General features: G+C 39.0%; 5 protein-coding genes across 7 annotated transcripts; 2 read left to right on the top strand and 3 right to left on the bottom strand.

The window, feature by feature from the left end:
* Positions 1–34,475: 34,475 nt before the first annotated feature.
* Positions 34,476–50,070, bottom strand: LOC116227578 (carbonic anhydrase 13-like). Its single transcript, XM_031590949.2, has 7 exons — positions 49,908–50,070; positions 45,103–45,300; positions 41,642–41,760; positions 38,525–38,620; positions 38,182–38,244; positions 37,721–37,876; positions 34,476–36,416 (listed from the first exon to the last, which is right to left on the bottom strand). The coding sequence occupies exons 1-7, from the start codon at positions 49,936–49,938 to the stop codon at positions 36,303–36,305; spliced, it is 777 nt and encodes a 258-aa protein (XP_031446809.1). The 5' UTR covers positions 49,939–50,070; the 3' UTR covers positions 34,476–36,302.
* Positions 50,071–50,391: 321 nt separating this feature from the next.
* Positions 50,392–53,239, top strand: RBIS (ribosomal biogenesis factor). Its single transcript, XM_031590950.2, has 3 exons — positions 50,392–50,566; positions 52,183–52,299; positions 53,080–53,239. Exons 1-3 carry the CDS (start codon positions 50,441–50,443, stop codon positions 53,146–53,148), a joined length of 312 nt encoding a protein of 103 aa, XP_031446810.1. The 5' UTR covers positions 50,392–50,440; the 3' UTR covers positions 53,149–53,239.
* Positions 53,240–53,330: 91 nt separating this feature from the next.
* On the bottom strand, positions 53,331–65,267 carry E2F5 (E2F transcription factor 5). Of its 2 annotated transcripts, none has more exons than XM_031590947.2 (9): positions 65,032–65,267; positions 61,889–61,998; positions 61,083–61,244; positions 59,793–59,836; positions 58,511–58,575; positions 56,637–56,898; positions 55,717–55,917; positions 55,234–55,278; positions 53,331–53,930 (listed from the first exon to the last, which is right to left on the bottom strand). In XM_031590947.2, the coding sequence occupies exons 1-9, from the start codon at positions 65,158–65,160 to the stop codon at positions 53,821–53,823; spliced, it is 1,128 nt and encodes a 375-aa protein (XP_031446807.2). In that variant the 5' UTR covers positions 65,161–65,267; the 3' UTR covers positions 53,331–53,820. The 2 variants fall into 2 exon arrangements, with proteins under 2 accessions (XP_031446807.2, XP_089993903.1); XM_090137777.1 differs by lacking the exon at positions 65,032–65,267 and adding an exon at positions 64,280–64,449.
* Positions 65,268–66,787: 1,520 nt separating this feature from the next.
* Positions 66,788–89,670, bottom strand: LRRCC1 (leucine rich repeat and coiled-coil centrosomal protein 1). 2 transcript variants are annotated; one of them, XM_031590946.2, is made up of 19 exons: positions 87,977–89,670; positions 87,643–87,848; positions 87,226–87,291; positions 85,609–85,776; positions 84,720–84,889; positions 84,399–84,602; positions 83,438–83,640; positions 82,197–82,380; positions 81,765–81,913; positions 80,584–80,788; positions 77,216–77,355; positions 75,648–75,849; positions 75,173–75,358; positions 73,936–74,110; positions 72,910–73,073; positions 72,149–72,345; positions 71,821–71,958; positions 69,890–70,025; positions 66,788–69,070 (listed from the first exon to the last, which is right to left on the bottom strand). In XM_031590946.2, the coding sequence occupies exons 1-19, from the start codon at positions 88,033–88,035 to the stop codon at positions 68,948–68,950; spliced, it is 3,075 nt and encodes a 1,024-aa protein (XP_031446806.2). In that variant the 5' UTR covers positions 88,036–89,670; the 3' UTR covers positions 66,788–68,947. The 2 variants fall into 2 exon arrangements, with proteins under 2 accessions (XP_031446806.2, XP_089993901.1); XM_090137775.1 differs by having other exon boundaries at positions 84,399–84,599.
* An 82-nt stretch (positions 89,671–89,752) lies between these two features.
* On the top strand, positions 89,753–101,237 carry SLC7A13 (solute carrier family 7 member 13). Its single transcript, XM_031590945.2, has 4 exons — positions 89,753–94,916; positions 97,431–97,562; positions 99,318–99,682; positions 100,440–101,237. The coding sequence occupies exons 1-4, from the start codon at positions 94,193–94,195 to the stop codon at positions 100,683–100,685; spliced, it is 1,467 nt and encodes a 488-aa protein (XP_031446805.2). The 5' UTR covers positions 89,753–94,192; the 3' UTR covers positions 100,686–101,237.
* Positions 101,238–102,426: the final 1,189 nt, after the last annotated feature.

Genomic DNA, 102,426 nt, shown 5'->3' with positions numbered 1-102,426 from the left:
TGACAACAGAAGAAGTCTTCACATTTAAATTTTCCAGTGATCTAGTCCTGTTGTACCCGCAAGAGCAGCTCTTCTATCAGCTTCCGCACACATAAGGTGCTGACTTACACATGTAAGTGACAAATAGTAGGATCAGCAGTGTGGGCACTTGGAGTCAGCCCCAGACACTGAGTCATATCACAGTGTTTCATTGACTTTGTTGTTACTCTTTTCCTTTTGCTTTCATCATCAAAGGCAGAACAAAAAAAATATGTAGTAGTTTTATCTGTATTAAAAGATAATCACAATAGAATGCTTTTTGCATCCCTTAGGACCTACTTTTGTATCTATCCAATATTGGCACATAAATTTGTTATCATCTAACTGGCTTAACATCATTTTCTCTCAGAAGTAGATGCTTCAGTCACATAAGGCCCCTATAATTAAGAAAAGCCCACAGTTTTAAACATGCAAGAAGAGCAGTAGTTCCTATTGCATTCAAACCTGCATTGCAGTGATTTGTTTCTTTTTTCTAAACCTCTGATACAGTTAGAGAGCCAACAAGCCTCTGAAATAGCAAAACCGAAATCAACCTATATCACTGTTGAAAAACATCAGGATTTCTGCAAACTTGGCTGCACTGTGCCTCACCTTCAGTATGACAGTAATGAAAGTATCTTCACAGCATGTTCTGAAAAGATAATATGGTATATCCATTCTTCGGGTGGAGATTTGGGGTAAAAAAGGATTTCAGCCATAAAAGTATTCCCATATCTCTTAGGCACTTGTAAGAGTCTCAGCTGAACCCACTCACATGTGAAGGCAAAGGAAACTGCAAAAATAGCAGGAAATCCAGTGCAATCCCCTTATTTTGAGCTTTAATAAGAAGGTTGTACTTGGTCAAGAACAACTCTGTGCATTAGTGGAAACAATAAAGGACATAGCAACTTTTCTTTTACAAAAACATGAAAATTTGAGAAACCAGTGAAGGGAAAGTAAGAAGACCAGGGAACTGAATCAATGTGACCAAAGCAAATGGCAGATTTCATCAGCAGCATTAGTGGTTCCATCTAAATAGTACTAATAAAAACATTATTTGTGATTTTACTTGCAGAAGCAAAGATGTACATTTGTTCCAAGTGTTCTGATTTTGTTCTTTGAGGTAGAAGTGATTTCAGCATCAACTGGAGACTGCAAGATGAAGCGCAAGTACAGGCTGAATAAATACTAAACCTCTAAACCTGGCTTCTTTTCAACTGTTCTTATAGAATCATCCTGGAATACAGAACATTTAATGTTGTAATTGTTGTCGAGTAAAAAGTGACATAGCATGGAAAGTGATTAAAGAATGCTTATTATATTTTAGCTTTGACAGATAGCTGCCAGACAGCTTCTTATCACCACGTTATCTGTAAATACGTAGTATCAAAAAGTACTAAAATCCAATCCCAGTAGCAATCTTTGTTTCAAACTTCTCTGTTGCAATAATAAAATGGCACATTCAAAGTAGATAAGTACCTGCAGCAAACCTTCCTATAACTTAGGAAAAATACAGTGGGATGAGGTGACCAGAAGTAAAACTATTTGCTTCAATCAGTAGTTGTAGACACGCCCTTGTTTGAAGCTGATACCCAATCACAAGACCACAGTCTACTTCGAAATGTGTCTGAATAAATAAAACATAGTCCTGTAGTCCTGTTTGAAAGCAGGCACTGTTCATCCAAAAGAGGACTTTAACATTTGTCTCCTAAATGAAATACTGAAGTAGAAGACCAGTACTAATTAACATGCTTTAGCAATAGGGCACTTTCTGAGGGATTTGGAATTCAGATGTAGTGCTTGCTTCTGCCCAGCAAAAAAAGAATAATCGAGTTCATTTCATGTATGGAAGTACCTTGCCTGAAGTCAAAGGCACTTTGTTTGGGTAAGAAAGGGAAGAATAAGCAGAGTCTGGAAAATGGCTCAGAGTCTGGAAAGTGGCTTTACCCAGGACACAGATAGCATACATAGGAGAAAAGTGAGTTACTTTCTCCAGCTCTGGACCTCACCAGCTGTGGCTGGATTGGCTAATACTTTGACATAACTAGAACAATCAAAGCTCTGTTCCACCTCGGAATACCACTTTCCAGCAGTATCCAGAGGCCAGAGTGACAGCTAGAACTGGCTGACTGTAAGGGGACTCACACAAGTAAATATGCCAGCAGGATGTAATTCAAGAGTTCCCCTGCTCGAATATAAGCTTTCCAGGTTCCACTGTGCTTAGGGCTATTTCCCGTGGGTGATTTCATGCAAAGGACTTTACCAGACAGAGCACAGAGCGTGCCCGTGATGAGCACATTGTTAAATAAGCAAAAGCATTTACGCAGTCACTGTGGCTAATCTAAAAATAAAATATCTTCCATTATATTTAATAGCTTGTGGAAGAAAACAAGACAACATAAAGGAATCTGATAATACAAAATAGGGAAGGGGCAGCAATATTTTTTGACATATTGCACATTGCATGCTCGGCAGTGCAAGAAAGGCATGTCACTCAGTGCTTTTGATTGAGGGATGCCATGCTGGCATGCCATAGCCAGAAAGCCAAATTGTCATATGCCTTCCACTTTACTGAGATGCCATGCTATGGAAAACATTGTGAGCATGAATGGAAACCCCTATTAACAGCCAGACCTATGTAGGAAAATCTGCCAAAGGAAAAGGAGAAGGATATTGGGTCAATTTTGTTGTTTTTTACACAATGAGTTATTTAGCTACATTTAGATTATTTGATGAAAAGCAGAATCCAGCACATCCAGGCAAACAATAGGCTTTTTATGTGTATTTCCATTTCAGGAGAGATGTAGTTCTGCAGTCTTCTGTTCAGACTCCTTTGAGCTTGCTTGCAAAATCCCATCATTCTCCTTCTATGGTTCAGAATCTGTATTACCATTTGCAGAACTTAGTGTTTAGTCCATATGAGGCAATAAATGTGAAAGCAGTAGAACAGAATTCAGATTTGGCAAAAGGAACTTAAACAAGTTTTCCTTGTGGCAGTCAATTAAAATGAATACCAACTTAAAATCTATAGCAAGTAAATAAATTAATAAATTGGTGAATTTATTAAATAATGCATACTGATACAAGAAAAATATATTGCCTTTTTAAGATATCTTTCAGCTTTGAAAAATTAAACTGCAGGGAGATGACTCTTCTGTTTTGTTGTTGCTTTTTTTTTTCTCATAGGAATTTACTTGTATGGTATTCACACTGAAATCCAAATCTGAGCTGGGCTGTCTACTTTTATACACACTGGCACAGTCTGACTTGAAATAATCCAAGTATGAGAATCTGACCTATACTGTTTGCTTTTATAAACTGTGGACGTGTCTGTTCAGAAATTCCATCAGATTGGCAACTCTTCTATATCAAGGTAGAGTTTTATGCATGACCTTCATCTTGCATGATACTCTGGCAATAACATCTACCTGAGAATAGTCTGAACCAGACCACAGAAATGCTAAAAGGAGGATGGAGGAGTTCATAAGAGCTTTACAAAGGACATCTCGATGATATATGTCACACAGTTAATGATGCAGCAAAACAGAAATACTTCAGACATGTTTTCCAATGAGACACATCTTCCTAAAAGAGAATTTTATAATGAAATCTTTGGATATGTTTTCAACCTTTGAAATATGCCATCTGCAGACAGCAGAGATTTCAACTCTTAATCATCTTCCAAAAATCCCTTGATAGATCCATGTCTCCTGAAGCCCTAAGAAGGTTACTCCCTATGAAACCATATCATTTATGCACTTCTAAAGGTCAGAGCATAGCATCCCATTTCTATTAACACCCGTGCTTCACTTCAATGGAGTCAAGATTTCACTCTGAGACCAGAAAACAACTTTGAAACTTTGAAAGCTGCATTAGTAGGTCTAAAAAAGATGGCTCGAAGTATGGAAGTATTAACTATCTATATGTATACAGCAAGTGTAAAGAGCGGATAATTATAGAAAAGACAATTTAAGGAACCCCTTACTTGGCAAGTATGTGAATGTCAGCATCTGTACATTATGTGTTTTGGAAAAAAATCAATTATTTATCACCTGAATCAATGTCAAGACTTCATTTCTTTGCTTTGCTGATTGATGCTAGACATTTTTTTTTTTTATCCAATCAAATTCTGCCATGAAGATCTCATGTAGTCATTTTAATGACACTACTCACATACCTGCAGTAGTGTGTGGTACAGAAATATGTTTGAGATACAGAGCCAAAGTACTCAGAATCTTTCAGAACTAAGACTTAATTCTTGACTTCAAAGATGCTTCAGTGCTACCGTTAAAAACATTAAAATTATCAATATCACATCTCTTGCAAATATTATTGGACGTTTCTGTGTTTTTTGGTAAATACTTTATGTCATTGTGGAATTAATTTTTGGACAAGGACAGAGTATTTTATGGCACAAATATCCCATATCTTCCTAGATTTTCTGCAAGTCAGACTATTAAGGGCCTTGGTGTGTTAAACTAGATAGATACAAATAGGGAAATAATGCTTCATGCTTACGATGAAGACAGCACTTCCTGTAATTTTGAGCTGCTCTTCATGCTTTTTGGAGGCAATAACATTATATGAAAAAGAAACACTGAGAGATGCCCACCTAGTATTTGCTGCCTCTGCCACTACAGTGATGGTTATGGCTTATTATCAATGTATAAACAGTTCAGTAGTAGTGAGTACCAAAACTCTCACTGCTCTCCAACTTGGGAGCATTGCTTGGAGCTGGCACAAGTTGTCCTGTAGGAGCTGCATGAGCCATTTGGACCTAGAAAGCTTGGCCTACTCAACAGCAGTGTTTGTGTATCCTCCTCAAACTGTCACATGTGCAGATCCTAATCACTGTCATCAGGGAAGAGAACCTTTTTGACTGTAAAAGGCAAATGAGAACAGAAACAACTGTCTTTCTTTGACTCTTCATGTTTGCCAAGTACTTGATGCATTTCCCCCAGTATCAGGGTTTTCAAGCTCTCAGCTCCACAGAGCCAAACATTCTTTTGGTTTGCTTGACTGAGATCATTGAAGCTTCTATATTCAGAATTCATGCTGGGGTGCATTCTCTGAAGATATGAATAGTGCATAGGTCCACTACTGTCTGCAAAATGTAACCTATGTAATTCTGTAGATCTTATTTGCTGCTTAAAAGAAATATACGGTGGACAAATATAGGGATAAAGATTAAATGTACGAAAATGCAGATAGGTTACCTATCAGAAATCTCAAACCAATCAATACTATCAGTTTACACAACCAGGCAATATATGTGGATTTCTCTAATATCCCATGTAAATAAAGAAAAGATTTTCCAGCTATTCAGAAAGGAAATTCCTCCACTGCAGCACTACTGTAGTGGAAGACATAGGACAAGAAATGAGAATCCACTAAATCTGGCCCAATCTCTAACACTGATGTCCTATAAAGATCTGTGATGCAATTTGTGTTAGTTTGTCCGAGTTTGCTTCCCTAAATATTAGTGTTTGTAGCTGTTTTCACTGTTCATTTGCTTCTTCTGTGTGCCTCTTGCTGGGCATTTTCCCAGATTAAACTACGTGCTCTTCACAAAGGTTCTCTACAGAAATTATAGCAAAGTATTTTAAGGCATTAGGCATGGAAAATATTTTTCTAACCTTGCATCACTATACCTTTCTTAACAAAGGCATTGAACCCAGTGTTTCAATTATAGGTCTTACACAAACAATTGGGCAACAAGCCAACAATTTTCATCTCTATATTCCAGGACCAGCAGCATTTGTTTAGCTATAAATTCAAAGGTGATGTATGTTATGATGTTCTATTGTGACTAGGAGAATAATTGCCATGTTTAAACCCTTTCTCATATTAGTTTAATTCCATTTATCACTTGCCAGTTAATCTCCAGAGACAAAGAACTGATGAAAAGTAGTAAAATTAGGCATTTCCCATGGGAGATGCTACTCTACTCATTGTTTTTCTTCCAATTCAGCAACAGTGTCATACATTTTACCTCTATGTAAAATAAAAGCTACAGATAATGTGAGGGGAGCATTATAGTCATGCAAAGTCATGCAACATCTGTCTTTTTCCTCTTACCTGGAATGTCTTCTGGGTTGTTCTTCTCTTTTTTCTGTTCTAATATGGTCACCAAGCATGGGAAAAAAAAGTAAGATAGTAAAAATAACATTTCAGAATGTTCCTTTATTAATTCTGCATGCAATTTTACTGTCATTTTCTCTTTAGGCTCTCTTCATTTGATAGCTTGTCATCATATGTGAAAGTGAACTTAAGTTACAGTTTTAAAACTGTATACTAGCAAACTAATTAAAAAGCAGGCTTTCTTGGGAACTGTGCATCTTCATGTCTGGATAAAAGTCTCTCAGGCATTTGCAAAAAATCCAGTAATCTGGTTTTCGCAAGCTTCTTTCCAGAGAAACCTCACTTGAGGTAGACAGCTACTTGAGGTAGATTCTTTGGTTACCAGTGGTCCAGAAATGCGTGGTTAGCATTTCTACAGAGACAGATAAATAATCCTTTGGCAACTGTAAAGTCCAGTGTCTTGTTTTCATTTGCATTCATCTATGGTGTTCTGGAAGGGACAGACAAGTAAGATTTTTCCTCTACTAGCCAAACAATAATTACTTCTGCAATTTTTTACTACTTCTAAGGATTTTTTTTTTTCCTTTCTAGGATGTCATGTTTGAAAACGGATCAAAAAGAAGAAATTTTGATCAACTCTTTCAATCAGCTGAAAAGAAACAGTACAGTTGGCACAACTTAAAGCTGGTATAACTGTAAACAGTCCCTGCACATGCTTTCATGGAGTGTTGCTGACAATTTCTTAAAAGCGTGTCTCACAGAGACTGAAGAAAATCCACAGCCTGTAGCACTGCTCTTCTTTTCTGAAAGTTAATGATCTGAACCAGTTTCTCAGTTTGCATAGAGTGAGAGAGCCCAAGGTAGAAAAGAGTGACAGCAAATGGTTTTATGCTATCAGTAGAAAATTTGATGCTCAGATAAGGCTGCAGACTATTAAATACAGTTTTTTCAAAATGACAGCTAGTTGTATTATACTATAATGCTAATATTTTATACATGAATTTCAGCCAACTGAGCTCCCCATTGTGAAAATGTAATGCACCAAACGTGATAAAAGTTATGTTATCACAAAGAAGTGATATGATTAAACTTGTTTTCCGTCTTTTCTTCAACAGCCCTGGACCTTGTGTTGATGACAAGTACTGAGGGACTATAAACAAAAAAGATTGCCTGCTGTTGGGAGCAGTGGGAAACACCATGTTTTTCAGCTTTACAGTTCTGTTTTTCTGTTTTATTATCCTGTGATCAAGGGAGAAAAAGTTTAAGATAATGCTATCATCTGAGTTTTTATTTCTTTTCTCTAATAAAAGAAGTCTATGTTTAAGAAATTAAGAATTAAGAATCAAGAAATTGTTATCAGAAGAAACTGTATTTAATATAGAAAAATAACAGGCTATCTATCCAAATCATACAAGAAAATATAAACAAATCCATGCAAATAATGAAATACGTAACCTATGAATTAAAGTGATCCTTATCCAACACAGTCTCTGAAACAGGGTTTAAGCCATCTGATATGGAGTAGCATGGCTCTTATCCAAAAACTTTCGAAAAAATACGTACTTTAAATCTTTTTTTTTAATATCACTACTGCAGAATCACAGCATTGAAGGGGTTGGAATGAACCTTGGGAGATCATCTAGTCCAGCTAACATAGGTTCCCCACAGCATGTTGTACAGGAAAGCATCTAGGTGGATTTTGACTATCTCTAGAGAAGAAGGCTCCACATTTCTCTCTTAGCAGCTTGTTCCAGTGCTCTGTTACCCTTACAGTAAAGAAGCTTATTCTCATGTTCAGATGGAACATACTCCTATGAACATACTTTCCTCAGGCTGTGGCTCAGGAAGCCCATGGTCACGTAAAAAAGTGCTTCACCATCAAAAATTTATATTTAATAGTCATGCCTATGTGCAGTGCCCAATGGCAGGAGAGCTGCAAAAAGTGAGTCATTTGGTATTGCAACTATTTTGCAGCTTCTCAGACAAAAGTGCCTTGAACATTGCATTGGACACAAACTGACTTCTCTCCTTTGGCAACCACTGTTTTAACACCAAGGTTTTTTCCATACATGTTGTACAAAGAAGTGAGTCAAGAAGACTAAGATTTGCTGTTACAGGACATGGTTTAGGCCTTCATTGAGTCATTTCTTTCTGTTGTCTAATAACAAAATCTTTAATAGATGAGAACGAAAGCAAGAGTTACATGAACCACTGAAATGCTGTCTTAAAAATAGGTTTGGGCTAAGGAGGACAAGATGCTTGCAAGATATTTTCAGCCATTTCACTGTCCCCAAAGAACTGCTGCTGTGCACAGAAGCCACCTAGCACACAGACGTAGCCTAGCAGAGAGTTTAAGCACATGCAACACTTGAAATTTATGACCTGTTCTTTTGAATGCTCCCACTCTAAAGATGCTTATACAGATAGACATAGTTCAGGTGAGTAACATTTTTTTTAATCACAGATACTGGAGTTCTGTTTTAATTAACAGCACTTTTGCCACATAAAATTTTAGTTTTGAAGGAGCTATGAATTTTTTTTTAAATTAATATAGGTTGAATTTGTTACAGACGTAGCTTACCAATTTGGGCAGGTGCAATGGGATGCACCTGGGAGAATGAAGCCTGTGCTTCCATATTTAATAAAAGCCTCAGCAAACCACTTTATTTTTCTTCTGTCATTCCAGGGACAGTACAAACTGCCTGTCTTCTGTAAGACAGCATTTGCCACACACTTCTGAAACGCTTTCACGTTGCTAGTCGTCCTGCTTCTTCTGTGATGCTTCCCTCTGTTACCTACAAGCAAAGGTCAAGCAGCATTTGCTGGTGCCTTATAAGACCAGGGATCTTGGTTTATTCTATCTCAGGATATGAAGTGTTGCATATTTCTGTACTTTGAAAATTCCCTGGGGACAGAATGTGATCCATGCAGAGCAGACACAGTCATCCTTCATGAGGTTATTATGTTAAATACCATGCATATTAAATAAAAAAGTAATGAGACCATTTCTGAGAAGAGTAAATTTGCTTTTATGAGACTAGGGATTCTATTCACTCCAGCAATCTATCACTTTCTTAATAATTTACAACACAGATTAGAGATTAAAGAGTTATTTGTAGACATGCAAATAAAATTAGTGCAAATTGGTGACAATTAATGGTGATGTTATTATTATATTCCAATATAGTAAGTAAACAGTTCTTCAGAAATCACAGCATGGTTAACAGAAAAGTATCTGTTTCACAGAGCTTACAAGTCTGACCTGAAATAAAGCCAGATCTTATGTTCATAAGATCTGTTTTTCTGTCTGCACTTGCTATGTGACATTTGATCCCTCTGTGGTATTGCACTTTGGAATGGAAAAAACCCAACAGTTTAGTTAGGCTTTTAGAAAGCATTAGCTAATTATAGTTTTCATAATCTCCTTCATTTGGAACTAGTCTCCTACTTGTAATAGCTGAGATCACCCCCCCCCTTCCCTCCCCCTTGAAGCATCCCACACATTCATTTGCTGGACACTGTTTTTCCCACAAATATGTGTCTCTAATCTCTTAATTCTCTTAGTTTATCTTAAGTAGTAGATTCTGAACTATTTGCTGCTTTATTTTTTCTTTGATTGATTTCAGTACAGCTTAAAAATTCAGAGAAAAAAAAAATCAACCATTTTTCCTCAGAGCTTTTCTGTGTATGTTTTAGTTCAAATGTTATGAGTTCTAAAAATCATTGCACAACAATTTCCAAAATACCCTAAGTGATGCCCACATGCCTCATTCTTCTTATCTTTAACTCTGGATGTATTCTCCACACAACAAGTTTCTGTATCTGATCATAAAAAATAAACAGAATAATCAAGTTTTGCTGAAACTCAATATAGTTCTTATCTAGTATTCCAATATTTTTCATAATGACAAGAAATGTTTTGTAACTTTTCAGACAAAATTTGAATCAGAGAACCGTAGAAACACTAGGTTTGGAAGGAAACTCAGAGTCATCTAGTCCAACCTCCATAACAAATAGCTACCCCCAAATATCTCATATATGCTTCAGATCATGTCTTAGAACGACATACACTCATTTCACCTAGCTTATGATCTGCCTGGAAACTTTATTCTTTAAGATGCCTCATTTCATTTCAATTACTGATACAAATTTTGGAAAGAAGTATAACCAGTGGTTTCACTAGTCTCTGGATGGAATGAAAATACTTCCTACATGGTTGGTCAATGTAGAAGAAATATCCAGATGTATCGTATGCTGATGGAGGATAATACTGAAACAATAGGAAGAATAAGACTTTTGAAGTCCTAAGCTTTACACTAGATGAGATTAACATTTCTACAACGACAACTGATTTTAGTGCAAAGGCAACCACAGTGTTACACGAACAATTAAGAAAGCATCCAGAGGACTATCTATGTAATAAAAATAGTGAATAGACTCTGTGGTTGCTGTGACAAGGACACAAAGATCAGAAAAAGAAAGACCTATCTTCAGTTGACATGAGTATCTCCACAGATGTACAAGAATTAGGGAATTAGGAAGGACAGAATTATTTGATTACTATTTCAATATCAAGCAGTACTAAGATAATGTTGTATCTGCATTAGAGATAGTGGAGGAGTGCAGGTGAGGGAGCCACAGGCCACAACTCCTGTCCAGATAGGGCAGCCTATGTTCTCCTGCACCTATTTCCTATCCAACTTCCAGTTTCAGTCTGCATCCATTTTTCAGTATGCACATCTCACAGTCCTTTTCTGCATCCATTCCAATGCAAACCATTCTGTGGTTCTGTGATTCTTCATGTCCTCCTTTTCCTGCTGGCATCTTATAGTCTCTTCCCCAGGCTTTTCATAATTTCTTGTTCAGATTCTAGAATACAGAAGCCAAAACACCTTTATTTAGAACTGTTTTCGTGTCACCTCAGAAGCTGCCAGAGAATGCTGCTTATCAAAATCATGTAGGGGGTTTTTATCTGTCAATGGAAAAAACAGGAGACTATAGTCATGTTGAATAAAAGCCACTATTTTTTTAAGACACTGCTACTGGGAAGAGGGAAATTGGCAGAAAAACTGCAAAGAAACAGAGAGAATTTGAATTCTTACCAGAAGTAAGATTATCGTGCCAGGTAAAGATGTTTTTCTAAGCTAAAATGACTCTTCTGGGGCTTCCTGCATCCCTACTCGGTCAGCATGCAAAGTGATGAGAAAGGCCAGGGAGGTGGTAAGGGACATAGAGATCTTTTCAGGATTTCTTTTGAACTTCTCCAAGGAAGTAAGTGTAAATGTGCGAGTGAGCTACCATTCACCTCTCCCTTCACTAACATCCTTTCTTTCTGTCTGTTATCAAGCTGAGATCACCTCATTGGCAACTTTACTCCATCTCAGTCTTTACCTTGTTTCAGGTTTTCAAGGCCATCTCTGCATAGAAGAGGGCTGGAACTCTTTTCTGTTTTTAAACTGTGAGGTGACCCACAGTTTGTTCTGTTGATCTGGTACTCACAGTTTTCTCTTATCGGTTGCCAGTACGCTGGAGTTAATGTGTTTTGGTTTTTTTTGCTACTTGAGAGAAGTAACTAGGTTGTATGGAATGTTATGGAAGACAGGTCTGGAGGAGATAGGGCCAGCACATCCTGACATTTTCAGAGAATGCCTTGTATTGGAAGGGACCTTCAAGATCATTAGTTCCAACCTCTATGCATGATATTTTCAATCACAGCAGACTTTTATCAGAAATTTGAGAAAGCCGATCCTCATTTCCCAGTAGAAAATATACAATGACTTAACATTAAAAGAAAACCGCTTCCTCTTAGCCCCAGTCAGCAACGTGGGACTCATCTTCATCCCAGAGGCACTTCTGGTAGTTAAGGTGGTTCTGGACTAAATATATGCATTTTCTTGCAGATATCTCAATTTCTGTATAATCTGTGGATTAAATCTTGATCATTTAATCACATTCCTGTACTCCCAGTTTACACACTGACATGGCCCAACTGGAATTCTGTTTGCTTCACTTCAGTAAGAACTCTACACAGGGTTAAGGCAAATGCAAACATGAAATTTTCTGAAGTGCAGATCCACAAATGGCATGTCTGCGGGTGCTGGAGTTGGTCTAATGGTTATGGTGTACTCAAGAATACAGTGGCGTTCCTGAAGATATTTCTATTATTTAACAAATGAGATTCTTAGATTACAATAGTTACGTTGCTGCAGGTTTTGAATATGCCCTGACAATAAAGGAAAGATACTGAAAAAGGAGATTTTGCAAGCAGCCATGCTGCCCACCTGCCATCAAACATCTGGGTATGTTTGGATCCACCTACAGATTGCACTGTGTTTGTGGAGTTAATGAGGAGCAGAAAGAAAGAGAATGCTGCTAACAAAATAACATTTTTTGAATGGAATTCAGTGAAACTACATCAGTGGTATGAAAATACGCATAGGTACAGATCTGCATTACATTTGTAATAAGATTGCCTTTGTTACTGTAGAGGCATTTTTTCAGTATTTCAATAGCACAAAAGAGAAATGCTTGCACAGAAGTGCTGACACTGAAATTATTTTTTTTTTCTCCTATTCATTTTTTATTAAAAAAAACACTGTATGTAAATTCAAGAAGCTGTAATAGAGTCATTGCATCCCTTGCAGGCTCACAGAGATTGTTTCTCATGAGTACTGCCAATGTGAACAGTAAAATTAGAGGGTATGCCAAATCAAACTCAGAATATCCAGCCAGAAATACATCCAAATACAACCTTGAATGAAGTTTTAAGCAGTATTTAATGAAAAATGTTTAATAATAATAAAAAGAAGCAGCTTTCAGGAAGTATAAGTCATTTGTTTTCCCACTGCTGTTTTGGTAGAAGGGTCAGCTCTTCTCTACTCCTTCTTTCTGAAGAAAGCATGAATCGTATGCTTTGTCACTGACAGAAGAAAAAATACTTCTCAAATTTTCTGATTTTTCATTGCATGGAATATAGCTTAGTCTCTTAAGAGACCAGAAACAAACAAACAAACAAAAAAAACATTCTCAATTTGCCAGTACAGCTTGCAGTAAAATATAAATGAACACTTTCAGTAGCACTTTTCCAAACATTCTCATGTCAGAAGTTGTTTTCAGACAAAAACCTCAGCCTCTGAAAACAACTATTTTAAAAGATGTCAGTGAATTGTCCCATGTTTCAAGTCAAAGGTATACAGGTACACACATTTCTGACTCCTGTTTCTTCACTGTGCCCAAGCAGGCAGCAGAGGGCACAGCTCCCACAGCGCAGATATGTGACCATACCTCCTCCTGCTTCAAATGTCTTCTGACTGTTGAAACACTGTGGATTCCACAGCAAGGGAGATCTGTGAAAGAAGATGTTTGTATTGCATTATTTATCCAACAGTAAATTACGTACAAAATTGCAGACTTGAATGTGTATAATGTAATTCCAGAACACAGGAAATATCGTGGGATATTTATTTACATACCACATTGTACAGAACTCCAAAAAACTGAATACACTTGAAACATAAAAAATTCTTTGGACAAATACCTGCTCCACATATGCAGCTCAAATTTATTCCCAAGCCATAGCAGTAACATTAGGCAAAGCTATGTTTAAACTGATCAGCAACTCCCACTGAGGGGTCTGAAGCCAGACAATTTATTGTACAGGTAACAATTTGCAGCATATTTCTAGCAGAGTAATCTGATTTCAACTTCTGGACTGAAGCCCTCAAGTCTATGGATGCTTCTCAAGGTGAAAGACAAAAGAGAAGAGCAAGCTTGACTGCAGTAGGCTTTGATTCTGTGTGTGTTTTTTCTTTTTCTGGTAAATATTTAAGTATTAGACAATCAAACATTTGAAAATATTCAATGTAGGGTATTTAAAATGCACTATCATGACATATCATTTTATGTATTATATCTATAAGCCAGATTAATTCTGTTGCAGATATATATGATTTCTTTCCACATTATTGAATAAAGTTAAAAGGAATAAAAAAAAGCAGTCATACCACTACTCCACCACTTCTAATGCAGCCTGTTTTGTGTATCGGTATACCTGTAAATTACAAAATGTGTACATTTATTACCAATATATCTCCACTTTTTATGAGGTTGAGTTTTTTGGGGTTTTTTTCTCCCTACAATTTTTCCTCAGATCAAGTGATGAGTGATGACTTGGAAGAGACCTCATTCTAGTTAACTCCAAAGCCTTCATAACCTGCCAATTATCCTATCACAAGAGTGTATACAATACTGATGAGGCAGGATCATCTAGGATGACTGTAGCATTACAAAAACAATGATATCTTAGCTGGACTTGGTGATCTCCAGAGGTCCTCTCCAATCCCTATAGTTCTGTGATTCTGTGTGATTTTCTGTATACAATAATTTAAAAGTAGTGCTGTGAAAGCCAGGGAAAACTTTTTTGAAACTTTCATTAGTTTGTAGGGCTTTTTTTTCACAAATGAATTCACTCTCAAGATATGTAGTGTTTGATGCCTCAGAAGTGAAAAATTTACATGTTCCTTAGATTTAATATTTTTCAGAAATATTTTCTGCTTTTTCTGGTTAGTGACCTTAAAATAAGAGTACTTTCAATTAATTCCTATATTATGTTTGTGTTTACTTTTATACTCATAAATAAGGTCAACAGGCATCTTGCTTTAAATATTAAACACATCTATAGTAGTTCACAGATTTAGAGCTTTAGACATTAAAATTTGCCCACATTGATTTGAAAGCCAGGGATTCACTTCTATTTATACTGTAAAAGTTTTGCCAAGGATATCACATTTCTTTAAGCCCACTTTCCTGGAAAGGTGCTAACAGTTTCCCTGTGGAGTGTAGATAGCCTAAAATGCGGAGGCAATAATCAGTGCTTGATGGAATACAGGCTTGTGTTTTAAAAAGCTTGATACCATCCATGCTTGTTACCTCAGCCTTCTTATATCCTGTGCTTCTGTGGCATTTTTTGTGGTTGCTGCTACAGCATTTTATTCCCAGAGTTCTAATGCTTTAATCTGACAGTGCCTGGACCACAAGTAATCCAGAGGATTGTGCAAAAGTCACAAAAGTAATGATGTTTCAAATCATATTATTTTGTTTACATTTATAGATACCATACTTCAATCCCTATTGCAATTTGTGAAAACCTTTTACTTTGGAAAAAAAGTTTAGTGCTCTTTGAGTTCAGAAGTCTTTCTATCATGATATTATGAAAACCCTTGAAATGTTTTTTTGTTAGGTGGAAAGGGGACTGCAAAGTGCTGTGCAACAAAGTGCAATACCATGATATCAGCCATCCTTCCTAACCTGCATCATTTTACCTCCTGAGATTTAGTTATTTGGAGAGAAGCTAGCTGAACAGCCAAATTGGAATGTCAGAAATTAAAACAAGTGGTAAGGGTTTATTCAAAAAGATGCTTCCTTCTTTTCCTTTGCATTCTGATTTGTAAGTTTTTTTAAAAAGCTCCTTCATAATAGTACTTCTTTATCAATATTCATACAGCAAAAAAAAATGACATTTTTCATTAGTTTTCAATAGTTTTTAAGTTAAAATTGTAAGAACCAAGAGCGCTTTAATTAAAGAACACAAATAATTAAATAGTTTAACAGCAGTGATAGAGTCATAGTTAAAACTGAGGTGCACTTAGGGAGTATAAAAAGGTGTAAGGGAGGGAATCATAAGCCAGTTGTGTTGGGTTTCAAGAAGCAATCCAGTTGTCCTGTCAATCACCCATAGTGTGCTACACTGAAATCAGAGATATAGAATTACTTTAGAGCCTGGCTGATGAGACAGTAAAAAGGTCATAACTCTAAAATCTGGCTCCTCTTCCAAGAGATCACTTTACTGAATCTCTGCCATGCTCACCTCGCACAGAAAGAATATTTTTCATAGTCAGAAAATTGACATTGATTATCTGATCAAGCAAAAGATACTGTGGCAGTTTTTCCACAGTATATTCACATTGCATCTATCCAACAAGGCAAGATTTATATTTCCCTTTCTAATTATTCTTAAAACTTCACTTCTTTCTTTGTTAGTAAGTACAAAATAATCTCACTCCAGTTTGCTATATTGCTTTTTCTGATTTTCTTTTTTTAATCATATTATGCCCATATCATGCTAGAATGCACCATCTTTCACTCACATTATGCAGTTTCAGATCTATCTGATTTAGTCTCGTCTACTTGGTCACTTTCTTTTATATGTGTTTCCACGGGTAGTTCTTGACCACTGACAAGAAGATCTTTGCTATTGTTTATATATATCTAACTCTCTTTGACTACTACTAGAGATGACCAGTAGCAGACAAGAAATTGGCTCTTCCACTCTACTATGAGTGTGACTATCTGCAGTTGATTTGCTGCTCTGGCTTTCACAGGATTGAAGGAGCTTGTCCTGCACTACTTCAAAGAAACAGTGATAACTGATGTTAGATCTGGTTAAAATTCAATATTTGCAAACCTTATGGATTTTACTCTCGGCTGCTAATTTCCCCAAGAAATGCATTCAAATGTGCTTTGATTCACAAAATGAGAAACTTTTGTGCCTTGAACAACTATGTCCAAATTCTTCAGGCTTAGATGTCCCTTCAGGACCCCTAGCAGTCCTAGGAGTCAATCAGGGAGAGACGCTTATGAGCCACTAATAACCTTTAACTCACAGCTCAAAACCCAGATCTTCTTACTGGGAGAGGGACTGCTATTCTCAAGTGCCCAGGACAAAGATGGCCATTTTGGGCCTCCTGGCCTGGCTGCCATACAGTTCCAGATATGTGGGCTGCATCTTTTTACTGATGCCACCTTTAGTTTCCAAAGCCTCAAAACTTGGTCTCTGACAGCAACCTGAGTCTGTTTTGACACTGAACATGGTACTAATTTAGCACAGACACTCTAGAAGATAGCAATCAAGGCTATGGCTGGCCTCCTGCTTCCCCACACCCCAGCAGGGTGCTGTGGTAGGACCTTTACTGAGCTTTTCAAAATCCCTCCAAATGAAAGCCTGGCCAGGCCCAGGCTACCTAATACTTCAGATTGATCTGCCAGTTTTGCTATTTTCATTTCTCACATAGTTTACATAACAAGGTTTTCCAAGGAGTGTAAGTTGTGCGCTTTTCACGTCAAGCAGAAATGTGGTGATGAAGTGAAACACTGAAATCTGGCTAAGAATCTTAGTAATCTGGCTAACAAATTGGATAGGAACTAAGCAGGTGAAGTTGTTTCTCTTTCAGCAGAGGTCTAAAGTGGTTATTTTCCTCTGATGTTTTCCATTCTTATAAGACATAATTTCAAACAACAAAAAATTACCAGAAAATCGGTATTCAGCTACGACTGAGATTTACCTAAAAGCTATTATATTTTTAGACATCAGTGCCACGAGTTCTACAGGTTATATAACGTTACTTGCACAATAGTATCTGTAAACCCCAACGTCAGCTATGGACATCTGCAAAGGCAGATATCAGTAGTTTCCTATTACTGAGAATAGTCTGTAAGAAAAACAGGAAAATACCATTGGGTTCCATTCCTGCAACTCAGGATGACAAGGCAATGCTTACATAGTCTGTGATAAACTTTGTTTTATAGAGAAATGATTATTACGGATGCTCAGTTCGAATGTTTACAAATATAGATAATAACACAACTATTTAACTATGCTGCAGTATTTGTCAAGCATATCCTCCTAAAAATACAATCACGCTTTCAAGTGTGTATGACAGAGAGTTTAAGCCAGACAAAATCCCATATGTATTAGTAGAACTTAGCTTTAAAACAGAGTCAGAATGTCATATCTTACTACTGATGATAGATGTGATTGTATGTGAATGTTCTTGAACTGCAAAATAGGACCTACTTCAGGAGAAAACTTTGGAAGCTGGACTTCATTCATGCTCTTGATCAAGTATTGATCCTCAAGAAGATTATCTTGAAGATTCCCAGCAGTAAAAAACTGGCTTGAGACCATCCCCCAAATATCTGAAGCGTGTAGGACTTGATAGGCTTTGGATGACCTTTTTTATTAATCAAAGCATTATTAGTGATATTGATTTACATAGCTTAAAGTAGAAATCTTCATTTGTTTATTTGTTTTACTGAGGACCTGGTCAGTAGCACAAGTTATAACTTATTGCCAATGGAGACCATCAGTCTCCTATTGATATTAAGACCAATGAAGTAAAAAAAGATGCATCACTGGGACTTCTCCAAATTTTCTGGAAACATTCCATATGCAAAGAGATTTTCAGCTTTGGACACTCATTCCATGTGAATTTTGAAGATAAAAGTAATCAATCGGGTTAGTAAAAGGGGGATCTGAAAAGAAGAACTATTTTCCTTCCATTCTTATTTTTCTAATTTTTGTTGAAAGCAAGATTAGATGCCCTTCAGGTGCTTAAGGAATGCTTTCTAATTTTATAATTTCCATCAGTTGGCAACACCAATAAGTGCCACAGACGATCCAAATTATGTCCCATAAAAGTAGGACTTGTTGGCAAGTGTTCTTGTGTTTATGGCAAAAAAGACTGATAATTTCCCAGTAGAAAACATCCGGAATAATAACTGTTTTCAGGAGTAGAAGGTAGAAAAAGAGTTTCTAAACATAAACTTTCAATTGCTCTTTGGTTTTTAAATCATCTTGATGGGGGAGATTTATACATATGTAAAAATTAATCACAACATACTTCCTATGAAATCACTTGGGCCTAAATTATTTTTCCTCTGATGATCTTGTTACCTTTACAGCAAGGGAGGACAGTCCTTTGTGCTACTTTGTATTTTGCAAGCATCTAAAGAACTTGAGGCACATAATTTCTAAGCATCGTGCACAAAGAAATACAGGTGCTTGTCACTACCCTAGGAATCTATACACAAATGTATGTGTAAGCAAAGACTTTAAGATAATGACCAATAAACACTATCCAAGTATACCTGTGACATCTTATATTTTAAATTCATAAAATATAAATGGATATAATTGTTACTCTGTGAAGAAAGAGGCCTTTAAAATACTCTCACAAACAATATAGATTTGAATGGGAAGTGAATTTCACAAAGTAGGACTGTTTCTTCTGCAATTACTAACATACAGACAGTGTTCCTGGCAAACCACTGCTTTTCTGTATGCTTTACTGTATGATTTGAATGTCACAAAGTCTTTACTGATTGATGTCTTTGTCGTATTCTATGCATTTGCAGTGCTGACTGGTGGATATGTTGCTGGAACCTAGACTGGCAGTTTCATTTCTATTGGGGCCAAACTGATAAGCAAGGCTCAGAGCACACAAGGGATGGAAAGAAATATGCCTCAGAGGTAGAGTCAATGAAAGAATAGCCAAAGTCACATTTTCAAAGTCCAGACACATCCATCAGTACCAAGGGGAGGGGAGGGAGAAATAAGCATAGGTAGATTGCATTGCGTTGATAATAACTCTATTTTGCAAAAGCAATAGTATATCTGTATGTAAAAAGTTGACTTCACAAGAAAGAATTAGGGTTTTTTGGTCAGTACTTATTAAGCTAAATTTATCTGACCTGTATTTAAGTAGTGAAATAGGGCTGAAGGCTGCAGGTACAAAGGTAACACCAGCTAAAGGTTGAAAATTTCAAATATGCAAATACATTCATCTTGTTACTAAATCAGCTGCTTTGTAGAGAGTCTGATCGCACAGCGCCCTGCTGTAATTGTAGCTGGAGCTCCTCACAGACAGAAGCATTCTGATTATTGTAATGTGGGTTTTGTTGGCTTTTCAAAAACAGCTGATAAGATGGAAACACAGGAGAAATTAATGAAGAGAAAAGATAGGAAAAGTTATCCAAGAACTCCAGCAGCTGTCAAGCACATTTACTTTCTTCAGATAATGAAGGAAGATCTGTTTTACAGAAAATAAAAAACACCTCTGGAGTAACAAATTTTTGTTTTCTAGTATCTTTGTCCTGCTAACAGTTATCAGCATTCCAAGCAAACAATTCATGCTCAATCCATATAACATTATCCTTTGGCAGGTTTTAGATTTTGGGAGTATTATATACAACATGACAACCTAATGAAACAGATAATTTGTTCTTAATTTAGGTATGTGGAACACGCAGCCAGAAGTGTGTTCCTGGCAGGAGATTTTCTGCTGTGGAGAGTGCTAGAGCTATCTCATTTGATACAGACAAGATAAGAAAGGGGTGTCCCTCTGGAGTTGCTTCCTGCCATAAAGAGATAGTGCACTCAAGCAGTGTTGAAGCAGCACTATATTGTTTATTAGTTTGCCTTGAGGCAATGGTTTAAATGATTTTTAAGCAGTAAAAATAGGTTGAAAAAACTTGTTCCACTTTTTAAAATATACCAAAGTACTCATTAAATCAGAACTTTAAAATTCTAAGCAATATATGATCACTTCCATGTTCTGTCTCTAAATGGCAGAATTTCCTCTTGCAATAGAAGAAGTTTAGGTACTTTTCTGGCCATGTTGCTGAAACATGATACAAATGGTTCTGTTCTACAAATTGCCAGAGTTACATTGTTGGTAAAGAATTATGAAGCATATTAATGGGTGTGAAGGTAAATAATGAAGGATACTATGATTTCCACGTTCTTTAAGTTTTGGAAATTTATACTTCACACAAAAAAATAGCACAAGAGATAATAAGCAACATACTAGACTTAATAAAAGTTTCTTAAAATGCTACTGAAGCCAGGGCTAGCAAAGCTGAGAAGTTGTAGAAATATTGGTGTTGAATGCAAACCATCCAATGCCATTATACTTATGAACATCAATCTTTTGCAGTAAGACTAATGTGTATAAATATTGCACCATGTGTAATAAAGTGAATACACTCCTCAAAACGCTGTTTAAGCTATTACATTTTTAAACATATGGAAGAGAAACATACACTGAAGACTGTTAGCAGTAAGGTTAGAAAAAAGCATATATACCTTTTAAACTGTGATTTTTCACTTCTTTCTGTACTTACCCTTAAAGTGCTTTTGGGAATATTTGTAGTTCTGCCCCCTTGAAGATAAAGGCTGGATATGGGAATTGACAATGCCTGAACAATTCAGTAGAACACCATAAATAAGCTGGAGTTTGTAAGCAAGTTCTCAGTTTCATGATCAGACCCTGAGAGCGCAGAGTGGCATTTCTAACTACTGTACTCAAATTCCACCATATCTTTATAATAGAACCAGCAAAAATGATCCTTTTCAATTGCTTTTCAGCTTCATCTCATTAACTGGAATGCAGAGAAGTATTCAAATGTAGCTGGGGCTTTCTATATGTCGGATGACTTGGCAATTCTCACTGTTTCCCTGAAGGTCAGTTAATGACATACTAATAACGTGCATCTCTCTTATCAAAACTGCATTTAGTGGTGAGGACTAGGAACAGCATATCTTTTGCGTTAGATCAGTGGAGATGATTGTCTGTTATCCCAGCTTAGACAATATTGCCAACTTTGCCCATCTCTCAACACAGACGTTTTGCCCAAATCCACATTTCATGCACAGAGCTTTCAAGAAGAACTGTGCTTTGAAAGCATGCTTGCTTGAGAGCTTGTGGAATTTCAAGCACCTTTGTAACAGGCGGTGCTAACCTTTTGTGTTTCCCTTCCACTCCGTTTACAGTGATGTAAACTTTCACAGAAAGACAGTTTGAGTCATGTGTGCTACTACAATCAGAAAAGAAAAATATAAAACATCATTCCAAGAACTCTTGAAGCCATGCACAGAGTGTACTTGACCTTTTTGCTGAGGCAGCATAAAATAATCCATACTAATAAAGAATTCCTTATGTTAAATTAATATCATAAAACAATATATTATTATATACACCAAAATATAATTACTCGTAGTCCACATTGTAGAAAAATACCAGCAAAATCACCTTTCTGAATGCTTCCAAAGTGAATTTGAAGGACAAAAACAACTCTTGTAAAACAAAGCCATCGTATACTTCTGAATTACACATTAGTACTTGTATTACTCTTTGCATCATGCTAAAAAACAGAAGCAAAACTTCTTGTTATTTTCACACAGTTCTAAATTTATCTGAGTCACAGTGGGTTTGCAAAGCTGATCATAACAAAATTTTTAAAGCTTATTCTCTGTGGTGTTAGAATAAACTTTCTGTCAAGAATTCAGGCTTTTAAAACTATTTTTTTGTAATTATTATTTACAGCTTGATCTATGCAATAGAAACCTCAAGGTTGTCTTGAAGGCCTTATATTCAGAAAAGACTGAAGTAAACATCATCACAGCCTGATCATAATATACTGAGTAGTTAAATTAAAATCCATGCTGTCTCTCTTCTTCCTTTTTGAAGACCTCAGAATAAGGCAAGGATTCAGCTGGAGGAGCTGTTGTAATATAGGGCTGCAAGTATATTTCTCAGCATGAGTTTATGGGATCCTGATTCCTCAGTTCTATACATCCATCCACTTAAAATTACCTTTGGTGCCCATCACCAGCACAGCCTTGCAACTGAAGTTGAGAGAAGAAAAGGGAGAAGAAATAACATCAGAACTGTATGTTTCCTAAACTGTCTTGAAAATCCAGGTCAGCTTCTGCTAAACAGCAGTACAAAGTAGGCTGAGATGGGATCTGAATTTTAGTGAGGCACATTAAAAACACAGTACAGCATCTCCCATAGGATTTTTAAAAAGAATATAGACTTTGCCTCTGTACATGCAAACATTAAACCTTCCACTAACCTCGACGCACAGGTGAAGATGATATACTGAAGTGTTTCACTTCCTCAAGAGCACAGCACCTTGAAAAATAAACCCTTTGGTCAGTGATAATTGAACCAACTCTTTGATACCTAATAGAATTGGGGATGTAGAGGAAAGTGGTTTTTTTTTGTTCACTTGTTTGTTTTTGTTTGTTTATTTTAAAGTAATATTGCTCATTATTGTTGTTGCCCGTTTGTGTCACCAGGGCAAGTGATTCACCTATGCTGCTTTGAGAAAACATTAGTGTTTTGAAATAACTTCATATGATTTAGGAGCATACCACACTGTAGTCTGAAATTTTAAGTAAATGAAATCTTAATCATGGGTTTCATTAAGCCAACATATCATCCACAAGGTAAACAAGCTCCATTTTCTGATTTTGATCCTTCAAGTCTACTGCCTACATCTTTGGATCTTCAATGGCTCCCTGACTCATCCTCCCCTCCATAAGAGTGTTACCTAGATTATCTTCAAAGAACCTCTTTCTGTCAGCTCAGAGTACATACAGTACTACAAAAAAGAAGAGTTTTGGGGATGTTACACTGCATTGCTGCGTTTTAGGTCAGTTTGTCTCACTTGTAATATAAAATCAATATCGCTTTTATACAGCATTATTGTTCTTGATAAACATTTACAATTCTGCCTCAGCCCGGTTAGTTAAGGCTATTCACATCTTGCAAAGTCTTGTGAGAGCTGAGATAACTTCATATTTCTGGAGATAGTTCCATTGCTCAGGTAAAGATGGTTTGCTTCTGTGTATATGTGTATTATTTCCTTGCAGTGATGTGTCTCCCAGAGCAGCAGTTCTTCCCAATTCCATTCCTATGAGACTTCCCCCCAGAAATATACACTTTCATTAAATGTCAGCCCAAATCTGTCTGAATAGGGGATTTTGTGGTATGCCAAAACAGAAAATGGCCACAGTGCATTACTTACTCCACTGAGTGCTATCATATGGAGCTGCACTGAGTGCTTACCATTTTATGACACTGAGTGCAGGACAGGCTAAAAATCCAGTACTCATTCTGTTCTAAACTCTTATGAGACTGTTTTGTATTGTGAGTGAAATTAATCAGTACACAGCTTCTTTCAAGGAGAGTATATGCATCTAGATGAGAAGTCTGTTGATTTTTGCAATTAAATTACTTATGTTAATGAAAATTACTGATGGTTATTGTTTTGACTAATAAAAATGGTTTATTTTTCTAGTTCACCTGATGTATATTGAATTGAAAATAAACTAATAAAGAAAGAACCTTTAAATGAAACAGTATTGTAACAGTGTTTTACAGTATTGTAACAGTGTTTTAAGAGAATTTGTGCTATAATTATTGTTTTATTTCACCTGCAACATCTAATGAAGAATACGTGCACTGACATGTGGCCATGCAAAAATAAAGTATGTAGGTCTGGTTTCTCGAGCAAAGCGGTGCTCAGCTTTACAAATTGCTCCAGCAGTGACAACTGAATTATTTGATAGCCAGCAGTGGCAAAGGTCCAGACAAGATAAGTTAGACTTCACAAGGTACAGCACAAATCACTAGAAGAGAAATTAGGCTTCCAGGTGACCCCATTATGTGATTTGAACATTGTCTATCTGAAACAATGGAGTACCTTCATTATATGATTTGACTATTATCTGTTGAGGTATTGCAGCACGTTACTACACATAGCCTTGACATTTGTGTGCCTTTGGATATACAGCAGTGTTATAAATATTTGCAGTTCCTCACACTTCCTCCATTAAGCACAGAAAACTTTCAAATCTGTTTTCCCAACATATCCAAAAGCTGAATTGCTTAAATGCAAATTATGACCTCTAATGCAGTCAGCTGCATTCAGCTGGACCTATTCCTTGGTCCACTTCTCTTCCCAGCTCAGCATGTGCAGCCAGCAACCGAAGCAACAAAGCCTTGGTCACCCTAGAGTAGTTGCAGCAATTATCACACTAGAACAAGTGAAATCAATATCTAATCACTTGCCCCAGTCAGTGTGCTCTGGACGTGGCTTCTACATCTTCACTGACTTGTGCCAAATTAGCCTGCTAAGGACAATGGCAGAATTCAAAACTCAAATTTAATTCCATACAATGCATTTGTAAAAAATACAGTATAGATATACTATGATCTTTCTTTATTCAGTTCTTAAGCAGGTAGAACCCTTATGGTTAACTTTGCTTACAAAACAACTTTTGTCATAACACTAGTTAATTTATACCTAAAAAAAAGGAGAGGTCCTTTAGTCTTATTCTCCTAGTTCAGAATTAAATGAAGACTTATTAAATTGTAATGCAGAAAAACGAGCATAGTGAGCAGAAAACACTTAACAGTAAAATGTAATCTTTGAGCTCAGTCTTAAGACCTTCAGCTTTAGGAATCAGAATCTCCCTTTTCTCAGAAAAGCTTATTTTCTTAATGCTGAGTCAGGTATAAAATGGGAGCTTATTCATAAGTACGTGAATGAGGAGCTCAGGGTTCATAGGCAGTCTCCATTCCTGTGCTAATTAAAAAAAAAGAAAAATCAATTCTCAACTGGATAACCATGCCTTGCTCATCAGCGATATCTATTCCAATTACCTTTTTCGAGAGAACTAGTGAAATATGTCTTTATGAAAAGAATTACAAAGAGACCAATAATTCCCTCTGGTAATTGATACCTTCTTAATGAGCAGTGAGGGAACCACAATGCTTGTTTCTTCCTTAGCACAGCAATTGCATCAGAATCATAGAATGAATCATAGAATCATAGAATGGCCTGGGTTGAAAAGGACCATAATGATTATCTAGTTTCAATCCCCCTGCTGTGTGCAGGGTCACCAGCCACTAGACCAGGCTGCCCAGAACCACATCCAGCCTGGCCTTGAATGCCTCCAGAGAACTTAAATTGCTTGGTGCATCCAGAACTTAAATTGCTGTGAAAATCAAATGGATGTACTTATGGCAACTAAGAAAATAAAAAAGCAATTCATAGTCTAGGAAGATGTAAGGGAAAGGAAATGTCCTTGACTTGATCAAGGAAAGACAAATTCCTTTCATAGTATCTCTAAACTTTGGGTAGCAGTGATGTAGAGATGGCTTATTTTTATAACAAAGAAAGAGAGCAAAATGAAAACTGCATTTTATTTTAAGACATAAAACTATCGCTATATTGACATCTACTGGCTACATAAAAGAGAGTGAGAAGAAAATTAGTGCAGTTGTTTGAATGGATGATTGAGTGGCAGTGTAGCTTCAGTGCATGCTTTTCTCAGGTTAAGTCAACTAGAACAGTGTAACTCAGGAAAAATACACCACTGGGTGATGTTCATGCCAGCACAGCGTACTGTGACTAAAGCAAGCGCAATTGGTTACAGCACCAAGCCAACTTCAGGCATGAGGTTCCCCAGGGAGGGTGCTAAAGAAGGAGCCTGTGTGACAGCAGTGTGCCTGCTGTCCCAAGGGAGCCCTCCATTCCCAAGGCGTACCCAGCAGATACTGCTGTGGGGCTCCCATGTCCTGTGGGGCCCAGGGATGCCTGTGCTGCTACAAGACCAGCAACAGCCACAGCACAGTCAGTGCCTGTAGCCTGAAACAGGTGCTTCCCTCACTGTGAAACTATCTCCACCTGATCCCCGCTTTATGCCTGTTGCATTCACTTCCTATTTTGTCTGTGGAGAATCACGGCTGGCATTTGGATAAATCCAGGAAATCGAGGGGCTGGAATCTCTGAACAATGTTTACTCCTCTCTGGGAGACCCACGAGCTGAGGCCAATACTGCTCAAGCAAGAGAAACCTGAGGATGGCGGAGAGGCAACTGAGAGTGTCACAAGGCCCGGCGGCTCTTGATGCATCTCCCAGCAGAGTTACGCTGCTGGAGTGGCACGTCTGTAATGGGATATAGTGGGGACAGCAAAGTTCATGCAAAATGGGGCCACTGAGCACGGCCTGAGGGTCAGGCTGGCGTCTCAGCTGGCCTGAATTTAGTCCAGGCTGAGGCTGCTGGCTGCTGAGCCAACCCCCATGTAGTCAAATGTGGATGTTGCCAGCGTTAAGCAAGGCAGTCTTCTAAAGAGCATTTTTGACTTTTCAGTAACAAAACCACCAGCTCTGCACAGCAAATCTGGTGGCATGAAGATCTGCCTTCTTACATTTTTTATACCTTGGCTCACCAACAATTTGCTGTCTGGAAATATTTAGGTTTACCTTTGGAAAATGAGTTAGGACAGAATTGATAGCAGTAGCACCAAGAGTAATGAGTAAGTGATGCAATAGGAACACCACTGTCTTACAGAGAGGTAAGGAAGGGCCAGGAAGAGACACCCACAGCTGCTTCTGTGCAAGGAATTAGGCTTCCTTCCAGTTCTCTGGAGATGACCAGACCCTGACCTTCTCTTACTTTCCTCACCAAAAGATGTGGTTTTCCCTGGATTTGCACTGCTATGATGTGTGAATTTTAAAGAACCTTGCTTCTTAATTGTTTTCATCACTCCAGCATTTCTTCCATGGCAGCATTCTTCTGAGGTATGGTGCAAAGAAGTTATTGTGTGAAAACACAAAAATAAATGAGAAATGCCTAAAATGGTCACTTTTCCTCAACAATTCAGAGTGTTTTCAAGCCTTAAAAAAGCCTTGTAGGATTAACATCAGACAGGACATTACAAGTCTGCCAGCATAAAATGTTGCATTTTGCACATCCATTACATGTCCTGCAGCAAGATTTGTAACTTGGATTCTTCTGTAATTTCATCAAGGGAGAGAAGGGCTCCAGGGAAAACCTCCAGACAGCTTTAGATCTTTATTGCAAAGGAAAGCTCAGCCAAGGCCTACAGGATTTTTTCCTATTTCACTCATTGTACCCTGCTTCTGGCCTTCTAGGTTTCCCTGCTATGAGCATTGCTGACCTATCTCTGATCTCTTAGTTTTTCTTCCAAGTATTTGTTGTACGTGTATTTCTTCAAGTGACATTTTAACTCATTCAAGCATATCTGATTGATGAGAGGGAGGTGGAAAACAGATGTTTGGCTCAAGGAGTTTCAGGACCAGACATTAATATACAGAAGAACAAGCTGTAGGCCAGACTGAAATCTCATTTCTGTAACACTACACCAGGTTGGAATAATTGTGAAAAGACTAAATTCAAATACATGATTCTACAAAACAACACTGTGAGTGAGCATAATTACATTACAGCCTAGTTGTGGTCAAAGCTATGGCAAACATGGTATTCATGTTAACAATCTGTAGATTTCCAAGCATAAAGGTATCTAGTCATTCAACTAGTATGGTTAGACTAAGGATAAGATTAAGCAACCTTGTTCCCAAAGGTTATGCTTTGAAAGCTGTTAGCATCCTAATAGAAATGATCCATATTGCTACGGGGCTGAAGCTGTCATTAACTGGATTTCTTAGTCAGTATTTCAAGAAAATTAAGATGATCTTTTCAGCAGCTTAACAAAGAGTTAAGCACCAGTCTGAAAATACTGACTTGATGTGATTAGTGCAACCTTGTGATTCTATGGTTCTATGATTCTATGCCTGATGTGGATCAGCCATAGGACAGATCTGGCATTAAAATGTACCTTTTCAAAAACACCTTCCACCACTTTCCATGAGGCAGATATGTGATGTGCCCCTGGTCTGAAGTCACCTCCTTCTACAAATCTAGTTTCCCAGGCCTTCTGTGAGCCAGAAAATACCTCTTTCCTCAGAAAGAAGAGGGTGCCCAATTTCCAGTTGCTCCTCCTTAATCTCATCTATGTGCTCCTTAAATTGACCACAGGACCAGTTGTTTTTTTGTCTGACCATATACCAGAAAAACTGTCTGTTTCCATAGTTAAATCAACATCCCACTCATATGCTGGCTTCTGTGACATGAAAGACACAAAAATCTTAACTATTTGCTGAGAAACAACAGAATTATGAGCAGAACAAGCATTAGCACTTCTGTTTCAGGAGAAGCACAGGAAAGACTTATAGTTGTGTTCTGTAGATGTATTTTGGCATCTAAAATGAAACCTGGGCTGACTGCCAGCGTCTAAATCCAATAAGAACTCCAAAAAATCATATACCTACTTCATTTACAAAGCATCTAAATACCTCTGATGTGCAGGAACACCATATGCAGTGGTGCCCATGCAGCAGTCAGCTGATGGAGATGTAAGAGTCCAGACTGAGTGGGGACAAGATGTCACACAGGTGTTCCATCACGGCTCTGAAAGTGCAGAGGCCTCTGGTGAAGTCTTGGGTTGTACAGCTGCACAAGGCATTCCTAGCACACACCAGAATTATAGAATCATGGAATCATAGAATCATAGAATGGTTTGGGTTGGAAGGGACCTTTAAGATCACCTAGTTCCAACCCCCTGCTATACGCAAGGACACCTACCTCTAGACCAGGTTGCTCAAAGCCCTATCCAGCCTGGCCTTGCACACCTCCAGGGACAGGGTATCCACAACCCCTTTGAGCAACCTGTCCCAGTGTTTCATTACCCTCACGGTAAAGAATTTCTTCCTAATATCTAGTCTAAATCTACCATCTTCCTTTTTAAAGTCATTTCACCTCATTCTGTCACTACCTGCCCTTATAAAAAGTCCCTCCCCAGCTTTCCTGTTGGCTGCCTTCAGGTACTGTAAGGCCGCTATAAGGTCTCCTGAGAGCCTTCTCTTCTCGAGGCTGAAGAGCCCCAACTATCTCAGCCTGTACCCACAGGGGAGGTGCTTCAGCCCTCTGATCATCTTTGTGGCTCTCCTCTGGACCTGCTCCAACAGCTCGATGTCCTACCTGTGCTGGGGGCCCAAAATTTGACGCAGTACTCAGGTGGAATCTCCAGCTGGAGGAGTGTTAGCTGTGTCCATAGAGAGGGACAGGAATTCAGTATGGTCAGCTATTGCTGGGGATCTTCCCCAAATGCTTTTGATAAACGCCAGCTAGAGTTCTCTGTGAGATGCAGTGAAGTTGTCGTATCCAACATCTACGTGGAGAAAGGTAGCCTGGAAAGTTTGTTTGTACAAGACATTGTTCCAGGGACAGTAACTGGGCGCTGCTTTGTTTTATTTAACATGATAACTGCAGCTGTAGGTTCACTGCAAAACACAGCAGGCATGCTTGACTTTCTGGAAGAGCAAGCAGGCTTTGAACAAGTCCACCAAAAGACTTCTGCTACGCAGGTTTTTAATGTGACCACTTCTGTAATTGGATAGTATTTACATTGTGGGTGTGATATTGTGTCTCTCTGTAAAATTCAGAAAATAAAAGTGACAGCAACAAGAATATGCAAAAACAATTTCTTTTTAGCTATCTCTCCATTTATTTGTTTTGTGGTTTTATACTTTGATTGGAGCTTTTCCCCTGCCAAACAAGAAAGGTAACTCTGCCAGTAAGAAGTATTAGGTAATGTTTGTATAGTGCCTACCAAGCCAAGAGTGCTAAATGCTAGAAGTGAAGAACATCTGAGTCCTCAAACATGTTAAATAGTTGACCTAGTGCCCAGAATGGGACAACTACAGTCTCCGAAGAGGCTGAAGATAAGCCTTAAGCCATAAGAAAAAAGAAGCCTGGAGAAGCTCTCTAAGTACCACTATTTAAAACACAACTAAACAATCGTAAACACTGTTTAGAAAAACAGGAGCAATTCAAAGCAGTTCAGTCAGTCTCGCTTTCTTCTTGTATGAACACCATATGCAAAATGAAAGAGAAAATTCTCAATGCTAATCTTTAATCTTTCTTAATCTCAAACCGTTTTAGCAGGATCTTAGTGCAAGTGACTGCACAGCATTCAGGGAGTTGTTTTGTTATAAGCTACAAACACCCCCTGAACACACTGCCATGCTGCAGCACACCCTCAGCGGTAACTAGGGAAGCACAATTGTAAGACTTCTGCATTATTTAAGCAATATCACCTACAGGCAGTGGGTGTACTCGAGTGCTGTTCTGTTCTGATATGCTGGGTGTTCCCGCTCCACGTGGCAGGGCTAGATTGCTTCCTGATTGCTGTAACCAGAGATGGGGGCTCTGGAGGTTGTCAATACCATTAATGTACTGCCACAGTAGGTGAAATCCAGATCAGGGGTAAAAACACCAGATATCCAATAAATAATATTGATAATGATAACATGACAGAAAGGAATTTGGTAGTGTATTGTTCTGTTCACAATCAAACTTTCACATTTCTGTAACCACATAGTTCTATTTCCACGTAATGCACATTTAAGATACGCTTATAGGAATTAAGAAGCTTGATTTATGCCCTAAAAGTGATACTTAGATATCTCATAATTGAGCAGGAGTGATTGGCAAGCACTTTCTAGAATCACACAGAATAGAGCAAGAGCTGTTCCACTGCTGAAACACCACTGTTCACCTGAATCAGGAAATTGAACCAGAAACTGTTTTTAAGTAGCTGGCCAGCTTTTCTATGTGAACCTTCATCAGTCCATCTGAAAAAAAATCTGCTCACAGGCGATCGCCTTCTGTCATTTTTATTTATTGCATGCATGTACAAAGAAGACAGATGGAGAGAGCTGTGGTTGTTCAGTCTGGAGAAGAGAAGGCTCTGGGGAGACCTCGTTATGGCCTTCCAGTACACAAAGGGAGCTGTAAAAAAGATGGAGACCAATATCTTACACTGGCAGTTAGTGATAGGACAACTGGGAATGGCTTTAAACTAAAAGTGGAGACTTAGATTAGCTATAAGGAAGGCACAAGCTGCCAGAGAAGTTGTCCAGAGGTGCTCAAGGCCAAGCTGGATGGGGCCCTGGGCAGCCTGATCCAGTGGGTGGTAACTCTTCCCACTGCAGGGGGTTGGAACTGGGTGGACTTTAACGTCTTTTCCAGACCAAGGCATTCCGTAATTCTGTGTATCTGTCCTTGCATGGAATTTGCTCCTGGAGCCACAGGTCCCTGCACAGTCCCACCTGCCCCTTCATGTATCAGTAAGGTCCAGCCAAGCCGGACTGAGCTGGGCTTACAGAGCCAGCCTGGTGGTGCTGGTCTGGCCATGCACTGCTCAGGTTCCCTGTATATAAGTGACTTAAACACTCTTCTTTTGATGCCTAAGGTAAGAAAGAAAAAAAGTAAAAAAACAGCTTGAAGAAAACAGTGAAAAAATTGATCATATAGTGGCAGTTTCTAGCATCTGGTTCTTGTTGCACTTGTGGCACTATGAGATCGCAACTGCTTCTGAAGAACAGGAGAGCATTTAAGTGCAGATTCACCTAAATATGGCCCTTTTAAATCTTTACATGCCTTTTGCTATATCCAAAAGTTCAGTATATTTCCTTTTTTTCCTTCGAATAAAGGCAGTAAGCTGCAGTCAATGGCACAGCATCTTGTCTTTGAAAGAATATTCCGTTGGTAGTCATGCTTCTGTCTTCAGCATTTCTCCTTCACAACCCTCCACTCAGTTGCTCATGTTCAGCCCAACATCTTACCCTTGTGAGTATAGCAGAGTCTATAATAATTTTTTCAAACCCAGTACTGCTTTCCTCAATCATTCATCTTCAGATATTCCTATCGAAGCAGAGTAACTTCAACATCAGCACTGTTTGAGAGCACTGGGCATCTCCAGCATCCAGGACACACTCCTGTGCAGGTGGAATAGTACTAACACTGTACATTTATCATTCCTACCTATTTGCCTGGTGAATGTAGCTGTACCAGTGCCTCCACACAGCCAAACTGAAGCCTGTCTGGGCACAGGACAGCGTGCAGACTTGAGGAGGGTGCTCAATCCAGCTTCTGCTCACCTACATAACATTCAACAGAATACGTTCTGCTTTTAAGACATTCTCCAACTCTTTTTCTATGACTTATGTGTGTATACACTCATATATAGAGAACTTAATATATAGAGAGATAAATATATGTAGACAGAACACATATAGTTATCTTAGCACTGTTTGTAAGCATTTTAGAAACTATATAGAAATAGCAATTACACCACCACCTTCAGACTGTGCATAGAGAGGAGAATGTTTCAAGGATTTGCTGAGGATGCTTGGCTGACAACAGCACACGCTGTGTTGCAGCTACTCAAACAATGTTAATTATTAGTTTTGATTTTTGTCACATAGAGCTACTGCCATATAGAGCTGACTGCCAGTCAGCTGCAACCAATTCATTCTTGATGGAGCAGGCATTTGGAAAAAGTCTTGTTGTCAGCTTTGTGACTGTTTTTGTTTTGGTGATGAATTACTCCTGGACTAGTCTGAAAGTTCTTTGGGTAGTCCCTGCTGAGATTGTTTGTGAAATTTGAAGCTGAACACATTAATAGTGCAGTACTGTGACTATTACACTACACAGTTTGATTATATAACACCAGTAAGACATTGCTCTTGGTTATAACTGTATTTGCAATGAAATAACTAACAGAAATACTGTTTAAATCATCTTCTGCAATTTCTGGATTGCTGATGCCACCTACAGACCTGGGCACACAGCATTCTTTTAACTACCCACGGCTTGGTGCCTATTTTCTGCATTACCATGAGCATTTTAAAACAATTTGGAAATGTAAGTTTGAATGCTGAGAACACTAGTGATTTCCAGGTAAACTGCTTATTTGTGAAATCACAAAATACATAAATGACCTTAAAACGACCAACGAGAACATCATGACATGACTGGCACAGGCTGTGAACACAGCAGTGTGCACTGCTTCCCTCCTGTGCCAAAAAGAGCAGAGCTGACCCCAGGGATCCGCTGCAATTTATTTAATTCTGAGAATAAGTGTATGGCTGACCAGTCATCTGGCTGTATACAGCTCTTGACAGATATTCTTTTCAACAAATGCCCTGTGCATTTTTTTGGTCATTGAGCATTTCATTCTTCTTCATATGAAATCTCCAAGTGTGTCAGAGGGCAACCTTTATCAAAGAGAGCCGCAGTTGGGAGGGCAGACAGGCAGACAGTTTAGCCTCATCTGCTCCAGGGTGATGTTAACATAGCACAGAGCCCACACTCGAGGCTGAACTCCCTGAGAGCATCCTGCAGACAGTATGGTAAAGCTCGAAGTAGCACAAGCACTGAGTAAGGCTGAGAATGACAGCCCAGTCGGAGGATGCAGTGCTGGGACTGGTCCATGCTCTGAGAGGCACTCACAACAAAGAGAGAACTGGAGAATCTGTTTCTAAGGGATTTCAGTCAGCTGAGCATTTCTTGCCTTTTTCAATTGCCACCAGCTTTCAGCCCAGACATAGAACATTAGAATTACTGTGAATCATGTCTTCTTCTAAAAGTTACTTGCAAACTTTACGCAGTCTAGAAGTGCTATCAGAAACTCTAAGTACAATCGATCAAATTCCTTGCTGCTGCCAAAGATGATTTATTTGGAACATACACAAGGTCATGGAGTCATAGAATGGCTTGGGTGGGAAGGGACCTCAAAGACCACCTAGTTCCAACTCCCCCAGCTGTGGGCAGGATTGCAAGCCACTACATCAGGCATTTGATGAGGTTGCTCAGGGCTCCATCTAACCTGGTTTTAAACATCTCCAGGAATGGGGCATCCACTACCTCCTTGGGCAACCTCTTCCAGCACCTCACCACCCGATACCTAATACCAGACTACCCACTGATGGATTTCAGAGGAGGGGTGACAATATTTTCCAAAGCTATAGCTCCAGTAATAAAACTGCAGGCTGCTTTGTAAAACTTTCATCACTTTGATAGAAAATACAAGACACAATCATAAATCAATTTTTTATTTTGATAAAATCCTCATAAATATCAAAGCACTGGATCAATTCCACTATTTTCAAAACATGTACAAGTTTTGTTTCTGATACAAAGCCTTACTGCTTTCTCATCTCGGCAAAAAAGTTGTATAAGTTTCATGTGATTTCTTAACATTTTGTTCATATTCTGCAGCTACTTACATGACCAGAAAATATATCAGATCCAACACTAAATCTAACAAAGTGTATGAAAACACACAACACTCTCTCATTCTCTCCGCACACACCTCGCAGACATCTTCACTCAGAAAGAAGCAGACTGATGTCTTTTCAGCTGCATTCTTCTTCCTATGTCAGAAAACAAAAAGTGCCGGCAGGTTTTTTCTCTTTGGTTACTATTTGTACCTGCTGCTGCCAAATGCCTTATATTTATCCAATAGCCCATTTGTGTTCATTCCTTCAGAAAACAATCAGAAGGCATTGAGAGGCCTTGCAGCAGTAGCACCTATATTCTGGGGAGGAGAAGATAAAAAAAAAAATAATAGTAAAATACACCTGTCTCAAACTAAGCTAAAATATCTCTGACTCTATGTCTATTTTATTCAGTTAAAGAAGGCATATAAAGACAATCACTTGTGATTTCCCGCATATTTGCCCATCTAAGATAAAAGGACCTGTTGAGGTAAGAGGCACAGTATAGAAAACCTATGAAAAAAACAAGCTAATAGAGAATAGTTGTGGAAAATGAGGTCAGAGGTACTACAGAGGCAATTGCTGCCCATGAAATCTTTAGCTGCCTCTCTCCAGTACTGCTGGTTTTCACTATTTAGTTCTCACAGTTTTAGGGTAATCTACCTATACAAGCTATATCCTATGGCAAATTCATTATTATTGAAAATAACAAAAATTGGCTTAAAACAAACAATGAGATTCAAATCATTAAAAAAAAAAAAAAGCTCCTGAGAGTAACTCAGGCTCAGGTCAGTTCACTAAAGACAGATATTTCAAGACATTGCTACCATGAACTGATCTTTTATTGGATATTGATTTGATTCTGATTTCTTTGGCTTAAGGGCTATCTTTGATCTTTGAATACAAGTGCAATGACTCAAGTGCATCTACAACAGGAGAGCTTCTGCATGCACCTAGGAGATATTCCATTCCTGAGCAATGCTGTGTGGATTATATATGAATAAAAGTCTAAAGCAAGGGCTGTCTCTGCCTCTTGAAGACTGTTTTATGTGGTAGGATTCTGATGCTACATAGACGCGATATTCAGTTCTTATTGTTCACCAGATGCAACAGACTGGATTTAGGCATGAACTCACAGATCCCTTTGTGACTGCAGTTTTCAAGGTTCAGGACAATTTCATCACTCTATACAGAAGAACTCAGGAATACCTAATCCACCTGATACGATCCAGCATATACAAAATCTTTACTAAGTTAAATGTTACATTAAAGACCAGAAGAATAATTTCAGAGCATCCTGTACTGCCATTAATACCAGGGATTCTGTTCAGTAGTTTGGTGACAATTTCTGGACAACTCCTTCACCGCACCAAATCCTTCTGATAACACTCTGTGTATGTAACACCAACATCTCAATGTTCCCACACCAGCACAGACAAACACATTGACCTGTTAACATCAGTGATGGAACTGCCAAAGCTCAGGATGTTTCTGTCTGTGAGAAATGACTGCATAGTAACCAGTAATTAAACAACACCTGTCTGTTAGAACAACTCACCAAAAAAAATAAAAATAAAACACAAAGTATATTAGCAATGACTATTGGGTCTTTGGTGTGAGAGGTGGCCTGTTCTCACTTTACATGTTTAATTCCTTCTGACTTCTCTGCCCTTTAGGGGCTGTGGAGGGCGGTAGTTCCGCAGCAGGCAGCAGGCCACCTCGTCCTCAGCTGTGCTCAGGAGGCTGCGGAATTGGGCGAGCTGCAACCAAGAGACACAGAACATTCAGCAGGAAACCTGACACTCACACTAATGAAAAACCATGTTGTAAATGCTGAATTTCTAATTCGGATCTGAAGTTTAATACTTGGCCTAATTTCTAATATTTCCAACATTTCTTATTTCTGTGTACCAACTTACTTCCTTTCTAGCTTACCAAGTGTAGGATAGTACAAAAATCATTTCATCTTAATATTGCATAGAGTTCTAGAGTGCTTGGTACCTTAATTGCATTAAAAGCAAAAAATGCCAGTGCTATTTTTTTCTACTCCACTCCACAGCTAGTATTTATAATATTTATAATACTTAAAATATTTATAAGTGGGCAGTAAACTGTAGAGTCCCCAAAACAATCCCATTTGAGAAGTAAAATTGGTGAAACAGTATCAGTCATGATATGAACTGCATTTTTAACTTGATGGCTTATATATATCTGAAACAGCACATTTATACTTTAATATATAAGATTGCAAATATATATAGAGTGCAAAATAGTAAAGAATCGCTGTGTTTTGATCCTTTCCAATACTTCATCCTCTGAACCTGTTACACATGGGTGTTTTCATACGTCTCACATTTTAGGATATATTAACTATAAATTAGGCCAGGTGAGAACTTTTTGACCTAAACAATGGTCAAAAACGATGGTTTGGGAAATTCATATCTTAATGCAAATTTTCAGTCCTAGGTTGTGCTACAATGAGTCCTGCAAGACCACACTTGAAGGAGTGAGGAGATAGAGATGAGAAAAAAAGAAGCCCGGAGAGAATACACAATTCAGAATAAGTGAAAAACAGAATTTGAGGTCATTTATGTTAAGAAACATTCCATTCTGTGAACTATTTTAAGGCCTTGTACAAAGATTGTAGCCATCATTTCTGCTGAGCATGTGGCCCAGTGTATCAAATCTTACTGAAGTATTTGAAGTACACCAGCCAAGAAAAGCAAAAATCTTGAGATTTACATATTAGTAACATATCATAAGTGACGTACTTACAAACTGCCAGTATTGATCTGATACACTTTGGTCTCTCTGCTGTAAAAAAAACACTACATACCAAATGATCAGCCCACTGGGTGTCACTGTTGCAACATGAATATATAGTGTGAAGCTTAATTTAATGCCATGGAAGTAGACTAATTTTTTTTTTGTGTGTGTGTGTGTATATATATTTAATTTCATAAGGTATACAGTGTCAGAGTCTGAAAAAGTTTATCCTTTTTGATTTACCATTGAAGCCTTACAAAGTAGTGAAGCCCTACAGTAGTGAAAAATCAAGATGTACCTGTTCAGAACAAACATTTATGGGCTCTCTCAGGACAATCCAGATGACACTTTCAAGAAGAGGTGGAACAGTGAGAGAGCCAAAGTAAGTCCAGTAGTCCAGGGATTTGGGAAGCAGGCAGCTAGGATCAAAGTTGGTGAATAATGCTCTCTTACCCTGGAAATTAAAAAGAAGTATGTTGTGGTTATAAGAAATAATAAGAAATTGCTTCTTATACAAGTGCATTGGTGCCTTATATCTATTAAATTATTCATCAATTTACATGCAGTATTATTTAAAAGCAAGAGACAGGAGAAATCATGTCAAAGAAGGCAAGATTTGTTCCATCATGACACAGGCTGGCAGCATCCTGGACAAGCACAGGAGGGACCATGAAGGTAAGAGGAGTAGCAGCCAGGTTACCAGAAACAAAACAATGAAAGCAGCCACTGATCAGGAGTGTTTTAGAAGCATTTGTTCACCTTGATTCTGATGGTGTCCAGGCGGTCGGTAATCTTCTTCAGCTGAGGGTTGCATTCACCAATCTATTAAACAAGAGAAAGAAAAATGTAATACTTGAGCTCTGGAGAAAATATGTCAAAAAAAAAAAAAAAATCAGAAAGCAAACACATACTGAATCTTCTTCATACAGCTTTAGTTAGGTGACAATAAGTGACTTACGTGTGCTAAGAAAGACAGTGAAATTTCCTGAGTCATTATAACGTGAAATGGAAAGTGAGAGCTCTTGTAGTACAAGCATTTCTTTTATACCATCACTGTTAATAACTTTGGGCTTATAATGCAGTTTTATTGGCGGGGGCTTACCTTCAAAAACACAGCCATGACTGCCAATCCATCTGACTGACGAGCTGCCTCAACAAAACTGGAATATTTTTCAGCATTCCAGTGTACTACATGAAGCTGAAAAGCAAGAGGCACAGACAGCATCAACTCTCGCTGAACTGGAAGAGTCACAAATTAATACTAGAACTTTACAGGTAACAATATTCTACTTCACTTATTTGCATTCAAAGCCACTTTTCTCACCACAATATTTATTGAAATTGGCAAACACACAGTTCACACAAATTGCAGCAAGCATTGCCAGTGGCTGGCATTACCTAGCAGCAATCAGCATGGTATAGTGCCTAGCAAACCATTCTCAAGTCTCAGTTTTTGAGGTTAAGACAAAATATCCCCTGGTTATGTAACTAAAGCTAAGGCTTTGGGTACAGCTGATTTTAATGAGTGATTGAAAATCATGGGGATGTCGTTAGTACTTTGTTCCTCTTTTTCCTAATCAAGCTTTCAGTAAATCAGCTGCAAGCAGAAAATGGGCAGAGGAACACGTTAAACTTGCAGTAACCTCTTCTCCCCTGTTAAGTTTAAGCTGAATATCAAAATTTCATCTTTGATGCATTCCAAATGTCATTTTCTATGATTACTAGTAGTTAGGAACTTAAAAGTAGCTTCATTATCTCAGGTTTGAGCATTTGAATTTCCAACAGGTACTATTCTGCAACTGTCCTATGGTAGTTGCTTAAGAACTTGAAGACACCCACAAGGGTGAGGACCTGTTGCTGTCTGCCTCCTGAAGACAGGAAAAGCCCATGGTGTCTACCCCCGTACTGCTTCAGTCCTTCCTGTTAAGCCAGGATCTCTAAATCCTGCCCAAGCTCAGCAGTGGGAGCTCCTGGTTCCCCAGAACACCCGCACTGAGCAAAGGTCTGACTGCCAAACTGCAGAGAGAACAGACACACTGCACTCAGGACCAAGTACCTCACAAATGTTAATTCCTCCCACAAATCCTCAGTGGATTACTGCATCTTATCTCCCACAGTTTTTAGATAAGAGAGGCTCAGAAGCAGGGCAGGAAATTGCCTTTTCTAAAATTGGTGAGCATCTTCTCAGACTTTGCACTTGACTCCGTAGGAGTGCTGAAAAACAGCTCCACTGAATGACTTAAACAGGGGTGAACCCCTGAAAAGGGAGCTTCTCTTTGAAATGCAACATGTTAAGATCTCCAGTACAGGAACAGTTTGGGAAAGCTGGAACTCACTTGAAAGGATTTATATGAGAAGCAGCACAGCAACAATTTCAACATAGTTGAAATACAGATCTAGTAAAGTGAAGATTTTGACTCCACATCTCATTAATTGCCTAACCTCTATGAGCTTCAATTTTCTGTATCTGTAATGCAGAGCTGTTACTAGTTGTTACAGGATGTAATTAACATTTGCTGAGCACTTGGGTTCTAAATGGCTGTAACGTAACCTTCAGCAAGTAAGGAATTCTACTGAAATCAATAATAACACACATGCTCACGATGAAAGACTTGCTGGCTCACAGTTTCAGAATCCTTGAAGGAAAGTTGCTTAGAAGTGCTATTAATTAAACCAAGTGGAGAACAGGGTCCATCAAACCACTCTGAGGTGAACTAGTATCCTGGAGCTCATTGTGCCTGCACCACTCACAATTAGAGGTTCAAAGAAGCTACGTCAAACAATTTTTAAACAATTACAGTTTTACATACACAAAAAGGAAACAGAAACTCTCAGTCGGAATTGACTTTTATTGTGGATTTTAAAAAAGAAAAAAGCAACAAAGAACAAAAAGCAAAATTCTCATAACTAAATAAGACTCCATCAGAATTTTGCCAGAAGAACCCCAAACCAACCCCCAAAAAATCAAAACTCCCAAACAAACAGTTCTGGGAAACACTTTTGGTACAGCCCCCATCTCAAGGGCTTGTGACTTCTCTTTTAAGGAATATATACCGTCTTACCACCACTGTGTCATTGCAGCTTGTGAGGAGACCTTGATCTGACCATATGTTGCCACAAAGAATGGAGTCGTGGATGTCTTCTGCTTCCCTGTAGAGTTAGGGGGCTGAGCCTTCCACTCTTTTTTACCTGTACACTACTTCTTTCTTCAACACAGTTGATGCTTTTTCTTGAAATCTTTTACATCTTCCTCATGGACATGAGCACTGAAACCATCTTCATTTCTCCTTTTGATGTATTTTCTTTGAGTAAGCAGTGCTCAGAAGCCTTGGTCTGAATTCTGGGTTTCTTATCTCATAGCCAAAATGACATCTAGAGAGCTTCTTGTGGAGGGTTACCCAACCAACAGGCAACGGAAAGCTTTTTAGACTGGCTAGAAATTCAGATATTTTCTCCTTCCATTTGGTTTCTTAGATGGGATACACATTTATATTTTCTCAGCTAGAAATTTTGTTTTGGCACTGAATGGTTTTAAAGCACCTCTATTAATTCTTTATATTCCATCCCACCTGGTTCCTGTGGAAAACATAAGCCTTTAAACACTGCAAATGTCACTTTTCCCCATTAGTGTTAGAAAAATGATTTTTTTTTTTTCTGACCACTGTCTCTTAAAGCATTTCCAGCAAAATCTGATAACACCACTGTGCATACATTTCAACATTTTTTTCTTCTTTAGTATTACAAGACTTTTATTTTTCCACTAGCATTTATACGGTTTACTTCTTTTCAACCCCAGAAAACTCTTCACTCTCTGAACTATTGCTGATATAGATCTCAGTCTCATCAAAACACTCCACATTACTTCCATTTGCAAAGAGGAATCAGTCACTGTCGGACTGAGCACTCTCTATGGTGGATTACTCCAACAGACCGAAGAAGACAGAGCAGGAGAGGGATCTCCATGACAGAGCAGCCAGTGCACCTGTCCCCTGTGGCAACGCCAGGCCAGAGCTGCCTGACATAGACATTAGGGTGCAGTTCTCAAGCAAACAGCTTCTCCTTTTAGAATGGATCAAGCACAAAACACTTCAGGAAGACTGCTTGTCTTTTGATATAATGAAGGGAGAAGGAAAAGTGGGAGTTGAGGGGCAAAATTATTCTCAAAATGGAATGCTAGTCACAGGTTCAGAGGAACAAATGATTCTGAGCCAAGCCTTACCTCTGCTGCATACTTCATCCCATCCACAGCGTGCTCAGAGCCAGCCTCGTCATTGGAACCCCAGTGGAAGTGGATCTGGCGCAGCCTATAGGTCCCACAGAGCGGCCCCCCGGTCAGCACTACAAACCCAAACACAGGAGAGGGCTTAACTGAAGGAACAGCAGTTCTTGAGGCTATTGGTGTGAGTTTAAACTTGCTTAAACTTAAAGCTTCAGTTTCTGGACATTACGCTACTTCTTCTCAAAAGCTCTTATATGGGTTCTCCTTTCTTTGATGTGTCATAAAGGAATCCTTGTTTGTCCAGAATGTGACTATCAAAACTGTGTTGATGTACAGATTAGTGAGTTATTGCTCACTGAAGGGTTACCACCAGGTTATCACCAGGTGTGTCTTGCCAGGGCTGGGGTATTTCTCAGAAGATGGAAAAATGGAAAAGTGTTTCTGTTTGGCAAGTAGTGTCCTGTCTTGAATGTATTTGAAAGAATAACTGAGAAATTAAGCTTAACATAGATTTTATGAGTAAAGGGGAGGATCAGAAAAATAAAACGTGAATAGATTTTTTTCTCCTGTTTGAAGTTCAGAGGTAAGTAGGTGGATCATAAAAAAATTTCAAGGCTCTTTCCTTCTTTTGCAGCCAGATCCAATTACAGCTGACAGAAGTCTGAGAAACTGGAAGGAGTAGATGCTAACACAACTAGATACACATTGTACAAGTACAATATTACTGACATTTAATTTGCCATTTTGTTCAGCTGAACACCAATATGGGTGGACTTCCATTGTTTTCCTTCTGTGAAGTGCTCGTGTTTTTCTAAGCAGTTGGGTGGACCCAAGTCTGCACAGACACTTGAACATGAATCACATTCGAAAAAACTCTTTACTCACTGCAGAGCAAATCACTCCACTCTCTCTCTCTGCTCCATCCATGTCTCCTTGGAGGGTATGGGGATTGGTCTGAGATGTTTTACTGGCTCATTGTAGAGATTTTAAAAACAAGATGGAAGCTTCAAGGAGATATTTTTTAAATTAAGAGCACTGGGAAGGACAACAGCCACTTATTTCTTTTTCCAGTTTTAATCCAAAACATAAACCTTGTCGGGAGTAAAATGCCACCAAGTAATTGTATGAGAAGAATTCATTAGCTTGCCTATCTGCTAACACAAGTAGCCCAGAGAGTGGGAAGGAACTGGAACTGTTTATCTGTGGGCAAAAATATTTGTTCTTAAAACTTCAGCTCAAGAACTTACTTTTACAGAGCTGATAAACCTAGTGAACAAAGGGGACAGGGTAGTGGCACTCCTAAAACAAATTCCTTCTTTTGAAGACTGAGAACTTGTTGGCAAACAAACCTAAAAATGTATAAAGATCAGTGTTATACTGGCTGAGGTAAAACAACTACACAGATATACATCAACACTCGATTAAATACTTCTGAAAAACATGGAAAATGGCCTGATGATGTATTTGTGTCACATCATACAGTGATGGTAAAAATCTTCCATTCAAACAGCCACAAAGCAAAAAATTACTCAGAAATTATATAAAGAAAATATCAGTATCACAGTGTTTGAAAGAGTTAGAAAAAGAGGTGCTTGAAACATCACTAAAGTAATTCCAGGGAATGGAGACAGCGTAGTACCAAAGAGGATAAACAAAACTACACCATCACAAACTTGCCAGCCCAACTTCAGTGCTGGCTGAAAGAAAGAAACAGATCATATGGAATTTAAAAGATCCCAGTGTATTTAGTATCAATTAGTCTGAAGTTTCTCAAGAAAACACAATAGAATAGGAGTGTTTACTTCACAATGTTGCCACAGTGGCCACATTTTGGACCTAGAAAACTCAATACTTTTTCTGATCAGTGATCTGAAAGAAAACAAAAACATTACTGATGGTTTATCGGTAACAAATACCAGGGAAAATAGTGAAAAAGTCAGTTTACAGATTCAGAAAGATTTGAATTTTTTTATAAGTAATGTGTGAAAATGGCTGAAATGCAAAGCTGCACATGTATGACTGAAGAATGTATTTCATCCATAGAAGACAGAGTTCTGAAAGTGACTGAGGATTACGTTTGTAAATTATCTAATCAACAGCTGTCAGTGCTTTGTTGTATCCTTGGATTTATAGCCTGAGGAAAGCAGTAGGAAAAGAATCATATTACCCCTGCTTTCCCACTGGTGTAAACCTCCAGAACTGTGTGTTGCGGTCTTATCACTTCACGGGTAGAGTTAAAAAGTGGAAGAAGCTGCTGGTGGACTTCTTTTTTAATTTATTATTTAAAGAAAAGAAATTTAAACACTGAGATGCTCTGACTCACACCAGAAATAATTTGCAATCTTGACTTTTTAACCATGAGAGCAATCAACAACTAGAACAACTAAGGGCAGTGGAACATTTGTTGTCAGTGGAAATTTTGAAGGCAGATGATGGAATGTTTTTGTAAGAGAGGTGCTTCAGTTCACCCAGACCTACTAGACCTGAAGCAGAGATTAATCCAGGGAAGTCTGGTGGCCTCTGACACACACAAGGCCAGACAAGATCTCTCCCAGCCAGCTGGTGGCTTTTAGGCAATATCCAGTGTTGCACAGACTGACAGAAGATTTCAGTCAGACTGAGACTGTTCAGGAAACCAAGCAGGATGTTGCTTCCACCTCTGTCTGTCCCTGTTCCCAACAAGTCCTCTTACTGAGGGACAGGGTGATCACTTATTAGTCCCCCTCTGGCTTTCATCCTTAGCTAAGCCTCACACATCCGTATGAGGATTTTACCCCTTCAAGAAACTACACTCCTACAGTTTCAGAAGGGGGTGGTAGCAAGCCTGCCATCCAAGAAAAGCCTCTAATGATGCAGGCATTAACATTACAAAGACTGCACTAAATCAGAGAACTTCTAAATAAGAATTATTTCATGCAAAAAGGGAAGCTACACACCCCTATAAAAGACCAGGACAATGACACAGAGAAGAAAAGAGATCCTTTGGGATGTTTTTCATTTGTTCTGCACTGGTTCTTTCCTGAGATAAGAAGTACAAGCATGGGTCATAAAAAGGAAAAGGATGTACAGTCAAACGTGTCAAAGTCAGGTAAGAGATTTGAGCGATTTGGTTGGAATAAACCGGTAATGAGACTCAAAGGATTAATCTACAGTGAAAGAACAGGATTTGCAAAATTGTTCACAATTACAGTTCAAACTGGGCTGCTGGCACTATTGAGTTGGTTGGAACACATTAACTTCTATGTGCAAAGAAGGAATCCTAGTGCCTCCCAAGAAACACAACCTAAAACTCCTCTGGAAATTCCACATCCCAACAGGCTGAAAGACAGGGGAATGGGAATCTCACACAGAGGAGCAGAGCCTTACTGATTTGAGGAGGTCACATCTGGCAGAGAGATATGCCCAGGTTGTGCTCCATTCAGGAAATGGAGGAAGAAAACACCAATAAGAAAGGAACAAACCTGATTTGTTCACAGTGTCATCAAACTCAACACTGGTGGAGTGCCCGTTGTTCAGGATGATTTTAGCAGAAGCTGGATCATAATTGGGATTTAGAGGACGGAGAGAGGGGTCATACTTGGTTTCCTCAGTTTTGATGTCAATTGGTGACTGGCGGTCTCCGTTAGCGACAGGAAAAACCTCCTTCCAGTGGGCAGGCCCTGTGAAGTATTGGAGGAGAAGTTTCGTAAGGCAAAAGAAAAAGAACCTCTGCCTGAATTTTTCTTGCTTGCATTATTTTAAATTCTAAATGAGTTCAACAGAAAAACCCAGATCAAAATATTCAGTTACTTTTGTTGCTCTGTGTCACAACAGCAGCTCTTGGGATCCCTTCACATACCTTTTTTAATGTCTGCAGGAACAGACATTTCCACCAACTCCTTGGGCAAACCTGTTCCAGTGCTTCACTGCTCTTACTGTAAAAAACTTCTTTCTTACTTCCAATCCAAATTTCCCCTCTTTTAGTTTGAAACCATTTCCCCTTGTCCTATCACAATAGACTCTGCTAACAAGTCTGTTCCCTTCTTTCTTAATAATAACCCCCTTTTAGATACTGAAAGGCCATGTGCAAAGCTAATGATCTATCAGTATTATAAAGTGCATAGCACTTGTTTTTTCCCTGAGGCTTAGCATGGATAAGAAGCATAATAATTCACTTAACTAAGAAAGAACAGATATTACAGAAACTTAAATACAAGCACCAGAAACTCAGCTTGTAAAATCTGCACAACTAGAAATCATTAATCCCTATATGCAAGGTAACTGATTTCATCCTAAAAACCAATCCAATTTTGGATCTCTCTGTATGTCTCAGCACTTCAATAAACAGAATGGCAAAAAAAAAAAAAAAAAAAAAAAAAGCTTAGGTTGTAGTACACTATGATTAATAGCCTCACATCAAAAGGAGTCAGTTTTCTGTCCTGGACTTCAACAGTATTGAACATAGCTCAGAAATCTGCAGGTGCTGGGATAGCCCCGGCATGCAGCAGTGAACTGGGGGGGGCTGTGGGGAGCTGCCTGCAGAGCCACCTGGGCTCACTGCCCCAGGCAGCACCCGGAGATGTGAGAGCTGAGGGGTCTCTTGCACAGAGCAGCCAAGGCTTAGGCTTCAAGTAGAACAAAGGCCTTTGGTCTTGACTTTGTTACCAAGTAATTTTGCTAATGATTGAATTAACCCATTAGGCAAAACACTGCTCATTTGAAATACAAAGCTGTGTAAACTTAATTCTTCTCATTTCACAAATGGTGGTCAAAGCCATTCAATATGTTGATTTACTGCAGTTTAGCATACAGTATAGTTCTAGTTGTGCTTGGATGCTAGTACTTTGCAGTTAGACATGCACTGCACAGTTCTAGTCACTGAAGAAGCACTACTCTGTCAGTCATACCTAATGCTTCATTTTAGGATGCTTAGGAAAAGCATATTGCTACTTAATTTTAATACTTAGGATATACTGAAGTAAAATATATGTTTAACCACTTGGACTTGCTGCTCCATCTCAGCAATAACTATAGTTACTGTACAGTAAATAATGAGTGATTTGCATTCGTAAATAATAAACATGGGACAAAAAGAAGACCTAAGTATGTGACTCTAACATTAGACAATTATTCAACCATAAACTTCAGTCATTGCACCTGCTTTGCTGTTTGTCCTTGGCTCGGATGACCAAAGCCATGTTTTCACTTTGGTGATTAAGCACTTGCCAGTAACACAAGATTGCCAGAAATCTGTCTTTACATATACAGGACAATGAAAAGAGATTTAAGCTTATTTTATACCACTTTGTTTTATTGAGTGGTATTCCTTACTAGAACATCTACCAGCAATCCTACTACAATTATCCAACTCCTGTAACACTGGGAAAACTGGCTCAGCTCATTTCTACTGACCCCATCCCAAAGCAAGCATTGTGTATGACCGCAGGAAAATATGTCATTGCATTTGGAAATCCACAGTCACGACACTCAAATGCATGTTATACGACCAGACTTAAACCAGTGGGAACTCCAGCACTGAAATTTCTTCTAAATTCAGACCTGGATTACATGCCTCCATTTCAGTGTGATAGCAGACACATTCTGGGATGTGTTTTGGTGAGCCTCTATACTTGCATAAATACCATATGTACAGGTGAAAATTTGATATTCTGGGGAAACCATTTGGTATCATATGCAGAAAGTTGATCAGTTTGGTGTAAGCTGATCTTCGGACATCTTCCTTCATTTCTAAGGAGGGTGTGTTGCCTAGCATTCAGGGGAGGGGTGGCTGGGGGTGAGGGACAGGTTCTGCACCAGAGGGAAGTGGGCATGGAACAAGCTGCCCAGGGCAGTGGGCACGGCCCCGAGGTAATGGAGGTCAAAGAGCATTTGGACAGCACTCTCAGACATTGGGTTTGAATTTCGGGTGGTGCTCTGTGTGGAGCCGGGCGTTGGGCTCAATGATCCTTGTGGGTCCTTTCTGAGCTGGGATACTCTGTGATTCTATGATTCTATATTATACACAAAATGCTTGCAAGTCATCCAATTACACATTCATTTCCTATAATATTAGCTCTACTTAAAACAATTGAAAATTCATAATGGACAAAATTAATAATGGGCAAAATGTAGTGCTGTTTTTTTTATTACAGATATCAAAACTATATAATTAATCTTCAGATCCCTTTTTATTTACAGAACACCTCAGTGTGAGGGTTGGAACAGACCCAGTGACATGTCTGCAGAAAAACACAATATATATAATACTTTCCACATAATTAATCAAGCAAGGAGTAAACTTAAGGCAATGGATTCTCACTTAGCGTCCTAACTAAAGTGGGAATTTCTGCCCTGCGCTGCAGCCAGTGTCCAAGATCTCAGCGTTACGCCTCTGTGTAAGCACTGCTAGAACCGTGAGGTAAGGATAATGGCAAGAAAACAAAGGCCAAGGTTTGCATGGAAATAAAATAGTGCCTCTTAGCATTTCAGAAATATGTGCATCAAAGCAGTGAGGAAGGTTTCATTCTCTGCATACCAGTCAGCCTTATACATAGATACACCATAAGTACAGACAGGGATCTGTAATATTTGATGGTTTATGCACAAAGTGATTTAAGCAGCACTTATTGCTAAGGGGCAAACAAGTTTTTCCCCAGTTAAAAAAGAAACAGGGCTTTTATCCCTGCAAGTAACAAATGCTGAGGTCAGAGTGAATGCAGACGGCTCCCCCACTCTTCAGGAAGTCAACTTTAATATACAACTACATCAAATTTAATTAACTTCACTCTGCTGCTACCTCCCGCGTAGCAAAAACAGATCTCAGTTTCAGAGAAGCAATTCAGGGCCATACAGGCAAAAATATGGTGCAAGAGGCACAGTAATCTCACGCTTTCACTGTTCAGTTGAACAACTGGCAAAACTAATGCAATAAACACATGGAAAGAGTTAAGAAATAGAGCTGATGCTAGGGAAGGGCAGTCAGGTGTAGGACATCCAACCTCTCTCCTTTACTCTCTTGTGGGTATAAGGGGGTAGGCGGTGGGGTACTGGCATGCAGCCCACCTCACAGTGGCCAGGAGCTGAAAAAGAGTGGGGAGCCAAACTCCACCCAAACATGTTATCAGCCAGTAAACAGAGCTTGGGGGAGAAAGGGGCCTCAGGAGAGTCCAGGGCCACTCCGATAGAAATTCTGGTGCCCTCCCCTTCCTAGAAGCCAGAAGGAGGGCCAGGATAAGAGAGGGAGAGGGGCTGCTTATCTGTGCCCTGCAAGTGAAGTTTGCAGCACCCTTGGAAAACACAGGGAGAAACACATGGAAAAAAACAAGAGCCATCAGCTTCTCATGGGGATGGGGAGAGCACACAGCAGCAGACAGCACCCAATCACTGTGGCACTGTAGCCGTCCACTGCCACCCAGTTCTTTGGGAACGGCGCATCCATTCCAGAGGATAGGGAACAAATACAACACGAAGGGAAGCTCTGAGCAGTACCACTGCTGTGTGCACTGGTGGATAGAATCAGATTTACAGAACATCCCGAGTTGGAAGGAAGCCACAAGGATCACTGAGTACAATTGCCGGTTCCACACAGAACCATCCAAAAATACCTGAGATCTGTCCAAACGCTCCCTGAACTCCGGCACTTGGGCCGTGCCCATTGCCCTGGCCAGTCTGTTCCATGCCCACCGCTCTGTGGTGCAGAACCTGTCCCTAACTCCCACCCATGGGGTCACGGCAGCTCCATGCCATAAATTCATGTCAATATATATATATTTACTCTTTTTGCTGTCACAGTGCCTTATTGCCCTGTGCACTAACACAATACAAGCTGTCCTATTTGTGTGATTCCAGCCGGCTCCAGGAGTTCTCCCATTCCCACCTGCACGCACTGGAGCACACAGCACAAGAGCAGCGTCCACACGAGTTACGGATCAGAGCAGAGCAGCGGCATTAAGCCTTCTGTGGGAGCACCTCGGCGATTCCAAGATCGCTGAGATGAAGGGAAGCACGAAACAGCCCAGACCCCAAAGCATCTCCCCGTGGGCGTGAAACGGCAGACCCCGATCCCGGCATCGCGCAGCAGAACGGGACACGGCCGGAACCAAAGGCAGCGCCGGCACCGCCCGCACCGCGATGCCGCACAGCGAACCCCGCACAGAGACGCGCTGCGGGGACGGGGGCAGGGCCGGATTCGCAGCTCCGCGCCCCGCCGCGCCGCGCCGCGCCGCCCCTTCCCTGGACAGCTCCGGACAGCTCCGAGAGCTTCCTTCCCCGGCCCCTTCGCCCGTACCGTTGTGCTCGTCGTATCCCCAGTGCAGCATGGCTCCGGCGTCGGGACGCGAGGCGACGCGATGGGACGAGACACGAGACACGAGACACGAGACGCGAGACGCGAGAAGCGGCCCCGCCGGCCCCTCCGCCCGCTTTGAAGGCGCCGTGCGGCGACGCCCCGCCGCGATAAGCGCCCGCCCGGCCCGGCCCTGCCCCGCGGCGCGGCCCCTCGGGGCCGCCCCAACCCCCACAGCCCGGCGGGGCGGCTCCCGGTGCCCCATCGCCCCGCGGCCCCCGGCGTGCCCCGGCGGGATGCGGCCCCGCGCAGCCCACGCGGAAACGCTTCTGCGCGTTCGAACTCCGTGCCGAGGGGCTGTCGCCGTGCGCTGCCGCTCCCCGCTCCCTGCCCGGCGCCGGCGCCGCCCGTCGCCAACATCCCGTGAGCTGCGAACGGCGGCCCCGCGGAGGGGAATCCCGGCCCGGTGACGTCAGGGCTTCCCCCGGCGCTCAGTCGTGACGTCAGGCGCGCGCCGGCTGCTCGCGGCGGCGGCCATGGGGAAGAGCCGGGCGCGGAAGGCGGCGAAGGCGGCCAACGTCTTCGCTATCGCCCGCGGCGCTGCGGCCGGGAAGGCCCGCGGGAAGGGCCGGGCGCGGCCCGTCACCTCCGGGCTGAGGAAGGTGAGCGGGAGCCGGCGGGGGCCGAGCCGCTCCGCGTTTTCCTCGGGGCTGCGGGTTGGCGCGTGCTGAGGTCGCGGCCGCGGTTCTCCTGGGCTGCATCGGAAGCCGCGCGGGCAGCAGGGCGAGGTGATCTGCCCCGCTGCGCTGCCGTGGGAGAGCGGCCGGAGCGCTGCGTCCGCATGGGGAGAGCGCGGTGCAGGAGAGGCGTGGGCCTGCTGGAGCTTGTCCGGAGGGCCGCAAAAATGATCCGCGGATGGAACACCTACAAGGACAGGCTGAGAGAGCTGGAGGTCTGGGGTGGTAGGATGAGAGGAAATGGGTTCCAGCTAAAAGAGAGGAGATTTAGACTGGATGTAAGGAAAGCTTTTTACAAGAACGGTGTTGAGGCACTGCCCCCCACTGCACACCGCTCGGTCTGCTGTGCAGAGTGCAATGGCAGCTCCTAAAAAAGGCCCTTTGAGATCTCATTCTACAAGAGAAAGCCACCTGATGGGTTAATCTGGCTGACAGGAACACAACAAACTGTGGAAATAAACAAGGAGCCCCGAAACAATTTCACATTGCTGGCGTGAAATCTGCACTTAGTCTAAAGGGCTGTGTATAATAAAAGGAGGAACAGGCTTAAAAGCATCTTCGTGAGAACTCAGCAGCTTATTAGGAGTAAAATTTTATTCTGTGTGTTTGAAACCGTATTCTTTAATTCATTAAGCCTTTGGGGATTTGCATGTCTTTGAGCATTATTGTAAAAATGCTCAAAAAAATGTTTAAATGGGTTTGTTCTTCAATGGGTGAGGCTCCATAATAACTATTCAAACAGCTTTTGATGCAGACACGCATCCCAGCTGCAGAGCCTCGTTGTGCAAGCAGTCCCTGCCTGAGAGCAAAGGGTATTGGGTACACAAACTGACATTTTCGGCACTGCTGAAGCTGGGAGCTGCCAACAGGCTCTCATGGAAAACAGAAGGCCTGTGTAAATTGAATTGCCCACAGCCCCATATGCTCTAATTTGAGCTTGGAGCTGAACCTGTATTTCCTGAGTCACCCTATAGTTTATTATCAATTAACCTCTAATCTAAATAGATTGTTTTATTGGCCTCATGCCCCCGCTTTCTTACTGCTGGTCTTCCTGGCCACTGTCTCAGGAACAAATGGAATTATTGTTAATGTCTCCACACTCTGAAATTACAGCAGCTTTGAAGGCAAAAGGCATAAATATATGTAAGAGTTCACAGTTTGCTTCTGCCTATGTAAATTGCTGAGATGTGAATGAAAGCCTTTGGAACAGCCTGCAGTTTTGGATGTGTGGCATGCTTCTGGAACAGGTGCAATGTGAAGTGCTGTTGTATGGCCAAGATCCTGCCCAGAGCGTGGTGGGTCGGTGTGAGCTCCTTTCCCAACACAGCAAGTCTGACTGCTTTTATAATTTTGCATTTATTACAACATTTGTACATGACTCAGCAATATAATTGACAACCAGAATTCTAGTATAAAAACATTCCTACTGCAATGTTGTAAGATATGCATATAACATTAGCTAGTTAACAACTGTACAAAAATGATGCCAGTGCAATTTCAGTTAGAACATCAATGTGTGCTGTTTTTTTTTCTTCCTGCAGATAAACATTGCAAATGCTGACAAAGTGAGCAAGATAAACAAAGCTTTTGCTGAAATTCAGAAAGAAGTACAGCAACTATCAAAAGGTACTGCAGCAGAACCTCCAAAGAACCAGAAGGTAATTTCTCTTTGTGAAAATCTGAGGAGGGAAGTGAAAGGGATGTACATTTTTAAAGCATTATATTCTGACACAAAGGCTGCAGGCAATTCTTGTAGTGGCTTTAAAATGACAAAGCCAGCTTTATTAACTTCAGTTGCAGGGTAATGCTGAAATCTGGCTGGCATTGTCAAGTGCCCTATAACTATTATGCTGGGGGAACAGATAGGGGACAAAAGGGCAACGGGATTATACAGAGTACAGGTGAACCCACCCTGATTGGTGGGGAAGTAGAGGGAACTGGACAAGACTGAGTACTGTGCCTGGGGTCATCAATTTTCTGTGTGGCTGGGAGCAACAGAACAACTGCCAAATACCCCAGGGTGAGGCTGAAGAAGAAAGGAAGCACACGTGATAGTGCTGCTGACACAGCACGAGGCCAAGCAAGGCTGTTGGTGCCAGCAGCCCTACTGCTGCTAGTTTGCTATTGCACATGACTGGGATCTTGGACTATCCCACTACTTCTGCGCTAGTAGGGCTGTACATGACATAACATTCAATTTGACCACTTGGAGTGTAAAGCAATAGTATTTTTCATCTCTGTTTCAAAATTGTGCTGTCCTAAGTATTCCCTGAACTAAAAGGTGTGCCTCTTTCCACTGGGCTATGCACATTACTGATGTGACACTCTGTCTTTCACTTGGAGCATAAATCTTTGGCTGCTTTTTTTTCTTTTTTTTTCTTGCCCAATCATAAAAATAAATTGATCTGTACTTTAAACTGAAACTTTTCTTTTATAAGGTTACTACACCTTCAGAAGAGGAACCAGCAAATGTGGACGCTGCCACAGATCTATTATCACAGCTGTAATACATAATGGATAATGAAGAGATTCCAAGAATTGAAGGTCACACAGGCTTTGTTTGTAAAATTTTATTAAAAAAATCTTGTTAATATACAAGTATTGGCACACTTTAATACAAACTACAAACAGACCTTTCCTATCATCTAGGAAAGTGGAATGTCAGAAGTCAGTGTGAGAAACTTAAAGTGCTAAAACAGAAGGCACTTCACAAAATTGGTTCACTGAAACAATTAAGCATAACTCAAGTTGATATCCTTCACTTTTCAGCTTGGCAGTGGAAGTTTCAAATTTGATGGGAACGTTAAAAAATATTGACAGCTTCTCGGCAGTAAAGCTTCAAAAAAAATGCTGGTAACTGTGAGAAAAGCCTAATCATTTTTGAAAAAAAATGATCAGAAGCCTATAAAGCATTTTTGCTTTCCTTGGAAAAGAAAACTCCAAAATCATTGGATTACATAAAGGACACTCAGGTGAAAAATGTGCCAAGATTCTGATAAAAGCCCTTTTTTTCTGGTGGTTAAATTCGTTTTGTGAAGTAGTTAAAGGAAGCAAAAGGAAATATACTCCCAGAGTCAGTGAACTAAGAAGTTATACATTCATTATTCAAATACTTAGGTTATGAAGAAGTCTAGAATGTTATCGTTAGAGGTAGATAAGTAGTCTGGTTGACACAATATCTAATAATTTAGTATCTGCACATCAAAGAGATCACAGACTCCTTCATTATCATCCAGGTTAAAGTTGTAGTCATCTCCGGGAGTAGGAGAAAGTCGTAAGAGAGGAAAAACTGTAAAGCAGGAATAGTTTAGTTTAAGTTAAAACACTTGGAATATCAGTCCTATCTCACAATCCAGTATGTTCATCATCACCAGTGCCAGGGTTAGTCTTAAGTAAAATATTGCCTTGATAATCTCACACATACTGTGACTACCTGTATTGCCTTCAAACTGAGGCAGTAAGTAAGTGACATGTCTACACCTTTGTTCTTAGTATCTTACATAAATTTACTGGGGGTGGAGTGAAAGCTGTGAAGTATGGACCTACTCTCTCCTTTTGCAGCGAAGGAACTCCTAAGCAGCTTTTGAAAATTCTGTCAAAAAGCCATCACTTATATTTATCTCCTTCCTGTTACAATATCGTATGTATTAGTCTTCAGATATTTATTCTGGATAAAGAAATTAATATTATCCCTATTTTACAGAAGAAAAACGGAAGCTGTCAGCTTCTCTGCACTGCATTTCATGCATGGACTTGAAGCCCTTTTTGGGTAATGCAGGAGGAGAAGCCTCAGTCCTCAAGCTGTACCTCAGGAAGATTAATGCAGATGAGTTGGGCACATTGTAGCTGTTCTAAAATTGGAGGGTATTCCCGTTTTATTCATATATTTTATTGTCACGTGCATATAACTCCAGCTTCCCTCTTAGATCTTGTAGCTGCATGTTTCTTTCTAGATAAGCCCCAAGTCTGCCTGCTTAAAAGGCAGATATTAACACAAGCTGTTCACAGAACAGCACAGTTAAATGGGAAAAGGACTAAATCAGCTGGGTTCAGTGAGATACAGCAGGGAGTCATGGAGTGTATGGAACCACTAGTGGTGGCTCAGTTCTGCATACATATGGCCAAGGAGATGCAAGACCAGAAAAGGGTTGTATTTGTTCTGCCAGTGTAAGAGAACCTGGCCAAGTATCAATCTGTACGCAGGCATGTAAATATGCTCTGAAATATCTGCTCAGAGCTCATGGAAGAGGCCTGAGGCAGAACAGAATTAAACAAGATTTTTTGAGGCAGCACTAGAGTCATCAACCTGTTCTTTATTTATTCTCAAATTAAGTACTGTTCAGTTACTCATGCATGTAAGTTCTTGCTGGATTAAGGCTTTCATATTTTGACTGTTAAATTAAAGCGTTGCAGGGAACAGATAGGGGTGCAAAGATGAGAATGACAAAGATAGAAGAGGCAGTACAGGGGAAAGAAGTAGTATCATACTGGCTCTTGATAAGAGATTTAAGACACCTACCAAGAGTGCTGTTCATATAAAAACCATGCTGCTACTTTTCTAATATCTGCAAGTAAGGATGCTAAATACTTACCATCAGAGGACATAAGTTCGTCAATAATATCCCCACCAATATTTCCTGTGAAAACAGGAGCATGCGTTTATTGCAGTCAACAGATTCTATGCATTACAATGCTGAACTGTAAAGTACAGTAAAGCTCACATGCACATGCTAGGAGCTGTGGAGACAGTGTGCTGTATAGATATCTAAAATATATTCCTGTTTTTATCTCTCAGTTTTTCCTGATAAATTTCTCATGCTCTCCTCAAGCTGTACAGTCAATCTCTTATAACCCTAAAGCCATGTGCAATGAGTAGCTTATTTGATAGCAAAGAAAGGTATTTTGCTCAAAATAAGCTTGCTACCCAGAACTGGCTCTGTGGCTTCAGTGGGAGATAAACAAAGGCCTGTCATTTCCTCTGTGGGACAAGCCTTAATCCTTGTAACTCATTGGTAGCTTGGCAAAAAGAACGGCTCAGGAAACAACAAAAACACTGAGCAACTGTTTCTTCCTACCTGTGGGCTCCTCCATCTTTCCTATGTCAAATGAGTTTGGCTTGAGGATACAATTAACGTCCAAAGGGAGCAAAGCCTGATAGTCGTTGGAGCTCGCTGTAGCTTGGGCGACATCTCCCGAAAGGCTGGGGTACAACACTGAGTCTGGAAGGCTAGAATAAGGAGTTGCTGGAGTTGTACTGTTCTGCTGCAAATTGCTTTCTACAAAGACACAAAAACACATTATAAAATCTATTACTGTAAAAAGGAATGTAAAAGACCTGCACCTGGCTTTCTCTCTTGAGGACAACACAGCTAATGTCTGTGTTGAGGTAAGAAGAATCTCTTCCCCATTCCAAATTCGCAAACTCAATTTTATCAGGATCCCTCAGAAACATAGACTGTAATAGTGACAACATTTTCTTAAATATTTCCATATTTTCCTACAATTACAATTAAAAAAAAAAAAACAAACAGATATTCAGGCAGTCTCTCATTGTGGCTATGTGGAAAAAAGTAAGTGACCTTGTGACATAAAAGCTGGAACTGGAGCCTGTACTATCTCCTTCACAAAAAGGTATGTGTTCAAATGATATACTCCCATCTAAGGCTGACAATTTCATTCCTCCCTGCGTTCTGGAAAAACATCTCAGATTAACAACCAGGATCACATGCAAAACCTGTTCGGTGTAAGACAACAAGCGATAAGGGGAAAATCTGTTTCATCAATCTGGGTGAAATCAATCAGAGCACAGAAGAGGAAGAAGCTTTTCCATAACCTCTTGAAAGCCATTAGTAAGCCCCTTGGGATAGTTTCTTAATAGACACCTGCCATGTTATGCAAATTGTTGATACGCCTTTCTTCTATTTATCACCATTTCTGTTTCTTCCCCCTAAGCCCTTCTCCACCCATCTTAGGTGGAAAAATAATTCAGACCCACCTGACCGTGTGTCCACTGTTGTTTCTGGCAATTGTTGTTCCTGGTTAAGGCCACATTCTGGTGGATTTTCAGTAGCTGGAGTAGGTTTAAGGGGAGTCACTGGAGCTGCAGGCTGAGATGGGGTCTGTGCAAGGTCATCAGGTGGAGGAACTGGAAACACCATAGGCTTGGAGGAATTTGATTCTCTGTTTATAAGCAGTACATGGATAGGTCCTGAACTACTTTTAAGATTGATCTGGTATTTCTTCTGTCCATTCTGGCCCTGTAGAGATGGTGTATTAAGAAAGTAATAATTCCCACAGAATTCAGAACTGTACCAAAAATAGTGATTGCATAGACTTATTTCCCATAGTAACCCATGAAGATGTTTAAACAGAATTCTTGATGTACTTTTTACCTCCCAGAAGATATAGTACTCTTCTAATTAAAATGCTAGGAAGAAATTTTGATTGTCAGACTTATCAAATCATATTCAGACAGGAAACAAATATTTAAAACAAATATAAATGATCTAATAGGAAACAGATAATAATTCTGTTATGCATTTACCTGACCAGAACAGTTACACAAGACACAAACATACAACACTTAACTAAGTTCTGAACTCAAGTTACATGAAACCTACAATAGGGCTACATCTTATCAGTAACAAAACAGATAGAAGATCTGTATACTTTTAGATTTCTTCTTCTTAAATGGAGCTTCAGAACCATCTTATTTGGGACCAGCCATTCCACAATAATTAAGTTCACACTCAGACCAAGTGAACACAGAATCAGTGAGTCAGTAGAAACAATTTCTTAGCTGATTTCTAGGCATTCTTTTTGCTAGGCTAATTCATCAAACAGGTTTTCAGCAAGTATGTTCCAGAAAAAAAAATGAGGATGAGGAAAGTGGGAAAGGAGCGTGAGGGGAGGGAATGAAAGTAAACGAATCCCATTTGAAGTTGCTGATGGAATACTAAATCATCTGCTTTTGTCCTCAACAAAAAGTCAAAAAAGCTGCATCACAACTGCTTTCACCACACAGGGAACCATACCATTGCCTGAACTGTTTTCAGCACGGATGAACAAAGACCCAGTATCACTGGACCAGCTTCCTGGTCCTAGCTTTGGATGCTCTTCTGATATCAGATTGTGCTTAGCCTCATTAAAAATAGCTTCTGAAACTTCTCCTGTGAGTTTCACCACTCTAAAAGCATTGTGTCTGTCATGCTTCATGCAACACTCTCTCCCAACTATGTAAGGTATCAACCCTATTTAAAACAGAGCAATGCAATTAAAAAAAAAAAAAAATTAAAGATTGACAGAGTTAAGTAATATGGCTTCCTCCTCTAATCCTGCCCAGTCTAACAAACCCTTCAACAAAAAAGAAGTCAGCAGTGTGTTTCTCTATTCAGTATATTACTACATGACTAAACATGAATAGCATCTAAACCACACCTACAAATAAATCTGAAAGGTATTTTCATGGAAGTTGTGATTTAGCAATACAATACATTTGAAGTTTGACACATAAAAGTTACTGCTATTATGTTCTCAAGGGAATTCAAGACAATTATGCCTAAACTGCAAGGCTGCAAACTTTAAGATTTAGGGAGAAGAGAGGACAAAGAAACCAACTATTGTATCTTGTTTCCAATACAAGATGAGTTATCATTGTTGTCTCATTTGTATACATAGACTTAGGTGTGCTGAAAAAAAAAAAACTAACAACACTTTTTCCCACTTAACACCTCCATCCTCAACTAAGACTAGCTTAATATTTTTCCTGCCTCTCTCATCACAGCCAGAGATAAATCCTCAGCTATAATATACCTCTTCTTTTCCACTGTCCCCCTACAGCACTCAGGTAAACAAGAAACCAGTACATACCATTTCGGGTATAGGTACTTCTAACTGTGTACCACAAGGTGCTTGAATTGCTAGAAGTGTGTCTCCTGGTTAAATAGCAATTTTTAAGAAAGTGTTAACTGTGCATGTTTTTCTTACATCTTGCATGATATCCACTCAAATAGGATAGAATAATTCTCTGAAGCTACTCAAAATACTGCATAATTCCAGCACAAATACACTTACAATGGGATTTACATAGTCCCTGTAAGATCCAAAACCCAATATTTAACTAGCTTCCTTCTCAGCAAAAGCATCTCTTTCATTCAGCTTACTTAATTGCTTTGAGGACAGATGACACAGGAAAGCAAAAAACCATTTCAGTTGTTGTCTTCAACGTCAGTATTTTCAAATACCTGAACTTAGAACTTCTGCAGCACATCCAATTCAGATGTAACAGATGACCATAACACTCACCTGTAGCTTGCTATGTGCATTTCAAATTATTAAAGTCAGGACACATCAATTTGCCTTCATCCATAACTTGGAATGATGCTTTTTTTCCCCTACCACTTGAGATATATTTTACACTAAGTACAATGTGACTGGTATATTAAACCTCCTACATATTTTCTAACAACTAATTCTTCTGAGCAACAGCTGGTTTTGTAAAACTCAACAGCAGTTCTCTAATGTTACATTTTTTGTTCAAAATGAATCCCAACTTTCCTTGTGGCAAAGAGTTGGTTTTCATCTCAGGTGAGGCTGAACAAGAATACTCCCTTCAGTAACTCGGGATCCAGAAAGAGTGTCAAGGGAAATAATTTCTGCCAGCAGTTCTTGGCAATTTGTTCAAACTTCCTGTACAGAAAGAATCTTTCTTGTTTAGTAGCAATGTCCCATCTTTGAACTCCAGCTGGCCCCATGTAACATCACAAGGAATTCCTTCTGACTCAAGCTGTCATCAGAAAACCTAAAGAAATCTAGACATGGCTAGTCTTCAGATGAGACAGACCTGCAAGCCCTGTCCCTGGTTCTGTCAAGGTCAGAGGCAAACTCCTGCAAAGTGTGAACAGAGAAAAAGACATCCAAAACCAGCACTCTCAAACAGCTGAACTTCCATTCCATACCATCTGTGACTGTAACTACACTAGAACCTGAGGGTCATGAACAGTAGAAGATGCATCTGTTTACTTCTGACCACTGTTGAATATTATTCTAAACACAAAATACTTGTAGGGAAAGGCAGGTTAGTTAGCAAGCTGAGTTTCAAGAAGATCAGGAAATCCCTTATTTCATGAGATACAGTGTAGGAGCAACTCACCATTGAAACAGTTACAGATATCTTCATGGGTGACATATGAAAATGTAATTTATGTCAAGGAACATTTTTCTTAAAGCAATGTGAAACTGGTATTTGATGCCTTAAAAAGAAGTTTGTCCAAACTAAGCCTAAGCTTACTGCTGCTACTCAAAAGTGTAATCAAGGATTGATTTATGATGTTCAGAATGGCTATTGTAAAAATAACGTAGTTCTGTACTGTTAGAATAATTTAACTATATATGTGAAGAAAATACCGAAAGAGGAGCTGAATAGCTTGAATGAGAAGAGATTCTTTTCAAACAGAAAACATGTAAAATCTTGTTTTTAAGAACACCAATTACCTCGTTAACTTCACACTATATAATGCAACAGTATATCAAGATGTCCCAAAAATCACACAAAAAGACTGCTAGAGGGGACTTGAGAGTTCATCTGCAGACCCGTTCCCCTGCCTCAAGGTAGGATCAATTATTAAAACATTCCAGACAGTTGTTTGCCTCTCCTTTTCTGGAAAACATCCAGTGATGGATATTCCAACCTCTACCCTGGGGGATTAATTCCACTGCTAACTCTCCCATGGCACATTTCTCTTCGTATCTTACTTAAATCTCCTTTACTACAAAATTTTATAGGTACAGTTTCTGCAGAGCAATTGCAAGTAATGTTAAGTACTTATCATCAGTCCTATCAATGAGAAGGGCATTTTCCTGCTCTAAATTTCAGATGTGTCTGTTTTGCACAGTATCTTGCAAGACAGATAAACACATTACAAGCAATACGGCTGGATCTTTCTGCTTATGGAATGTTTACACACAGGATATTTTTCCTGTTCTGAATCTAACAAGCTTCAGACCTTTGTCAACTCAACTCAATTTATCTTTGGGTGATAGCTTTAACTTTTCAAGAGAGGAAAGTAAAAGATGGGGAAGGTAGGGGGGAGATTCATGTAAAATACAGCTATGAAGGTGTAAATCCAAGTGCCTAATGGCAGTACGATCAATTTAAAACCAGATAACAGGATTATACCGTGGAATTAAAAATTACTGCAATACATACATATGCTAGATTATTTTCAGGTTACCATTTGTACAACCACAGAGCTTAAAAATACATGCAAACATCATTTATAGTCTTACTGAACCAAAACCTGAAGAGAGGAAAAAAATAATAGTATTCCTCAGCCTTTGCTTCTGGATGAAATGGATTACATCATGTTTTACCCTTTACCTATGCTTTAATTGCTGTTTTAATTCTTGTTCCAAGATGCACACCATTTCTTGAAAAGGATATTGGTGGTTTGTAGAATCATCCATAACATTCTTGATGCTTTGCTGTAGCCACAGTTTCTGCTGATCCAATTCTTTTTCTTTTAGCTCTAGATCTTCAATTTCAGCTTCAAGATACCGCAGCCTGTCCACAACTTCTTTTGTATTGCAGCCAGCACCTACTCCTCTTAAAAAAAAAAAAAAGTATAAAGATTCATGAAACCACAAAAAGTGAAAATCTAAAAGAACACTTCCTAAGTATGCTCTCAATAATTTGAAAAACCTTCTAAATTTCATTATGAAGGAAATTTACTCTCCCAGCAGCGTTTTATGGGAAAAATGAGCATTTTAAAAATTAGATCAGATTTAGATTTTCCTCTACCTAACCTTATATTCTTTTGGAATGTAGCTTTTCCATATTAGGGATGGTTCACAGCTCTTTCCCCCTCCTTCTCTCTTAACACTTCAGTTATGCTTTCAAATTCAGTGACCAGAGAAAATAATTAAGAGGGATGGGTAGGTGGAAATACTGTTCCCCAACACCTCTCCCAGATTCAGAGAGTGTGAGTGATAGGTAGAAAGTAGCAATTCAAGTTTTCTGAAAGTATCTCTTCTATAGCTTTTAAACTTGATTCTATGTATCAAGGGTGCAAATTAAAGGAAAGACAAAGGAAGTTCATTTGTAACTTGGATGTCATTCTGAAATGTTGCATTGCTCATTTCTGAGAGTAACATTAACTTCATCCTATGTTAACTAGTCAGGAGAAATTGATGGAGGGAGTTCGTATTGCTCTCAAGCACTGTAAGAAATGAAGAATTGACAAAGCTTACTTCCACTGAATGCTGTTTTTTGACTTCTTCTCAATGAGATCAATCCCTTCTAAAACGTTGGTGATATCATAGATCCTTCTCTTCTGCCTTACGGCAAGGGCATCAGCAGCCTGTGGAGATGAGAGCGTATCAGCAATATCAGCAACTTGGGCCAAACAACAGACATTCTAACCCATTCCCCTGAAAAGAATGCCAAATAATAATTGACTTGAACTGTTGCCTTTCAGAAACAATTCTTCCTTCAAGAATAGGATCCTCATTGATAAATTCAGAAGTTTAGCATCTGCTTCAAGTGACATGCAAGTGTGGCCTCCTGATGGTGAGGGAAGTCACATGAGGCAAGGCCAGCAAGCCCACCTTCACCAGGGAGGAGTGCTCACGTGAACTGCCAGCGCTGCCATTGGTATCTGCACCACCCAACAGCATTCCTTCTACAAGGCATGAAATAGAAGGGAAGATGGCAGCACTGCAACAAAACAAGTATCTGAGGCCAACAGCATGTTGAATTTGTTATCCCCTAACTGCTGGGATATGGGAGGATGGGGTAATTTCTCAAAGTGGCTGACAGAAGGAGAGCTGCAAGACTGTAACCCAACATTGTCCTGTAAGCCATTTTGCCATCTGACGAGTGGTAGGACACAATGAAACAGCCTCAATAGCATTCAGAGCTGCCAGAACACCAGCCAACTCTGGCAGCCACCACCACTTCCCTTTCTGACCCAGACCAGCTATGGTGTGTTTGTATGTGCTGTCACAACATGTCACTGACAGCAGAGCACAATGTAAGTCAGAGGAAACAAGCTGCTTGATTGTTTGTAATTCTGTCCATGATGATTCTTTTGTACCTGATGCGAAGCCTTCCTAGATGTGCACTTCCTGGGCACCTGATGAATACTTTGCTTTCTGCACTTTTTTTTTTTTTTCCCCAGGTCCTGATTCAACCAGGGACAAGGACAAAGGTTTAGATCATATCAGAGACATTTCCCTTTAAAGAAACTTCATGCAAGGGGGATGGCAGTGGACATCAGGAACCTTCTTTGTGGTATAGAAACAGCACAATTTAGCAGTGCAATCTCTTCCCCATCTTCTTTTTGATTTCCCATCAGATAGGCACTTCAGAGATCAGAGGCTAAGTTCTTATATAACACAATTTTTCAGTTGGAAATTTTGTCTTTGGTGGTACTGTTTGTTTGTTCTGGTTGTTTAGGTTTTAGGACTCCACTGATTAGGACTTTCCAGAGAAAAAAAAGAAAAATCTCCATCATAGCTGCAAATCCCAAGTCCCTTCCTGTCCTCACATTTGCAGTGCTTTCTGTCTCTTGCCGTGGAATGAACTTCAGCAGCAAGCAAACAAATTTCAGGGTACTCAGTACTTTGCACTGTTGATCAGAAATACCATTTAGCCCTGAGTATGGCAGGGATGTCATTTTGCTACAAGCCAAGCCTACTTGGAATCATGGTGGAAACCAGAGTACACTGCTGAACAGAAGGAACACACTGTTCTGGGTGTCACTTCAGGTGGCTTAGCCTTAATTCGCTCACTGTGACCTTTCTGTATTTATCCATTCCCTGCAAATGGTGGATTTCTGAACGGAGCTTGCTTTCTTTCCCTTCCAACTCATCCCTTGACATTTTAAGCTTACTTCCTTAGCAACATTTACTTACACAGGGTTATTCAGGGACAGCTATGCAATTATTCTGGAAGATCTGCTTGATTTTAAAATGAGCCCTGTAGGATTTAACCTCAAGACAATCCTCACGCCCATAATTTGCCAGGCATTAGCAGAGAAGTGGGCAGTGCTAAAACACTTCCGAAGTTCAACACACACAACTGCTGGGGCTTCCTGCACCCGGAGTAAGGAGCAGCAACCTGCACAGGGTCAGCACCTGTGATCCCTGGGGCTGTTTCACAGACGGCCAGTTACAGAGGTACCCAGAGATCACCAGGAAATGTTCTTCTTCCACTGATAAATGACAAAGTACACTTGGAGTTTCCAAAACCTGTTTTCTTCATGATGTACTTAGTTTGGTACAGAAATATTGCTCAGGTGGTCAACATGCATAAATACGACAGAAAAAAATCTTCGATGAATGAACCATCTTTTGGGAAAACCCTGTTTCACTCCAGGGGCACCCTTGTCCCTCATTTCCCTGAGCACACCAGCAGGGTATGCATGCTGCTTTTCACTTTTCCCTACGCACATCTCACTTATGAGAAACGCCAGATTACAAAAAAATGTACATTTTGACTAATTACTTAACGAAAGTCCCAACGTTTTGTTCTCTTCGGTTAGTGCTTACTTAAAACAAACCGTGTCCACTCATTCAGAAACCAGTTTCCAATAGAAGCCCCGAGCAGACGTCTTTGTCATTTCTGCAGTGCCTGCTTACCTTCCCCTGACCACACGTGCTGCCTTTTCCCCTTGGTGGGCGAAGAACTCCTTCCACACAGAGGTGAACGGCAAACACCCGACCGACCCATCCCGCCGTGCTGCCCAACCCCGCTGTTCCACGTACGCCCACCTGAGTGCCCAGCTGGAACGTACCGCCTCCGGGACCCCTCCCAGCTCACTGACAAGTTTCACTTTCCGCTGTAACATTATTAAAGAGCTCTCTCTGAACAGCAATGCACGAAAAGTATCCGGGGCACCTCCTCTCCGAGAGCCCGCTAACCGAGCCAAGGAACGCGGTCAGCTGTCCTGAAAGGACTCGAGTAACCAAGGCAGCGGGCTGCTTATCCTCAGCCCGGCCAACACCGCTCTCATGCCACCTCCTTCTTCATCATCCCGCGCTCGGGCGGAGGTCGCAGTGCCGCACGGCGCCAACGCCGCAGGGAGCCGCGTTACCTCGCACCCCGCGTGGAACGGGCCGAAAACAGCCTTAAATAGGCGTCAGTTCGCGGAGTCAGTAAACAGAGCAACCGCGAAGTGAAAACAAACGACCGAAGCCAGTCAGGCTGCACGGGAGCTCGGCTCCAGCCTCCCTTCGCACCCGACAGGTGACCCGGCCCCCGGGCACGGCCGCAGCCTGACAGCCGCCCGGCGCCCCCCCGCCGCTCCCGGCAGCGCCGCGGGGCTCTGCGCGCCGCCCCGGCCTCCCCTCAGCCGCGGCCATGGCGGTCCCGCGCCGCCCCGCCCTCGCACCACTTTGAGGTCCAGCACGCCGTCCTTGGCCTCCTGCAGCAGCGACACGAACTTGGTGGTGAGCAGCCCCAGGCTTTTCTCGTGCCGGCTGCTGCCTCCGCCTCCCGCCGCTTCGGCCGCCGCGGCCATGCTGCCCGCCGGACCGGCGCCAGCGGGGCCGCCCCGCCGCGCCACGTGTCGCGATCGCCGCAACAGCCAGAGCTCGGAACGGAGCCGGCCCGAGGGCCGCGGCGGGAGGGGCGGTACCGCAGGAAGTGACGCCGCCGCCGTTGCCTGGACACCGGCACGGGGCTGGGGGGGGCCGCACGGGAACGGCGCGGTTACGGCGGTGCGGAGCCTGTTGAACACGAGAGCAGTTGGGCGACATATAAATTAGGCTCTGGTAACTTTGTCTTTAATAAGAATCCGGTTCTTTAAACCACATCAGAAATTTGGCTCAAGTCCGTTTGCGAGCGGTGCACGGTCACGCCGCCAGAGGCTGCCCGAGGCTCCGCACGGCTCTCGGACCCCACCTCAGCCCTGTGCGCACGCTGAGCTGGGACGGCGCTGCCATGTGCAGCACGGACAGTGCGGGGCGCGGGCGTCGTGCCACTCGCTGATATAGAAGAACTGCAGCTGCCCCTGCCTGCACCAGGCAATGGAGCATGTCATGAAGGAGCAGCACACTGACAAGGCCACGGCCGGGAGCCGGGACCTCTTAGGCAACAGCACGGTCATGGAGAAATTATGTATATACACATAGATTACCCTGTAGGTAATGCTTCCTATTTATTTCCGTAGAAACTACAACAGATGAAGAGCATGATAACGCTACTTGGTAGAGCAAAGCCTCAGATATTAAACTCTGTTTTTCAACACAATAACCACCATTAGCTGTGCATTTTTGCCAGTGATGAACAAGAGCCTGCGCGCCTCACTTGTTACAGTCTGCACACTGAATTGCAGAATCATAGAATGGCCAGGGTTGGAAGGGACCTCGAGGATCATGAATCTCCAACCCCCCTGCCACATGCAGGGTCACTAACCTCCACATTTAATACTAGACCAGGCTGCCCAGGGCCCCATCCAACCTGGCCTTGAACACCTCCAGGAATGGGGCATCCACAACCTCTCTGGGCAGCCTTTCCAGCACCTCACCACTCTCACAGTAAAGAGAGACACACCGTTGCTGTCACCACTGCTGAAATCCAGCATCCACAGCCTCACTGTGCTCACAGCCCCTGTTCGGTCTCCAGCAGCATTCAGCAAACATCAACAAATGTCAATGGGCGCCATTTTTTTTCTGTGCGGAGGAATTCAATGACACACCTTTGCTTCATCTGCACTTCCATGTCTGACAACATTGTGTCAGAGTACCCCTCTGCTGCCATCTGCCACACGGCAACAGAACATAACACAATATTGGCGGGAAGGTTCAACCTCTTCTGCCATGTCAGCAACATCTACCTCTGACGTTGTGGGCCAACACAATAAAATAAAAGGTCCTCCTCGGTGAGCAAGCATGCACTGTCTCTGGCCCTTGTCTTGCATCCCTCCTGCTCTCAGCACCAGAATTTCCTTCCCACTTGCACATTTTGATGCTGATTTAAAAAAAATCTGTTATTTTGTCTGGGAACAAAACTGAAGAAAATCTAACAACATAATCAGCAGTTTTAAATGGTTGTGATTAATGCCTGAAAACACGTTATACAGATGACAATGTCCAGAGTTCACATTTCAATTAGATTCTTATTTATTCAGTTATTTTATGCTCTTTAGTAATCTCAGACTGAATTTTTTCCATTTGGCACTGTTGTGATCTGCACCACACTTGTATCAATTTATAATTTTGAGGCCTATTCCAACCATATGAATTAACTTTAAAAAAAACTGTAAGAAATCTGTGCAGGCAGAAAGAAGGAAATAATGCCAGAGCTAGAATCAGGCACGTGAAAAGGAAACAATACAAATAAAGCTACCGCAGGTATGTGCCCGGGTGCGATGGTATGAGATTTCCAAGCCAAGAGCAAGGAACAATAAGAACCCATAGTAAAAAACAGTAACAGCTCCCTATGAGAAAATCAGGAAATGATTTCAGAATGAAAACTTGGAGGAAAACCTGGGCTGGCATTAATAAATGGAATGTGGTTACAAGGAAGGTGTGCTACCTCGCCAATGCATTCCAAGTATTAGGTCACAACATCAGAATGTGGCTTGGACAAAGTACTTGAAAAGTGCCCAAAGAAACACTTGGTAAACACAACAGAAAAGCATTCTGTATTGCTGCAGAAAGCACAACCTTCCGGTGTGACATTCATGTAGATGTTAGAGATCGGTTTTCCAGATTATTATGTAGCCTCTGAAGAAAGAAGTGTGCAGAGCACAAGGTCACCTTGAGAGGATATTTTCATCTGCACATTGGTGGTGCTGAGATATTTCTGTCAGGCAATCAAGAAGGTTGCTGTGATAGTGTCAGACTGATAAATCAACCAAATTTTAAACTTTACAACAAAATTTACTAGACTGACAGACATGTGCTAAGAGTTAAATCTTGCACCTAATTGTTACCAGTATATATTTGTTTTTAAATATCATCAAACTGCTTCAAAGCAGTCAGTCCTTAACAAGTCTATCAATACACACATACATTAGTTGGGAGAGTACAGTACCAGAGGGGATGCCCTGTGGCTGGCTCTGATGGCTCTGCCCCTCCCTTGTGCCAGTGCTGGATGCAGGGAACAAGAACTGAAGCAGGTCTTTTCTGTCCCATCCCACACACACAGGATCTTCCTAATTTATAAGACAGTACAATTTCAAAACACTTCCCAGCCCTTCCATTTTTTTCTTTGCTGCAGCTTAACTTTGTAATGGAAAAAAAGTGTCTTCCCAGTTCTCAGTGTATCCAGAGCACTTAGCACACTTCTGGTGCTGCAGCCTCTGCTTTCAGCTTGTGCCCATATTTCCAAGGCTTTTGCCTCCATTCCATGCTAAAGCTGCACCTCATAACAAGAAGCAGCTCGTGTTAGCTTATGGTTCACACAAGTTCTCATAACAAGTTGGTAACAAGCCCAACAGGACCTGCACAGTTAGGTGAAAGCCCTATGGCCTTCTATTAGCACTTCTACTTATACAAAATTACCTATACTGCTATTCCATATTAGAGAACTCATTTTGGGATGCAGAACAAAGTGATGCTAAAGTCAGGTTAGTTGAGTCTGTTGTCATTTGTGCTATGGGAGTCTGCTTTAGCTGGTATGAGTTGCAAGATGGGACGAAATAGCTCCATCTGGTGTACTAAGAAAGAACACGATTATAATTACTACCACAGTATTAAGCACTTTAGATTATGATTCAGTAGAATGAGAATAAACAAATGAAATAAATGCATCAGTAGAGTGGAGATGAAATTTCTATCATATATATATTATTATGATTGTTCTAACTTAAGGCTTATTATCTTCTATTTTTCAGCAGCCTGGTGAGAAGCCATTTGCTGCAGCAAGTGCAGATTACAAACATTTTCAAGTAAAGTTCTTTGACTGCTCATTACAAGAATTTGTATCACAACACAGGAAACCTTTAAGTTTGTCTTCACGCATTTTTGTATTCTCACACTTAGAAAACATCCTTTGCTTTTACATTCTTCTCTCTTACTCAAACATTCATGTTTCAAATTATGCAATGCTTTCAAATCAATAAATTTGTTTTTAATCCAACTTTGATAGAACAGTCAAAAATAACCAAGGGCTAGAAATAAATATTTATTATAAAAATACTCTACAAGTCTGATTTCCAAGCCCTCAAAATTCTACATAAAATTTATTCTGTAGAAGCACTTCAAATCAAATAAGAAGTGCACTGTAGCATATTTGTTTAAATTAATCTTCTTTTTAGTGTATACATTTGTAAAGAACTCTGAAATGTAAGACACAAAGCTTCACAGATCTTTCTGAATGTCACTCAACACATACGTAATCCGTTTTATTTTATCTTCCATGGCTTTTTTATTGCTTGCCGTTTCTTGCAGAAGCTGACGCATTTCTTCTTCAACGTAGTACACCTGAAAGCATAAACAGATCAAATAATCAGATCAAATAAACAAGTACAGATCTAACTTTTCCTTAATACTGCCAACAAACATATACTATTGCCAATTTTTAACTCTGATAACAGATATAGGAGTTGCATGTTCAAATCAGTACAGATTTATGTTTTAAACTTTATATTATGGAAAAGATTTTTTGACTGTAGTGATAATCCAAAGTAAAAAAAAAAAACTTTCCCGAGGAGCTAGACAAAACTGCCACAAATAGACATGACAGGACAAACAACTTCTAAATCAGAAAAAACAAAGTCCATGTTAGAAGGTATCAGATATTTAAATAAATATCACAATTTTGCCAGCGAACAGAAAATTCTGCGGTAGCAGAATTTTAATTAAAAAAGAAAAAAAAAGAATTAGTAGGAGACTGCTATTCTAGTTTTTACATTAATATCTACTACATAGAAAAAAACCCTTTGTCACAGCAAGATAGAATGCAACACATGGCAAGAACATCAACTGCTAACACAGAAATATGCGAGTTAAATGGAATGTCTGGTATAACCATTTCTTATCTACACCAGCAAGAATAATGGGAAGGTGACAACTAGTAACAGTTGCATCATGTGCAACTTCATTTGCTTCACTCCAAGAACCTGACGATAGTACAGTTCTAGTTATTTTCTTACTGTGTAAAGATGGAGTACTACACTAGGGCTGTTTCCATCAAGTAATTAGACAGACTGACAGAAATCAGTGATTTTAAGCATCGCTGCTGGAGTAGCTGGAGAATAAAGATGCAAATAAAATAAACATATTAATTGGTATCAAAATTACTTTTTCATTTGCTGCTTCAATTTGTTTTTCCTTCTCATTTGCCAGCTGCACTATTTCTGCCTCATGAGCTGCCAATACTGACTCAAGTTGTTTTCTAAAAGCGTCATCCATCTCACGAAGCTTCTCTGTAGCAATCCTAAAAATAATAATGAAAAATAAATTACATTCTTCCAAAGAAACAAAAATATAAAACATTTTGCTTTGCCTAATCCTGCCTTTGATAAGATTTCAACAACACTAGCACAAAACAGTTATTTCAATATATAGTTTCAGAAGATATTGTTTTCTCAAGCACACCCTCTTGTTTTATGCACCATATTTAGGGCTTCTGGCATTCTTAGCAGAAGCATTTAATCACTCTTAGCTGAAACATTTAATCACTAGAAAAAAATAAAAAGATTCAGACCTGCTAATGTTAACATGGCTCACAGCACCATATGTTTTCAAACATCAGCTTATCATACTTCTGCTTTCTGAGAAGGCAAATAGACTACATGATCCTGCAGACTGCCTCCAGGTCTATGTTCCACACAAACAAGGAAGTCTACTTCACAGAACTGAAGCATTTATCTGATTCCCAAGCAAATTCTGCTTGGAGATGATTCTAAAACATGCATTAACAGAAAACAAAACAATTTATTCCACTACAGAATTGATTTACATCAACATTCTGAAACAAAACAATTATTTCAGGTAAAATTTCAGTTTCACGACTGATTTTCCAGCCATTAAAAAACCTATACCATTCGAGGTATGGTTGATGTGTTTTTGTTGTGGATTGTTTTTTTTAAATCAGAATTGATTATCAAAGTATTTATCAAAGATATGTTAATCAGATGACCTTCCTTCATTGAAACATGATTAATGTACTTCATTTAAAAAGATATAGCAAAAAATTGAAACCATGCTAACTCATTACTTTAATAAAAAGTGGTTATTACTGATAGTAAATGTGCAGAATTTATAAAATTAGTCTTTTCTTAATAATAGTTGCGTGGAAGGAAGAAAAACAAGAGAAAAGGGCCAAGGAATAAAGCAAAAATCCTACTATCAAATCTAAGTTCATCACAGGCAGCGGTCTACCCTATGTCTCTGAAATGCCACATGTCTATAAAATAACTGAGCATCATCTAAGTCCGTGATCATTTTCTAGGGTATGAATATTTGTTGCTATCTATATATTTACTAGTAGTTGCTAAAAATATTGACAGTACAAGAAGAAAAATAAAAGAAATTGAAAACCTTTTATCACTTGTGTGGGAAGAGAGCGAGAGATAATTTACAAGTACTCAGTTACAGACTTAAATATTTATTATTATTGTTAACATTTACCCTAGGTCATGATAAGTATTGTGGATCCCACCTCAGTTTTTCTAGGTATTTGATCAAGGTATTTGCGTAAGTCTGACAGACATCAGTAAAGTGCTGTGGCCTCTCACCTATACTCAAATGCCAGCCACAGTTGCATGCAGCTTGGTAAACAGCTCTATGCATCCTGATAACAAACAAGAAAGTTGACAGGCTAATCCTCTAAGAAATGCCCCTTACAGACTGTGAGACTGCCTATGTGTATGAGCATCTTTACTACATGCCTTCAGTCATCACGTGTGCTGTCTAGAGTAAAGTCCCTACCACGAAATCCTGATGTCAAACTTCCTCAGAGAAGTGAGCAAAAGTAGAGAAGCGTACCTGGGGGCAGGCTCTAATTATTTTCAAAGAGAACTGGAATATAGCTAAAAAGTTTAAAGGACAAATACTGCAACTGAATACTGGGTTTGGGCAGTAAAGTCACTTGTAGAGCAAGAATTACTTCCACTCACAGTTTCCTGTAAATGGGATTGCTAATTACTCACCAAAGGCATTCTGTCACTGTAACATTTTTGTCTGTTTGTGCAGCTAACAAAATAACCTATTAATGTTAAGTTTTTCACCTCTGAGCTTGAAGACTTTTATTTCTCTCTTCAATCAGCTTCTTCTCCTTCATATCAAAGCTCTCCTTCATCTGTTTAACTTGTACCTCCAGCTGGCTTAATAGTTCATCTTTGCCTTGCCACTTTTTCTTCAGTGCGCTGAAAATAAAATGTATATATTTATCATTCCTCTTCTTAGGAGAACAGAAGAAGATTTAATATTCCCAATTTTCCACATTTCTGTAAGTTTTAATAGCAAGAAAGTACTCTCTAAACAAAAAAGAAGACTTCATGGAACTGCTGTAAACAACTAGGATCCCAAAGCATTATTGCCCATTGTATCCATCACCTGTGTGCTCTCCTCATGTCATCAAGTTCTACTTCTTTTTCTTCTAAACGCTGTTTTAACTGCTCTTTTCTTTCATTCTGCCTTTCTAGCTTTTCCATAAGCTCTTCGAATTCAGCAGCTTTTTCATCCAACTGTACTTGAAAAAGCTTATGTTCTTCATGCTGTTTTCTGATTTGTTTATCTCTTTCTTGTAAGCCCTGTAGAAAAAAAAAATATTTCAGAATAGAAAAGATATATTCTATTTTAACTTTGTTGTTAACCTTTAAAAATGTATGTTTAGTCTAAGCAGAATAAAAGCAGACTGACTTAATAACTCTTAAAGTCTCTGAATGAGACGGAAAGAAATAAACCGAACAAGACACAGTAGCTGGATTGTTAAAATATTGATTGACAAAACCAGAATAAGTACTTATGCAGGTAAAATAAACCTGCAACAAACTTCTTGTGTTATTAGAAAAAAAAAAAACAACGAACTGAAGAATTATACTATCCTCGATTTTCTCTCTCAAAATCATTATCGAGAATAACTGAGTGGGACAAAGGCAAAAAGTCTTTATGTAACTATGATTCAATGAGAGATATAATGAACATCTGTTGAAACTCTCTTCTGCTCTCAATGAAATCAGTTGCTACGGACACTTGCCTGCACTTTCTGAATTAGTAAAACTAGGAGTGCAGAGTCACGTCTCCATCAAAGCTGTTACAATAACTTTCATCACAAGTCTTAATTTTATGTAAAAATCGTAACACATCCAACTTACTTCTTTTAATCTCCTAATTGTTTCTGTCTGATCATCCACTATTTTGTTTTTAATTCGTATAGCATCACTGTCCTGTTCCTTTTGCTTCTTTAAAATTTCCACCTCATTTGTTAAAACCTCGATTTTTGCCTCCAGTTTTCCCCGATCTTGAGAAAGGTGAGCTCCTAGATAGTACAGGACATTCATATATTACAGTCATCAGTTTACAGATAACTTCAGAATGTCAGATGTGAGGAAACAACAATATTAAACAAATGTCATCATTCAGCCCTCTATAAACACTGCAATCTGTAAGAAAAACTTAAAAAGAAAGGCAGAACTGAAGGCTAGTATCATGGAACCACAGAATCATAGAATGGCCTGGGTTGAAAAGGACCACAATGATCATCGACCCCACTGCTATGTGCAGGGTCACCAACCACTAGACCAGGCTGCCCAGAGCCACATCCAGCCTAGTATTTTATCCTAAGAAAACTTCCCTAAAAAAAATAAGCAGTAATTCTTATAGACTCAACCAATCTCAGAAGAAACTATGAAGTGGTGCTAAGACCCATGAGAATCAGAGGAAAAAAAAAAACCAAGGCTTTTTTTTACCCACATTTAATGCATTATTGATATAGTTTTAATAAAAGATGTCCAGTGTGGAAATTTTATTGACTTAGCTGATAGGCATGCAGTACTACATAACACTACAAAAACTTCTTTCCATAGTTTCTTATTTAAAAATGCTTGACATAGCATTATGGCATTTTGACATTTTGGGCACACAGATACACAATACTCACAGATAACTCTCACAATTGCTGTTAAAGTTCCTATAAATGGCCTGCATACTATACAGAAGTAGTATTTTTCCACATTACCCTTACAACTGGGTAAGATCAACAAGACATTGAGAGATCTTGTCATAATTATGGATTTGTTGGGATGTTTACTTGGAAAGTATAATATTGAATATCAGCAGTTTTACTGATATATATATATATATATATATATATATATATATATATATATAGTTTGTTTTACCCTGTTGTGCCAACTCCTGCCCCCATATTTTTCTTTCCATTTTTAATCCATCAATTACAGATTCTTGAGCAGTCAGCTGAGAAATAAGTTTTCCATTTTCCTTCTTCAGAAGTTCCACTTGACCAGTCTTCTCTTTGTCCTGCCTAATCACAGTTTCAAGTTCTTCAGTTCGACTCTGTGTGAATGAACATGGGAAAGTAAAGATTCTTTAAAACAAGTATTCAGAATTTCAAATCAATGCTAACTAGCTAGGAAAGTTAAAATTTCATTTGCTGAATACCAGTGAACTGAGGAATATTCTGCTTGCGTAGAAGCTTCCATCTGATTTAAAAATTTGCTTATCTTCCCAGTAGCGAGAACAGATGTTTGCTTCAAACAGAAACATTTAAACCCCCCAAAACCATTTATAAAGCTGTCTTCCAAATAGCCAACTTTGATTAATACCATTATAAAAACTCATTTCGAATTGTACATGTCAGAAACATGAGAATAAACAAAGTTAAAATATTAAAAAAGACAGAAGTTGTGATGCTTTCAACTTCCACTTCTCATGATCAAGATTTATCTGTGATTACACAATTTTTTGCTTTACATATTAAACTTGTTTAATATAGCTACTTTTGTATTTTAGTTTTTAAGCAACATCGGTCACTGGCAGAATCCTATTTTATTTGGATACCACAACAGTGATGTATAACAAGATTAGAAACAGCTTTGCAGGGGTTGTACTGCACAGAAATTTTAACAAGGAAGTACTGGATAAATATGTGGACCAGATTATGTTAAAAAGTTGTTGAACAACACTTGACTACTTACAGTTTCATTTTTACTTCATGTGCAGTGCAGTTCCAATTTTTTAGCTGTGGAACCATAATCCATTATTTTGACTTTACAAAAGGTCAGGGAAATTAATGTATATTTTTAAAGCCAAGTTCAGAGCAACCATCTGATCATATATTAGCCACTAGTGCTGACAAGGCAAAGAGTGCAATTTCTCTGAAAACAAGAATAACTCTGGATTTTGCAGTACAGACAGCACAGTGTTTGTAAGAAATAAGGAGGAGATACAAGAATAAAAGCTGATGTGGGTTACTCTGCTTTAATGCAAAAGGAAATACGCATCTTTCAGTGAATCTACCTGGTACAGAATAGTTACATTTTAGATAAAATATTAAAATAAACAAAAAAAAAATCCAACCCAAATAGATATATAGTTTAAATGTTTTGAAAGAAGTACCTTCAGGTTTGCTGTGGTTTCCTGATTTGATTTTACTAATTCTGCAATCTTTGCTTTCTGTTCTTTCACTATGCTTGTTAGGTCTTGGATCAGAACTGTCATCTCTTTTTCCTTTTGTTGAAACTGAAAGAGGGCCTGCTGATGTTCAGCTAGATCAGCAGAAACATTTTCAAAATCCTCTTGTACCTAAAATTTCATAAGAACTCTTGAAAAATGTTCTCCTTTGAAAAAAAAAGTGTAAACACTAAAATGATATCTCATTTTTCAAATAAAAGGGGAATTTAAGTTTAGTAACACAATGTGAAATAATAAGGATCCAAAGCTGGTTTTCTACCAGTTAAGTATGTTTGGAAGTAGCAGTAACTACCAGCATTTTCAGACGAGTTCTTGGAACAAACACTTTAAGAATGAAGAGAACACAATCCATTTAAGAGCACTACAACTCTGTCTAGTTCTAAATTAAATGTTCTCTTACCTCTTTAAACCTTTTTGCCTCAATCGTTAAAGCTAAACGAAATTCATCTTCTAACTCTGTATACTTCTGATTTAACATAGTAATTTTCTCCTCAAAGTCTTTAACCCGCTGTTCATGCCTCTGCTCCTCTTTAGCCACTTCTTTTGACACAGCTGCTTGAAACTCTGGTCCATGTAAAGCAACTCGGGTTTCAAGTTCTTTCCTGAAATTACCAAACATATACAAGAACTACATAGAAAAGAACGACAGTATCTGACAATGCTACATCAGCTGATTTCCTTAATATTTATCAAAAAAGACAATGAATCACATAATGAAGGGAATTCATTCCTTAGTTTCACTAAAAGGTTTCAGTCTTCCATGACTATAGCCCTGGGATGGAGAAAAGTGTATTGACTACTACTATTAAAATATCCAGAGAAAGGAATAGCTTTACTTTTCAATTCAAATATTCATAAAAACATTCCATTATTCTTTTGCAGTTAATGTTTGTTTGCTTTCCTGATAATGCAGAATCAAAAGAGCAGGAAGAGAAGGGAATCAGGAAAGCCACTGTATAGCCAGATAATTTTTCTTCCCCTTCCTTACCCAATAATTGTTGTTTCCCATTTAGACCCCAAACCTAAAAGCAACTGCGATGAGGCCCTAAAGAGCTCCAGGATATGCCTCCATACAGGATCGTGGCACAGCCATAGGAGAAAGATGGAGCACGGTGTACTTTAAGACTATTCTGTTCATTTGCTTTAAATAACAAAATCTTTCATGTTACATCTTTTTAGGAATTTTTAACAGAATAATGTAAAGTTCTCAGAACACAGCTATCAGATTCTTCCCATCTTAACCTGCAGTTATTTTGGTATTTGAATACATTTACGCTCAAAGCTAAGCAAGTGTTATCAGCTTATTTTATCAATAAGCTTCTTCATGTGGTAGTATATCAAAAACAACTGGCTGTTTTACATGTACATTTATTTGATTGTATTACTCAATAATACAGAACTTGTGTTCAAGTATTCTCAATAAATAAATAAATACATACATACTTTTCTGAGAGGAGAGAGAAAAACAGCCAATCAAGCCACCCAGTCAAAATAATAAACTAATGCAAGATGCTACAGAATGTGACATTTTGGGGAATTACTTTGCATTACTGAAGTACACACACATACACAAATATATATGTGTATATACATATATACACACACACACACCAACTTTCTGACAATAATTCAAATGTGACTTCAGTTTTACCTGATTATTTCCCAATTAAAGACCATATAAAGACCGTAAAATAACCTAAGTTTACCCATATAATAAAACAAGAATGTATCAAAAGAAAGACAAAAGAAGAACATTTGCCTACAAGGACTTGCAAATCAAGAGTCTAAAAGCTATGAAGACATTCTTAAATGAGATCAAAAATGTGTGGGAAGATATCTACATATTTTACAGAGAACACCTCTCCCATAAAGACAGCCACCCACACGTGGCAGTACACATTCAAAACACGTCTGCAATATTAACGTATTCTACTTTGTTTTCACAGCAAGTTAATAGAGATCCCATACCTTTGTTCTCGTTCTCTTACTATAAGAAGTTCGTGCAGTTGTTTTACCTTCTCCCTCTGCTGTCGAAGAGATACTCGCAGTAACTGTAATTCTCTTTCATTTGCTGATGCTTTAAGCTCTGCTTCTTGCACCTGTTTCATCTGTATATAATCATAAAAACAAGAGGACAAGATTCTTGAAACTGTTACCTATCTTCATGACTTGTACCAAAATATAAAACAGGTGCTTTATTAACAGTTTTATACAAGCCATTATGTTTAAATCATGCTCCACAACTGGCAGAATTTTTCATAAAGTTTTATGGAATTTATAATGCTACCTAGCCCACAAAAAAGTATTTTTTTAAACTTAATATACTCTTACAGTTGCAGAAATTTACCAGTAAATGTTTAACTATAAGCATTAACTTAACATACCACAAAACAAAAAAGCAACTAGCTTTCACCAAGAACAAAGGACATCTATTTAATTTATAAAGAAGTAGAAATTGTCCTGCATAAATAGGACAGGAATATTTGTAGAATGATTTCCTCAGTTATATACTTTAATATTCTAACATTTGTACAGGTTTCAAGCAAAACATTTTAGATTATGTATTTGCTATTTCTAATTATTTTTACACACTCCAAGTACAAAAATCTGCATCTTACAGCTTAAAGTTGCTGAACAGAGTTTTTCCTCTACTGATTTCACAAAGAAAAAGACTCATTATGAACAGCAGATGGCATACTTCACTTTTTCCATGAAGCTTTCATGAAGAATTCCATTTTATAATCTAAAACCTTTTAGATACAGAAGTGCATTTTCTGACACAGCAAGCCAAATAAAAAAAAAATAATTATAAAAAAAGATTTTATTACTCATGAAATAGTAATTCAGAATCAGGACACTTCAGAAGGCTGCAGGTTAGAATATACAACAGAGACAGCAGAAGGTGATGTTAATGGTAATGCTCTTACATCACATAATTACTTGCACTATTCATTTCAATACCTGTGTGCTCAAGTGGTAAGTGTTAATGACTTATCCACCTTCTCAATCTGATCTGTCCTCTTGAGCAAAACAATGGACTTAGCACATCTCTCTAAGTTCGGTACTAACAAAATTCTAATCCCTTTGCTTTCCAGAGTATCAAAGGTGTGAATGCTTAATGGACTACTCAAGATTAGATTGTGTGTTAGTTATCTAAGTTTATTTAAGTTCTTTACTGTGAGAGTGGTGAGGTGAGGTGCTGGAACAGGCTGCCCAGAGAGGTTGTGGATGCCCCGTCCCTGGAGGTGTTCAAGGCCAGGTTGGATGGGGCCTTGGGCAGCCTCGTCTAATATTAAATGTGGAGACTGGCGGCCCTGCCTGTGGCAGTGGGGTTGGAGCTTCATGATCCTTGAGGTCTCTTCTAACCCAAGCCATTCTATGATTCTATGATTATCTAACTGTAGAAATAAAATGCAATAAAGACAAGCTAGTTGGATTTCCAGTTCTCATCAGAAACAAACAGAAAATTCAACCTCCACAAAACAAAGAAAGCAAATGAAAACAGAACTATATTCTGAATTCCTACACAATGCTTCTCTTGGCTTGATATTGAAGGATGAAAAATAATCAAGGCAAGCTACATAGTAGACACTGGAAATAATGTTTTTTTTTTTAATCCATCAGAATAGGGTATTCTATCTCCTGCCGTATCTCTTAAGAATACTGAGTAAGTGCTACTGCCTGTCATAAGCTTCAATTTGATAATGATGGAATTATTTAAAATTCATATGCTAACTTCAGTTGTATAAATGCTACTGTGAGACTTGTGTATGAAGCTAAATTCCTATGTTCCATATACTAAGCCTCTTTATGAGAAGACATAGATACATTTCACTGCATCCCTGCTGTTTTGTGGATAAAACAAGGCAATTCCCCCTCTAAAATGAGTTTAAAAAAAATGTTCAAGTTAAAACACTTGCAAATTTAAGGAGTGCCAGAATAAAATGGTACAAATGTAGATGTACAGACACTCAAAGCCTTTAAATAATCTAGTCATGTTTACTGAAATCCTTACACTGTGACTGCATAGAGGTATGACCATTTACCACTGATGGCAGTAAAGGTCTCCTTAATAGGAAGCTGACTACCAATTTGTACTATAAGAAAGATCTACAAAGTATTCATGAATTCATAAATCTTAAAAATTGATAAAATAAATCAAAAGTAAATTAAGCATTAAAACCGATAATTTTGTTTCTAGATAATCATGACTTTCTTTGAAACACAATTACTAGTATTTGTCTACAAGACCTTAAAGACAGGAAAAAAGACCTTCCTCTAATAAAAACAAGATAAAAAAGGTGACACTATTATCAAGAGGGAGGATACTTCCAAAGTCTAATTACAGGAAAAATAAAAACTTTATATCCCAGCAAGTTTTTTCTTTTTTTCTAAGAAAAATAAAACAATCTCTGCTATACCAAATTTCTAAATTTAGTACCTTCTAAAGTGACAAAAAAACAACCAACAGCAAAACAGATAAACTGAAGGCCACTTGTAGACTCACAAGAACTTCAGGCTATTTAAAAGCAATGAGACAAATAGAAGAGCCACTCAGTGTCCTGAAAAAGGCTTCTAGCAGTATTTTGGTTACATTTAAACCTTGAGTGTTCACAGCTGAATGATATGACATGGAAACCATAGCACAATTGCACTCTTCTGAAGATGCAGCCAGAGGTAAAAAAAAGCTGTAAACAAGTACTAGATACTTGTTTTTAGGCAATCTGACTCTATAAGTGAACCCAGAATGGAGGGTGGTTAACTTATAACTGGAATGGCTCTGGCAGTTTGGTTGTCAGCATACTCCCCAGCTCTTTCTGCTTTCCTTTAGGGTATCTGACAGCAGTTAGAGTACTGTGCTAGCAGTTCAGAGACTTTTGAAGATGGATTTATTAAGACACAGTTCCTGTAAGTGGATGAATTCAGAAATACAAGCTGAAATGTGAATATAACCAAACAATAGTAATGTACATATTGAAGAGAGCTGCCTTTGACCATTGAAACTTTACCAATAAACTATTCTGTCAGAAATAGTGGCAGCATTTGTTCCAGCACTGTATCCATTCATATGCTAAATAAAGTGCCCTAACACTCCATCATTACCTCCAGCTGTATAATTAAAACCAAAACAAAAACCCCAGAAAACAACAACAAAACAGCAGCTTTAAAATAAGTTCTCAGCAATTACCATTTTGTTCTGGTTGTGAAGAAAGCATTCACTTTGATTAAAAAGTTAAACAAAACCACTAGACTCTCAAGTCCAGTCTTTATTCATACTTAAGACTATAATGGCCATCCCGTTGCCATCATGTTATTCAGTCATGAAAAATATTTACCTCTATTGCTCGTTGCTGCAATCTCTGTGTTTCCATCTTGGATAACGCTTCTTCTAAAGCTTGCATAGCCTTCTGATGTTCTGCTTCTTTACTTTTTGCTTGATTTAACTCATTTGTAAGTCTTTCAGTTTCATCTTTCAACTGTTGGACATCTGTTTGCAATCTTGTTTTAACATCTCTCTCTTTCAATATCATTTCCTTTAACCTGAGAAGAAATACAATGAAGTTGTATAACGAGAGGTTCTGAATTTAGTAATGTCAATTACATTAAGAAATAGACATTTATTTAGGGTTGTAGCACTGCATCTTGTGTTTCTTTGGTGAATTGTATTATGTGCAATGTTGTCATGCAAAGTTGTTTAATAATATGCAAAAGATAACCAAAGCTATGCATTGCACTACTATATTTGATTTTATTTTAAAATAAATAAAAAAGGCTGAATACAACCTCATAGATAAGTCTCCAGAGAAAACACATGCCAAACATAATTTTGCTTTACATGTAAACTGTACCTATAGTATCAATATCAATTAAGAAAGACAAATGGAATCACCTCTGAACAAAACATTACTTGTCAACAACTACATTAGAAGGGAAAACTTATGAAAAACAAAAAGCAGCTTGCAAGGATTAGGATGGCAGTCTATGCAAAGATATGCTATGTCAGATCTGTACAACATATTGTCCTTTGCCCAGCTCAGGCCTGCCAGAAACAACTTGTTCTAACAGGAAAAAAGCCAGCTATGTGGACTAGTGGAAAAAAAGCTTAGTAACTGGAAGCGTGACACAAGACAAGATACAGTTACTAGCGTCTCAGCTGAAAGAGAAAGAACAATCAAAACAGTGATTGCTTGGAAAGAAAAAGTCTAGAACCAGAGTTAAGTGGCACACTGATACCATTCCGAGATACCAAGAGGAAGAATAGGGTACTAAGCACTGACAGATATTCTTGTTCCCTTATGTCTTTTCAAGCAAGCAGTGACAACCCATTAAGTGTTGCCCAGGACTGGATTTCAGCTGAGTGTAGAAAGGAATTTCACTAAGTAATATTGAGACAAGTTCAAGCAGTATTTTCTGATGTGTCATTTTCCAAGCACATTGATTAAAACTATTCTCATTTCCTCAGTCTGTGAACTGAAAGAAGAAAAAAGGAAATATACTACAGCATCTATTTTCCTACCTCTCTGTAGTGTATACAGCCATACTCTGAATATTCTTTTCCTCTTTTGCATGTTTCTGTAACTCTTTGACATGCTCTACTAATTTCTTCTCTGACTGTTCTGCTTTCCACCTTCTTACTTTTTCCTGATCAAGTTCCTGAATCAGCGCCTAAAAAAGAATGTAGTAAGCATCAATTTATGTGGAAATATTAAAATGTAGCCAAAAATGAAGAACGATATTCGTAATTATAGAAAAAGATAACTGTAAATTTGAGAGAGACCAAGTAAAGTGACCATGCCAAAACACAACATTCTCCTTCAGTTGACACTACAAAACTATTTTTTATCCTCTCTACATGCCATTATTTTTGACATCTCAAATTTGAAAATTCCACCAAGAGACACACATTTGACTTCAGAGGAAGACATATTCAAAATGTTGCAGAACATACTCGGTACGTAGATTCCTCTGTCGCATTTGAATTCAATTCATCCACTTTTTCCATATTGCTCTGTCTTCCAATTAATGCATCAGCTCTTCTTCCCACTACTTCCAAATTGGGACTATCTGATGATGAATTGAGATGCGAGTTCCTCTGATGGGAAGGTGAACGCTTTGAGGAACTTTTTTCTTCCCTTCAATGGCAGCAAAACAAGAGGTATTTAATAACATGCAGAGTTTGAACATTTTTTCAAATGCCACTAGAGGAAATATTGAGGATTCAGATAAAGAACTGTAAAGTCTTGCCTTGTAAAACACAGAAATTGAATTGTACAGAATTCAAAGCCACCTAGAAAATAATCTGTAAGCAGGTCCAGAAGCAAACTGCTAAATTCAAATCTTCAGCTGTAAAAAAATGTAGTGCTAGTAATGCTATTAGAAAAACATCTTTTGATCAGATAGATATGAAGCAATTTTAGAGAAGCAGAGTAGCTGTAGAGCTGCAGTAGTTGAATAATCTAATTTATATCATCATTTGTCCCACACTTCTGATATTTACTGTACATTCAGACTTGCTGCTACAGCAGCCTCAGTGTCAGCACAAAGAACAGCTATATTCTTGACAACTGTTTTGACATCTCTTTAGATTTTTTTTTTTAAATTTGACTCATGCAGTGATGCATTTCTGTAATGAAAACTTCCGTTTATATAGTTTAAAAGAAAGATGAGTAAGTATGCTGCTACAATTCAGAAGGTTTTTTTTTTTTTTTGGAATCTTCAGTTTAATTTCCTTTTCACCTAAATACAGTAGATGTTCATATTGGTAAATGATTGAGCAATTGATGAATAAACTTCAAGAAGTTAAATAATATACAGATAAGGTTTTCTGTATTTTATAAAGATACCATTTCAAAATGCAAGGTATATAAAAGATATACAAAAAAAATGCAGATGTAGGAGTTTATGTAAGAAAAAAAAAGGCTTATATATTAAGCATTATCAGCAGTCAGCTAACAAGTATGTAATTTTCTACTATTCTGCCCCAGTCCCAAGAATGAACACCAATAATTTAACAGTTGCTTTGCTAATCAATAGTTTTGTTATAAAGCCACAGTAGCTAGTAACTTTTAGAGCATTATCTCAAGTTAACTCAATCTATCAAGTTCATAAAATGCTTCAACACAAACTAGATTTACTCCAACAACATTCATCTTAATTAATTTTTATTTATATGGCAAACATGGACATAACCTGTCAGTTATCTTGGTCTTAGGATGATTCAAGTGACGTCTAGCAGATGAAGTAGTTCTATGGTAAGTAGGGATCTTGCTTTTTTTCACAGCCTTTTTGCTGTTCTCCTTTTCAGTCTCATGTTCACTCTCAGAAGTTGGATCTGTGTCTCTTTTAGCTTTAAGAACATTTGGAGGGGCTTCCCTTCTTGAGGCTTCAGATACCTAAGAACAGATTGAAGTTCTATCTGTTCTAAGTAGCACATTTCTAACATTTATCAAGGTACTTACAATGTATTTTTCATAGAGAAGTAAACAGCAGCTTCCAAGCTACCCCTTTCTCTCCTTGCTAAGATAATTCAGTATTATAAAAATAACACAAAGAAAATAGAACTGCATGCCTGAGAATAAATAACTGTAACTTTTTGAAATACCTGAAGTTTACTAAAAAAATTCATTAGGCATAGAGGGAAGATTAGTGCCAAATGTAAAACATAAAGCACTTTAAAAAAATGGCATGTTTCCAAGGTACACAGTAAATGGTTATTAAAACACAGAAAAACATAACTGACAAACGTACCAGAGCAACCTAACCTACTAGCTAGCAAAATCAACTTCCACCGACTTTGCTGCATTTCATATTTTGCTCTGGTTTAATTACATATATTGATGGCTTCAGAATAAAAACCAAACAATCAGAAAACAATTTGCTATCTAATAGATGATCAGATAGTCCTTCTAGCCATATATGCCATGGTTTTCAGTCAATATGAAACTTTCATGAATCACAGTGCAATAGGTGGTTTTAAAGTGTTTTTTTAATCTCTTTCTTGGTTTTTCAAAACTACTAAATACACGTTACTATGAAGTCAACATATCTACCAGTATAAACTGTGTATCATTTATAGTGAACTTTTGCAGAATCAAAAGAAACTTGTTTTACAAACAGAACTTTTTGTACAATCATAGAAAAAAAAAATCACCTTTTGCAGTATTTGTGAAATTTGATCTTCTAATTTTTGAATCCTCATCTCACTCTGTATTTTATCAAGTATGGACTTCTCAGGCTCTGACGACGAAACATGCTCTGTAGAGGAACTGAGAGAACTTTGTACTGGTATTTTTGTACGCTGCCGAAAATAAGCTAACGCCTGGTCAATATGTGGTGTCACCAATGGTAAGGCCTTCTATCAAAACAAAAAGTAAGCTCTGTAACATTAATGAGTTACATGCAATATAAAAACAAACAAACAAACAAAAGAAAATCTCTTAAGTTTAAAACCAGTACACACAAACTATGGCACCTGATCTTTGGATGAAGGGGACCCAGATGAAGTTAAACAGTTCAAAATGTCTTCTAAACACTGCAAATTCGAACAGCTTCCTTCTGTTGATTCTACTGGGTCACCATGAATATTTCTTCCATCTAGAACTGCCAGCTGGGGCAATGCCTGAAGAACAGTTTCTCTATAACCTTAAGGAAAAGACCATATTTAAATTAATCTCCTAAAAATAAATTAAAACAAGAAAAAAATCATTGTGAAAATAGAGTTATCTACAAGTGCTCTCCTATTGCCTGCTTGTAAAGGCTCTCAACAGAAAACATACCAAGATAAATGAACTAGGAAGCTGCCTGAGTACTGGTCTACAGGGGGATCTCGCCACCGTCATTAGTATGTTGCAAAGACAACTCTTTAATACAGACCCAATGCAACAAAATAGCTGGTGGAAGTACAAGGCAAATATAATGAAAGGCAAGTTCAAAAATGACTTGGATAATTTTGTCCTTTTTCAATGAATGAAAATGCTAATGTAATTAGCATCTTACAAGTAGTATCTCACATTCTGTCTGTCACTGTTTACTGATGCTGTGGGAAAAGGAGGAAAGTGCTTATTACTGATCTTCCCCTTGCTGCAATTCACTCTTTGTCCTCCTTCTAAAATAACATGTGAAAAGTTGAACTTTACAAACGCAAACAAGATTTACAACTTTGAGAATATACTCAAATATACTCAGAGAAAATAAAAAAAAAATGTTTCACTATGGAAAACAAATTCATTTTGTCAGAATACATATTTCTAAAGACTGGCCAGTTTATGAACGAATTTGCAAGCTTCAGAACCCAGCCAACAGTTTAAGGAAAATTACTGTTCAACAAAGCACAAATTAGCTACCTGACATAACATACATACCCGCTGCATAACAAACTGGATTGGTGTTTCCATATTTTTCCAGTGTCAAATTGGTCAAGCACTGCAGCCCCTTTGTGCAGTGCAGTAAATGATTAATATTGTTTATGCAGTTGCTGCGAAGGTCAATACAGCTTATCTTATGATGGGTTCCATGAAGACACTGGAAACCTGAAAATTTAAGAGAAAATACAAAACAACGATTTCTGCTGTGATTCTGTTTAGATCAAATGGCATACTGTTGAAAATATTCAGTCAACAATACATCATAATTGGAAATGATGTAAAAACTTTTGTTCGACTTTCCTGGCTAAGTATATTAACTATTGTAAACTACAGCATACAATTTTATGAAAGTTAACTTTAAAGATAAGTTTCTATTTAGTAAGAAGTATGTTGAAAACATTTTGCTTAAAGTTCCTTTTTACAAGTCAGTTCATTAACAAAATTGTTACAAATGTTGTTTTCAATTTTCTACAACAAACTCTCTTCATTCTGTAACTTGAAACTTAGTTAGAAACAACAACTGACCATTCCAACAAAAGGTTCAGAAGACAATTTTCACATCGTAACCATGGTTGTATTTTTGTGCTATTGAACAGGAAGACGTTAATCTTTTGGAAGCATCTTCCAAAAGCACTGCATTTTTCACTTTAGAAATAAAGTTGAAGTGTTTACTGCACTCCTGATTAAACAGAGCAGGCAGTTCAGTATAGAAATGATTATAAGATTTGCTTAAGCTTTGTGCACATAGTACTAGCATAGCTCTACAGTTGATCAGTGAATTTTATTTCTCTTGCATAGCAAAGTAGAATTCCCATTCTCTATGAAAGGAAAAAGCTCTCCTTTCTTCATCCATTTCGTTCACAATATTTAAGATTCAAGTAAAGAACATGAAGTAATCAAAATGACATTTGTTCATCACGTTAGCAGCTGCAATTACTGAGCTTCTAGATTCACTTCAGTCAGATTATTACAGCATAGACATATGAGAAAAACATAGCCTAGTCCTTTTCATTAAAAAAAAAAAAAAATGTTCACTGTTCTAAATCATAGAATCATAGAATGGCCAGGGTTCGAAGAGATCTCAAGGATCATCAAGCTTCCACCCCTCGGCCACATGCAGGGCCATCAACCTCCATATCTAATACTAGACCAGGCTGCCCAAGGCCCCATCCAACCTGGCCTTGAACACCTCCAGGGATGAGGCATCCACACCCTCTCTAGGCAGCCTGTTCCAGCACCTTACCAACCAAGATCAAGATCTCTAGACAGCTACAGTCATGTGAACTCACTGTTTGCCTGCAGTGGTGTTGCTGAACACTCACTCCCATTTCCATACAGCTAAGCACCAGCAGCTCTGGACCATTAGTTACATGGTCAAGCTCACAGAGACAAAGCTCGGCATTGCCAAATGCAGAAGAATGAATTCCAGTTCAGAAGAAACCATGATGAAAAAAAAATTAACAGCTGAGAGCAGCAGCGGCCGCCACCTTTAGCAGCATTACTCAGTCAGCTGGCCAAACTGATAGAAACCTCTGAAAACACACTTGATTTCTTTTTCTTAATTGAAGTGAGGCAAATGCTTTTTATTGCTCTACTTATGCCAAAGTTACTTACCAGAGAGATCATGTATACGATTATATGACAAATTCAGTGTAGTTAAATTAAAGAGCTTTTCCAGTCCTAAACAAAGTGAGGGAAATAGAGAAAGTAAGGTTTGCAGAATGCTCTGCTTTGTCAAATAGAGACTTGCACATTATGTATGCCTTTTAAAATCACAGCTACAAATTATCATCAACTATGATTAGAATATTAAAAAAAAAAAAAGCCAGAAACACACTTTTTTCTTTCAAATTACAGCACCTTGTTGTGATAAAGTTTAAAGAGATCAAGTGCACGTTTTAAAACGTACACAATATGGCCCGCAGTTTGTTTGGACACAGCACAGCCTCGGCACAGGCATACTTCCAGAAGGAAGCTTTAAAACATAAAGCCTCATCCGTTGAGAATGGGGCAGAAATAAGCATTGCAGACCCTCCACTGCCGTTATCAGGTTGCAGGACAAGTTCAGGCTGTGCAGGTTTTCCAGGGCACTCAGCCCCTCCATGCGGCGGATTTGGTTGGACGACAGGTCCAAATGCTGCAAGTTCCGGAGGTGGCCGAGCCCTTCGATTCTGGCGATGCGGTTGCAGTGCATATTGAGCGTGTGCAGGTCCGAGCTCAACGACACCTCCAGCAAACTGCGGGGGAGAGGCACCGCCATCAGCAGGAAGGGGAACGGCGGACCCAGCCCAGCCCAGCCCCTCTCCCCTGCTCCCTGCTCCCCGTCCCCCTCACGCCCCACCCGGCCCCGAGGAACGCTGCTCACCTCCTCACGCCCTTATCCACGAGGCTGAGCTCCCCGGGCTCGCCACCCTGCCCCGCCATCACGCCGCCTCGCTTCAAACTTCCCTCCGCTCCCAACGGCGACGCTCCGCGCGTTGCGACAGACCTGCCGTAAAGCAGTAAGCGGCGCCCGCCCCTTCGCACCGCCTCTCACTGCGGGGACGGCGCAGCCCCGGGAGCGACGAAGGCGGCGTGGGACCCTCATTGAACCCAAGTCGTAGCTGCACGCAGGGCCGGTTAAACGGGAAACCCTGTGTCTGAGAGTAGTATCCAAACACTCCCTGAACTCCGGCACTCGGGGCCGTGCCCATCGCCCTGTGGTGCAGCCCCTGTCCCTGACCCCCAGCCGCCCCTCCCCTGACGCAGCTCCATGCCGTTCCCTCGGGCCCTGTCGCTGTCACACAGAGCAGAGCTCAGCGCTGCCCCTCCGCTCCCTGTGAGGAGCTGCAGCCGCCATCAGGCCTCCCCTCAGCTCCTCTGCTCTGCACTGAGCACACAGGGACCTCAGCTGCTCCTCATAATTTAGTATAATTTTCAACCCTAATTAGTATGCATTTCATAATTACATTTATAAATACACATTTTTACTATAACTCTTTGTGCCTAACCTCTCAGTTTTTCACGTATCACATTATTGTATTTGTCCAGCTGCATCCTGGACTATGTCTATAAGTTGCAGATCAACGAGTACTCTTCAAGGAAGTGTTTCAGTGCTTTGATTATTTTTTAGGACTGGTACAGTTCTAAGAGTTCACTGGAGTCATGGTTTAAAACTCACTACTCGCTCAGACAGGCCTGGGCAGAGCCATGGCTGGGACTGTGCATGGTGTCTGATGTCAGTGTTGTAGTACTCCTTTGCAATTGTCACTGACAATTCTCATGGGTGTTTTTATTCTTGAGAGCACTGTGAGCATCACTATGTAAGTTTACAGTGCAGAACAGAGCATTTGCTGTAGAAAATGCAAACTTGTCCCCGTACAAAGGAACACAGTCTTCTAGAAATAAAAGAGATTACCTTCCGTGGACAGTTCTTGAAGCTGTTCCTGGGATGGGTCTCTTCTCTGTTCACTGTAGGAGAAGCCCAGCAAAGTCTGAACACTTGATTTTTGAATAGTTAAATTTGAACACTTAATTGCTGTTCTTGGTATACTCACCAGCAGCAGTTACTAATATCTGTTACTGAAAAAAAATCACCATACTTTTCTTCACACTTCAAAGCCCAGTACAGAATGTTTACAGCATCTCAGGCAAACACCTTTGTGTTGGTATTTTGATAAGGCTAAGGAAATACTTTAGATAAATAAACTGTCTAGCAAGAACATTCGTGTTGGATGAAATTACAAACACAGTGTAATTCCGCAAAACAGTGGCTTTTGCCGTGTTTAGCTAATTGTTATGTGGGGTTCCTTTCTTAATCAGTAGCAAAACTGGAATGATATTTATGTCAACAAAACAAACAGATTTGTATGTCTTTCAGTAAAAGGCAGAAGTGCAAAAATTTTGACAGAAAACAAGGAAAAAAAAATCTTGTTAAGGCAGTAGATTTTTATGTGTTTGAAGGTGCAATCTCATTTTCTAAAGAAAATAGACTGTGAATACATCATGGGGTCCTGTGCAGCAGGTGTAAACTGGCTTATATCTAATGTGACCTTCCAGACACAGAAAACTACTTAAAAATGACATGTTCTCCACAACAGGTGAGCTAAAGAAGAGGAAAAAAGAAGGAAGAATATAAATAAAATTTGTAATTTATATTAAATACAACATATCACTTGCAGACATATGCCAAGAAAGATTAAATATGCTTGCTTTTTTATTTCCCTTGAAACTCTCTTCAGGCTTTGCTTTGTTCTTCTGTATGTTTATCCTTACTGAATGTCAGCAGCTTCTTCAGAGAAAATACAGATTAACATTTTCTGAAAGTTTGATAGGCAAATTAAGTTCTAATTTTTTCTCTGTCTTCTCCTCTTAAGGGATTTAGGAAGATGCAGAACTAAATCAATACAATGGTAGAAATCCTGAGAAATTAATTGAAAAGGAACTAAATAAGTATTTTAAAATTGTGCTAGTTTAGAGAGATGGACTTCTTTCTGGTTCATCTAATCAGTGAGTGAATCATAGGAAGTACAGACACAGACATAGTACTTAGTGAGTACACAGAAAACATTTTTGCAAGATGATTAAAGACTCCTTATTTAAGAACATTGAAATTCAGTTAATTACAATTAGGAGATAATGCATATCCATTCTAGGCAGCAGAAGTATTCTTCCATTACTCTTCAGTAATGTCTTTTTCTTAAATCTAAAGAAACCTCAGTGATTAAAAGAGATGAGTCGTGACAAGTGCTGACATTCATGACAATGAAAACCTTGAAATTGAAGGCTAAAAGAATTTGGAAGGTTAGAAAATTAAAGAGGAAAATCTTCAGTGCTTGGAGAACGAGAAATAAACAGCTGAAGTTTCAGGATCAATCTTAACTGTTATATAGCGTTCTCTTGACTTAATTTTCCCATCTAAGAGAACTCTCTAGTTGGCATTCACAAGAATTCCCTGTTGAGTATAAAAATTGTAGTCCAAAGACCTTTTATTTTGATGTTGATATAACCTCTTAGTCTACTCCAAAGGGAATCTCACACTTAGATTGTTTTAATAATTTATCTTTGCCTTATATTCAGTGGTTGAGTCTGTGGATAATGTCATTCAAGTGAATCTGACCAGGTATACGTAGTTAGGTGTGAGGTAGAAGACTCTGACATATGAGACCTTGGAATAATCATATAGACTGTGTCAATTTACCCTCTCAGAAGTAGGACATGTTGCAGAAAACCTTGAAAATGAATATTAATAATGTGCTTCACAAGACTCTGCCCTTATGCACTGGAAAAAAAAAAAAGAAAAAAAAAAAAGGAAAAAAGAAAAGGAAAAAAGAAAAGCGGTTTGGCTGGAAAATACCTGTTGTTGCACAGCCAGCAGTGTTTCACTGGGTTCTCCCCTGATAATGCTTCTGTGAACATACTATTTCCAGAGCTTGAGCTTTTGTTGGATTTGTGGGAATATTGCCTTTATCTCTGCTCTTACTTACCTTCTTCGACTCTGGCAACAGCGCACCAAAATGAAAAGCATGCTTTGCATAAATCTCAAATGCATTCCACTCAATTCTAGCAATGTTTATCAGAGCTAGGCAGAAAGCACACACAAGAAAGTAATAATCTCAGTAGGGTTTCCTAAAATCAGGCAGCTTTGCAAGAAGTAACAAATCCTAATTAATCTGCTTCTGGGAGATTTTGGAAATGCTCTATTATAATAGAAATTAATATACTTTAGGGTGAACAATATAACAAAGTCAGTTGCATCCATACTTTAACTTTCATTTAAATGTAATATGTATTTGTTTTTAAAATAGTAATCTCATTCCAGCTGTATGTAGCAGAACACCCAAAATAAAGAAGTTGAGGATTGCTGGGTATCAAAAAAATTACTTATTTTAGCCATCTAAAACCATTTTTCACACTTAATTTCCAGCTCCTGCGTATGGGTGAATAAATACTTTGATTTGTTATGAATTATTCATAATAATGAGTTTGTGAACTTAAAAACTTATTGCAATTTATAAATTGAATAAATGTAACTTAAAATGCATGCAAAATTTTATAACTAGAATTTTTGAAGTCTGTAAGACTTGACTTTTATTCAGAGGTGAAAATATAATGAATGGTACAATGATTTGCAGAAGATGGAAGAATGGTCTTTTGATTAAATCCTGTTCTGAGGTGTGGATTCTGTCACTGACTGTGCTGCATAGTTTCTGTCTGATAATGGATATATGCACTTTAACCAGCTTTTCAGTGTTGCTTACCAAAGTGGCATATGGTTGCCTGCAGCAGGCAGCTAATGCCATTTTAGATGCCCAGTCTAACCTCTAGCTGGCACTTCGAAAGGTAATTAATCCTGTAGATCTTTTGGCATATTCTTCAAATCTGTGAAGATATCTTGAGGCATCAAAAACGTCTAAAATATGTCTCATGGCTTATGTTTGGACACCTGACTTACTTCTCAGTTTTGTCTTTTCTTTCTTTTTTTTTTTTCCCTCTAGGTGTAGAACCTGAATCCATAGTCTCTTTTTTTCTAGATGCCTAACCTGATTTGAGTAAATACAGAATATGCGCAGTTGCAGTGGTATTCCACAGTCACATTGAATCATGCCTTTATTCTTTCTCTGACTTCTGTGTGTGCCTTCTCAGTTTTAGCTCCCATGCCTGTTTTAGGGTAGTTTCTATGACTCTTAAGTCAAGTGCACTGTGAGCTGTTCTGATGTAATGAGTCTGACCATTTTTTAATACATATAGTAAATTTTTGTGGAGATCTGCGGTTAATGATGACTATAGTGACCAACTAAGAAAACAAAGATACAGAATATTGTTTAAGCACCTAGAAATAGTCACTAAACAAATTAAAAAAAAAAAAAAACAACCAACAACAACAATAACAGAACAACTCCATGCCTATGCCTGTTTTAACTAGAGGTCTTTTACATGATGGCATATTAGATAAACTTTATATATCAGAAACATTTATTTTGTACTTCAGTGAATGTCCAGCTGTTCAAGACCAGTCTGAACCATATAAAAGCCATGAGTTTAGTTCAGAGCATTACTGAGCTTTGACTTTCTGGACAAAACTGATTCTACAGGTTGTCTGGTGAAAAGTTAGAATCTTGCACCTTTAGGTATGTGCTGAACTTATTTCTCAGTTTCCCACTTTCTTTGTATTTTGCTCTATATTCCCTGAAAAGAATAAGTGCATTTTTCTTGGGACAAATGGTATACTCAAATCTGAATGAATTTCTGCATTATGAACATAAAATGTGCCGCAGCTTGTTGAATGCTTAGAAAAATCAGTGGCCACATCTTAAAAGGCACACACCAAACTATTGGGAATTTTCAACCTTTGTCATTTTGTTCCAAAGCTATATATATGCTGTGGAAATTACCACCCCTTGCACTTGCAGCAGTGTTTGAATATTAGTAAGTGCTGTACAGTTCTTGAGTAGCGCTGTAATGATGAGTACTCCATAAAAACCATGAATGAACCGATAACGTTCTCTCCTGTGTGGTGTTCAGGAAGAGAACCATAAACAAGATTCATTATATGCAGGGACTGATGGGGATTTGGCAAAACACACTGTTTACTATTGATCACTGTCCTTTTTCACAGAATCAGACTATCACATGTGTGAATGGCCAGGGTTGGAAGGGACCTCATGGATCATGGATCTCCCACATGCAGGGCCACCAGCCTCCACATTTAATACTAGATTAGGCTGCCCAGGGCCCCATCCAACCTGGCCTTGAACACCTCCAGGGATGGGGCATCCACAACCTCTCTGGGCAGCCTGTTCCAGCACCTCACCACTCTCTCTGGAAAGAACTCCCCCCTGACATCCAACCTAAATTTTTCCTCCCTCAACTTAAAACCATTTCCCCTTGTTCTGCTGTTATCTACCCTTTCAAAGAGTTGACTCCCCTCCTGTTTGTAGGCTCCTCTTAGGTACTGAAAGGCTGCAATGAGGTCACCCCACAGCCTTCTTTTCTCTTCTCCAGGCTGAACAAGCCCAGCTCCCTCAGCCTGTCTTCATAGGGGAGGTGCTCCAGTCCCCTGATCATCTTTGTTGCTCTCCTCTGGATCCTGTCCAACAGCTCTCTTTCTCTCTTGTACTGGGGGCTCCAGACCTCGACACGGTACTCCAGATGGGCCTCACAAGACCAGAGGGGACAATCACTTCCCTGTCCCTGCTGGCCACCCCTCTTCTGATGGAGCCCAGGATACCATTTGCTTTCTGAGCTGCAAGAGCACACTGCTGGCTCATGTTAAGCTTTTCGTCCGTTGAAAAGCATTTACTGTGTTTTATTTATTATGCCAATTTCTTTAAAGATATCCCCAGACCAAATTTCTGAAGTACATATTAAACCAATGTGTCCATGATTTACCAGCATTTCTTGAAGTAACCAGTTAATAATCTTCACACACAAGACAGCCAAACCCAAAGTATGCTCTCTTTTCTGAATGATTAAGCCAGGCTTCTCATAACATTTCACTGGCAAATAGGGCCATAACAATCAACTAAGAACAAGGTGAGAGGAAAATACGTGTAATCTTGACACTGAAGCCATAGAATCTGCTGGGAAAAATAAGAAGAAAATGGGGAGAGGAAAGAGCAATGATCCTAAAGATGTGAAAAAAAAAGAAAAGACCAAGATGCAACTCAAACGAAGAATAGGTTGTTTTGATGGGGTAAGTTTTATTATTGGCTCAATAGTTGGGGCAGGGATCTTTGTGTCTCCCACAGGGGTGTTAAAGTATTCCCTGCTTAATGTTGGTGTTGCATTAACAATCTGGACTGCTTCTGGACTAGTTTCTCTTATGGGCTCCCTCTGCTACGCAGAGCTGGGCACTGCTCTGCCATTTTCTGGAGGGGAATACAGCCATATTAAAAGAGGCCTTGGATCCCTACCTGCCTTTGTGTTCATCTGGACATCAACGTTTACCAAGCCAGCATCAAATGCTGCCCGAGCCTTGCTATTTGCTGAATATGCCACCCAGCCCTTCTACGGCATTTGCCCTGCACCAGAAGTGCTGAAGAAATGCTTGGCTTTGGCCGTCCTCTGGTCACTGGGGATTCTGAATGGACGCAGTGTCAAAGTGACTGCATGGGTGCAGATGGTGTTCACTCTCCTGAAGATGATGGCATTGTCTGTAATTGCTGTCGGTGGTATAGTTCTGCTCACTGGTGGAAGGAAGGAGAACCTCGCCAGGTTTGAGGACATGTTTGGCTCAGAGATGCCCAACGCATCACAGATCGCTGAAGCCTTTTTCCAAGGACTGTACGCATATGGTGGTTGGTGGTCCCTCAATTATATGGCAGGTATCTTGCTCTTTTTCTTCAGATTTTATTTTGCAGTAGCAATTCTTAACATTCCTCTGCTAATGTTAGAAGAACTTGTCTGTCCTTCATGGGTTTATGCACATTTTTTGAGGAACAAACTGTCTACTGGTCTTGTGTGTGATAGGGCTGATAAAAGAGGCATTGCTTTACTGTATGGATGTTCCTTGCTTCTTGTGCAGTCTCCAGACTGAAATGAACATTTACAAAGGACTACAAGAGAAATTCAAGTGGTTTATTTAAAATATCATTTGTAAATAGAATTTTTCATATCTTAAAAAATTAGAGAATGCTTAAATTAAGATATTTTTGCAAACCTATTTGCTCAATAAGGGCCAATTCCAAAAAGATGATTGACTAATTTGTATATCAGTATCTATACCTTCTATGATTTGTACATGGACAAATTCATACTGAATTGTATTAAAATATATCAGTTTGAAGGGATATATAGTGTGGCCTGTCCATGATAGTTTCCTGAGAACAGATGTAGAAGAATGTAAGGGAAGTGGTGTAAATCTTCTGCTATAACTTATATCCAATTTTAAACATGCAAAATCTTTTGGCATGTCCATTTACTTGTCCTGTTCTATATCTATTGATAGGTAACAATAATAAAAGCAGTTTTTCATGAAAATTGCAAAGAGATAATGCTCACTTAGTTACATACTTCACAATGAATTGAGTGAATAGTGTTTTATAATATCATTTGATTTATGGAGTTAAGTTGTAAGCAAATGGACGACGCTGTTATATCTTTAACCTTACTCATCCATTGACCTCTACCACATGTAGAAACATTAAACATTAAATAAACCCAATGTGTGAAATGTGTAATACAAAGTTCAGTGGTGAGAACAGTGTGAAAATTGGGTTAATATTTAAAAAACTGACAGTTACTATTAAAATCCCATTAATCCTTCACTTAGAATATGCTTATTAAAAAGGTGGTTAAAAAGCGGAAAATACAGCTTTTGAAATCTTAGGGTTTTCTTAAAGGCAAGAATTCAGATTTGTAAACCCAAGGAAATGAAAATTGTTCACAAAGTACTATTTGCTAATGAGTTACCACAAGTAACAATGGCAATACACTAATGATAAATGCAATCCACTGGGTAGCACAGCTGTTTAGACAGATGCAACTATGCTATGGACCTCTCCTGAACTGAGTTTCCTATTCTTCAACAATAACTTTCATTCCTGTGAGCCTTAGCTAAAAGATCCCTTGCCAGCTGGATATTGGGACTGTAGCTAGCAAAGAAACAAATGGAAAGACAAATTTAAATCAGCTATTTTGGTGATTGTCTCCTTTTGTGCTCAAAATCATGAAGTGTATTTCTTCCATTTTAAATAAATACCCAATTCTCCAATAAACTGTATCCACATTTCTCTGTTGTGCTCATTCTGTCCCTCTGCAGTCCGTGCACTGCACCCCAGAATAGGGCAGGCTTAAAGCTGATGCAGGAGGCAGAGATAGTATTTGAGGAGAAAAATGATTCACCTTCTCTCACTAGCCTATATCAGTACTGATATAGGCCAAATAGTTTTAAGCTAGGATACCAGGTTTAGCACTAAACACTTTTCCTCCACCAATTTTGTCATGGAAATGATGATGGCAGAATTCAGCTGGCAATTGCCCTTTTTAAAAGCCACTACATTACCGCTCCTCTGCCAATACCTTCATTCTTTCCCATTATGTCTTCTGTATCTTCTGATGTAAGAGCAAAGAGAAATGTTTCGGGCAGGAATAGGAAAATACACTCTGAATGATGATCAGAAGGGCTGGAGCACTTCCCTACAAGGACAAGCTGAGAGAGTATAACCTGTAGGAGGGTGGATTTAAACTAGATATTATGTGAGGGTAACAAGACACTGGAACAGGTTGTCCAGCAGGGTTGTGGATGCTCCTCTCTGGAGGTATTCAAGACCAGGCTGGATGGGTCTTTGAGCAGCCTGGTCTAAAGGGAAGTGTCCCTGCCTATAGCAGGGAGTTGGAACTAGATAATCTTAGAGGTCCCTTCCAATTCAAACCATTCTATGAGTCTATGAAAATTTGGAATCAGGGCTCACAAAGTGATGAAAAAATAAATAAACTGACTTTACAGTCTAACATCAATCTTTAGATTTAAAAGTATGGCTATTTGGAAACTTATTACAAACAGCCATATATTTGTTTAATCAAATCAGAGAAAATTTATTAGTCCTTTGTCATTTTTTATCAGTCTGTCAGGTCTCTCTTTTCCCAAGACACCTGACAGCTAAAAAAAGACAAAGGAAAAAAAATGTTTTAAATTCTTCACTTAGGACTCTTTGATGATAAACTATTTGAAAATTACTGCAGGAACACACAAGGTGTGTAGTTTAGGAACCATGATTAGGGGTTGGGACAGGATTTCTGTATCAGGCATGTCAACCTCTGTGTAGATTCACCACTGAAACACACTTACAGAAGTTACACTGATTGCTTTTTTATTATTATTTAATTATGTTTTTCAGAAGAGATGAAAAACCCTAGCAGAAACATCCCTTTAACTGTGATGACAGCTGTTCCCGCAGTAATTGTGTTTTACTTACTGGTAAACATCTCATATCTGACTGTCCTCACTCCAAAGGAAATTGTCTCCTCAGGTATGAGTTTGATATTTTTGTGAGAAAGGTGAGTTCCATTAGTGTACCTGTTTGTTGTAAATGTACAGGATTACTTGTGATTACCCAACTCCACAATTGGGAAGTGTGAGTTTCAGTATAAGTTTTAAAAAAGAGTTGTGGTTTAATTTTACTGCATGATATAGGTTGGACTGAATACAAAGAGATGATAGTAGGTGTCAAAATTTTGGCTTATACCTGTACTGTCTAAAAAGAAATCAGAAGTGCATTAAAATATGGAAATCAAGTGATGATTTGGTCCTTGTTTGATATAGGTAGGGATTTAGTTTTCCTATAGCTTTAATCCTCTCTCCTCCTTCCTTTCTTTCCTATGTCACAGTATCTAAGGCTAAAGTCCTTACTGTTTAGGATGGGAACAAATAATCTTTCCAAGTTACCTGTAATGATGAATAATGTAGAAAAGGCTATAGACAGGAAAATATAGCCATTTGGGGTTGAAGAGGGGTTATTCATGGTAAGTATTCTCATTTCTTGAAAGACCCTGTTCAAAAGTCCAGTTTCTGTAAAGCTTCTCTCAGATGCAGTACCAATAAATTGTGTATAAAAAGGGCCAAGAGGAGCTGTACTTCTCTTTGATTGTCCAAGCAGCACCTTTTAAAATCCCAGCCTAATGAGGCTGAACTGTCAGACCTTGCCTTGTCCAGGGGTTACAAAACCAAACCCCTTTTAAACAATCACTTCTTTTTCTTTTTTTCTTTCTTTCTTTCTTTTTTTTTTTCTGTGAAAACAGCTCAATAACATAAATGATGGTATAGCTGTCACTCAGCAGCCCCATACTGTCATCTGCCCACAGTCGGGCTATCTGCTGGGAGAGAGACAGACATTTACAAATCCATTCTGGCAGGAAAGCAGCAGTGGATACCAGAACATCAGCGAGCAGCTGCCTGGCTGGCACAAGCAGTTCCTGAAATGATGGTGGAATGGTGCTTATTTACGTCAGCTGAGGAGATGGCCCTAAAATTATAGTTCTCATTTCAAACATTGCTGTACATCGCTCCAGTTCTTGATTGGTCACTACATTTTTGTGGTTTTCTTCTCCTCTAATCTGAGCAGTTTTATGCTGTACAAATCACTGCAAGACCTATATTCCTCATGGCACTCAGTTATAGGCCTGCTAAGAATTAGTCCTCAGTATAATACCGGCCATCACCAATTTCTGAGAAATATGAAATATCAGTTGTTCAGAAATAATCTTTCACATTTCCCAGTTCTACCCAAAGCAAAATCATATTAATAATACGTTTTCTGAACTGTTTTTCTACATATATGCAGTTGTGTTGCAGTTTCCTCTTACCAGTAGGTCATGTCACCACTGTCGTCAGGCAGGAGACTAATGCCTCCATTTTCTTTACTCAGATGGCCCTGCTCATGTATTTACATTTGTTATTCATGATGCCGAGATGCAGCCATAACGCTTACAGGGCACTCAGTCCCTTGCCTCCTGTTGGCCACTGCAGCTTCACCCAGATGAATTGGTGATCAGTAGTCCTTGCTGCTACCTACTTTGTGCAAGTTTTAGCTCCTGAATGCAATACTGTTAGAATTAGATTAGACTCATTTGATTATTCAAATAACCAAAAATCAAAACAAAACAAAAACCAGACATTCCCAGTAAGTAATAGATATTTCATGCATTTTAAGTTTCCTTTCTCTTGAGTCTGTTGGAAATTCGGAGCATGATGCCTACACCACTACTGATGCTTTGTTTTCTTGCAGTTGCTGTGGCAGTAACTTGGGCTGATCGAGTGATCCCCTCTGTTGCCTGGATCATTCCTCTCTCCGTTGCTGTCTCGATATTTGGTGCCCTCAACAGCAGCATGTTCACATTAGGTCGATTAAGCTATGCTGGAAGTCAGTCAGGACATTTACCTGTTTTAATATCCATGCTTAACGTCCATACTTGTACTCCAGCACCAGCTTTGATTTTTTCAACCACCATTGCATCCATTTTTATAATCCCCTCCGACCTTATTATGTTAACAAATTACTTTGGATTTTCTGCCTGGCTTATGATTGGATTGACTTGTGCAAGCCTGATTGTACTTCGATACCGGGAACCTAACCTACATCGACCATACAAAGTAATTGGAAATAAGTTATCAAATATTCTTTTGGCTTTTTTGAGTCATGGGTATCATGCCGAACTTATTGAACAAATGCAAGACAAAAGTTGATAGTTAGTTACACAGGAATATAAATGGTAATCACAGTGATTAGAATCTTACTCATGGTCTGGGACAGCTCTGCTTCATACTGTAGGGAAATGGTATAAAAAAAAAAAAGATGGTCCTTGACCCAGAGAGCTTCCCTGAAAACAAGAGATGAATATGCACAGAACTGGGGAGATGTGCAAATGAGGAATGGGAAACCATACTGATGTGGATCTGTGACAGGAACCATGTGGGTACCAGGCTGGCACTTGTTGATTTAGGAGACCTTTGTCTGCTCTCATCTTTCTTCACCAAACCACAGCCATTAGGGTCAGGTTTGATTTCATCTCAATCCAACTGTCAGAACACTAGGTTGGAGATACGCAATTTATTAGCATTAATTGTGAAGGCTTTCTCTAGGTACCCAGTGCTGAGTTTATTTTAGACGTCCATACTATTATGTGGGTGAATGCTTTTCAGGTGCTACTTATCTCTTTTCCTTAATGATAGAAGAAGCCTGAACAAGTGTTGTAGACAGTTTTATGTCAGATAAGTTCCCCCTGGGGTGAGATTGAAACAACACAAATGATATTATGGTGTGGCAAACAATGCATTATTACTGTAATGAATGATACATGAAACTATGGTTGGTCAGCTACTTCCTAAATATTTTTTCTTTCTCTTGCAGGTGTTTCTACCAGTTCCGTTTGTGATGGTGGCCATGTCATTCTTCTTAGTTTTAGCTCCTATAGTCTGGTCTCCAAATATGCAATACCTCTATGCTTTTTTGTTTATGCTGGGGAGTCTTATTGTTTATCTTCCTTTTGTACATTTTAAATTGCATTTTGCATTTTTTGATAAAATTACTTGCTACTTGCAGCTACTGCTGGAAGTTTCTCCTGCTGATGGTCCTGATGAGAGTAAATGTGAATAACAGGAACTTTTTAATCCGAGTGCAACTGACAACCAATAGAAGATTTTCTTTAACTGAGATTGTCAAGATTTGGATGTTGCATGTCATATATAGGAATACGTGTTTGTATATGTATATACATATTTGTACATATGAAAATGTACAAATATGTGCATATACATATATGAATATGTATGTATAGGCATTTAGTTTCAGGACTATGTGTATAGGTAAATGCTAGTATACATACACATACATAGATGCACATATTTAATAGATGCAAATAATCTCCTTTAAATTGGTAAAATCCATAAAATGCTCCCTCTTGCTCCTGATGACACCATTAAAGTTGCATATATAGTTGAAATAACAGAAATATAACTAAATTACAGAACCAATACTTATAAGTATTATCATAAATAAGTAAATATGTACTTGTCAGCATCATTTGATAATGCACTTTTAGTCTCTAAAGTAAGTTGGCTGGATTATTTCTAGTTCTTAAAAGTTTGTTTAGTAGAACTTCTGGTTTTAAAGGCCTTAAACTTCTATACATATGCTAGCTTTTTTTGTCTGCACTTATTTTTAATAAAAAAGCTTTGAAGAACATTGTAAAATTGACTGAAACTTCTTTTTTAATCCCAAGAAAACCATACCTGATGAGCCTTGGCTATTTTTGACCAACACATAGAAACATGGGGTGAAACCTTAATAGGCATCAAATTAATCAATAATTGTTATTTATCCTGTTTGTCACACCAATAAAATTCACTATCTAGATTAATTTACTAAGTTGTTAAGTCTAACTGAGCATTAATATTCTGTTATTCCTTATTTTTCTGAGTTACTGATACATGAGAGCATTTTTGTCCTCTATCCATCTTCCTTCCATTTGTTAAAATGAAATTAAGATAAATTTTTGACCTTTTATTTTAAGAATTGAGCCAAATGAAGCCCACTGAGTATTAAAGCCTAAGAGCCAGTACACAGGAAACATCAGATATTTCAGGGTTAATCTATTAACATACCCTGCTATTTTCGTAATTATGACAAAATTACACGGTTAAATGATTTTTTACCTGTCTATGTAATACCAGTACAACCAGTAGATGGCTCCAGATCAACATCTCTCTTAGACCAGGATATTCTGGGTCACTGGATAGTTGTATTAGTGAGAGAAAAAGTTTTGCAGAGCATTGTATTATTGTAGAATAGAAAAATTCTTGCTAAAAGATTGAATTCTTCAATTCGGCAGTCAGAATGATAGCTTAGATCTTCAGACAGAGCTATGCAAAGTACAGGGTACCATCAATAAAGCTGGGAGCCATCTGAAGGCTTAGGAGGATTTGATGCTGCGCAGGCAGAGCCCCAGATATAAAAACAAGTGCAAGAAGCAAGTGGTTCTTCCTATGGCTGATGAGGTAGACAAAATGGAAACCTGAAGTAAAATGTAGATCTTTTAAAATGCTGTTAAAGAGAAGCCCATTCAGATTAGAAGTGGATACTGCTGAGACGCATCCTGCTGAAAGCAAGAGAGGAGTCAGTGTTTAATTTCACTGAATGGAGCCATCATAAAAGCATTCATTTTGCTATTTTAATTAAAAAAAAATCACAAGGCTAAACAAAATTTTCTGCAGGTAGGATTGCAAGGGCTGAATTCTAGCGTGGATTAAAAGAAAGGGAAAATTTTACTGTGACTAAAGAACTGAGTATGAATCTGTAGAGTCAGATGTGGTGCCTGGCAGTGCCACTGATTTTCAGC

This window comes from Phasianus colchicus, chromosome 3, assembly GCF_987193195.1.
Source record: "Phasianus colchicus chromosome 3, bPhaCol1.hap1.1, whole genome shotgun sequence".
NCBI lineage: Eukaryota > Metazoa > Chordata > Aves > Galliformes > Phasianidae > Phasianus > Phasianus colchicus.
This window is presented reverse-complemented; position numbering and strand designations above follow the sequence as displayed.

Bases quoted from the DNA above. Each gene is read 5' to 3' on its own strand.
- LOC116227578 (XM_031590949.2), bottom strand. From the start codon at position 49,938: ATGCTGCACTGGGGATACGACGAGCACAACG. The intron at 38,621-41,641 runs GTAAGGCTTGGC...CTTGCTTTTCAG, and splicing joins GGATGAAGTATGCAGCAGAG to CTTCATGTAGTACACTGGAA. The intron at 37,877-38,181 runs GTGAACAAATGC...TTTAATTTCCAG, and splicing joins TGGACACCATCAGAATCAAG to GGTAAGAGAGCATTATTCAC.
- RBIS (XM_031590950.2), top strand. From the start codon at position 50,441: ATGGGGAAGAGCCGGGCGCGGAAGGCGGCGAAGGCGGCCAACGTCTTC. The intron at 50,567-52,182 runs GTGAGCGGGAGC...TTCTTCCTGCAG, and splicing joins TCACCTCCGGGCTGAGGAAG to ATAAACATTGCAAATGCTGA. The intron at 52,300-53,079 runs GTAATTTCTCTT...TTCTTTTATAAG, and splicing joins AACCTCCAAAGAACCAGAAG to GTTACTACACCTTCAGAAGA.
- E2F5 (XM_031590947.2), bottom strand. From the start codon at position 65,160: ATGGCCGCGGCGGCCGAAGCGGCGGGAGGCGGAGGCAGCAGCCGGCAC. The intron at 59,837-61,082 runs ATATCCTTTTCA...GACATAAATTAC, and splicing joins GATGATTCTACAAACCACCA to ATTTTCATATGTCACCCATG. The intron at 53,931-55,233 runs GTAAGTATTTAG...CCTGCTTTACAG, and splicing joins CGAACTTATGTCCTCTGATG to TTTTTCCTCTCTTACGACTT.
- LRRCC1 (XM_031590946.2), bottom strand. From the start codon at position 88,035: ATGGCGGGGCAGGGTGGCGAGCCCGGGGAGCTCAGCCTCGTGGATAAG. The intron at 84,603-84,719 runs GTGCCATAGTTT...TTGTTTTGATAG, and splicing joins CCCCTTCATCCAAAGATCAG to AAGGCCTTACCATTGGTGAC. The intron at 74,111-75,172 runs GTACTTCTTTCA...TCATTCACACAG, and splicing joins AAACCACAGCAAACCTGAAG to AGTCGAACTGAAGAACTTGA.
- SLC7A13 (XM_031590945.2), top strand. From the start codon at position 94,193: ATGGGGAGAGGAAAGAGCAATGATCCTAAAGATGTGAAAAAAAAAGAA. The intron at 94,917-97,430 runs GTATCTTGCTCT...TATGTTTTTCAG, and splicing joins GTCCCTCAATTATATGGCAG to AAGAGATGAAAAACCCTAGC. The intron at 99,683-100,439 runs GTAATTGGAAAT...TTTCTCTTGCAG, and splicing joins ACCTACATCGACCATACAAA to GTGTTTCTACCAGTTCCGTT.